The sequence below is a fragment of the Dromaius novaehollandiae genome, chromosome 1 (genome assembly GCF_036370855.1).
Source record: "Dromaius novaehollandiae isolate bDroNov1 chromosome 1, bDroNov1.hap1, whole genome shotgun sequence".
Classification (NCBI taxonomy): domain Eukaryota; kingdom Metazoa; phylum Chordata; class Aves; order Casuariiformes; family Dromaiidae; genus Dromaius; species Dromaius novaehollandiae.
The window spans coordinates 20,266,369-20,410,547 of record NC_088098.1 but is presented as its reverse complement, the minus strand read 5'-3'; the positions used below and the strand labels follow the sequence as shown (position 1 = coordinate 20,410,547).

Here is a 144,179-nt window from a genome sequence, read left to right as displayed (position 1 = left end):
GATATGCAGTTATTTTAAAACACTCACGTCACCTTGCTAAAACTTATGAACTTTGCATGGCAACAGCTACACATGTTCATATAATTCAAGCTTCTGGAGTAGCATTTGAAGTGAACTTGTCTTTTAAGGATGAGAAAGATGGACCACACAAGCTGAGTACATTATTGCTAGCTCCAGCCACATTTTAGTAAGGCAAGTGCAAAATTTCTGATCAGGAAATGCTGGGACTGTATTTTCAGGCTTGCTTAAATCAAAACCCATTCAACTCCTTTTGCTTCAGCTTTCCAGAGTTTCTCACTGAAACGGAGCATACAGAACTGAAACCCCAAGGGAGCTTTCTCTCAAGTTCTGAACAAGGTAGGAGATGAGCGTGAATGAAAGCCACATGTCACAGTTAACAGGAAGAATTGTTACAACATACATAATATGGTGTAATGCAAATGCAGAGTGTAACAGAGGGGCAAACACACCTCTGTTTAATGTCGGTATGTTCAGGAGGGAGGTATGGTGGTGCGATTTGTCACCTTCCGGTCACAAACAGGAAAATCATTAGAAGGTGGCAAAGAAGTGGGGTCAGGACTTTGCTTATCTGTCCCCAACCATACAGTAAAAGGGAGCTGGAACAGCAGATGTAGGGGAGAAGTAAGAAAAGGAGAAAAAATATCAGCAACAATCCTACACGAAGCTTTTATCGAGCTGCAGGAGACAAAGGGGAACCCCTAGGTCTTAACCCATCTTCGTGTGTCTGTGGCGACTCTATATCCTCACTCCCTATGCTGATCTCTGTGAATTGCCCAAGAAAGTCCCATGTATTTATGTTGAAAAAGTTCACAATGAATATGCTCCATTTAGAAATGGTTCTAGCAAAAAATACCAGCTGCAGTCCTCTGCAGATAGAGAGGCATTCGAGAGGTGAATCTCCTCTTGTTTTGATTATTTACTACCAGTGTGGCAGTGGTGAGAGCCTGGTCTAGGCTTCTCTTCTACCGCACAACAGGGAACGAGGGAGCAAGAGGAGTTCCTGCCCCAACAGCTCAGAGACTGTGAATAAGATACTGGCAGGTAGTGAGAGATACTCCAGGAATGGCTGGCAGCTGTCCTAGAGCGCTAGCTAGCCCTGAAGGATCTCAGCAGCTTTGAGGGTCAGTTGTCTTTAGAGCCATTCATACTCTGCAAAGGCAGTCTGAACGCCTTTTTTTTTTTTTTTTTTTTTTTGCTGACATAAGGGCAGGACGTTGAGCCACTGTAGACTCATGGCATGGCTACATTTTGAGTCCTCCCCACGTGCGCGCGTGCACACACACGCACGCACGCGCATGCACACACGCTGTCTTGGGTATCCTGTCCCCTGACATACCCTGTTAGGAAATCTACTCTGTAGGCCTGCTGGTAGCAATAGCAAAAATATCATTCACCAAATATAGGGGAAGAGGCGCAGGCCTCCGGTGAAATCACAAGAGACGGTGCCAGTAAGCACGGCAGCGCTGGTAACACGCGGGCTGTTGTGTGTGCCGTGCCTAAGCTACGAAGGCATGATTAACAGCCTCACTCAAAGGCCTGACAGCTTCTCTAACTCTTAGCATGCACAGTACTGGATTACAAGGAATACGGGCTGAAACGGCTCATGAGCCATGTGAAGTACAGGATCCCACCCCTTATGAGTGAAATGCCCCTCCACCTTGACTGTATATGCTGCTACAGATCTTCTCGTTTCTCTCTGACTGGTATTCGCAGAGCGAACGAGAGGGGAGTGGTGGGGCTGTCAGCAGCAGGACCCGGCAGCAGCGAGAGGTCTTTAGAAATCTGAATGCTGACACCTCCTAAGGCACTTCCCTGGGACAGTACGCTGGATAAAATAAGCTACTAAACCTACTAGTGTTTCATAGGCCACTGCATTAAATGAGTGAAACCACCCTTTCTATCTATTAAGTTATTATGATTAAGTACCACTTTTTGATATATTTTTATCTACATGTTCTAGACTGCCTTTTTATATAAGACTGACATGGACTGATAGCTTGATAGATTATCAGAGCAAGCAGACAACAACTGAGAAAATTAGCTGTGCCTATTAATTAATATTAATATGCTATTACGGTCATTATATATCACAAGAGAAAAAGAGGACAATTATACTGTAGCTTCATTTCACATTCAGTGTCTTAGCTGATGATATTATTGATTAAATTTGAATTCATACTTTTCAAAACATTTGTGCTTTTTAACTTTGTGCTTGATAGCAAATCTCTAAAAATATATTTGGTGATGCATCCTGGTACCAACTGTGCAGGGTCTGCAGTAATTTGTTATCCTAGAGAGCAGCTGTCAAGTTAGACAACCTAGCTCAGCGTGGCAGGACTTTTAGGAATGGTAATGTCATTTCATTAACGTGACCTAGTGCTTTGTTTCTAAAGGGCACTGCTGACCACACACAAATACACACACAGAATTATGGATGCTGCATTATCCCCATAGAAATATGTGTGTCATATTTCTGCTAGCCATGACATTTCATGTCATTCATGGGTGGTGGTACATGGATCTGTGTAACTGGCACACAGAGTTCCTAATTTCTCATGATAGTTTTCCCTGTTGCATATAATCATGGGAATTTTGGGAGCGGCCTTCTTTCTTCCTTTGTCTTTTTTCCTTCTGTAACCAGAATATTGTTATCTCTGATGCCTTAACATTTCTATGTTGTAAGGGAAGACTGGACAAAGCAGGCTTGTCCTAAGTAAGGAGCTTAAGCCTTTACTGGCAAGCACTGGCTATTCTTCCATTATCAGGCAGCGTTTCTAGGAAAATTTAGTACCAGCCCTGCTGTGAAATTTCAGATGATAAAATAGGGTAATCATAAATTCTCTCATTAATGTAATAATAGTAGAGACACTGGAAAAAGGTGATCCAATGGATTCTCCTTAGCACTCATTTCTGTGGCACTAATCTAGTTAGAGAAAATGTCTATCACTTTTCCTTATAGGTTATGCTTACTTGGGAGAAGTGGTGCCACAGGGGAAAAAGCTACCACAGTAGAATACTATTATGGCATCTTCTTTGCTGGAGTTGGGATTGGAGAAAGTGCTGGGCTGGAATGGACCTTCAGAAAACCTCTAATTCATTCTTCAGCAATGCAAAAAGGTAAATAACAACAGTCTCCAGGGGACATTTGTCCAGCTCAGTCCTAAAATCCTCCAGCAAAGATCCCCTAGCGTCTGTGGGGCTAACCTCAAAAACCACAGGGATTTTGCATTACATTGAGATGCCAAGGAAACCCACTGCTGGATGGCTTGAAGATAAAGGCCATGTAAGGAGGGCAGACCTGAGACAACATAATATACTTGTAGAAAACTCTTTCCATCATACATGGATTTTTTTTCCTGAGGCTACGATAAGTTATAAAGAGCTGACCACTCTCTTAACGAGCAATCAAGGATGTTCAAGGCCTACGGTAAGCTGCTCCCACTTGCTGAACATGCTGCTGCATATTTTTACCTGAAATGATTATGCATGATTAAAAAAAGAAGTAAAGAAAGGAAGTCTGACATGACATGACTATTAAAATTGGGAAGAGGGGGCAACGTTCTTCTCCTTGCCTGAGATCACTTCAGTTTGTTCACAGGAGTTTTTAAAATCCCACAGCAGCTCAGTCAGGATAAGAGTGAGATTTTTTTAGCTGTTTCAGCTGAGATGTGCTTTAAAAAGAGAAATGACATTCCATGGGATACTTTGACAGTTCTAAAAAAATTATATTCACCTCATTGCCAGATTGATGAAGTCTGAGTACCATTAGCTATAACCATCTCTGAATATCCTCTAAGGGTGCTACTGTTATTACCACTGTAAACTCAGCAAACCTGCTGTAGCAGCATAAAAATTGAACTGATGAGCTGCAACTTAAGTATTTAACAATAAGATATCAAGCACACTATTTAAATATGCTACAAATTAGGAATTCATAGCTGTAATGAAAGGAGAATGCAACAGCAAGAATTAGTAATACTAGTGACAAGCATGCAGTGTGAGTGTTGGGGGGGGCTTTGAGAATCAATAATAGATGGCAGAAGAACTGAAGCAACAAAGATAATTTACTGAAGGGACAAGAGATTTTAGTAGCTCTGAAGCTGACAGGTAGTAAAGCATTGAATATCTGATCTAAAACCATTGAAGCTGATGATACTGTTATGGGAGCAGCCAGTTTTTGTGTTACAGCCTAATGGTTAAAGTGCTTGCCCAGGGAAGATGACTCTTCTCAGCCCAATGCAGCTTTTTTCTTCCATCTTGTAGTCAGCTACATAAAATTTACAGGGGGAAAAAAAAAAAGAGGAAAAAAGAGAGTCTCCAGGATGTAGAGTTTAGAAACTCACCTTTTGCATAACAGCTTAGTGACTAATGCATCTCACCAGGAGATAACAGCCTGGTTCAGTTCCCTCCTCAGAGCCACTCAAACACCTTGCTCCTGCCCACCTCGTTTCCCAGAGGCTAGAGCTCTCTTTGGGAGTGAGCAGGCCTAATCCTCCATCTCTGCTTCCCAGGGCACCCTTGCACTTTACATTATCTCCTCACTGAGAAATAATTCCGAGCAGCTAGGTGAAAAACCCTGCTGGAGAAGCCTGCTGGAGACCAAGCAGTGGTTGAGCAGTTTGCTGCCTATCCATCCACTAGCAGGAGGAAAGGCCTTTTGGACATTATTTGCAACAGGAATCTTAATGTGGGAGGAAAAGGAGAATGCTTCAGTATAAAAAATAAAAGACGCTTGTAAGATCTCTCCCCAAATGGGGATCTGCAATTCTGAAAGTCCCCAAACCCTAGGAATTACTGAGCTTCACCGAGGTCAATGGCTCTTGATGGCCCCAGGATCCCAAAGGCTCCATTCAAAGATTCAGATTCTGGCTTGAACTCAGTCCAATACCTCCTTTCTAAATGGGCATTTGCCTGAGCCAGAAAAACAAACAGAAACAAGAAAAGTGTCTGCCTGATCAGAAACTTGATCTGACCCTTGTTTGTTGTTGGTGTTATTTTTTATTGCCTTCAGGTAATATTTTCTGTTTTTATCCAGGCAAACCACCATGAGTGAAATCAGAGTCAAGTTGTTCAAGTTTAGCCAACAAGACATTTTTTGCCATGCTATTTAATTATTTGTCTATATCTCCTAACACCCCAAAACTGATATATACATATGTTTATTCTATCATGTTGCTATTATTGCTTTGACTGACAGGCAGGGGATAAATAGAAGTCCTTCATTCTCTCCACACCACAACCAAATAAAAATGGCCCAAGCATACATGTTTGGTGGCACTGAAGCTCCTTTGTCTGTTTCAGTAAAAACTACAATACTAAACTAAAATGCTAAAAAGTTTGTTACCGTACATTTGCAATAAAACTGAGTGAATTACTGCAATACTTGCAGAAAAATACCGTGCCAAGAGTGGATCATAAATATCACTTTTAAAATGCAAAATATTGATCATGAATCTGTCCTATAAGAATCTAACACTTTTTTTTTTTAACTCAGTAAGGCCTTTAAAATATAAGGCTATATCATGATTATTTATATAAGGATAATAAATAGTGTTAGACTGTGAATAACACTAGGTTCCAAGGCAGGCGCAAGGGACAGCTATTTATCTAGCACAAAAATCCTCTCTGTGTAATGATGAACACAATTCTCATGTTTTTCTTCAACATCAATGTATTCACTATAGAAACAAATTGATCTTTAGAGAGGATTCTACAGGCAGTTTATACTGTTGTTTGTGACTGTTTTTGCAGAATTTGCACAGAAATAAAAAAGCCTATTAACACCTATAAGTACAATTTCCCAAGAGAGAAAAAGGATAGGGAAGAGGAAGACACTATTCAAAATGATGACCATTGCTGTAAAAATCGTTCATTCTCTGTTGTCCATAACAACCATCAGTCAGTATGAAAGTGAATTGTATTCTTTATTACAATATTTTCCCTTCATTTTGTGCCCATGTTGGCTTGTTGTGATAAATTGGTGGACTTCTGGCACTTACCTTTCCCCTCTGGAAACTGAAAAAAAAAAGAGATTAATTTAAAAACAAGATTTTAAAAATTACAGCTATATTACAGAGAATAAAAAGAACAGGAAAAATTACATTTCAGCCTCTACCAGTATAGATAGTGTCTCCCTAATTTGAAATTGCAGATGGGGAGGCTTCATGAACTTGTGTCATGCTTGACTTTTTGCTTGACCTTTTGTACCAAGAGGCAGGTGTGCAGGAATATTCAGATCCCTGTGAACATGTTATACTAATGAATACAATCCTAGGAAGGGAAAGGGGGGTGTTATAAGCCCTAAGAAGTTGTTTTGCATTTCCAAGCCTCCCATCCAGAGGGTGGTCAATGCTTTTCAGAAAGTGGTTAGCCTGATGCAATGTAGCCTATTGTGATTTTCAGTTTATGGTGCAAGTGATTGACTGATGTTGCTAGTTAATGTAGTGGATATGTTTCTATATATGTTTCAACTATGTGGTTTAGGCTGTAATGGAATTTCATCTGCTTACAGTGTTAACTGTTATGCAGAGTATATAGGGCCTGCATGGAAATGTGAATTGAAAACTAAATTGAGAGAGGCAGAGATGATTTCAGCTGTAACTATCAATATTTACAATTTTTAATGCATATTTCTCCTATTTTAAATACTAGTTTGGAGCTACATAGGGATAAAACAGGAGCATATTCTTGACTCAGATTTCAATTCCTCAAATACCACATAGATGGACAAACTGATGGACACACACAGGGTCGAACCGATGTTGCTCACATCCTGATGTGCATAGAAGGCACATGCTGTCTGCTCGGTAAGAAACACCTGTAATTTGCCCAAAGAGATATGTGCTATTGTTAGTAGACAATGTATTACCAATATACAAATGACTTCTCCTTCCCTACTTTGCAACTCTCCAGGTCATGTTTCGAGGGCCCGCATTGCAGCCTCCCTGTGGGACTGACCTGCTGATGGAGCACAAAGCTGAGATGGAAATCTTTTGCCAGATGCCAACAAATAGCCAGAATTTGGACTGATATGTAGCTTGGTAGAAGAATTATATTTGATTTATATTTGCAGAAAAAGATTGTGACATTACCACCATCAAATGTGTGCAGACACATTCACTTGCAAACAGACCCAAAGGCTCAGCTAAATGTTCCTGCCTCTGGAGGTGAGGTGGGGGTGCAGAGGCAGAGCGAGTGGCTGGAACACACTTCCAGGCTGAGGATCTGCAGGAAAGAGCATCTCCTCTGTTCTTATCATCTCTAATTATCTTTTTTAATCTGGGAGACAGAGGAAGAATATATGTGTTTCACAGGCATCCTTAGCCTCTCCTGCATAGCTGCACTTGCTGTGTTTCTTTTCAGCACACTAAATGATTTTACACATCCTAAAATATGTAGAGAATAGCTCCCTCCCCTGCAAAATAGAAGGCATTGCTGAAAACTGTAAAAGACTAATCTGATATCCATTCCTTAAGTGCTAAAGGGAAAATCAGTCTGTTTAACTGGACTGCATTAGTAAATTGCACTTCTGGTTTCCTTTGTACAGTATTTCCTATATTTAGAGCATATAATTTGTGAATTACAGCCAGACATCTAGGTTGTAACTTCATTTACAAATATAACAAGAGCCTTTAAGAAAACACAATAGAAACAGATCATTGAGGAAATTCTTCTCCAAGAATAACTAAATTTTACATCATGTAGACTTCCCTTCTCTGGCTGGAATGCTTATATTTTCTTCCGAAGAAAAGAGGATAAAAGAAGTGACTGTTTCATAATCAGCACGTAAACCGCACGCATATTAGTGTAAGAATACAAATACTACAAGAACTGCAGATCCTGGGTCAATGCATCTGTCACAATAACTTATTTCAAAAAGTATTTCATGACCGATGCTTCAAGAACAGTTTAAGGCTAGCATATACAGGAAGAGGAATCTCACCTCAAAGATCAGGGCTTGATGCTGTAATTTTTGATGAATTCTAACACATAACGTGCTTGCAAGAAACCAATGAAGTAGTTTAACAGATTATACACCCTCTATAAAATGCATGGCCTGTGTTACTTTCTAAGAAGTAAATTAATTAATTAACAGGATTGGCAAAGGCAATAAAAAGTGTTTTACAGAATATTTTCTGATTGCACCTGCTTCTTTGCTGTTTGGAAAAATCCGTGCTAATTGGGACCTTGTACTGCTGACCTTGGTCTGCTGCTGATCTTAATAAACATAGCATTAAGAGCCCATTTGTTTTCCTGCATGCATTGATTACATTTTAAGTAGCTCACAGCTTAGTTCAGGTCCTCAGTATGCAGTCTGGGGTGGCCAAAAAAGAGTTTGTAAGGTACTAGCCCAACTATTTACCTAGAACTATTCTGGTCCAGTTGTAGCTCAGGCCAGGCTTAGTCCCTCATATCAGATACCTTCGCAGAATTAAGAAATTAAATGAGAGGACTACAGTCCTGAGCACACTCCACTGATATCTAGGGAATTTTTGCCATTAACTTCAAATGATACCAGGATTAAGATCCTAAGCACACAGAGCCCTGGTGTTAATGGACAGGTCTGGCCTACCCGCGGCTGTGTGGCCTGGAAGCCTGCTCAGCCCAGGACCAGAGCAGTTCTGGTCTGGAGCCTGGTGGAAGGTGTGAGACATTTGGATTTTGAAACTGAACAAAAAGTTTGTATATTAACTTTGGTTAGAAATTAATATGATACTGTAAATTTGGCTGGTCCTATATGTTTTGCAGATCCACAGCTGTAGAATAGATTATAAACCTCACTGTGTAGCACCTGCTGAAGGATCCATTGTTTTTATTCCACTAATATGTTTCTGTTGATACAGGAAATGTGATTGTAAAGAAGCATCACTTTACCCTTAGAAATCTAAATGCTCGCTCTCAAAACATCCTCCTCAGAGCCACCTAAATGGAAATTGAATGTGCTTTATGGAAAACAGTTAACAAATGCCAATTTCAGATCCTTGTGGTTAATTTCCAAAGAGAAACTTCACAGTGTTTACACATATCATTCTCGACATATGCTTAATGCAAATAATGAGCAATTCACTGCTACTAAAGAAGTGGATCCAGACATATGCTGTTTTATTAAGCAGCTATTAGATCTGTCTGTCGAATGTGAATGTCAGTCATTTTCCAGCATCTGATCTGCAAAATACCAAGGAATACCTATGTCAAAAGCATACTGGTAAGCTTCCTGTTCTTGACCATGACATATGGCACACGAAAGCAGTAAATAGAAAATCTTCACTCTCATAATTGGTAAAACATTTGCAAATATGAGGAAGTTAGCAGAAGGAGACTCTTTTTTTGGGGGGGGAAACAATAACAGGATGATGACGAACTAACACATTTTGTCTCTGATGCCATTTCCTTGAGAACTGGGCAGTAGACAGGGCTTGAGATGTAAAGCTCTTTAGGTGTCCATCTCTCTCCACCAACACATAACATTTTCTCACCTTTCCTTGCTTTCTGAAGAATCCTCCCAGATGACAAAGATGTAGTAGGAATTAAGACCTGAACATGGTCCTCACCAAGCTACTATTTCAAGAAGAGAAATAAACATGGCAGAATCGGTAACATGCAACTGTTGATGCAGTTTTCTCTCGTTCCTTTTCTGTTTTCTTCTAGCAAATATTTTAAAACACACAATTACTTTTCAACATTTCGACACTGTGTGTTACTCATCATATTTTTGGCATCTGAAATGTAAGTCACAATAAGGGCATAGTCCTAGTGAGACTGATTATGCTGACTCCGTTTCTTTCAGATGACAGACTGGCCCATAGCTGAGGATACTATGTAAATACACAGCTTTCTGTGCTGTGTGATAGCTGATCTTTCAAAGACACCACTTTAGCAAAGACAAAATAATGAGAATAGTCATTGATATAAACCCAGTCTATGCTACAAAGACAAGCTTTGCTGAGAAGATTGAAGAGAGGAATGGCCATTTGGTTTATTAACTGATGAATAAATACACTATCAGCTTGCAAAAAATAAGACAGTGGCATCTCATTAGGAACATTAATATCTTTTTTTGCATTATAAGACCTAATGGTAAACTATAATGGAATCTGCTGGAGATATTGTAAGCAATGTGGGCTAAAGAAATGGTTTGTACAGTCACCATGGCTTTACAAGGAGAATTGTAAACACACAAACTTTTTTCCAGTTTTACTCCATGTATAATTACAAGAGAATTTCAAGTTAATTAGCTGTAAAAATCTGCCAAGATACAGTTCTGTCTCTTTTGTCTGACAAAAGCTGAGGAAAAGTGTAAGAAACAGCACTGATGAACACTCTCCTCTGATGTGCCTTGTGCTGATAGAGTTAGTGGTTTAGGGACTTCCTGTGCTAGAGATTTCATACTTTTAACCAGTCAAGAATAGCTTTTTTCATCCATAATGTGTCCACTGTGTAATTCCCCTCCCATTTCCAGCTAGAAAGGATGTATGACTAGAGGCTCTTTCAATTCCAAAGAACAAAATATTAAGGGTTTCAACTGATGACCTAAAACCATAGTGAGATACATTTGGTGTCTCCTGCAGTGAGGTGGCATGGTTGCAGTGGAATAACACTTCCCAGCCTTGGCTAGGGAGCCGTCTTCATGGCTTGCGGCCATCAGAAATGAAAAAGTTAAAACTGAAAGGAACAGGGCAAACATAAGAATGAGGTCACCTCTGGTGCATTACCTGAAAAATCATTCCCTGAGACACCACAAAGAATGAGGACTCCATGCTGGGAATAAAAGCACTGGTGGGTTTGTATTATTACAGCATTCAGCCAACAGGTCTTCATCTTCTATTTATTTGTTTTGTGCATGGCAACATCCAGAAAGTCTCTAAATGTTTAAAGGAAAAGTGAAATGTCTTATAGATCTACAGTCTTTACACTAGAAAAAGTTATGTGCAACATTAAGCTTAAATTGATTTTCAGTGTTTTAGCACTAGCCTGGACAGTGGGCAGATTAGTATCTGTAATTACTCAAATAAAAGTATTGAATACCAGGGTTTTAAAAGTTCCCACCTTGGTTTAGAATTACACTTTATTATGGAAAATCTTCTTCACTTTGAAGAGGTGAACTTATTGGAGAACTTAAACATCCAACAAAACTTACTTTTGTTATTTCAACAGTAATGGTTTTATCTGAGTACTCAGCTCAGAAACAAATGATCAAAGCAGAAGCTGAACCAACAGAGAAACCTGGCTGCTGATAAACACATCTAATGGGAATCGCAAATATTTATTTATAAAGGGCTTAAATGTGTCAAAGTCCTTTGTTAAAAAACCTAGATTTCTTTTTCACCACCTTTGCACAAAGCAGGCAGAAAACTGGTACCTGTGGATCATCAGAAAATGCAAATCTGTTATAGCCTAAATCACACCATCTTTCTCCATCCATTGTAAGGAAGCTATTTTGGGAAAGGGAGACTGCTAAAATGGGGCTTTTTGAGGGCTGTGCATGTCCACTTTCTGTTCACTCAGGAAAACATTCTCACAGTAGCTGTCATCTATTAAATGAACATGAGGTCATTTTAGCCCTCAACCAGCCAAATCAAAGAAGTCATCTGTCTCACCATTTCTGGGACTCTTTATCTGTGCTGAGTGTTATTTGGCCACTACTTAATGCTTAGAAAAAAATGTGCGTGGCCATTAAACGTTCATTTCCTTTCAGAGTGAGGAAACAAAATAGTTTTATAACTAAATACATATGGTAGACTTCTCACAAGATCCTTCAGCCTCTGAGCACCTTCAGCTCCCATTGAGAGCATGTGAAGCACATGAGTGAAAGCACCTGGCAAATGCATGTAAGGAAGGGTATTCAGGGGCTGTGTTTTCAAAATAAGCAATTGCAGAGCTTGGCTAAGGTGGTAAAAACAGGTATGTTGCACAATTTCCTTATGTTATTGTGGTTGCACTTACTTTGTGAATGTGAGTCATTCTTTTTTTTTTCCCCCCCTCTCTCCACAAAGCATTCTGGAATTATAATGGTAGAACAGCGTGTAATTTCAGCCTCTATGCTTTAAGTGATATTCCTATAATTTGGAATCACTTAATTAAGGCCTGACATCGCTCAGCTATTCTTTTCACTTATAGTGGTTAGCCATCTGGACTTCACTAATAAATAAGCACTTTAATGGCTAAGCCACTTAATAAACTTTCCGTGAGAGAAGAGGGAAATTAAGTCAATTCCTTCATTATGAAAATATGCTGTGCCATCTAATTGTTCAAAAGCAGATGTCACTCAAACTCAATTAAACTGTTTAATGACCTGCATGCTTATTACTAACTTGACTAAAAGTCTGACACGATTAAAACAAATACAAATGGTTGGTAAGATTTTCACTGTTCACATATCTACATTTTGCTTTTTCTCCAAAATATCCACTTTAATCTGTGTTTTTTTACGATACATCAAAGTTATGCGCTTTCTGGCCTGAAATGAGTGTTTAAGCAAAATTTTAACAAAGATATTTTTCTTGTCTTCACTTTGTAATGAGTACTGCCTTTCTGCATAACTTATCTCACAGTATTCACTTTCCAAGTCCTTTTCTTGACCTTGCCATAGGCAGTAAGGTCAGTTACAGCTGGTCAAAGCAAACATCTGTAGAAATGGTCTAGGCATAGCTGGTCCTGCCAGGGGGTAGGAGAAGGACTAGATGGCCTTTTAAAATCTGATTTTCTGCTGGATCCTAAGCAAATATCTCTTCATTATATGCAAATGAAATATTTTAAATTTGCTGAAAATTCCCAAATGGTGATTTAAAAGCAAAAAAAAACACTGAAATAACCCCTAAAGCAGATGCCATGGACAGAGGGCTCCCTGCTAAGGAGTGGGAAGCTAGTCCTTGAGACATGCATCTCAGGTCAAAGCTCTCTTGATTTCCAGAATCCATGATGGGAAGCAGATAACCTAGGAGCCCTGACATCCCAAAGCTGTCCACATGGTGATGCAGCCCTAGAGCAATAGACCCTGAAAGTCATGGCTCTTCAGCATCTGGTCCTGCCAGCTAGCTGGCAAGCCTCCAGTTGCACATTGTCTGCATTCCAGCAGAAGGGTTTGAACATGATGTGGTTCTGCAAAATATTTATGTTTAGACTAAATCAGCATTTTCCATTTTACTAAGTAATTCTTAGCCTGCTCTTGTCATATCACAGCCCACATTTGTGCTGGGTCAACCCATAGCAACACTTTACTCTGGAGGGAAATATAGATATTTTAATTCAGAAACATGTGAAACAGCATAGCCAAACCTGAGTCACTGGACAACCAAGTATCAGAGATTTACTAAAAACCTTCCTGAACAACTAGAAAATGGAATAAAATCAGGGACCACAATTGCGGGACTCCATCACTGCATATAACATTTTCCTTCACCTTCTCACCTCCGTGGCTACCACCAGTGGTTGGAATTCAAAGGCTTTATCAGAAAGTGAAGTATAAGGACATGTTTTTAATCCGCTTCAAATACTGTTCTCTTTTCTTCCATCTCCTCTGTTTTCACTATTTTGTACAATTCATACTTCAGTAAACTTCTCTGAGGTTTAGCTAATACAGTCCTACTAGATTATTCTGATATACAGATGCTTTTTAAAAAAACTCACTTTTCATTCCTCCCTCCTTGTTATTTTCTCCTTATATGGAGTCAAATGCTAACACCTTGGTGAAATCTTCACATCTTAAAGAAGATGATGTCTCTGTCCTGAGTACTGTACCTCTACGTAGAAGAGGAATCAGTCTTTCACTTAAGGTGTTTCATAGGAAGAGGTAAACTTCTGCCAATGCTCAGAGCTGACTTGAAAACCAGGTGAGGTTAGTGTAACTCTGAACTTTGTCCAGTAAGGGTAGATGATTTCACTGTACCAACACATTTATGTACCTTTTGACCAGCTCTGATTATAGGCTGTGAAGTAATGTAGAACACAGTGTTATTTTCAGTCTCAAGGGAAGGTGTGATATTATCTGAGAATATTCTTTTTGAAAACCACATTGAAATTAACAGATACAATTCTGTACCACAGCTGGGTACAAATAGAAAGCTGGAAATGGATTTGTTGCAAATGAAATAGCAGCTTGTGCAGAGAGAGGGCTGCTTTCCCTTGATAATTAATTTAGTGTCATTTAGTGTGAGCTGAAAATTCACAGCTAAACTCTCTTTTTATCAGGTTTCAATGGGGAAATTCTCAAAATTCAGAAAAAAGCTAACAAACAGGACATTAAGTAAGAGCTGCCAGGTTCTTGCAGCCTCTGGAAGCAAGAAGTAATCCTGTAGGTTTCGCTGATGAATTAATCCAAAACATATTAAAGATTAAACTTCTTTCTCTGCTTATTTTTAGGACAAACCTACATAAATAAATCAAAGTGCCTAAGAAAAAAAAAGTCACATTTTCTATTCAGCACTGAAGGAAAGTGCATAGATCTTCTAGGTACTATTTTGCCCTTCACTGTGCAGCAAATGAGAAAAAAGGAAAAGGCAGGAAGAAAGGGAATTTAATTTGGAAAACCTGGAAATCAGAGGATAAGGGTTCAAAAGAATTTCAGCAATCTCAGCATTTTGGGGTGGAGGGAACACCTGCAGCTAGCCAGTGAGAACTAGGATTATATGTGACCTCCTGCACCTTTAGTGGTTAAGAAATTACCCAAGAATTGGGAAACCGAGTTTCAATTCTCTTCTCAGTGAAAGGCATATCAAAGCCACATATTCCACCTGACTACAGGACGGATTTAGTTTCAGAGACAGTCTCCATCATTTTCATCAAAGCTAGATCGTGGAGATGATGGGAGGAAAAAGGCAAGAAAGAGCCTGACATTTTAGCTTGGTTGATAATACACTCACTTCAAGGAGACCACGAGGGTCCTAATCTCTGCTCTCAGGACTGTTTCTGTTTTTTATGTAGTGGTCATTCAACATACATGCATGTATAGTACTAAACTCTTTACTGAACTTAGCTGTAAAATATTTGTGTACCTGTTCGCAGGTCAACATCTGAATACAAGTATTTTCTCTCAGATTCAGCATCTAGATATTTAGAGTCTCTAGTACAGCTTTGCTTTTGGCCTGTAAGAGGACTCTCTTTTTGTACTGAATGAATCTCCTCTGTTCATCGGTAATGATTTTCAGAAGTCTGGTCTTAAGGTATGTTGAATATACCTTAAGGTGCTGCATATCTTAATTCAGTAATTTCAGCATAATTGCTTGTGGACATCTGTCAACACCAGCAGAAACATGTCAGCTGGTTATGATGCCACCAAAGGGCAGTCCAGGATTGAGGTAAAAGGCTTGCTGTAGGTTAAAACACTCTTCGATTTTGAAAAGCTGCTCTGTAAAAATTGTAATCTTGAAGCTGGGTATGTATTGGGAGAGGAACCTAAGAGCACAGATTGCTTTGTGTATTGGGAGAGGAACCTAATAGCACAGACCACTTTGTAAGTAGCTTCCAAGGCCCTTCCAGGGCATGGAGTTGCTGTGCAATAGCAAAGATAATGCAAGTAGAATATCTTCCTGCCTGTTATCCTCCAAAATTTGCATTCTTCTTTCCAAAAAAAAAAAAAAAAAAAAAAAAAAAAAAAAGAAAAGAAAAGAAAGTAGAAGAAGAAGTAAATAAGGAAAAAAACCCTCTAAACTCTGTGGCTAGGAAATAAAAGAAAAGCAAACTGAATATAAACCAGAACAGGAATGACTCCTTCAGCCTGCAGGGAGATAACCTGAAGCAACAGTCCTGTGACATGCAAGCTACTCCCATTCATCTTGGCAATGATAAGGTAATGAAGACAATTGATGGTCATAATCTTTATGACTTTACTGTTGATCAAATCACACTAAGAGGAGAAATCATGTTGAAAAGATCTGCATAATCAACTGTGAATGCCAAACCTTTCTGGCAGTAAGAGGAGGCAAATTTAGGCTTCTTCAAGGACCTGTGGAGAGCCAACCATTACAATTTTTTTTCCCTATGATTGGCCTGGCTGGGAACAGTTTCAGAGTTGTCTTAATGACTTCAGACTTAAGATAGTGCTGTTGCCAAAATGGATGGTTGCTCTCTGCCACTACATGGTTTCTATACCTTTTCCCTCCTTTCTACTCCCCCCCCAGAGGCTAGTTTTCAGCAACATCAGTGAGCTGATCAGGCAGATTATATGGCCCTAAGGACACTACTGCTCCTAGAACAAAGAAGGGATTAGGAACTCATGACCAGGGACGAGTGCAGAACTGATCTTCTGGGTGGCAGCATTGACTTAGTTGGGCTTAAGCAATTTATGAATTTGCATGTTCAGAAAGAATTGTACCTATCTATGCAAAGCCTGCTAATGCACAAGAGCTTCATGTTACAGATGTATGTGTCAATCATCTTCAGGATCCTCTAATACAAGTGGTGATGTCTGAGAGCAAAGAAGCAAGCTGGATTCACAGAAACCAGAGGAGGTTTGGAGGACCAGCCACTAGAAACTAAGTATCAGCTAAGCACTATCAGCGTGGAATCCTTGAAACCCAGACAGGAAAGCTGCTGTTGCACTTTCACAGAATCGGTTCTCAGGGTAGAGCAGTACTTGCAAATACAGTTGGATAAACTGGACTCAGAGACTGCTCCACAGAGCTTGGCATCAAGCCAAATTCCTTTTGCATTCAGGTGCATCAATTCAATCAATTTTCATTGTTACAGATGAAGCAATTTTGAATGATTTTTCTGCAGCAACACTAGACCTATTAAATATATACATACAAACTCCTTTTTCTCAAAAAGGTAAAATGCAATGGATGGCTTATCTGTTAAAGGGACAGATCTATTAAAAGGAATCCTTTTCCATGTACCAAACCAATGCATAATAAATCAGAGGATTTGAGATATAATCATTACTTTTCTATACTGAGAAGAACTGAGATATAGCCTTTTGCCAATTTAGTAAGTTTAGAAATTCTTTTGTCTGTATTGGTGTAATAACCACACTTTCTTTCCCATGGTGGTTTTGGTAACTGTGCCACTCTAAGAAGTTTAACATCATGATCATTAAAGCTTTTCTCTGTGTTCATAGGAATATTTGTTATTAAGGCCAAATGTCCAATTAGCAGTCAGCTGGAACACTCTAACACTAACTCTCTAACGCTCTAACGCTCTAACACACTAACAAAGTAAATCTTTGTTATCAAGTGCAATACCAAGTTTAAAGCTTCCATTTATTATCTAGAGGGAGCCCATATCTGGTGAATCTAACTCACATGAGTTGTGCAACCTCTCTATAGTATAACTCCTTTGAAATCATCATAATTACACAAGCGGTTAATATGGCCCATTGAGTTTAAGGAAGGAACACGAGGATTCACCTCTGTATTTCCAAAGATAAAATGCTAAAGATAAGTGATAAAGATGTGATCACTCATCAGCATTCGAAAATGGGTAAGTTAGTATGACTAAACCCATCTCAAATTCTAGGTCTTTTACTTGCTTGAAAGTTCACTCCAGCACTGGATACACTGGACAAACTTTCAGAACTTGATTCCTGTCTGACTTGCATATACACTAAACATGATCAGGAAGTTAAAAGATTCGGTTCTCAGCTACTTTTCATACCCACACAGCATTATGCACAATACCAAGACCAGTAAATAATCCCAGAGCTCGAGGGCTCAAGGATCAGCCTTAACTTTTAAGGGAGCCAGAAGACTTTGCAGATAGTGAGGTTATGCCATGTCTCTAGTTAGAGAATAGGCTTAGATAAATGTATCCATATTATCATGTGGATGTAAAAGGTATTTACAAATACCACTTACTACTACTTCACTATTCATGACGATCTAAAAAAGTGTGTTAAAGTTCTTGAAAACAGTAATCTTTTGCCTCAGCTGGCACCAATGCTGACAGTGGCTTGAGTGCTTGCAGAAAGTATTCTTCCAGCAATCTGGATACTGTTTTTTTCTTATAGATAAGTAAAAATGTACAGTTAATTGAATCCATGTATTGCATTAACATTGAAGACTCTCAAGCATATGTACATACCTATGTTTTTTAAAAAGACTATCAATCAGACTTGTCAGCAATTTATTTTCAGAAGTTGAAAAGCTGAGGGTAAACAGATTATTAACTCTAGCATATTATCCATCATCTGAACAGACTTAACCCACAATAAGACATGACTTGGTACAAATTGCTGCAGTACCTGCTCATGTACATGATCACGTACATGTGGCATTTGGACATAATAAGAGTTTGATTCTTCAAGACAGGCACACTAACTCTGACTCGGTAAAGCCAGAATATACTTAACAGTTCTCTTGAACTGGGACCAAAAACTTTCTTTGTTAAATCTGAAGAAAGTTACATTTTGATATACTTATACATGGAGTTATAAATCAACACCTGTTTTTTACTATGTACTTTTTACAGAAACTATAGGATAATTCTCATACAGGGAACTGTCTACCACAATCTTAAAACAATCTTTACTGATCTACTGCAATTTAGAAATGCTTTGAAATTAACAGGAATGCAGATATAGTGTATTTTTTAAATATTTATCATATTTCATAGGTACAACTTTCTTCCACTTATTTCTTTTAAATATATTAAGTAGTGCACATTAATCAAATTTGTTTTTCTCCACATACATCAGTTCTCATGACAATATTTTTTGACAAAGAAGACCTATTTCATGCTTTGTGCATGATGTCCTCTTGCTTTGAGTCTGTTTCTTCAGAAAAAGGAATAATCCACTGGTGTTTTGGAGCTCTGAATGAAAGCTTCTTGCAAAGTCACGGGGCGAGGCCCTTGCCAGCTTCTCAGAAGGCAAGCTGAACAGCTCTCTTAAAGGTGCTTTTGAGAACCTACATACTTTCTTAAGTGGGAAATGAACAATATTTGAAATCTTGACAACAAACCTGTAGCAAAGCTAAGAAAGGAAACTAAATCTCTTGTGCTCAGTGGAAATTAAATGGAATGAAGCCCTATCAGGAAAACAGGTCCTGGTGAGCAAGCCCTTAGCTGCTATGCAAGTTTGTTAATTAGATTGTTATCTTGACATCTTTTCTTTCACATCCCCACCATTCATGTGTTTCATTTATGTGTTGCATCGGATCATAAACTTGCACAAGGTACGACAAGGGCAGTCTCCGTATCAGTGTGTGTGAGGGGCACAACACAACGGATTCCCAGCTCTGGCTGTGGGCCCTGCCTCAGCTGCTTTATGATGTGCGTTAGTCAGATGTTTTCTGTCCATGTGAATACTTCAAATGCACTTCTAATATGACAACATGATTGTTCAGGCTGAGGTCTTACTCTTCTAAGTAAATTACAATGAGATATGCTTGTTGCTGTGTTTGTCTAAAGGCAATTTTTCTGAGTAATAAGTTCTCTTTCAACTTATGTCATAATTTATTTTTCCATTCTTCTTCAGAGTGTGTTTGAATCTCGCTTGATCGTCTCATCTAAGTTTGAAATACAAACACTGTGAATTATAATGCTCCTCTATCATTATGTTGACACTGGCAAAAAACCTAAATAAAAATCTTACATTCCAAATAGGGTTATAGCTAACATACTTTTCATTCAGAGCTGCTATTGTTTATTTCAGATATTAATAATATCTTCAGATATTGAGGTTATAGTCATAACCTCAATAAGTCAGATAGAGTTTAACCTGACCACTTGTTTCATTATTCTGGCCTGAATGAGTATCTGAATTTACTGGTTCCCCTTGAAGCTTCTTGCTCACTGGTTCACAAATGCTTTGTGAAAGTACAAAGTGGACACATGGCTAGCCAAATGAATGAGCCTCCAACACGACTTAAAATAAATGTCATAGTCTTGTTGGTCAATACAGTGGAAAAGGTCACAGTAAAATTACTGGAATTGTACTTATAGTTGTCTCTAGCCATAGAGCCACCTTACAGTCTTCATCCTCAATTTGTTTATCGTTGAAGTGGGTTTCCTTTGAAAGCATCTTGATACAACCAGGACAACAGGAATAAGCAAGAAAAGCTTAAACATCCTCCAGATATACACCAAAGAGATTTCCATTACATAAAAAAGAGACAGTCAAGGACACACACTGACATGAAAAGCAGTTATTACACAATATCTACAAATTAGAATAGAATACATGATAAAACAGCAATGCAGATTAAGAGAAAGCTGTGGAGAATTTTCTAACTTCTTCTTTTACACATTTGTAAATGAAACATTTTCTACCGCTGAGTACACACCCCTTTAGTGCTGCTGTAAGTTTTCAGTAGCATTAAAAGAAGAAATGTGATAATCATTTGCTCAATTATTTGAAGCCCTTTTCTTCCACTTGCATGTTGCTTAGTATTAGGTGAGTTAATGGATAATAGTGCCAACGCATAAAGTACATCTAGTTAGGAGTGGCAACAGATTGCCTAATTTCTAAGGGGTTGATTTAGCTTTAAAACATCACTTTGGTTCTGCACTGTACAATTAGGCCTTAAGTGTTAAGTTCTTCTCTTGATTAGAATGTCCAAGGCCTTTATTGACAGCTACCGTTTGAGTCGTGCACATCTATCACAGGGGAAAATGTAGCCTTATGTTCTTAATAATGTGTTTTCCAGGTACCTGGAAACAGAAGGATACTGCACATTTTGGCCCCACATTACTTCTGCTCCACATTAATTCTGCTCTTAATTTGGGAAATCGAGCCATTTATGGATCATAACCAAACATATTTCTCTTTACTAAAACCTCACTCACTTCTCATGAAAAGCCTGGCTCTGCTCCATGAGTGAACAGACTACAATTTTTGAATTAACAACTTTTTACATTATTTATTATACTGACAATTGTTGTGCTGTTCTTTAACTCAGATCAGAACATCTCAGCCACTGATGGCAAGATTTTGGTATCTTATCACCCTGGGAGCCTGAATCCTACTTGTATCGAACCCCTTTTACACTGTCAGAGATACAGGAAAGAACATGGGGCTGAAAAGGAAAATCATGCCCATCAGTCTTTAACATCCTCAGTCAGCTGCTTCCCTACAGGCAAATAAATTAGCTTCACTATGTGTTTACGAGCATGCTCATATGCTTACAGAGTTTTGCCAGGCAAAGGAATAGGCTCTCCCTTCCATTTCCATCGTGGTGGTATCAACGCAGATGTTTGGAGATTTGTGCAGACACAGATTTAAGCACTCTGTAAGCAAAGGTGAATCTTTGTTCCTAGTTTGGTTAAAAAACCCTTGTGTCTTCACAGTAGGGGGACACGACCATCGGGAAATTCACTGTGATAAAATCTTACTGCCTAAAATTAAAAAACTCCATCTCTCATTTTCACCCATCTCTCCAGTCTCCATTGTGCAATAGTACCTGCCAGACTGCTGCACTAAATTTCCAGTTACTGTTAATACCAGTAACATTTCTTATCACCTGATATGTTCAGGATAGCTACCTAGATCCCAAAGCAATGGTAGTCTACAAGCAGTAATGTTTCTTTGTTTAAATTGGTGGTTAGACTTCAGTTCCTATAAAACTAGTTGACAGCCTTGCTGAATAATCTAAGGAAGGAAGGTCCAGTGGTTGTTTGGACTGGACTGGGAACCTAAATAAACTGACTGCTGGAAGGAATGCCTAAAGAATGAAACACTTAGAAACACAAGTCAATCTTCAAGAAGCAAAACAGCATTTAGAGTTTTTAACATGACACCTTTTGTGGGCTTTCTGCTCTACTTGAGCAAGTAGTTTCATTACACTTTTTGCCAAAACAACCTTTCATTTGTTGGCTGGTTTGTTTTAAGTTTCAGGCCAGATTGTCTACCAAAGCTGAGTTACCAAATTACCAAAAGCAGAATATATTGCTTGCATATTTACCTGTGCTTTAGCTTTCCTTCTATCAGTTTCAACTGGAATCAGCTTCCAATTCTGATTTGGTTTGCTGCATGTGCTTTGCTGCATGTGCTTTTGACATGTGTATTCAGTACAGTTTTATGCTCTCCTGACACATATTAGCCAATGACCTCAATATTTAAAATGAGGCAATGAGTACCTTTGCCATCGCCACTAAGAAATGAGTTTACACCGTAAGAACTCACTGCCCCATCACCTCAGATCAGCCACTTTTTTACCCAGATTGAAAAGTAGGCCAAAGACATTCACAATTTTCCAGGCCCTATAGAGGAGCTAAAAGAGCTTTGAAAACTATTGCTATTTTTACAGGCTTGCTGTGAAAAGGTACACTTATAAGGCATCACTGTGCAATATAGTTCTTGCCAGAAAAAATGACGTACTGTGAACAGGCCTTGGTACTTGAAGTGCAAGAATATATCTAATTAATGAAAGATATTTTAATTTTGCCCAGATTTTTTCTCACATTCAGTATTTAAAGGAAAAACAAACTGACCTCTCTCAGGTCAGATAAAAAGAAATAAATACCAGGAACTGGGCCCAGAGGAATTGTACTAGTTAGCAAACGTAACTGTGAACTAGTATTCTAGCAAATCCCTTATGTTCAAACTGGAATAATATTCAAAAAGTTATTAAGCATCTAATCATTATATAGATCATGGCAAGCAACAGTTGCACCAAGATTTCCACGTTATAATAGCCAATTTTGGCAAGTGCACTGTTGGATATTTAAGTGGCCTTTCTCCTCCCTAACTTTTCCCTTGGCAGTTTTGTGTGCAACATTTCCTATCCCTTCCAACAAAGCTTTTCAAGCACTTTTGCTCCTTTTTCTTGCAAGAAGGACCTAAGCAGCAGAACACCTCTAATAAATGCATTAACTGGCTTGTAGGGGGAAAGCATTCTTTCCCTTTCTTGATGCTTCTAAAGCTCATTGATTTACCCTTTGCTGCCCACCTCAACGAAAAAAAGCAAATAGTGGAACAGTAATTTAAAGTTACCATCTCCCCATAAGATGCAGCTTTTCGGGCAGTATGACCTTATGCACACCCCCATATGCACTAAGGTACTGAGGCACAATGAGAAACTGAAAGGCAGCGTATCAGCGCTCTCTTTGAGGTCTCTCTATTTTGAGGGTTTATGTCAAACTCAGTCACTGAAACTACTCCATTTTTAATGAGATTTTCCATCTTTAGCATAGCAAATGGTGACAGTATCCTTCAAGACAGAGTAACAGATAAATGTACAGTTATGCAGGAATAGCATTAAATACTGCTGTCTGGTGCAAGCCCCTTATCCCTCCCCCAATTAAAAACAGTAAAATCCCTCTAGTAATACACATCCTGCTTGCGACTGATCACATTTGTCATTTGAAACATTGCTTCAGGGGGCTTTGAGTCACTTAAGGGGTCATTTGTAGACAGAAAAAGAGATTAAAAACTGTAGTTACCTGTTCTATCAGCAGATTTCATTGTTCAGTTTTGTTGCTCTTCTAGTCACAAAACTCAAGCAGCATTTCTCAATTGCCAGCGTTCAGAGAATTCCTTTCAGTGAAGTAACACCTCCGTAATTCAGCTACCTGTTAGTCAGTCTTGAGAAATTAGTTAAATGTGGACTGAATTGTGAAGATGTAGCTTGTACTTCACAAAACTGTACTGTAATCAGCAGCAGTCCACACACTGTACACACTCAGGAGGAGGTACGGAACAAATTTATGCTCAGAACTTTGAATAAAACAGAACAACTTTGAGACCAAAAATTCATTTTTTCCCCCCACAGAGAGTACATATTTCCACTTTAAGCATATTTCCCCCTAGTTAACTTGCAAATATTCAAATTAAAAAAAAAAAGTATCTAAATGGAGATGTATTCCTCAAAATTCAATTTACTGAGTTTATGCAGATAAATGATGAATATCTGAAAAGCATTAACTAGAGCTGTTTCGGAAAGCAAGAAGGAACAATACACTATAGCACCCTCTGAAACTCTGTTCTTTCCTTCCCTTAGCCATCTTTTGCTGAGTTTCCTTGTTTACAATTCTTTATATTCATTGTTCATTACACTTCAAATAATGCTTATTTGAAATTTCTTCCTTCCTCCCCTAAAGGAAATATTCTGCAGTGCCTCTATTCCATTCTGACCATCTGAGGAACTTACATATATGCATATGTTTAAATCTTTTATTACTCTGTTTCAGTGTTTGGCCTTACTCCTTGTTGCACTCTCTCACTTTACGCCATTTTCCCCTCCTAATGCAGTGACTCTGGCCAAAAAGTGACCTGCACGAATAAATTCATCATGACCTGCTGTTCTGAAGAGCTGAACATTCACCTCTGCTAACACAAGAAACTCTCCTTCTTCTGTTGCAAACGTCAGCTTGTTAGCCTGGGCTCTACTGTCTTTTCTTCAATCCCACTTCCTGCTGCTCCATAGCCGAAGCAGCAGTATTAAGCAGAGCATTTCAGAGTCTTCCCTGTAAGTCTCTGGTTCCTACAATAGCAAAAGCTGATGAAAAAGAGCAATCATCCACTGAACAGCAAACCACCTACAAGGAGTGCCTCTGATTCTGCAATATAGGTTATTTATGTATCTTCTCTCTTTTCACCTGGAATTCAAGAGTGTTAGGCATCCAAAAGCTTAAGTTCAAGTGACTTCTAAAAGACTTGCAATCTTAGGGGTTTAAACCACTTTAAAACAAGGACTTCAGGAGAAAAATCATATGGACATTTCTGAAAATATGACTCTACATTTGTTTTGTTTTCTTGTCTGTTTCTGAAGACACTCAAAAAAAAAAAAAAGTGTGTTACAATATCTATGCACTCTCCCTGTGTAACTGGCTGTCTTTTTTCTGCAATAGTTTCATGTTTCCTTGTTGTTCATTTATATTTTTATTATTTTCCCAAATAACTCCTCTTTACAATGAGGCATTCTTTGCCCTTGCCTATGGTGATGCTGCTGTATGCTTCTCATTTCATGTGTATTTGCCAATTACTCCACACATCTAGTAAGAAAAGGATTTTTGATGCAGTTGCCCTGCATGCTGCGATATGTGAGGACAGAGGAAGAAGATGAGGCAAAAGAAAGACATGCCTGGACTTTTTCACAATTCTGACTGCACAGAACTCCTTGGAGCTCCATGTATTAAAATCTTATGCCCTGCATTTAAATCCATGTGAATGAATTGTTAATATCTCAAAATTTGGAAGACAGAGGATCTTTAATATTGTTAAATACATCATTTTTCCTTATGAATTAAAACCATTTCTATGAATTATATTTGAAAAGAGTTAAGCATGTATGTTTCAATACAACAAACTATTTAAATATCCATTTGAAGTATTTTGTTGGATTAAAACGATTTGTGAAAAAGTTTTCACAGTCTTATGAACTGAGAACTAAAAGTCAAATACAAGAAAACATTATTTGGAAAAATTTTAAAAATTTTTATTAAACATTTACAATATTCAACAGCAGAAAACTCAAATGATGTATATGCAATATTAAAATGTTTTCAGAGTGTTATGGCAGGAATCTCAGACATGAGACATGGTGAAACCAATTATTTACATTGAAGTTCAAAATATACACTTTTATCCATTATTTCTCAAAATTTAGAAAAAGGTACACTATAAATGTCTCCTATTGCAGTTAAAAAAAAATTCTCTCCAATGATTCAATATATACTATACAAGAAAAGCAAAAAAAAAAAAAAAATTGCCTTCAGTGTGAACCCCAAGTTCTGAAATCATTTGGATACTTCCAGTATCTAAAGATTTAGAATAATCCATCAGTAAGTTATTGTCATTATTCACTGTTTTTCACTCAAGCAGTTACTCAGATTCAGGCAAGCTTTCATAAGCCAATACTGCTCTTTCATAAACTGCTTGTTCCATTCTGAAGTTGAGTTTTTCCCTGCTTTGGAAAGCTAATATCCACTAACCACATTTAATATTGGTTCTCCCTATACACTGATCAATAAAGAACATGATCTCCAGGTTTATGGCATTTACAGCCAGTGCAAATTTTTAGATATTCAAAAAATTATCTGCAGATATTTAAATGATTTTTTAAACAAGAAATTGTATAATCTACTGTACAACCCTGAAAAATTAAAAATGTCACCCACTATCAAAATAATAATCTACTTACAAGTATTTACATCTTGCTTCTGAATTCCCTTAAAAAACAGCTGTTGTAAATATTAAGTGTTTTTGCTCTGAAAGGAAGTATTTGACTTGACAGGAATTTCTACATTAATTATCATTAGAGAAACATGTCTCAAATTTGTGTAAAATACTTCTGAATGCAAAGTGAAACCACAGAGTAATATTTTTTACTCTGATAGTATTTTCAAGCCATGGTATCACTAGATTAGTTTGCTATCTCCAAAATTAGTAATGTAATCTGATCATGCAAGACATAAAACAGATCTGGGCAGTATAATCTTGACAGTAAATTTAGACAAGTATATGAAGTCTTTGAAAACACAGACCCAGTTAATAAGCATGCTAACAGTCTTCGATCCCTTTTAGAGACATTGTAACATTTCTAAAAAAGGACAACTGGCTGAGAACAGCAACATATATTTACACCAACTACTGTGAGAGCATAGAAGTTTACTGAAGAGCTCCTTTTCCCCATCTCTGCTGAAATAATTTAATACAGAAATGAACAAAGCAAAAACATTCTGACTATAGAGTCAGTGCAGAGTAACCTCATCACACCAGTTCACAGTAACCTGGATAACAGCTAGATATTAAAATACTTCCATCAGCCTCAGCGAAGCAACTTCCAATGAAAAGCTTACCACCTCCCTTGCAATCAGCTCACAAGCCTGCATGCCAGGCAAGTAGTAACCACATTGAAGCGTAATTTCTATTCATTTTAGCATACAAACAAAAACTTGAATTCTGAAGAACAGAACACTTTTTTTTTTTTTTTTCATGCTGTCTCTATGATTCAACTGAAATTGGACCATTACTGTTTGGCTTATTAGCAAAACATCACTATACAACATCTTCAGCAACTGTAGTGTCAAAAATTTGGTAATAAACTTGATGTTTCATTCCATCTGTGATGTTATAGGACTTGATGAAACATTCCAGCCATGGCAAGTCACCTATAAACCAAAACCAAGTTACTTTTTAATACTCATTTCTAACTTTTAGAGGAGAAAAGTAGAACATGAGCAGGATCTTAGCTAGGTAATCTAAACATACACAACAGTTAACTGGAAGAAAAATTAATTAGTCATTTTGAAGTTAAAATTCAGAAGTAGTATTCCAATTTGCACTTTAAAAGTTCCTGTACCATTTGAAATTGTGTTCAGCGACAATTAACTTTCCAAACAACCCTAAAACTTGGTAGCAGTAGTCATTTCACAATATAGCATATATAAAGACTTTCTAATAAAACTGGTCTTAATGACATGCTTAGGTATTATATGTATATTGTGTAAATCCCACTAACCTACTTGTTCAGGTAAATTCTGTATTAACTTAATCCTGAGTGTGTTCCCCTAATACTATCTTCAAAAAGATATAGAGAATATCCACCTCAAGAAGTAAAGCTTTTCAATGGCTTTTTCTGTTTCTAAAAGTGTGCCCAACATTGAGCTATGAATGGCTAAAATCATTAAAAGGGTTACAGTGGATCTCAAAATATCCTGTCATTTATCAAATGGACAAAATTTTCTCTAATTATTAAACAAAACAAAACAAAAAGCTCTCAGATATTTCCCCCAGAATGCTGTATTGTACAGCTTGGAACCAAAAGTGAAGAAGTATTCTTTGCAGACATACAAGTATCAATATTAAAATAAAGTGATCCTGCATACTCATGGAACTGAGCTGACTATGGGAAACCCCACAACCACTCTGTTATGGTAGCTGTTGGGCTTTTGATCTTCAGAGGTGTTTGTGATTTCAGAGCATCAAAAACTTCTTTTTAAGAATCTCCTGACTGATTGTCAAATGTACTCTCCATATAACTTTATCTTATCCACACATTCTTCTTTCTCTGCTTCATCCCATAATGGAACTATTATGCTATACTTGTGACAGCACATTTATTTCCAATGTAGTAAAATGTCACAAACAGGGAGACAGAAGTTCAGTGCAAGAACATGGATTCCTCTCACGTATTTCCTTATAAGAAATCCTCTCTGAACACTTTGAACAGAGAGTATGGATGGACAGGTAAGACCGTCCAACCTGTTGTGTTCTTTATTCTGTATAACTAATTCTTTCAAGGCTACACAAGTGACACTGACCTTTCTCAAGGAAGTCCTTTGATTTAAGTTTTCTTCACTATTGTTCACTCACTGCAATATCGATGAGTCCTACTGTAGCTCATAGCTGCCCATTGATGGATTTGTTTATTCATTTATTTTGCCATGAAGCACAGCAGAGGTAAACAATAGAGCCAAAAAGGTATTTCTGACCACTATATATGAGAGAACTCACACTACAGAACTACTAATGATGAACTACTGGTAGTTTTATGACGACAGACTAAGTAAAATGTTGATGCTGGTGTCCCCTTATTGGAGATTTCCAGACATTTCCAATGAAAAAAAACTCAGATTTTAAATGCTGCTATTCTATCTGTGCTCACTTTTGTCATAAGGATTAACAACATTGTCTTGGAAGTATGGGCTGACAACTGTGTATTTATTATGTGAAAATTTTATATTAGCAACACTTGCACTACCCCAGGTTCAGTTGCAGTGCTTCTGGGAAAGTGCACTCTGATAAACCTCAGAGCACTTAGACATAGATTAAAATAAAAGTGCTTGGAGGCAAAACAAAAGGTAACAATGAAAGAATGGGCCTGTTGGCTTTTCCAGGCTCATACCTCTCAGAATCACACCCACCAAAAAAAAGAAAAAGGAAACAATTTAGATGACTTCTGCTTTCTAACTCTAAAGAAGTGCAAGATCCTGATTAAGCCAATTCCATCTAGAATCAACTGTAAACAAGCAAGGCAGAAAATGAGCTACAATGAAGCATGTGGCATAAGCTGAATTCCCTTTCTGTTTTCACTAATGTGCTGTGACATTCGGTACAGAGGTGTTCTGGTTAACTTCCATATGAATACAAATGACACGTTCATACCTGCCTAGACATGAATGTATTCACACATCACTTCATGTTACGTGAGAACTTACTGAACCATTACTTTTCTTTCTCAAAAGGGACTTTTACTATTACAGAAATGTGCGAAAACTAATTAATCAGAACTCCTCTTACAGACTGATGCATTTCTTAGTTTTAAGTTTTACCCATGCATAAGTTGAATTCTAAGACTTTGCATATATAATAGCAGATTGAAGGACCCATCCTTTCCCATCCCTCTTTAAAATAATGATAAGCCAACCTAGTTTTCTTCCTGGAGGGCAGAGTGTATTCATGGTCATCTGCATCTTTTGCTGAAGAAAATCATTAGTTAAGATTTCAGAGGCAGGAATTTGGAAAAACTTTTCCTGAAAGAGACCAGAAAAATCTGAGGTGCTGGAGGAACGATAAGAAATCATGAGCCAGAACCTTGAATGAATATGCTCTTATCATTTAAGCAACCTAAAATTATCAAGATATTTAACACAACAGAATAAATATAAGATTTTTACATCTATTCAGATACAGAAATAAAACCTATCTGAATAAATTAATAGTCTGTATTTCAGTATCCCTGAGTATTCAGGGACTATAGCTAACCAGAAAGCACTGTATACTACTAAAACACCTACACACATAGGTCTGTATACATAACTGGCAGATATGCCTCATAAACCTCCATAATCGGACAGTGCTATGGTGGAAGAGAATTGGTCAGTCCTCCTCAGCAGTTCCTTACTGGAGTGAGCAGAACACTTGAGGAACAAAGTCATTCAATAACAAGGGGGCATTGGAACCTGGCTTCATAAAAGCACACTCTCTTAGTTTTTCTTTTTTTTTATAGTTTTAGAAACTACAGAGAAAGGTTCATACTGTGAGATACATTTCTGAATAGAAGAGTAAAAGGATAGAATAAGGAAATGTTATATACACATTTCTGTGTATTTTAAACCTATATATAGTAACATGACTGACAAAACTCCCATTTTATTTTCTCCAAGTTGGTTAGCTAATTTTGAGTCTTTCGAGTTCAATTGTCTTATTTCCCAAACTGAGCTCAGTCTCTCAGTATTACTACATTAAACAGCTAAATTATAGTTTTTGATGGCATTTTCTCCTTTTTGCTAAAAGATACAAATGCAGAATAATCTGCCTTTTATATAATTTTTGAATGAGACGTTTAATGGAAGTGATCAGAAGTTGACGGATAATCCAGCAGCAAAACAGACACACAACTAATTTTCCTTCTTACTTCTCAAATTCTTCTTCACCCATTTCTAACTATATAACTTTTCAATTTTTCCCTTCAATGACTACATAAAGAAATGAAAGAAAAGAACTGAGAGTTTTCTTATAAAAGTGTGACTGGAAGCTAGAGTAAAGTTATACTTCAAAGCACCCCAGTTCCTTATCAAGTGGTGCTAAAGGACCTGAGCTTAGTCTTGGAAAGTATTGGCTTGTCTTTGAAGTACCACCAGCAGGAATGCTGGCAACTGGCACTTCAAAAGGAATTGTTTTTTCCTTTTCCTGCAGCTCAGCTGTAGCACTGAGTAGTACCTGATAAGAATCTGGGCTACCAGAAGTATAGATTTCTGGAATTCTGAATCAAGAGATGGTTTAACATCTTTTCCCCCACCTCCCTTTTGCGGTTTAGTTTCTCTAAATAAAAGGAAAAGGTACAGCAGAAAAACAAGATGAGTAGCTGAAGTAGGTATCACAGTCTTGGACTTCCTTTGCTGCTTATACTCTGTGGTATTTTGAGAAAAAAACACTTCTATGTTTTCCATTATTATTGTTACTTAAAGTGTTAAAACTAAAACCAGGAAAAACAGTGCCTTGTTTTCCAACGTCATTTAGTACAATGGTGAATATATGCAGATATATACACATTAAACAGTGTTGGTGCAGGGGAAAAAATTCTACAAAATTGTTATTCTGTCCCATTTTGGAGAAAGTTTTAACTCTGCAGTGTCACTACACTGATTCATTTTCCCTCGGGTAGATGTATTACTCGAAATATACGTGGGAATATCAGAATCTCAGAACCTGTAAATTGCTGGAACAAGAAAACACAACAAATGCACTTATAACACAACAAAGTTGCAACATAATACTAATTTATTTTAGATTATAATTTTCTTTATCATTCTTTTCACCTTGATTGTTTTTTCTTTTCAAGATGGTCAATGTACCAGCTCAAAAGTTAGGCTAATAACTGAAATGTGTGTGCGTATGAGTATGTGCAAATAACTCAGCAAAGGACATACTATATTTTTCATACAATAATATGTTTGAAGGTGCAAAAGAATGAAGCAAAGGAGCAAAGGATAAAGGAGCAAAGTTATCTTTCTCACTGACATGTGGAAGATCTTAATCCATATGAAGTTATAAAAACATTTGATGTTATGTATATCTGAAGATACACACACACATACATAAAAATAACAGTACTTAACATTAACATTAGACTTTATAATCATTTAATCATCCTCAGCTTCCTATGAGATATGACATTATTCATCTTTGTAGTCAGGAAAATAAGAAATTGAGCCACAGATAAACCTACACATATAAGGTCAGAAAGAGTAAATCTGTAACCACACACTAAACTCTGTAATGGAATTAGGAAAGAGAACAAACTTTTTAAGGCTGATGCTAGATGAATATAACTCTTTTGCCCTAGACTGGATATGTAGGAAGCAATGATCACCTTCTGTCCAGAAATCCTCCACCCTCAGCATTACAAAATATCTTACAGAAACCATCTTTGTGCATAGATTGCTAATCTAATAAGAAAGGTTTTAAATTAGGGTAAAAGGAAAGAAATAACAAAAAATTATGAAGTAGAAACAAACAGCAGTTTTCAGCAGTTTACTGATAAACTGGGAGAATGTCCGAAGGGGATTATGCAGGGGATTGCAGACTGTCCTAGGTCTGGTGCTTTTCAGGAACCTCATTAGTGACATGTCTGACGGAATAGTGAATAGGCCCACTATGTTTACAGACAAAACAAAGCTTGGGGAACTTCAAGTATACTGGAGAAAAGAATTAAAACAAATGATTTTGACAAATTGGAGAGGTGTTACGACAAAAAAAGAATGTTTTCCACTGGACACATGTATAAGATGCTGCATTTAAGCAAGCCTAATCAACTGCTCAAATAAAGAATAAGGAAGAATTTCTTAAAGCCAAGATTCTGAGAGATGAAGGGGTTATAACAAGTACGCAACAGTAAGCAAAAAATTAAATCAGCACCATACTGACTTATAGACACAGAAGCATTATGTGACAATGCCTCAAGCAAGGGTACTGGTTTAGCCCTTCAAGGAAGATGACGACCATCTCGGGAGAACCCAGAACAACAGTGAGGATGATCAGAGTTTACAAAACATTGCTCATGAAAGAAGATGGGAAGAATGGTGGGTTGTTTAGTCTTAAGCAGAGAAGATTACTATATAATGTGCAGTGACAGGCAAATCATCTGTTCTTCAGTGTCTCAGATAGTAGGAATGGTCTTAAGTTGTTTCAGGGAAGACTGAGGATAGGTTAATTATAAGGGTTGCAAAGTAATGCAATAAACTACCTTTCAAATCACAGACAAATATCTGTGTAATTATATTTCCTGCTTAGGACCAGCGGAAGGCAGGCCTCTTCTACCCCAAAAGATCGTATGAAACAAAAAGCAGGAATTACTGAATGGATACCTAAAACTAGAACCTATGAGTTAAGAGAGAAGTCACTAGATTTTGAACTATTCCAGAAGTTACCCTCAAATTCTGAAACACTATACACATTCTGAAACCATTCACACAGCATTTAGGCTGCATAAAATTAACACAACTAATAAAAGAGAAATTCAGCCATGGAAAAGTATAAAAGCCTACAGAAACATGGAATGATCTACAAGCTTCAGTTTTGTCTTTGTATTTTGATATGTTATACTCTTGTATTTTATTGAAAAAATCATAAAAAATGACATTCTTTACATCTTCACTAACAGATAGTACTAATAACATTATAACCGTTATATCTGCCCCTATAATAACACTGCAAGTAACACAGAATGAATACTTCTGTAGATACGATTCTGATAGATATCTGTAGATTGCTCTTTTAAAATCAAATAAAACCTCAAATCCATATAACCCATATAGTCTCTCTTTATCTAGTTTACTTACGTAATCAAAAAGGTATGCATTTAGTGCTCCTGTTCCATCAACTAGTGTAAACTTCATAATAAAAACATACTGGAGTGGCACAATACCTAAAACTGAAGAAAAAAAGATGATCTACTTCATATAGCGAATATGCACAACAAACCATAACCATAACTGACAATATCCCTCCCGTAATGATAATTTACTTTAAACCTTGTAATTAAAAGTATAAATTAATAGCCCAAAACTAGAGGTTATAAATATCAAAATATGGTTCATATTTTGAGTGCACATTGCAATTTGCCTACCAACACTTTTTTTTAAACAGATGAGACTATGGAAACACAGAAAGATTTTTTGAAGTGCCTATTATCATCCTTGTAAAAGAAATGCTAATGTTTGTTTAAATCCTACCCTTTTGATAGGAATCTTCTATTCCTGGTATCTTACCCATGGAAGCTTAAAGGAGACTTGCCCTTAACACAGTGATAACAACACAGTTTTCCATCTGAAATGTATATTCTGAAGAAAACAGTTTGTTTCATATGATGTAGTAAAATCTACCAGGCAAAGCCTTATCCAGAAAGGGAAGATTTTTGCTGGCTCTGAAAATAATCCAACATAAATACCGTACTATATTCATTCTGTCACAGGTAGCAGTAACTGTCATTCAGCAAACAAAAGTTCTTAAAGATAGAAAGTTACTGCAACTCCACATCAATCTTTTCTAGGCACGTTTATTTGAATTTGCTTGTCATTTTACTCAACTATTCTGACATACTTGCAGACTATCTTTTAGTCTGAAAATACCAAGCATAAAAGAATAAAATAAAATACATAAACTAATTTTAAAGTCAGAAAGCATTGATTAATTTTGTTTTGAGCATTAAATGCCAACTGTAGGTACTGCAACACTGTCAGTTATATATTCTGCTACATTTATTAACATAATTATGGCAGTTTAAGAGAACCATTGGATTGCTTGAATAGTTTTTTTTTTTCTTTTATAAAGTCACTACCAAGCTTAGATACTGCTAGATATTCCAACAAGTTATATTAGAACATGAATGGATAAACATGATGACATTCAGTAATTTTTTTCCTTAATACGTAAACTAGTACCAAAGTTCTGAGCTCCATTTTCCCTCCATCAATTGAACATGTTCACTAAATAAAGCAACACAAGGAATGCGCAAAGCAAAACCTTGGTATAATCCCTTTTATTTGAATATTACTTCTTTCAGATTCTTTACAATGTGCTTTGTATTGATAAGGCTTACTGAAGATAAAAGCCTAACTAGTACTCATGGTTAAATAAGATTCTCTTTACTTCAAGTTTTAAAAACTGCATCTTTGAAAAGAAAGGCATAGCTCTTACTTCTGGTGCGGCATCCATGTACACAGTTTAGAAATGATATCTGCACTGATGCAACAAAAGATTCATTACATCTGTGCTATGGTAGGTGTTACTAGTGATACCTACTGAAAAAGAAACTTTTCTACACATAAAATACTTTAAATCATACTATAATGATTTCAAAAGTAATTATGTAATTTCAGCCTGCAAAGGCAAATATATTTTACAGCTTCATACTCTATTATAACTGCAACTTTTATGCAATCAGTACCAAACTGCAGCCCAGAAATGAAACTATTTTGTATACACACTTAAGAATCAAGGCACAAAAACATTTTGCGACATAATCCTGTCAGCTAACCTTGTGCTATTTCAGTCAGTTCCCATGATGGTCGTTGCTCTGCTGCAAGGGAACTTAGGCTCTTGATAGTCTTTGGAGTTGAGCACTGCTTGCACCTAACATTTAAAACAAGATACTGAGACAACCCAAACACGTAAGTGCTTATACTAGTAGCATTCTGAATAGAAAAAATTCATTCAGATTTCCTTACTCAGAGTAAAAAAAGTATTGCTGTTTAAAAGAACTATTTTTAGGCACACAGAAGCTTTAGACCACAAAACTCCTAATGCTGCTTATGAATCATCACTAAGAAGAAATAAATCATTCTGGTCTGGAAAGACTACTACTCACTGAATAGAAAGGAAGACAACTGTATATCAGTACCTAGCTAAACACATGTATGTCAACACTTTATTTAACAATACACAGAACGTATCCCTTTGTAACAGTGGCAATACATGAAGTTGTAGTATGTGCTAAAACACAGCAGGGTTAATAGAGAAATTTGGCTTTATCTACATCCAAACATATTTTAAGTACTAGTTATTAAAACTACCTTTTCTTTTTATCGCTGGAGTATTTATGTATGATTATAAACTTTATACAATGTGAGATAGTAAGTAAATACTGCAAGCAGATGAAAATATCAGAAGAGCTGTTTTCAAAGTTGCTTTCATTTGCCTCAGGAAACAAAATTACAACACCACTACTTTTTCCAAAATAAGCTTCTGTGGCAGTATATCACAGTTAGAATTTAAAACAGACATTTATTGTCGTTTAGAATTACAAGCGAAGCATGTCATATAAAAATCAGTAGCCCTAATTCTACTCTCAAGTGATATAAAGCCAAAAACAAACAAACAAACAAAGCTTGGCTTTGGATTCTGGGGTTTTTTTAATAGATAGATAGATAGATAGATAATAAAATTTCAAGGCAAATCATCATGTCATTTAAGTACCTATTTAGACTATATGATAGAAGACACCAAAGTAATAATACCAAATTTTAGATAGAAGATCACTAACAATTCCACATTACAGATTCAAGCTCATTCTTAGAGCAAAAATAACTTTGATTTTAGTTCTACTACATAGAATCTTCTTTTTAAACTTTGCTACATATATGCAACTGGTAAAAAATTATGCACAACAAGGTTCTGAAGTCCCAATATCATTTTCAGGTTCTTTCCTAAATTTCCTTTCCTATAAAGAGCTATTCTATTCATGGAATATCATGTGGAGCACTGGCTTTTACAGTTTAGCCATTTAAACAGGGAACCATCTCTGAAGATGAATTGTGAGTATTTGGGGAAATACACACGTTATGAAAGCGCAAGGGGAAACACATTGTCCTGGTGAAGATCTGCTCCCAGTAGGAATCCCCATATATTGCCTTTATTTCAAAAAGCTGTAGGCAGCCATATCTGGAAAGGTCAAGACAATATATGACAAACAGAAATACTTATCAGTAATTCATTTTCTCAGGACCTTATGGGAGGCTTTAGGGTTCAAGTAAAATATGCAATATAGTGCTGCACAGAAAAAATTTTACGGCCTACAGGACTGGAAGCAGTGCAATAAACTGCTGTGCTGGAACTAATTAGAACTGTGAAAAGGGAGGAATCCATAGCTTGCCTGAAGTAGACTAATATTTCTGAGTTTGGTAATTACATGCTGCTGTGCTGTACTGGGAAAACATACTGCTGCTAGTTCTGCATGAGCAGGAACTTCTAATATGGTATTGCATGGCACAGCACAGCTGCCAGACCTACCTGTGCATATCATATTCCACAGTTCTGGAAATCCAGAGCTCAGAACATGCCCCCCCCCCCCCCCCTTTTTTTTTAAACAGTGACTGGCATCCACATTTGTCAGTACTGTGGATATCAATAAATGGCAAATAATAAAGAAAGATGGCCTTTCTTTCAAAATCTCATCTCCCTTTTAAAACCCAAGTTTTTCTCACCACTAGGAATCAGGGAGAGAATGACATTTGGACTGATACCCTGAAATCATTTTGTGGGCCTCTATTTAAACATTAACCTGTGTACAAAAACACTGGTTTGCACTTTTAAAAGAAGAAATGTTTCAATTTTAATCTAAGGAATAAGACCATCCATACAGAAAATGGAAGATCTGGACTAAAAGCAAGAGGTTTAAGCTTTTTGTAACCTAAAAAATGTCATAATCACACTTCTATCTTTATACTGTAATGCCCTAACCACAGACCATAGGCAAGGCTGAAACTGGTATGCTGCATAATTAAGGCTGTAAGATGCTACTTGTAAGAAAGCAAGTGAACAAGATAAAGCCTAACTGCAGTCCAGCCACAAGGATCCTTTGATATGAGGTAGTAGTCTGACATTTCATCCCTGCTCTTACTACTGCTAATCATTGTATGTATTTTGCATCAAAGAATCTTTGGATTCGTTATCCCTTGAGTACTGTCATTTGAATTATTGAAGCAAATGATTTCTATTTAGTATTGAAACTCCTACAATATAAACAAATACTTTTAACCTACCCATAATATTTCACACTCCCCTGTAAAAGAAAAGGAGCTGAAAGATCTAATAATTCAAGATCATCTTCAGTGGATCTGACAGGAATAACACATTTAAATCTTCTTGAAAGCTTCGAGACTTCTTTTAGTGTTCCACCTATTAAAAACAGAAAAATATTTTTTTAAGTTGTATACAAGAGTAAATTGAATGCATTACGTTTCTTGGCTACCTGAATGGCAATTTCAGGGCCTCTGATAATGAAAATTATGAAACCCATTATGGAAAACTGAAAAAACAATCCTTCACTTTCTGACTCCAACTCAACAACGGAATCAATATAGAATCAGACAGTCATTTACCATAGCAGATATTTTAATATCTTACGGATAGTTATCATAATTACCAGTATATTTAATTAGCATCACTTTAATATCATATTTAATATGATATTAGTAGTTCTTTCTTTCTTGGAAAAGAAAAATCCTAAATCAAGAAAGAATATGGTGATTTTGTGCAGTTGCTCCTAAGGAACTGTTTTTCCAACCTTTAGGAGGCAAAAAACAATTTTTAACAGTTAAGAAAAAGTGGCATTATAATTAACATTAAATGAAGAAGTATAAACTTGATCTGAATTTGAGTGCTACTAATTTGGAGCCATGTTAGGAACATGGTAGAAATATTAAGACTGGAACCATGAGATTTTCCAATTCTAATGACAGGAAAAAGCTCTTTAAAATTTATTATAGATCATGGATCTATAGTAAATATAAGTTACCATGTCTTCAACCTCTGTTGTATGGACTACAGAACTGATTATAGAATCTTTTTGACATTTGACCAGTTCAGTGGAAATGTAGTAAATTTATTAACATACAGAGAACAGGTTTTGGCTGGAAATAACAACTTCAGATAAACAGATAACAGATAAAAGAAAAAAAAAGCGAGGAAACTGTTTTAAAATAAATATTTTCTGTGATGACTGCACTGCTTACCACTAACTATAATTAAGATCTTTCAAAGACTTTATGACAGTATGGCACTGGGCTGTAATATATGTATTATAGTTATTCATTACTTGTATTGCAGAAATAGCCAGAGAAGAAAAAGAAATCAATAAAGCTGCATTATCACTGGTGATGTAAAAACACATTATTGTGAAACCTTCTCAATAAACTTGCCTTCCAATGATTAAAAAGAAAAAAAAGAAAGAAAGAAAAACGAAATAAGAGGAACAGAGGTGTGAAATGCCTTCTCAAAAGGTCAGACAACAAAGGTCCTCCAAGTCTAGTGATGCTGTTAAAGCCTCTCAAATACATCTGAAATCTCATTTAAGGGATTTAAAAACAAAATTCAGGGTAGCCTTAACTATAGCATTTCTAAAAGACCTCCGGAATTCCAGTGTATTCACAATACAAAGTCACACCTAGACAACATATTCTGGCTCCCAAGAGATCAGCATAAAACATACAGAATTATCAGTGGTTAACAATGATATGAATCATAAGGATTTCATGTATAAAAAAATGAAGATATGCAATGAGCATTACTTAACTGTGACATTTCCTTACTCTTCAGTACAAGTCATCTGCAGCAATAGCTATGGATTCCCCTCATCCGCTCATGTAGGGTCACCTAAAAACTCTGTCCTTTATTCAACACTTTCCTCAATTTCATCCCTACAGATGCCAAACATTCCAAAAGAACTTCTCTCTTCAGCATAATGACTACAGGGAAGAATACAGTCTTGGGTTGCACAAGAGCAATTTGCTTGTATTTAACAAACAAGAATAGAATCTAGATCACGTCCATCTAATAACTGCCATAATGCATTATCCTTTGAGGGTTGTCTATATCTGGAAAAATGCTGGGAAGATTTCTAGGGAGGCTTCAAAATCTCCACTTTCAAGAACTTAACGAAGATAAAATGAAAACAGTATATGGCTTGGATCAGGTTCATGATCATGATGGAAGGTTCACGATCATTGTTCTGCGAAAAAAGAAGAGCCAAAACACTGGTCTACTAAAGCCTTTTTCAGTATATGGAAGAATTGCAACTATTCCTTTTCCTTGTGCTTCAACATGGAGCACACACATCCACATATACATATACTTAGTTTCTGGAAGTTAAAATCTGAAAAAGATTTACTAAGTTATGTTGTTTAATTATTTTAGGAGAAAAGAGTAGACATAGCAGTTCTTTTTCTTTTGTTTTCATAAAGTTAAGGTTAGATTGCAATCTAATTTGGAATATGTCTGAAATAAGGCAGCTAACAGAACCAGTCAAATAAAAAACAAAGCAGAAAACAGAAGGGGTTTTGTCACTGACCCTCACACAAAGGACCAACTGACTTGCTTTTCCTTATTTACACTAATGCTTGAGCACCATTGAGGACCTTGTTTTAAACCCAGAATGGTATTATTTGCAAATATTCATTAATCTCATTCTATTCAAAACATTCCTTATTTGCATTCTTGCTTAAATTGTTTTGTTTAAAGTTCAGTTCTCTTGCCTGAGGCAAATCTGACAACCAAAAGAAAATAAACGCTGTAAGAAGCTTTATTTATCTGAAACAACACTGACATCCAGAGGCTGACAAAGTTAATTGTAGCCTTGCATTACCAAAGGCCTTCCAAAACTTTTCTGTGTCAATACTAAAAATATTTTTTAGAAGATTCCAACCAGATTCCAAATGAGAACTGAAAATCAATAAGCACAGCTGGAAAACAACATATTCAGATTTCAATTTTAACAGAACCAACAATAATCTTAATGTTTTAGACCATTGTAGATGACTTTCCTCTGTTTATATAACAAAGTTCCAGCTGAGTTTTTCTTTTCTTTGAATTTTTCTTTGAAAATCCTTTATGATCATCACTATTTGCACTGAATATAAATCAGAATGGACTCTGTACCATAGAAAGTGGTATATTTGTAGTTATTTATCTTACCTTCTGTATTCTATTTATCTTACCTTCTATCATAAGCAAAGTATCTTCAGGCTCTTGAAGCATTTCATCATGCTTTACAAAATGAATAGCTATTTTCCTTTGTTTCTGATGTTGTGTAGTCCACATAACAGAATCATACCAGGATGTATTGTGTAATTCTGGGTTTGGGGCAGTAGGTGCAGAATCTTGTAAAATTAAGTCAAAGTCACTTCCATCTGGAACTTCTTTCCTAAAACCATTTCCAAAATGAATAAGTAAATAATAACAGGTTCTCCTTAGGCAATCTAGCAATAAAGAAGGCAGAATTCTGGATAAATACAAAAATAAAGTCATGAGAATTAAAGCATATACAGGAAAAATAACTTTTCTTTGCTCATCTTTGTTGTATATGTATTTAGGGCTGTATACCTCATATGTAGAAGCACTGTGCAAATTAAATCAAGACAATTCACCTCCATGTTAGTAGACATGCTAAGTAAACTAATCTTACTTGAGGGCAGAGACAGCCTAATAGCTTCATCCACACATATGTAAATCAATGAAAAACAAACACATCAGTTTCATGGGATTTCAAATGGGTCTGGAAAAGGCCACACAACCTCACACCACTATTAGAGTGAAAAGGCTATATAAGCTCATACAGTTTCAAGTTTTATGTTCTAGACTATTTTATTTTTGTATATTATGAAAAAAAAGAGCAGGAGCAGAATAGCTTCACACTTGGACTGTAAAGGGAAAACCTGCAACCCTACATCACACAGACTCTTTCCTGTCCTGGTAGAGTATGACAACAATACATTTCCAATGTGTCCTCTACAGAGGAGCAATGAAGGCCATCCAAATTTTATGAGTATTATCAACAGCAGGCAAAGAGCCAGTGGCAGGCACACCAAATTTTAATACCAAAGTGCTTTAGAATATTTTCTCCTATGCAAGACAGCTCTGGAGGATTCAGGTGGGATACGGACTGTGACAAAAAGTAGGTCAATGGAAAAAAAAAAGCCGAAGCTTGGGCTACTTCATAAAACACCGAAAGCAAGTAGGTGGCAAGTTTTGGAGTGGACTCAAAGAGGAAATAATAACAATTCCTGTAGCTTATTTTGAAGATGTCTCTTTCAACCCTCAAAACAGCTACTTTTACCAGTGAATAGGATAATTCCTACCTATGAAACCAAACTCTGATATTCTTCTGCTAGAACTGAAAAATTAGCATACAAGAAGTCCTGCTGAGATTGCATTTTCATTTCATGAATGCAATACTGTTCACATGACCTCTTTCCATCTGTGTTCCTGGATTACTACTATACATGCAAAAGCAATGGAGCTAACATAATAGGTCATCTTCCCATTAAACTCTTCCGTCTAAAGTCTGCTTGTAGATTTCCCACACAGCAAGTAGCAGAGGCAAGAATGGAATTAATTTATTTTGAATCAAACTAAGCACCATGGTTGTAACCTGGTAAGTGTGGGTATATGAATAAAATTAGTTCCATCTGTACCAATATTTTGCTACTTGCAGAGAAGCTTTCACTCAAAGTCTAGAAAACAAAAATACAGGTATCTCTCTCATGAGGATACATGCATCTTACTGCACAGGCTGTCAAAGGACCAAATTGCATTAAACTTTGCTCAGCCAAGCTCTTCAGCATATGCTAAAATAGAAAATAACTTCTTTTTCTGCCATGACAGAATACGTAGTAGGAAAGGATGCCCCCAAATCATGTTTCCCTCTCTGTTCCCTTAATTCACCCAACCAGGCTGTGGTACAGCTCCCACTATATTTCACCGATTCCCTCCACCTGATGAATGAAGTTGAGAAAAAGAGAAGCTGAATTTCCAGAAAAGTGCTGCAAACAGTCCCATCATTGCAGCAGGACAGTACAAGGTGGAGGAAATATGCTAATTGAAGCCTTCCAAATCTTAAAATCTGCTCTAGTTCTGTAGCAAAGACAAAGCAGCAAAAACGTGAAATAGGAGGAGACTGAAATTAATAGAATGAAAAATCTGACAAGGGAAGAATATATAAAAAGGCTACAAAAGTCGAGGAAAATGGTGGAGCAGGGATAAAGTGCATAAGGAATATGCAAACTTCTATCAATAGACTCTTTTCACTACATAGAGTTGACAAATATATTGAAAAAGAAACAAAAATTGGCAGAGAAAGTTCATCGTTATTTCCTTTTTGTATGTGCTAGTAAAGACCATGTACTTGTACTTTGTGAAGATGATGAAGCAGTTTCTCATGCATTAGCATCTGAGAGAACATTATAACCACATCCGTTACAGAAAAATATTTTTAAAGCAGCAAGCATGATAGTTTTCACCCAAGAGCCTTAAGAGAAAGCTAGCAGGGGCATTTTCTTACCTCAGTGATATTCATAGCTAGGAAAACTTGATTATGCAAGAAATTCCCAAAGATTAGGAGAATGCTAACTTGCCATCATGTAAAAAAGGCAGGTTTACACCAGTAACTGTAAAACTGTTAGACTGACAACAGTCCTAAGCAAAGTCAGGCAAAAAAAAAAAAGTGATATAGGATTTTGATAGTCATGAATAGCAGTATAATTCATGTCACTCAATATTTTCATTGAAAATAGGCCATGTCAAACAAACGTACTTTCATTTTCAGATGAGATTACAAAGTTAATATTTATAAGCTAAAGTCACTGCAGGTTTTTTTTTCGGTAAGATTATTTGCCTGAGCATTATATGATACAATGGCAGTACAGAATTACAGCAGAAATAACAAGGATAGAACAGTCAGATGAGTAGGTCAGAAAAAAGACAAAACTATCAAGGTGAACACTGTTTCCCTAATATTTTGGATCCAGATGAGATGCCTTCTCTGGAAGACACACTTTACTCAAAGATATTTTATTCTTTAATGAAGACCATAACTTGGGAGACCATGACACCTCTTTGCATATTTACAAAAGCATGACAGAAACATGTACTTAAATATAGCTTCAGCATGGGATAAAGCTCATCACCAAAATTGGAAACATAAAAAACCTAGAGTTTTGAAAGCACTGAAAAAGATCCTGAAAGTATAACTCATTTGATGATCTCAAATTTTACTACCTACTATCAGTGAGCTTCAAACCTTTACTTGAAATGAAAGAGATAAAAATTCAGCTCATTTTACATGAAAAGGATGAAAATACACTGAAAATCTAGACATCTTAAAACATATAGAACACTTTCTAAGTTACTTACAAAGAGTTGCATCTGGAACAAAAAAGTTTAATACACTGATGGAGCTTCTGAGGTTTAAAAGTTCTCAGCTTTGCTCTAATGCGGTACTGTTGAGGAGCAGTGCTGTTCAGAATAGTTTTCAGTTCAGTGTTATTCAAATCCTGATGATCTGTTAATACTGCAGAACAAAAAGACCCCACATACTCCTATTAAAATACATAATATTTGGAATATCAGGAACAGACATCACAGGTACACAATTAAAACATTTGCCCTAATCCCCTGCTTCCCCTCACCCCTGCAACAACTAGATCTTAAACCCTACGATTATGGTACCACAATACCAATACAATCTTGTTCTTTAGTAAAAATAAAATTCATCTTGAGATCAACGTTTCCTACCTGTTACAGATAATTGCTGACATCTCTGTAAGTGTGATTGAAGATCTAAAAATCAAGAAGAATTTTCTAATTATTTTCTTTCCTTCTTTATCACGTGGACACACAAAAATGCATAACATATACAGCAAGAAGTTAAGCAAAAGACAGTGGAAATCATAATAATGTACGAAAACAATATAACAAAAGAAAGGAAAGCAAGCAGAAAACTTAAATATGTGATACTAGTAGCTTACATATCTGAGGAAAAATTACTGCATGTATTAAGTAGCATTGCTATTCAAACCGAACACTTTTTGAAGGTATACTGTGGTTGCTGCTTATCTAAACTTTATTCATTCTCAGTAAGCAACCTTTCTGGTCAAGAAGGTAATACATTACTCTAAAAACATACAGACTGCTTGGTCCCTCCTCTAAGCAACTGGATCTACTGCACATACACAGTGCAGTAAATCTGTGCAAAATTATTTCTAAATTTGGAATGAGTTTTGCTCTAGAAATGTTTACTTATGCTTGACTTTTGCAGCATTTTAAAATATTCTCTCACACTTTCTTACTAATGGCTAAGTATCTTAATTCAATCCAATGCATGCATAAATATAGCAAAAAATTACTTTTTTCAAATACTAAGGCTCTATTGTGCCAAAGGAATCTAATGCTGAAGAACTATTACAAGATTCAGTGTCCAGTTCCTTCTGTGTTTAGGGAAGACCTTTCTTCTTCTCATGGTCATCTTCAATGCTGCTCTAAGTTATCTGCTGAGTCTTTTGGTATAACAGTTATCAGTTGCAAGTACCTTCAATTACATGAAATAATATGTATCATAGGTTTTAAGTCTGCTTTTGCAGACTTGCACCCAGCATACGCTATTACAACTATCCACTCATCAAAAATAAGTCCGGTGAATTTTTCAGAACCTAATCAATTTTTTTATCGCTAAAAATTTTTTGTTGTATCTCATAGACCAGAATATCAGTAAACATGCATCTCAGAAATAAAATGTCATATATCCCAGTATATATGATTTCTCCAAAGGAAAAGCTTTCTGTTAATTACCAGGACACTCGTTCTTTTCATTAGCAGAAGCTGTGGACATTAACTCTAGGAATAATTAATGCATTATTGATGTAGTTTTTGCTCTCATTGAGTTCACAAATTATACCAATTTGTTAAAAGTTGAAAGTTCACAAATTATACCAATTTCTTAAATGAAGTAAGTACTACATGAGAATTTAATTTAAAAGAAAGTTTGGATCCCTTCTCTTGGTCTTGTATTAATTCTAATATTTTGTCATTGCAGTACAAACTGTGAGCTGTCAGAATCTCCTACATATTTTTCTCTGGCATTCTACTTACTACAAAAAGAATTTGATGTGCGAGATAGTAATTTAAAATGTACTGTGTGTGAATCCAAGATTTACTGTAAATATCTTCCTTCATAAAACTTTTTTTTGTTGTTGTTTTTAAATCAAGAAGTGCTATGGTTTTGAAAATCATGTTATCTCAAAAACTTAAATTCTATAAAAAGGTAGGGTTTTGACTGATGGGAAATTTATGCAATTAGTTTCCAAAATCTAAAGCAAATAACACTTATGATATGAGCAGGAAGCAGAACTGGTACTAGAACTACAGTTCTTCAAAGCAGAGGAACCGATCATTTTGTTACTATTCCCATCAGTTACCATAGAAAATTGGTAGTTTTTACTTGAATAGGCTTTCGTAAGCCACAATTCTGATTTTATCAATAGTCTTTTTACTGAAGCCTTCTTCATCAGCAATACAAAACAATAAAAAGAAAGCAGCCATTTGAGGACTATTTATGACTGCTATTCCAGTGCCTAAAAGTTTACATTTAATACTCCCATAAGTTTTATGCAGACATAACAGAAAACACATGCCAAAAAGTTTATCACCTAGAAGACACTAATACCTTTAAAGATTCTGCACTGAGCTTCTTAAATATCACCGTAGGACAGTTCTTTCAGGCAGAAGAAGGGACTAAGCTTTTATCTGGTAAACTGTCTGTGAGATACCAATTTTCTGTTGTACTGCACCTTGCAACTCTGCCAGTGACACATCTTTCCATCTCATAGCTTCAGAAGGGTTCCTCAGCAAGCAGCTGTATGGTGTTTTCAGTGGCTGTGTCTGAGGAAGCCTTGTTTAGACAGAGGGAGTTTCATCGCTCTGCCCTGTGATCTAATACAGTATGATTAAGAACACTGTGTTTAAAAATTTATTCACTATGTTTTATGAAAATATGTTTCCATCTGTACGAAAAGATTCCACGGTGAAGCAAAAGGATAGGATAACGTCAGTTTTCAGTCTAATAATCCAAAAGAATTATCAAATGCTTTATATGGGAAAATGACGTTACACATCACCTTTAGAGAAGCAATAAACATAACCTTATCTTGACTATATTTAAATATATGTTAGAAGAAAGAACAAATCAGTTTTCAATTGCTCTTACCTGTAACATTGCTAAAAATGCCATCTAATTCCACTGAAGACATGCTTTCCACATTCTGACTGTCTGCCAGATCCACAGATTCCAAGAATCTAAAAGTAAATGGATGAATATTTTTATAAACCCTGTGAAATCTCCTCCTCCCCCCCGTCCCCAACATCTTGTTTACTAATACACAGGTATAATGCTCAGACATAACAGAATCTCCAGCAGAGACAGAAAACTCAATTAAGTCAAAAGTTGCAGGAGTCTGTATTAATGATGTAAGTGAGACACTCCTTTCCAAATCACTTCTGGAACTTTAAACCCAATATAGTGCCAAAAGTACTGCTGGAAACTAAGAATTTCTGATAAAAGAAAAGAGATTTTGGTCACTAAGCCATTCCTTACACATTTAACTCAGTTCAATAAAGCATTTAAATTTTATGCTTCATTTCAAACAAGTTTGAAGTCTCACTAATTCCAAATAAAACATATCCCCATACTTAAAACATGCTCAATTCTTTGCTTAACTGTAGCTTTTATCTTTAAAAGATTGTATGTCACTATAAAACAGAATATTTATGTTAATGCAGCCAGGCCTTGTTATTAGAGAATTCTAAACCAGAAATCTTAATCCCTGCTGTATTTTTCATTTGAAAAATTACCTGTGACTTACCTACCCTCCCAAACACCTATTCTTCACCTTAGTAGTGCTAAACACACATCCTATTCCAGAGTTTCTGGTTCTTATGTACCTTTACAACTCTAAACTGTACAGTTGTAACATTAGCCTTAAGTTTTCTGGGATCATCTAGAAAATATATTTAGAACTTACGCTTTTAGTTCCTTAACATCTGGGTTACTTTCTGGCAAGACTCCTATTCCTCGACCATAACAGGTGCCACCATGAAGATGGAACTCTACATGCGATACATCTTGGTTGTCAGTACTTGCTTGCTTTGCATGAATACTGTAAATTCTGAGAAAACTCCCAATCTTAAGCGTGGGGGGGGGGGGGGGAGGGAGGGAGAAAAGAGAGAGAAAAAAAAAAGACAGTGACTTGATAATACAGTGTTAGCTATTTCCTTGGAAAATCCTAAGCATCCTAAATCTCTCTCCCAGTTTTCACACAATGCCAGAATCACTGACGTTGAAAGAGATCTCTGGAAGTAGCCTAGGCCAACCTCTCTACTCAAAGTAGGGACAACTAGGAGAGGTTGCCTAGGTCCCTGTCCAGTCGGGTTTTGCATATCTCAAGGATGGAGACTTCACAGCCTCTCTGGGCAACACATCTGCTTTGCTTTATCCAACATCATTACTGGTGGCAATGGCTGCAGTCAGAACCAGCATAAGTATTCTTACAAAATCTCAAGCAGACTTAAGAAGACAGACATGACAGCCAAAAAAATTCTTTCCTTGAGGGCACAGTTTGTCTTCTGTATTCACAATACAACTCTCTAGAGACTGCCATGCTGTGATTTTTCCATGCATGATGGCACTAAGCAGTTGATCTCATGTTCATTATCACATACGTCATATCTGTATTTAAGTATACACACAAACACATCTGCTTACACACGTTTTTTCTCTGCCATATCTTACACTCACATAACAGATAAACTATTTTTGCAGCACCAGAACAAAAAGCCAGTACTTTTTAGAGCTTCAACGATAGAGTTAGGAATAGTGTCAAAACCCGATTTTCTCCTCAGATTTTCTTCCTGTTTTGCTTAGAATTAACTTCTGCTCTCTGAAACAGTTTTGTCAAGTTACACCAATAAACTTAAGTTAACTTACACAGGCATCGACTAAAAAAGATGTTATGGAGTGGTGGCCTTTGAACACATTTTTACAACTTTGCTTTTATTCCAAAATACAGCTGCACCTACTTCCCGTCCCCTCCCCCCAAAAAACCCTTCATTCTAAAAGTAGATAATCTGGAGATTTAATTATGTTGTTGATTTTCTTTTGCTGTGTTCTAAAGGCCTTTGAATCCAACTTGCTAGTATCCAAATAATTTTTATAAAGTATAACCTCAGATCCAGCTGATAGCTGGTGAGCTACACACATTAAATAACCTGGATTAATATTTGCTCCAAGTATCTTTTAAATAGCACCATATAAATAATAAATTATTTTAAGTTGACTTCAATTAACATTAATATAACAGCAGCCAGGCTGTTCTGCCTTATTTCAGCTTCAGCTCCCACTTTAGGTACAAAACTTAAGAGCCAGTGACTTTAACCAGCAGAGACCTAAAAAGTGTGCTCATTAGGCTGGCCTGGCCATGTCTTAAAAGATGACACATACACATATGCATATATGCATAAAAGCAGATCGAGCAGCAGATAAAGAGGATCATTTCACCAGCAACTTGGAAAGTGTGAGTACAGTGTGAAGGCTATGGGCAAACTTTTTTTTTTTTTTAATTTCACATTTCTTATAAAGCACCAATTCCTGTCTTACTGATAACAAAATCAGATGGTTTAATTTTAGTAAAAGTCATACCTTAAAGCCAGATAAAACATATAAAGCTCACTTTCATTTCATTATTTTGATTAGGACAGTTTCAATGAGAGTTAACTGTCATTAAATTAATGAAAATGTCTTTCAATAATGACAGATTGGTAAATTGTCCAACATCTTGATTCTGGAATCCTCCTCTGTCTCAAGGAATAGACTCTTGACTATATGGCGCTGCCATAAAATTGCTCTTTTAAACAATGATGAAAGATGAAAAGGCAGCATATTTTCAAATTCAGGCACCAGGGACATAGAACAGTCTGCACACACTTTTCCTTCTGGCATGGAGCTCTTACCATAGTTTGAATTGATCAACTCAACTGGGGGGGCTGCTCATTTTGTTTGTACAAGGTCTCTCTCTCATTTTACAGAACTTACCACACATTGTTATTGGCAATAACTAACTAGTATTCTTGTTCTTTACAGCTTCACAACCACTAAGTAAATTACTGGTGATTGACGGGTGATTCAGTAATAGGCTGGAAACAAAGTGCATCTAAAGGTCTTATGTTATCTCCCACTCAACAGACATAAAAGCTTGCAGTCAGATTATAAAGCATGCAGCACAGTATCAGTTTACTGCTCTTCTAACAAATCTTTGCTATAAGTAAGTGCTTGAAAAACACTGCATCTAGGTTATCTCATTTTTTCCATCTTCCCTGCCTATATGAAGTAATTCACTTTTCAACTATGAAAGTAGATTTCTTTTCTTTGAAGGGAATCTGTTCATCTTTTCTAAATCCAGTCAAGAATCTTAAGTTCATACAGTTTTCTGTGGAAAAGAAAGTATATGAACATAACATATATGTGAAACTAAAGAATATACCATAGTATCACTGCTTGCATTAATTGAACCTATACCCATTAATAAGCTCATAATAACAATAAGCTTTTATAGCTAAGACTCAATTATGGTAATAAACACCCTTTGTAGTGCTTTTTTCCTCCACCCCTGAATCAGGCACATTCCGTACAGGTATATATAAATAAGGTAATGCATCTCCAGTGATATTTAAGGATCAGGACAACTCAAAACTTCTTGGGTCCTCCTTTCCCTTCTATTGCTAAGCTCCAACAGAACCACACAAGCACGCAAAGAGGCCCACTGGTATCAAAAGGATAGCTTGCATGTTAAGATCACAGTTAATATGCTTATCTAGAAGCCTTTTTCCTTTCCAGGTGCTAAATTTCATTTGAATATGTTCTTAATAACGCTCTTCCCTCCCTTCTATCCTATTTGGCATAATTGAGATCGTGTTACCAACACTGGGGAAAAGCTGCTCTGTATAACTGAGAACAGGAAAGAAGTGGAAATGGAGGTAACTACAAAAGTAAAATACAGTCTCTATCGTGAAACAGTTAATAAGACTCTAAATATAAAATTATGACACCACCTCTTAGCTCAGAAACTAAAAGTAAGATAAAACAGCTAGACAACATTTTGCAGCAAGAGCACAAGAAACCTGAAAGATGCCAATTAAAAACAGTTAAAAGGCTGTAAGGTCAGGAAAGGTCAATTAAAAAAATCCTCAAAATCTTAAGTGAGAGTAAGTGCAGACCACTCATTTGCAGACTATCACTTACCTATGTACCATTTATTTATGGTCAGTTTAAGTGTAGACCATTCAGTTAAATGGAGCTTTATTGGAAGAACCGTGAAAAGCTTCAAGAAGTTAGTACCTGTTCAAGATAAGATGGAACTGCATGGTATCACAGCATTACATAGATACTATCTACCACTATCTATTATCTACTTCGTAACAGAGAATAAATTTCAGGAAAATTTTAAAAGTAATCATGCTATTTTTAAGATGCTTGAAACAACTAAAATAGTAACAAAAATATTCTTAAAGGAAGAAGTTTTCTGAATATCCAAAAAGTGAATGAAGTCACTGTAAATGCTAAAGTGGAATGCAATCTACAGAACCAATAACATAGCAACTGCTTATATGCTGCCATCCTCTGTTATGTATGTTTAAAGAATGTTCCCACCACAAAGAAGAAAGAAGATTAAAGATTTGACTTAGACTTAAATTTGGGTGATAAATTCAGAGCTGATATGAGTGTCTTGCAGGTGACATATTTTATGGGAGCCAACAAAGGTAACAGATGCATAAATTTGGCTTACTAGACTTTCAGTTTCATCTGTGCATAAAAATTTCTAGGTACACTTTTTTTATGTATTTAGATTTTTGATGTTTCTGATCCAGTATAAAATTGCAAAGAACAGTCATATTACAAAAATAATCTAAAAACTGTGACAAATGCTTTTGGATAAACACTTTTTGCTAAGTTCTTAGCTTAGTTCTGCTTATCAAATCACCTTATGACAATATATTAGTGTTGAACTACTTTTTTTTTTGACAATTTGCATATGAACAGAAAAGAACCTGAGGAATTTTTGTTTTGCTTTCAAAACAATGTATCACAAAACTAGATATTACTTATTATTTGTACAAACATAAAATGTTAGAAGTGGTATAGGAGAGCTAAGGGCCCAAGATAAAGTATTGTTCTTGCCTTCTAAAACTGTGTGCTGAAATCAAGCAAAATTCAACTGAATTACATGTTTTACTGAAACACTCCAAGACAGACTCTACTGAAGCTTTCTGATTTTTATAAAAATATTGCTTACTCCATATGTATTTGATCAGATTGCTCTGCATTTTTTGCAAATGCTAATTTAGATATTTTAATATTGCTCATAACTATACTTAAAAAGTTGTAATTAAAATCAGCATTGCAAAATATTGAAAAAGTAAGGCAGATTATGTATGTCAACAGAGTAACAAATCTGACTATGCAAGACAGACTGCAACTTCCATAAATTCCGTTGGGAGGCAGCATTGCTTACGGTTAACAGCAGTGAGCAAAAGTTATGGGTGTTACAGCTAAAAATGTTATGGTACTTTTGACCAATTTATAGAATGCCTGCAGAGAGTATACATTATACACTTGTCCGACACAAAATTATGATCTATGATAAAACAATGATTTTCAGAATCGTCACTGAAGTTTAGGATAAAAGGCAACTCTTTAGAGTAATTCTATTTATGAACTATCCATCTACCTCATTTAGGACAAGTTCATTTAAAATGAAATTAAAATACTATAAACACATTTCTGGCAATGCTATAAGTATATTAGTATCCTATTTTCAGTCAAATTCAAGTATGGCTATTTTAAAAATAAATATTAAGGCTAAAAATAAAATTAAAGAAATCACATCTACAGCTCCCAGGAACCAGCCAGAGGTAAAACAAACAGTTTTCAGAATAGCAAATTCTCATAATTGCTTCAAAACAAACAAGGCTATGTCCAAATTTAAGACATTGATAAAGTCTTAAAGGTCATTTGTCATGGCAGTCAAACTTTCAGGACTGGCCAGAAAGACACTCATGAAAACAGCTTATCTCTATCTATAGAAATCACTTAACCAAATCGACCTATACTAATGTTTCTCACTTTATAACAGGTGATATTCAAAGGACTCTTTGTATTATTTTATCATACCAACAGTCTAATTTGACTGAGTAAATTGTGCACAACTTGATATGCGCAGCATTTGGGCACACTCCCTTGTATGCAAGGAATAAAAAAATAGCAACTTAAATCCATTAAAAGGTTAGGGGGATTTTGTGTGTGTGTGTGGGGGGGGGGGCGGTCTTTTCAATGATTTTAAAGACAGAAGTGGGAAAAATACAATAGACAGGTGTTAATAACACTACCAATGCCTGAAAAATATGAAGTTAGGATATTGTAGTCATGCAACTCATGTAACAAACAGGTTGGAAATGTGGCTCAAACAGACATTAATAAAGCAAGCAAGACTTGGTCCAAAGCACTATCAAAAAGCATAGAAAAGACATTGAATAGCACAGGAAAAACACAGTGGAAAACATTCAAATTCTGCATCTAAAGACATGTAACATGAGGTAAACACTCTGAAACTAGTGACTTGAACTTGTATGAGTGCTTAAGGTTAATTACTTTCATTGTACTAACTAGAAAACAGACTGTAACACAAAATAGCCAACGATAATCATAAGGGGAATTCGCAGTGCCACATATTCAACATATGACTGTCCATGAAGGAAATCTCTAACTTGAGTACAAACTGTGGATATCTAGACTCCCACTGTTGATCACTGATACTCATCATGACACTTACTATCCACCAAAATTCTCTGAGGCAGAGAAACCCATGTCACAAACCTATTCTCGAGTTATAAGGTAAGGTCTGAGTGAATCCTGAGAACCTCTGAAGAAGTTGGGTTAAGAAAGAGACTTAGGAATCAGGAGCAGGTTGCAGGTTCAGGTTCCTGGAATAATGGGAAAGCCTCATGCACAAAAGGTAGCCAGAAGAGGAGGGATATTTTGGAAAAAGCAGTGAACACCATTGTCCTTCCTTCTTTGTAGCTCCATTTATATCTTTATGTCCCAGGAAATGATCCATTTCCTGTGGATTTAAGATTTCCGAAAATTCTGTGTGTATTCTGCCAAAGCAACAAATGCTGAAAAGCCACAATCTTACCACTGGGAAGTGGAGGATAGTAAATATAGTTGACAGAAAGTCTACTTAACAATATCAACTGTAATAGATCTTTAATATTGCTGAAGTTCTCTCTATAGAACACTGTAAATATTAATTGACTGGGGAAATCAGATAAAATGCTTTTATCTTCAGTGCTTTTTGGATAGATGACCCAGACAAGTTTTTAAACTAAATCTTGCAGGAATATTCCTGACACTGTGCTCTAGGATTTGATATAAATCGACTGTAATGCATTACCCATTATCTCTAGACTGTGTAATGCTTACTCAGAGCTTCCTTGGCTGAGCATGGTCATACAGACACAATTTTAAAATAAAAGCAAATATTTTGCTTTTCTCAGTCTGCACTTCTTGATACCAAGGCTGTGTAAAGCAGATTGTTCCTACACTAAAACATCATTTCAGAGCTGCAACTGTTATTGCAAATGGTACACAACAACATTGGAGAGTGTAACCTAACATTTTATCAGCAATTTACACAGAAATGCAGTTCTAAGGTACTTTCAAATGCAGAAAAGATGTCTCAAAGAATAATGCACTTTATTGTTTCTGAAACCATAAACTGGCAAAAAACACCTAGTACAGTTTCTGTTCTTACACTGTTCCTATGCCTGCGCGCAGGAAAGTACGCTGTGCATATGCTAAACTCCCTCCAGTTTTATGCTTATGCATAAATGATCCTATAATCTTTGTATAACAAGACCCTGAACTAAATAAGATATTATATGGACTAATATACCCACAGAGTTTTTCAATTACACTTTCTTACAATAAGACATAATTTCTACAAGTACTTAAAAATAAACCTTTTATTAAACCTTTCATTTTATGAACAGTCCTCAAAGTTTATTTAAGTTATCTTTAGGTTATTCTGTGAAGCAAAAAATAAAACTAACTGCATAAATTACAGCCTGCACTTCATAAATCTTTCTGGAGGTTAGTTGCTAGGGTATCAAAACTTTTTATTCTGTAACTCCACTAAAATACAATCCATCTGTTATAGCAAAAACTGAAAAGTGGTGGTCAGAAACATTCTAATTTAAACTTTCCGTTTCGAACGACCAAAACCGCTGCAACTTTGCACATAGTAGAAGGGGAAAAGCAGAGCTTGTGTTGCTCAGCAGGTCAAAACAGATTTCTTAGCTGTTCCCTTTGGCATTAGAGCTTATGCTATGCAATACAGTATCTAGCAAAGGCACATGTGTATAAAAGAAAGGATAAATAGGAAGGAAAAAAAAGGAGAGAACTGATGAATACACTCCATGTACCACATATTCAATATTAAATTCTGAGTATATATGGGAGAGAGTCATAAATGGACTACCATCAGCTGCTCAAGAAAATACATTTTATTAATATTCATTAAACAATTTTCCCCTCATTTTCAAAATATATTCCTTCACTGAAACATCATCATTTATGTACATCAACAGATGAAACCAGTTAGTAAGATAATAATTCTGTGAGAGAAGCTGTAAGTAATGAATCACTTTATGAGTACATTTTGTGAATTCTTACACAAATGCCAGCTATTTTATTATATGGTATTTACTTATGAACATATATTAATCTAGCAAATTGATTTTGTGTCTGCTGATAGCCCCAGACTAACAACTACAAATAAAGTATCACTTACCTTTATAATCTGGTAAAGACAAGATCTTAAAAACCATACTTGCATATAGAAGGCAAGCCATAAAATGAAAGATACATTTTTTGCTAATTTGCTGTATTCAGAAGCAAGATGGCAGTATTGCTGAAGATCAAATGTTTAATTATGTTGTTCTTTTATCTATGTAAGCATAATCAACATTACTGACCCACTAAATGAAGATATGCATTGTAAAAATGCAGAAGTTTGTAGAACAGATCTTTCACTGACTCCAGACTTGCAGGCATTTAATAGGACTGTAAGTTTAACACCACTTGATATCACTTAAATAATTTTAAAGAATAGCATACATTTTCTGAGAACATTATGTTCACAGGATTATGTATGATGTTGCAAAGTCCAGAAAGAGCTGCTTAATAGGATTTTTTTTCATGGTGATTTTAGGGTAATGAGGCTGTTTCACACGTGTTGAGGGAGTTTTATTTTCAAATAAAAGGTAGCGCAAAGACATCAAAAAGATAAAAGTAACAGTTGAAACTATTTAATAGTAGAACTTCTCTGAAGTTCTCACTTTCTCTGAATTGAGTTCTAGATAGAAAATAGGTCACAGAATGAGAACTAGAATACTAAACTCTGCATTACCTTAAGTGATTTTGCCAGTTGTACATGGTTATCATAGACTAGAATGTCCACTGTTAGATGTCGCAGCTGATGAAGGAGACCTTTTTCTCCTTCCAGGTCTCTTGCTTCCACAGGTACCTTCCACGTCGGGTAGGGGCATTTTGTTCCATCCCATACCTGCAATGAAAATAAACCACCCTAATATGCTTAAGAGGCTCTAGGTTGAGCAATTGAAATATCAATTTTTAATCAAGCAACAGATCTGTAAAAAAAGTTAACGACAAGAAATCTTATTTGGGGTCTCAGTTCTAAGCTCCTTAAACTACTCATATAGATTTCAAGAGATTTTTTTTATTCTTTACAGAGTATAAAATAACCTCCCTATAGAATTTTATCAAGTGTCAAAAATTAGAATTTGCCAGTATTTAAAAAAATTTAGCCCTAGCAAAACCTTAACTGTTCTCCAATGAAGTAGACTTCATTGCATGCAAAACTTCATATATTTAATATCTGAATCCCTGCTAAAGTTTTTAAACACTCTAGCTGTGGTATGTGGAGACTGTGTACACAGCACACACTCCATTAACTACTGATGATTTCCTACTTCAGTCTACATTGCTGGTTAAGTGGACCATAGTACAAAAGCATCAGTATTTCACATATACTTAATAATTAGAATTCTACAAAGTGGATGCCTAAAGCTAAGTTCCTGATAGATACTTAAGTACTGAATATCAACAGAATTATTTTTGAGCTACTAAAGTTTTGTGGAAAAGTAAGATTGCAGTACTTCACAGCCAAAAATCTTTTTATGCACATCAAACTCCAAACTTTCAGTGATAACTGTTCTGCAATATATTCTGTAAACCATAATTTCATCAGTTGACAATTCCTGAAGATGTGCTTTTCTCAAAAAGAACAACAGAAATAATGGTCTCCAGAACTGGCATTGAAAAAGAAAAAATTTAGAGGCATTTGAGACTACGACTGCAATGCATTTCTTAGGAATTCATGTGTATTGGTCCAACAGAAGCTAATTTTTAGACAGTTCATGCTACCAAAGCATTTTATCCCATGAGCTGGGCACTGCAGAGCAAAAATAGTTACCAAAGGTTAATTTTTAAAGGGTTTCTACCTCTTCCTGTCATCAGGAAAAGCTGAACTGCTGTGGATCAAAGGGTCCACAGAAAAAGATGTAAGAAGCCATGAAGCCATGCGTAAATACACTGAGAATAAATCACGGTTGAAATACTCAACCCAAATCAGAGATAAAAGGGAAAACTGTTCACAGTGAAAATGGCCTGTAACATCAAATTAATGTTCCCAAATAAAACTGAATTCTGAAGGATGTAGATAATGAGGTGGTACATGCTACCACAGATTTAAAAAAGCCTATTATCTTCTGATCCTGTACCATGAAATACTTAAAAAAAACACCTTTGAATGAGATGCTGCTCATTATCTGAATTATCCAGGCCTTTCCCAAACTAAGATAGAGAAACAGAGATTTATTCCACTGGCTATATGTTATGAAATTAGTTTATTTGACAGAAAGAAGAACTGTAACCTTCTCAAGTCCTCATTATTTTCCAACTAGCTTTATTTGGGACATTTTGGTAATTCTATATTTAAGAGATAGATCTGACAAACTGATTGAAATAACCTGAATGTACCTTCAGCTCTAAGGATGACTGTTTAGTTTTAAAATGTCGTTTTTTGGAGGAACTAATGGGGTTGGAGCCAGGGCATCTTTTGAAGAAATTTTTAATCCAGTAAGCTCTCCTCTCAAGAGAAAAATTCTTTAGAAAAGTAGTTGGTTTTCTTTTTCACTTGCAAAAACATGAGCACAAATCAAGTTCACTACCTCCAGAGCTTACTAGCTTCACTTTACTCAAACTACAGAATAGATGAAAAAACAGGAACTAACGAGCAATTTACTTACAGCCCACAAAGTTCTGAGGTTTTATGGGGTCTCATTGGACATCCCTTTCACAAGAGATAGTTTAAACTGAAATATTTGTAACAACTGCAGAGCATATTATAGGATGATGCTTAAGGTTTCTTTTTGTGTAGTGCAAACGTTCTGTGTGGAAAAAAAAGTCTAAAAAAGGCTACTCTAATGAAGGAATATTGCAATGTATTGCTTCCAACATGCTATAACAGCATGGCTTAATATAGTAGTACCAATGAATAATTATATAAAGTCATAAAATAGAAAATAGCAGGCTGTTCATCACTCAGGTTTTAACATCAACTTATAGTACTTGAAAGCAAAAACAGACATTTCAGAATAACAGACTGATATAGCTGGAGCTAAATCCCGGAAAGTTATATAGATCCCTTTTTATTTAGCTGATGTTAAGGATCAATCCTGGAAAGTACTTTTCTATTGTGTGACATTTTGCATTTTGTTCTTTTGTTAAGCACAGATCCCCAAAGCACTTATGTTTAACTAACTGAGGCTACCTAAAATTCATCATAAAGATAACATAATCAATCCATTCATTCATTCATTTTCTAGAGAGTGCTAGCTGCATTAAGCGATATCTTACAGGCATAGCTAAAAAGAACACAATAATTCTTGCTGACTAGAAAACAAGGCTAAAATTAAAATTAACAGTATTTTTCAGTTTTAAGAAGCCCTGCAATATTTATCTACAAACATTTGTGAAACTATATTCCATACCAATGCCATCTTATAAAACCTCTCTAAACAAGTAAGTTAGATGAACAACTTTAAAGAGAACAGGGATTTCTATTTCGTTTCCATAAAAGTAATATGGTCATAGATCATAAATTCACTTAACCTCTGAATATTTATCTACATAAAATAATTAATATTATAAATTAAATTATAATTTAATCAAATAATATGCTGGTTTTATCAAAACTCTGAATCATGATGTCTTAATATATAGGTCTTAACATTATTAAAAAAAAGTCTACCTTTAGAAGAAAAGAAGATCCATCCACTCTTGCTTTCCCTACCAGCTGGCAAGTGAGGTCAAAGAACAGCATTGGCTGAACACCAGATAATTTTGCTGCAGGTCCAGAGATGGAAAGATTACTAGCTGCCCAAGCACGTAGTTCTTCTATTGTTTTATGCTCTTCATCCAAGAAAGTGTACAATTTACTAGAGGTTCGAGGAACTACAGGTGCGCCTACAGTGCCATCAAATGTCAAGGATGCAAATCCCCCACTGGTAATTCCCTGCATTTGTCCATTGTATTCCCTGATCTGTAATAAAATACAAAGAAAAAAAATGAATGGCTGCACTGCATCAAAATACATGTATGTTTCAATTTTATCACATCCATAAAGGATGGCCCATTGATCATTTTTGTTCCTGGTACCATGAGGAGAAAAGAGCCAAAACAAAACAGAACAAAAACCAAAAAAGCAAATTAACATAACCTAGACAAAGTGGATAAGCAGAAAATATAACATAGTACCAATAATTTCTAAAGAGGCAGACTAATATGTACCTGCAAATATACAGCATCAGTGCACAGCATCTTATTCACCATTCTCAAAGTATATAAGCAGAGAATGCACCACTGTTTTTATAGATGGAGAAACTGAGGCATCAGCAAAATTAATTTTTAAGGTCACACAGCAGAGCATTGGCAGAAAAGAGGAATTATAGATTCTTGTTTCTGCATCTCAGGATAGACCATGCTTCCTGATATTATGGAACTGAGAAATAAAATATCAACTATAGGAGATAACTTCTTCTATAAAGCAAACAGGGACCGGTTTTCTTCCCCTGAACTATGAATTTAGCTTTCAGTATTACTTTTATATCTACCGCCTTGCACATGGCGGGTCCCTGGTACCCTGCTGATTTAGCAGTATATCTGCTAGCATACAAAACAGAGTTTAGGCTCTGAGGCATTCCTTCAAGGATCAGGTAGTATCTTACCGTTCCCTACGACACCCACATGATTCGTGATCCAGAAATCTCAGACCTTGATTTAACCAGCTATTTATATGCAACCCTTTTTAATTAAAATTTGCTAACCAAGACGAAATAAGACTTCTGAATACGCCATTTATGAGAAAATCTAGTTTAAGATTCCCAGGGCTCAGTTTTCAAATGGTTAAAAATCCTACTGATTTAAAAGTGCAGAACCCAAAAGATGTAACAAAGAAGTTCTAAATAGCAGCATTTGACCAAGACAGAGCCAACAGTTCAGCCCTAAAGTTTATATCACAGATTTAAAAAAAAAACAGGTATTCTTCTTAGTGAATTTATAAGCAAAGCAGTTCAAGCTTGGTAATAGGAAGTCCTTTAACCCCTGTGACTTTGGCATAGGTCTTGCCTAGAAACATAAATGTTTTAAGGATCATCTCTAGGATAAAGTTCCACATACTTAAGCATTCTCCAGACCTGACTAACAGTTCACATCAGTTCACAATGCAGTTTTTCCTCAACTGTAACACTGTAAAACTTTAGTCTTTTGACCTTTAGATTTAAATTTTGAAAGTACAAAAAAGCCAGGGGAAAAATCAGGAAAGTACACAGTTTTTCATAACCAATTATTTTGAAGTAAGAACTCCTCACAATCTGGAACAGAATGTTGCCGTGTAAGAGCAAGACATTATCTGAGATAAATGCATAGCTTTACCTTAGTTGCTGTCACTGGCAATATATTCCATGGCTTCTCAAAATAAGTAACATCCAGAGGAGAGGAAAGCCCTCTTTCATCAATCTTATTTATTCATCCGCTATCAAAAGATACTTCAAGCATATTTTAAAGTAACTTGTCTCACATGTCAAAGTGTTTAATTCCAATTTACCTATTTATTCATTAATTTAATTTCTTCTCTAATTTATTTAATCATCAAAATACCTTGACTTCTTACTAAAAACACTATTACTTAACCACAGACTATTTTCCCAACTTTCCAAAGCCTTGATGTCATGTTTTCAGTATTCTTAATGCTGTGTTTGAACATACAGTACTTATGACATCTCCTACTACCTTCATTTAATGGATTTGGTATCAACCTGAATGTTGGAAAAGGCAGTTATAAAATAACAAAGGAAATAAAATATGTAAGAAGGTAAACCATAAGTGTCATGATGAGGGGGCAAATGTTGTTTCAGTACAGCACTCTAAGTAGATCTGAAGTTAAGCTGTGATATTATAAACTAGTTATATTTTCACACTTAAATGATTTTCAAATTGAATTAAACCTAGGGAAAAGGGCTAACTTGAGACTTTTGCGTAAGATGAAAATTTCCTCCAGTGGTTTTTGTACAACTGCCAGAGGGCTTTAGTTTATTATTATTATTATTATGGAGGAAGGGAAGATGCCACTGGAGAAAAATTCTTTGATATGAGTGGAGACAATAAATAATGTTTGCTAAACACAAATATCTTTCAGGACAAAAAGAGCAGATAGCATGTGTTTTGCTTGCAGTAAGTGGGCAAGTAAGTTCCAACACAGACTGTCTGTGGGAGCCTTTGGCTAAGCTTCCTTAAACTAAAGAACTGAAGGTGGAATGTCACCCCAAACTCAATGGAAAAAATCCTCTACTGCTTTCAGTTGGATAGAACTCTATCCTGAATATACTCATTTAAAAGACACTAATCTTGAAATGCTTTATAAATAGATTTGCAGTAACTTAATACACTTGAACTCCATTTTAGCAAAGCTAATGTTATCCAGCTCATTCAATGGAAGAGGGAAGCGTGATAGTGAGTAAAGTATAAAGCTGGAATAACAGCATCTCCAAGGTACCTTTCAATCAAAACTGATTGTTAAATTGTAAAGGCAAGTGCAATACAAAGGACTATTACAAAACCACTGGAGTCACAGATCATCTTAGAATATCAGAAATGTTTTGCAAAGACAACATATAACAGATACAGATTTCTCTGATAAAAGGCTTTTCGGATTGGATCCATTTAACAAATATAGTGCACATAGTTAGAAGGCACTGATTAAATTTGTTGTTTGAAATACATTGTCCAAACTTATATTCCAGTTTGGATATACATTCAGCCCTCACTGCAAGATATCTTTTACCTTACCAATGGTTAAAACACACACATGATCCCCATGATTCACAGTCAGCAATAAAATAATAGATGATCAGTGTTCATATTTTGCCAGCCATTTTCCTCTCAACTGCAGAATCCTAGTACACATGAGATACCAGTGAAGAGGAAAGAAAGGGTGCATGACTGCCTGTGGGCAACACATCTTAAGAATTACAGTTACTGCAGTGAACAACTTATTCCACTCAGTTAAACACTTGTATACAAACATATGCCACTCTGTGTGACCCAAATAGGGCTCAGTTGACAGAGAAACAAGATCTCATGATCTTAAACAATTAAACAGTGACAGAACAGGCATGGAAACTCCACAACCTCTCTAAGTAACCTGTTTCAGTAATGCACTACTCTCTGATCTTACAATCGTTTAGTAAATAATTTCACTTGCTTCCACTTTCAGAGCAAGAATTTGAAAACAGGCTCCCACTGTTGCTGTAGGCAACATGTTCTTTAATATCTTTTTCAGCGAAGTCTCACACATAACTTTGGCCAAGTTTCTAAATTTTGACAACATTTACTCAGAAGACACCAAGTCTGGCAGCTCTCTCAAGATTTAATGGAAAGATTTAATGGAAAGCTCAAGATTTAATGGAAAGATTTACTCTTTCCTGAGATCCACCTTCTCCCAAGATTTTATATTCACTCAGTATGCTCTGTACCTAAGCTCCTCTCTTGTTATCCTTATAAGTGAGATAGCTATGGCCAGAGCTGACCAGGAGCAAGAACTGAGCAAACAGATATTTCTTCTCCTGTGTTTCTCAGTAGTTTCCATTTTGCAGCAAGTAGCAAGGAAGAGCAAGCAAGCAACTTTAATGGGACAAAACTGGACTAGGCTAATGGTGGAAATACACTGATAAAAGAAACCCTATAGCTGAACACAGAATTGTTTGTTCCTGGAAATAATGTCAAGACTGGCCTAAAGACTGGGGCTAAAAACCTAGTGGACAAATGCTGTTAAGTATTAGTGGGTTGATGCTAAAGGAGAGAGACAGGATAGGACTAGTAGGGATAGCAAAAAGGAGGATGTGATTGATCCTTCCATGTTTTCATGAAGCAAAGCCTCATATGCTTAATATTCAGATTTCCAAGTATCAATCCTCTGTGAAAAGGCAAACAGTTTTGAAACTCACTAAAAAAGCCATATCTTATTTTTGTCAACTGACTTTGGCTTTAGAGAGAACCACCACTTATATCATGGATATAAGACATTTTTGCTCAAAGAAGAAATGTGTCTATACAGTGAATCTAAAGATTCTGAACCACCTGAATATCAATATGACAGCATGCAAGCAATTTGTTTTTTTCTTGCTGTTTATCTCCTGTTTGTTATTCCAAAGATCCATAACGTTGTATCCAAACTACAAAGTTAGAACATTAAAATTACAACAAGTAAGCATTCCAAAGTTAGTAGGTGCCATAGTTACATACATGCTTGCACATGTCACCTGTGCAAATAGATTTCAGCTCATGGTGCATTTATGTTATGATACCCTGTTTCATTACCCTATTTCTCCACAGGGCATTATCCTACTCAGTGCATCACTCAATATGTGCAATGCTGATGAATCAGAGCTATGTAATGAAGAAGCTGTCATTGGTAAGAGTCCTGTCTCCTTCATTCCAGCAACTGGAGCCTACATACTAAAGAAATCAAGTCACAAAAGTAAGAGGACAATAGTATCAAGATTACTATGATAGAAAGCCAGAGAATTAAGATTTTGATCTTTGTAACTGCTATGGAAATTGCATTATACTGAAGAAGTCACATAAGCAAAATTTATGATGAGAGGTCACTCCTTTGCTCTTCATCCTCCAAGAATTCAACTTGAATCACATAGAGTTGTAGAAATGCTGAGCACTCGCAGCTACATCTGATATTAATGAATACTACGCTTTGAAAATGTGAAGTGCTCTATCAGGCTGTGTATTCTGGACACAAACAACAATAAAACACATCCTAGATAGTGACTGCCTAGGCAGTGGGCACAAACTGAAATACTGGAAATTCCACTTGAACACAAGAAAACACTTCTTATTGTGAGGGTAGTTGGAACATCGGAGGTTGCCGAGAGAGGCTGTGGAGTCTCCATGCTGGAGATATTCAAAACCTGACTGGACATGGTCCTGGGCAATCTGTTCTAGCTAACCCTGCTTGATCAGGGGTGTTGGACAAGATGATCTCCAGAGGTCCCTTCCAACCCCAGCTATTCTGCGATTGTATTGGACAATGTAGAGTAGAGAATTCTGAACGAGGTGAACACCTGAATGAGAATACGCTTTATTTCAATTTCACTTATCTCCAATTCCTCAACAGTAGAAAATGGAAATCAAATATCAATTCACTACAAAGTGAGGATATTAATTCTTGTTTATGAATCACGTAGAGGTAATAACAAATACTAGGGAAAAATCAATGAAATAATTAATAATTCTATCATCATGGCAGGGTTTGAATAATACAAGGGAGGTAGAACAAAAGCCAACACAACAATAAAGACAAAATAATGCAGATTTAGTCAATACCAGCGGGATTCCTCTTCCTGCTCTTTAATAGCTTAAGTATAATGCATTAAGTCTAAGGTATTAACAGCTTCCACAGTGAACCAGAAAAGAGAAGCTCCAAGAAAACTCCACTTGAGAAACTTCTTTGCTTTAAAGGTAAGATAAAGCCTAGACAATCAGATTACAGGCCTAGCTTTTATATGGTTAAACATAGGCATCCTAAATGAATAATCCCATGCATTGGAACGGGGCATGGCTCTTATACCAAAATAAACAAACAAACAAATAAATAAAAAGCATGGCACCTTGCTGTTAGAAGACCAGCTAAACACACATGCGCAAAGAAATTCAGTTTTTGCACACAAAATTCGAATTCCCAGCATTTCCTAAATCTCTGAAAATATGGCTTGCAGTATCTTTTGTGTGTAATACAGAAGATAAAAGGATATAGTTGCTTGATAAAAGGACTGATAACACACTTTTACTACTAAGGGAAAAAAAATTTCCCCCCACACTGTCATCTCTGCAGAACACTGACTGGTTGAAGGCCCAAATACAGCACCGTAATTCACTAAGTATTATGATTCATTAGGCATCTTCATACGAAATCATAAAAATGTATTTCAAGAAATACTAACAGAAATGTAATTAAAGCTGGATAATCTTTCAATCCTGTTATCAAGACACTCAAAATTTTCATTTCCTGAAACAAATACTGAACAAATAACACGATTCTCTACCCCGAGTAGTCCCGACAGAATCCATTATATTATCTCTGAACCATAGGACCTTGCCAAAACCTGTTTTGCTATGAAGAAAATTTATTCATTTGCAGCTGAGAGCGTAGTAAGAAATAGTTGTTCTTAGAATGTGTTTGCAATCACTGCCAACTCCTTGGAAGTCTCTAGAAAGCATTTTTGTCACACAGGATTATGAATATACACTGTGAGGACTACATATACCTGCCCTCACTGGTAAACATAGTTCTCACAGACTATGGCATTTGCAACTCTCTATTCCTTTCCATTCAGCAAGGGAGGATGATGAGGTCTGAAGAAAACAGGAGATTAAATGATGAATTGTAAATAGTGTACTTAAATCCTAACTAAAGCTTTTATTTTTGAATTCAGAGAAAGCGCGTGTGAGAAAGGAAACAGTAACAGACCCTGTCTATTGAGAAATTAGACACAGTAACATGATCTTGAAGATTAAGAACTAATTGATAAGGATTTTACAATGATTTCCTCGAAAAACATGCTTTGTTCCCAAAATGAGGAAAACTGTGAGGTTCTTACACATGGTAGATCAACAGGCATTGTTAATAAGTTTACATGAAAGATAAATAGTGGAGCTGAGACACTATTAGATTTGTCTAACACAGGATACATACATGATTTCCCTGAGAGCTGTCCTTTTGTTTTTAACCTGTTGTTCTCACTTCTCAAAAAGTCCACTATTAACCTACCACAGATGTGCAACTTTTCAATTCTTCTGTTTTGATCACTCTCCTTTCTACAATTCATGGGCTTTTTGCAAGAACTGCTGTAAAATACATATATTGTAAAATAGATATTTTGATTTCAGAAGAAACAAACATATTTCTGCCTCCACTGAATTTCAGAAGCCAGGATATCCGTGCCACACTTATCCTAGTGGATTTAGAGAGAATCTGAAATGTAGCATAAGACTTTCCCATTCAAAGTCAAATCAATGAACTTCCAAGACTGCCAACAACTGGGTCGGGTTAGCAACATAGGTTTCAGAGTCTAAATCTAGTCTAATTTTCCTGTAATTATATAATAAGATTCCTGTAAGGAAGCTTTATATTAACCCTGAATAGCTTAGCTAGTTTCTCCTTTCAACTGTAAATATCTATAAATAGCTATAATATACATAAGTAACTGATTCTCAAAACCAAAGACTATTTCTGAATCTTAAGTTCTTTTCTAATAATTTCAGTGACACCAATCTCCATTACCGGATAAATCTTACCATTCACTTAGGGCCACATTTTTTCCTTTTCTCTTCTATTACAGGTTATCAAAAGTGACATGCTCTGTACTATTGATCTTTACCCCTTTCATTAACATATACAGTCCTAAATTTCCCAGAACTCTCAAGAGTGTTTACTTATGCATCAAGTTGTTTTTTAAATGGCCTCTTTCAGGATATATTTTCATTTCTGCTATATTTATTTTAAGTAAATTAAAAAGATAATTATGTATAGTTAACTTGCACATTAATATGTAATATGGTAAAATCATTTTTTTGATACTGTTTTGTACCTCCTTTGAATATGGTGCAGCATTCCAAGACTCCCCTTCAGTGTCTCCATACTGTACATGGCTGCAAACTAGCAGATGCAGTACCAGAGATATAAACACTATTTCCTTTGCAGCCTTTGATACAGGTAAATATTGGGTAAGGCAGGAAGACATCCAAGAAGCAGCTAAGAGCATATTGCACTAATAATCCCAATTAGGCCACATTTACTCGAGTAACTCTCTGGCTATTCTAAACTGCTCCATAAAAGAAGTTCAAGATCAATTGTTCATTTAATTCTAACAGTTTGAAGAGGAATAAATTATGCATATTTATGTCAGTTAAATTCTATGCATCTATAAGTGTTACCAAGTCATTTTGTCAACTAGTTTAACAAACATTCAAACAAAGTGAATGATGTTCTGGAGCTGTCGTAACCATGTCTAACACTTTTTTAAAGAGTGATAACAGATTAGTGGGGTCTTTTCTTAGTTCTAAATATTTGATAGCTAATTTCCAATTTTGGTCCAAAGCATAGACATAGCTCAGTGTTATCAATCAATTGCCTTATCCAATGTCTGAATACTTGAATTCCAGTTTATGAAGAATTACATCATCCCTAGAGTGCTATCTCTCATTGCAAAAAAGCAAGCGCATTAAAAAACTAGTACTTACCTTTATTCTATGAAATCGAACAATATCTCCAATTTTGTAAATTTTTGGAAGGGAATCTAGATTTCCACTAAAAAGAGTGCATGTTAACTTTGCATTTGATGGGTCCACAAGTGTTACAACTGAGCAGTAATCTGGAAAATATAAAAGTGTTTGAATGAGTAAAAGGCATGATGGAGTGATTAATACCCAAATATTAAAGTTGGGATAAATGGCCATACAGCCACACTTCTCTGCTATGATCAGCATAACCCTTCCAAAATCAGTTTAGTTACAACAGCCTAACAACAGAAGCGTGGCCCTTTGTACAACTCATTATCACAAGTAGCTGAAAATGAAATGGGTGATTAAGCACAAGCCTGTGGGCAAAGAACACACAAACTTTATTCTTCTGTCTGCTATTGGCATACTATTTTCTCAAGTGTCTATAAAATAGGAAGGACAGGTATATGTCCATTTGTACAATCCTTCAAGATTTTTTTCTGCCGTCTTCCGAATAGGCAATGAGCTCTGCAAGTTCTAAAAGCAAACGAAAGCGTAAATTACTTATCTCTCACTTCAAAAAAATATACAAGCAAGATACATGCTGCAAGGATGCAGACACAAAGCAGTACTCTTCAGGTATCGCAAGATTCTAGAATGTGCCCTTTTAAACTTAAACTTTGGTAACAGATTTTCAGTTTCATCAGTAACCTACAAGAGCAAACTCAAAACAAGCACACAGTTATGACAAAGCAAAATGGCCCAGAATACAGTAGTATCTGCAGGTAACAACAACAACAAAGCTGTATTTTACAATTGAAGTTATAGAAGCATGTGTGTTCATATATCTTACAAACATAAAATGGAGTGACAGTGCAAACCGTGACAGTGTTTCATAGCACGGGTAGACTGGTTAACCTGCCTAAAAACTTTTCAAATAACCAGTATCAACTTGACTATATATTTAAAAACTGTAACATTTGCAAATCTGGTCCTAGTTACTTTTAATCAAGAAGACAGAGTGCTTTTCAGTTGGATATTTATTATGCTGAAATTTATTAAAACTTGCAGTTCAGGGCTGAACCACAATTTTTCAAATAGAGAAGCAGAGCGATGACATCACAACATAATATTTCTACCTTGATGTCGACCTTCAACTCTACATTTATTTTGGATTGTGAATGAAATGGTGCTGCTAACTGTTGTTCATTCTTACTAAAAAAGTACAAACCACAAGATCTGAATTACCCCAAATGCCTGGGCAACTCTCCAATTTCTTAATCTACTTTAACTCACATTTTTACTTTCACAGACCTCATTTAGGAGTATAAATTAGCATTGTAATTATTAGTTTATTCATACTGCTATCCTGCGTACAAAATGCAGATGTATGGCCTAGAAGCAGGAACTCTTCCTCTACGTAAAGCATCCATTCACTCCTTTTACTATAATAATCTTACTGCTGCATGCCCCCGTTAAAATGAAATGCTCTTTGCTAATTTTTATGTTGCACTTTGGCAGTGGCCAACAGTAGAACCCCAACACCCTAGAACAAGAGTAGTTATAACTCTTAGAAACAGGAAGACTAGCATCCATTCTCTTGAGGTACCAAAAATAGGAAAGCTGTTCAAGACATCAAACTTTCTAGACAAAGCAACAAAGACATGAACATAATGCAGCAGGCATTATCAAGTCAATATTAAAGAAAGAAAACCTCCAAAACAATATTACCAAAGAAGAAGAATTACGAATTCTATGCTAACTGGTTTTCGAACAAACTACAGGAACTGATTATATAAAACTGAAACATGAAACCCCTGTAAGAAGTTTGTTTGCTAGTGTGACCTTTCTTAACTTCTATAATGGTGAAGTTAAACACCAGAAGACTTCATTTATAAAGTTCAAGGATTTAACCAATCATTGCCACTTGACTTAAGAAGATCTGCATAAACAATGTTTAGATGTCCATGTTGAAAATAAGACTGACATTCACCTTATAGAAATGTTAATATCAAATATTTCCTACTGGAACAAGGAAGCTACACAATTTTATTTAAACTGACACAGACCGTGACAGCATCATCAACCTATCATCTTTCAAAAAGCAAATATAGTTCGACTAAATTTTGTATGGTAGTACGAAAATAGCCTGTATTAAGTCCCATACTTTGTAAACATATAAGCAACCGTGCAAACAATCAGAAAAACATTTCCTAATAAACTTTAAGTATGGAACATCTTTTCAATTCACAAAAAAAACCCAGACAAACAAAAAACCCAACAACCACAAACTTCCCTTAGCTGTAACTCTGCCAGCCCTTTAGTGATAATGACACTAAGCCAGAGTTTGCATATCTGGGAACTGAACAAAGGTGTTGCACTAAACACTAAAACAGAGTTGATAGCATTTCCAACACACATTTTACAAAGAGACAGAAACAAATGATTTGTTGCTAAACAACTTTGAAAAAGGGAATATCAATCTACTAAAACTGACAGATATGCATTATACAAAAAGCTACTGGAAGGCAGTCAAAAGGAGACAAGTGTCATGCATAAACTCATGTTGAACAGATCCCCCAGACATGAGGAAGATAGATCTGTTAGACTGGATTAAGATATATGCTTGTCTGTCCACTGACTTCAAAAGAAATACTCTGCTGCATCTGGCAAATATGCCCTTTAATACTCAAAGTAGATGTTAAACTTAAAAGTTCAAACTCTATTAACAATTTGAGTAAAAAATTGTTAAAAGACATCTGAAGGTTTATTAACACAAATAAATCTTATTTCTTACAAATGTATGAACTGCAGCATTTCCATAAAGAGGGTATTTTTTTTCCTCCCAGTTACTTTTACATAACCTCAATGATGATATATTCTAAACTATTGCACTTAGACATGACTAAACATCATTCTTTTGCATGCTACTAAAAAGACTCCAGAAAGGTGTCAGATGATGATCCAGTCTGATGTTCTATGCTAAGATAAGCAGACATGAAGCCAGCGGCTGACCTGAAACTGCAAGTATCTACTATTGTAATACAAAGAGAGGTTTTTGGTTTTTTTTTTAAATCTTGTTGGTTATGGATTCTAACTTAAAAAACAGCAGCACAATGATATTGCATTCAAAATGAGCCATAAAGAGAAAGAAAAACTCATACAGTTCATAGATTTATGTTCCTGTGAAGATATGGAATAATGCATTACGATGCATGGACATTACCCAACATAGAAACCTAAAGGGAAATAACAAAAAACCCTTCGCATTAAAATTGTGATTACTGTTTGATGCTGCGATTATATAACCTGGTCAGCTCCATGCATGCAGCTGCCTATCAAAAGGGGGAAAAAGTCAACACTCCCTCTCCATTTTCTGTGCAATTAGCATAGTCAAAAGACCAATATTCACTCTACTCAAGGTAGTATAAAATATTATGTTTGCCATATAATCAGGGAGCACCTCCTACACAATACGGGCTCTCCGTTTCACTGATTATAGACTTCCCTTCTTAACTATGACCTCAAAACATCACTTTGACAATAAACCTAATTAAAATAAAGCTCTTCAAGACGAAAGCATAAAGCTTGATTTTCTATTAAAGAAATTCTCATCCAGCAAGTCCTTTTTGAAGGTTAAAAACGAAAAGTCACCAAGACTTCCTTTTTCAGCTGCAATATGAAAATTGCTTTCTGTTCTCCAAAGCAGCAGTACAGTTCAGTGATTGAATTCACTTTTCTGCACAGATGAAAAGCATCCAACTCTAAACAGTACTGCTGAATTGAAATAATGCCCCAGTGTTACAGGAAACTATAATAAATGTTATTGCTCAAACATTTCTTCTTTTTACAGTACACTTTTCCTTGAAGAAAAATCCCTCAGTTTTTTAGTTTACTAACATAAAATTAAAAAAAAGTTAATGAAAATTTAAATATTAGGGATAATTTTCCATTACTAGATAAATCTGCTCCAGTGATAACTTCCTTAATGAAGGGAAATATTACAGTTGGTAATTTTTACTTGTAAAAATTTAGCTAAAAAATATGACAACAACTGTACAGTTGAACAAATTTACATACTATAAAAGAAAGTTTTTACATTTTTAGCAATATTTTATCTTGTTTGATATAAACCTTGAAGATTAATAACTCCACATTAAAGGTAATCTTAAACAATCCATCTAATTTCTTCAGCATGATTCAGTGCAAATTGCAATGTAGTTTTACTACAGAGACAAAAACTGCTGGTACTTCCAAGTTAAGTGCTTAATGAAAGAAACCAAGGTGCATAAAACAAACTGCAAAAAAAAATATAGAAGCCTTTCTTTTACTTGCATATTGTGCTATATTCAGATCAAGAATGTTTAAAGTAATGAAGGTAGTACTCTTTTAAAAGCAGTAAAACAAAAATATCATCTGTTTTGTCTATTATCATCTATCATCTATTACTAGTAGAATTTTCCTAACCAAACTATTGTTACAGTCGTTCTTAAACAATACCAGTGAATGAAGATTCCCATAGTTTAGGACCTGCCTGCTAAATACATACTCACACACATATATATATATTTCATGAACACAACAGTTTTAGAACAGTTCTCTTACAAGTACAAGTATACTTGTATTTTTTCACAGTCTAAAATTGAATTCAGTAACTTCAACATCACAGAATTACCTTTTCAGTAACTGAAATTATCTTAAGGTATAATAAGCACAGAAAAAGTATAATGTGAGGGGCTAGCTCATCACTTCTATAGACCACAAGCAAAAAAAATAGTACACTAAGAACACCACAGAAGAAGTAAAACGAGAAGAAAAAGAGCAAAAAAATCATGTCAGCAGCATGAAAGCCTCAGTTGTTGCTTTCAGTCATAAGTACGACATTCTACGAAGAGCAAAACCTGCTTTCAGTGATAGACAAGAAGAATTTCAGAGCTGCACTGAGCATTTTGTCTATGAAAGACCACAGCGAAATTAATTTCTCTGTTTTCAAATAAGTAAGTTCTATATACCTGCTTCAGAGAAGTGATCAGCTGAAGCAATACCTCAGCACAAAGTGAAAAGGCACATACTACATAGAACTCCAAACTACGTCTATGGCTTTTTGCACGTACTTGATCATTATGAAGGAGGACTCACAGTAAGGCTTGACATAAGAGACCACCAGCAATGCACAGTTATTTCCTTAAAGACTGTAAAGATGCGTGTAACACCTCAGAACTGGTGTTTATGAAAATAACAAGGAGAGAGAAGCCATGTGTGCTTTAAATGGGAAGCATGTATATAGTAATGCAGCTGTCTTATATGCTTCTTATACTCTTTCAAACTAGTCCTTACTGTTCTTTAAAAATACAGCTACTCTAACTCTCACTACTTAGTTTTTTTTATTTCATCTAGTCAAGAACAACAAAAAAACCCCACTTTCTAGTGAAACAGCTTTTTATAAAATAAATTTAGGAGACAAAAAGAATTTACTATTACCTCAAGGACTACTTTAATATCAATAAAATTCCAAATCAAGATCAGTAGAAAATTACATTAACTACATTGACAATGTTGATCTCCAACTTCTAGGTCCTGATTTCAAATAAGTGAAATATGAATGCTTTGTAGTTCTGTTAATGGTCATAGCCACTGAAATGTTAAAGTCTCCTGAGCTGTGATGACAACTCAAGTTCACTCTTCAGATTTCAGCCTTCTTTTTATAAATGCCTGAACATTTCCGCTTTTTTATGAAGCATTATGTAAGTCACTAGCATACTTAAGAAGTCAGCAGCTCTGTACAGACTACAGATATCAGAAAAAAGATACACCTTCACATACAAATTTATTTTGCAGTCCTCACGCAAAAACCAAAAGTGCTGTAAAAAGTGCTGCAGGTGAACAGTTACTTATTTTGTAGGAAGGCATTCAGTATTCATCCATTTAAGTATGAGTATTTTGGTTTTGCTGAGGACTTCAGCAATTCATAACAAATCAAAATACTCTGTACATCTCTTTTCCACTTGATATAGTGTTCTTGTATAAAAAAAATTTAAGGTAGAAACAATTGATCAAATAAAGATTAAATGCCAAGCCCCATTTTGGGCATTTGCATATGACTAGCATTCAAGCGAAGAAAACACTATCCTGGATCAAAAACTTCCTCCTGCAAAGAAATAAAAAGGTTGCGGGTAATGAAGGACTCATTATAGATTATCTTCTGTTCCTTATATTACAATAGTTAAGAAAAGAAAAGAGAGAGAGATTATTGTAGTGAACTATTCTCTTAAAACTACACCAACCATTAATATTGCTTTAGTAGTGAGGCTACTCAATACACAAATGTCTTTGTACTAAAACTAAGCAGCTGAACCAACTGACTTACCAAGTCATACATGTGTATGTGTGCATATATATTCACACAGAAATACATGTATATACATACATACACAGTGCAGAAGTCCAAACAAAAACTCCAAAGATTCAAACTGAAGATGCTTAATATAGCTTGTTATTTCCAACATGGCAATCCACTTAAGAGACACTCACACTCAATAACTACCAGAAGTACGAACAGATGCTTTAATGACAATGTTTGTAAATTGTAGATTGGAGTAACAGTCTTGAGATTTCTTTCCATTAACTATTTATTCATCTGTTTAATTCTCATTTTTCTTTTTAACATTTTTTGAACTTTATCTTCAATATTAAAAGTAAGAAACACTGACTATTAAAAAAACAACCAAACGCATACAAAACCCACTGTGAGCAGCAGGGAAAATAATATTACTTAACACTAGGCTCTAGAAATTAAATTACTATCATTACCTTTGCAACAGTTTTCTTTCTCTGATGCAAAAATTAAATACATCCTCAATAATTTGACTTGGAAAAAAACCAATATTTTAAAAAACAGAACTATTGCAGATTTAACTCTGTTTCCTCACAGACAGACAGAATATCAGATACCACAACAGTATGTGATTGGTTTATTTTGCATTCTAAATTTAATGGGCTATTACTTATCAAAGATTGACTATTTTAATAGAAGTTACCCACAGGTTACAGATTAAAATAATGTGGGTTTTTTTTCAGCTTTTAAACAAATTCTGGGCTTAGAAGGTTGATGAACTGAGCTCAAGATCAAAAAAAAAAAAAAAAAAAAAGAAAAAGAAATTCAGCCCTTCAAAATACCTTTGAGAATCTGACTTATGGTTCTTAAAACCTATTTTGGACATAAAGTGATCCAGTTACAGATGGTTATGTTAACTTTTAATGATTTTGATTCTGAAAAATATTTTGCAAAAATAAAATAGTTACCGTCCACATGCATGTGTGGGTAGGCTAAAATGGGATCTTAATTCAACATGTGACCCATGAATATACTGCATACATCTGAGAGAACAAACTAGATGGAGGTTTCCCCAGGAAAACTGGACATTACTTTTATGACTTACTATTTACCAGCAGCAAGGACTCTTCCCTGCATTATGGAAAACATGGATTAATTTCTGCAAGCAGTAACAGCAGGGGTAGGGGAGGCAGCTGTCACATCGCCATCTCCCAAAAGTTTCACAGTCAATTCACAGAATCTCTGTAATTGGACACTATAAAGATGGAGGCAGGAAGAATTCTCTTTTTTTTAATATATTTCCTATTTCTATTCCAGCTAAATGTTTCAGATGTCCTTGGTGTTAAGGGAGGGGAGAGAGGTGAGAATCACCTTTGTTAAAAAAAAAAAAAAACAAAAAAACACTTAAAATTATTGGGTGAGAAAATCTAGAACACAGTTCTGAACACTTCCAACAGACCTTCCAGCAGAAAGTCAAGAGGAAATTAATCTTCTTACAGAAACTCATCTGCCTGTTGTGCCAAAAAGAACCCAGAGTATTTCTTAGAACAGTCCAAAACAGATTAAGTTCTCATGTACATACATTCCAAACTACACGCCATGAGCTGAAGCATCCTCAGTTAAAACAACTTCCTGTGGCATAAGTTGATGATCATAATAAAAACTCTTTTTATTCATCGTTTTATCCTCAGACTCATGGCAACCAAGATGAAGAGCATTTAATTCTAGATTATAAACATATAACCTGGCAAGACTAAATTAGGTGCCCAGTTCTCACTTGCTTTCAGTGGGAACAGAGTGCAAAGCTTCAACATCTGTAAGACTGACTAATATCTCATATCTAGGGGCATATCTACATAGTGAATAAATACCTATATGGATGAAACACTGTGGCTCCACTGTCCATGCTTCCAGCAGGGACCAGCTTAAAGACAAACACTATGAGAGAGAAAATGTATTAGTGAAGGCTTGTGCCAGATTTAATGCGACTGGAGCACTTCCTGACTAGAGCCATTTCATGCCCAAGCAATTCAGAACAATTCAGAGTGAGCACTGAGCATTTTGCATCCTTTCAAGTAGATGTAACCTCAGACTGTGTGAAAAATATTGAGATATTTAACTGGAATAGTAAGTATTTTTACACCAAAACCCAAATCAATTAAAACTGTTTCAAAGTAAGAGAGTTTGATGATAAAGTAGCAAGTGAATCACAATTGCAACAAGAAATGATAGTAAGAAATTAAGTTTACAAAACACTAGAGCAGAACCTTAAAAAAAAAAAGTTCACTAAAAGCTTGGTGTTGATGAATAAAAGAAAATCCACCAGCACTGCAAACTACTTGGCCATGTGTGTTAAATATCAGCTACTACAATTCACTATTTGAAAACTGAAGTGAAAAACTGAGCAGAAGCCCTGACCTGTTCCTCCCATTCGAACAATGCTGCTAGCTGCTGCTCTCAGAACTATTGCATTCGTTGGTAGTTCCTACCATTGCAATGAGATTGTGGGCAGTCTCACTCCTCTCTCCTCCCGTGCTTTTCTGCCCAGTAGCAGCCACTCCTTGAAGATATACAAAGTGATGTTCCTAGGGTCTTAGCAGAATGTGAAAGTATTCCAGAAAAGATATGATTATGATTAAACACATATGCACATACTGTCCTGGAGATGTGATTCCCAGACACATCAGCCATTGTTTCTCACTGTGGTTAACTGCCAGTGTTTTGGAAGCTTTTTCTCTTGAAAACATGTTATTCCTTGCCTCTAACTTACTGTTAAATAATACGAAAAAAAAAACCTGTATGTAAGCCAGTACATATCCCAACAAATGTTAAGATTAGAATTAAACTGTGCTCTATAAACTCTTGTATTGTATTTCATTGAAGGAAATGAGAAAAAGAAACAACAGGGCATTATATATAGTGTGTTTCTGATTTTTGAGGGAAGGGAAAGAACACAGAAACTTGTTTGTTTTAACATATATATTATGCCATGAGATGTATCTACAAAAAGTGCTCATACATAGTGATTTCAATGTAACCAGATTTGTTCTATATGTACTATACTTCATTCATCTACTGGAGCTGCGTAACACACTTTTTTTTTTTTTTTTTTAAACACAGCATTGAAAAGTTCAAATTATTTCTGCCCTTCAACTCTCTCCGTAAATAAACAAAATTGTTACTTCATGGTTACTTGGTTATGACACAAAGCAACATTACATTTAATTATGTCGAAAGTTGTCCTGATATCATAACAAAGAATTACACTGCATTTTAGGTACTGGGAAACTGTCCTTAAGGTATTTCTTTTTATCTTCAATCTCTCTCTGATGCATTAGTGTAGCTAGCTTAGCAATAAGCCTTTGCTCAGGAAGATCTACTGCAGCATTTAATGCTACATTAAGGAACCATCACTGACAAAGGCTTAATCTCAGTAATAAGTTAGGGTACAAGTAATAATAAGAGGCTGTCTTAGGTCTGCACTAGGATTTTTCTATCCTCACCTACCTATTATTTACCAGTGAAAAAATTCAAGTGTATTAGACTGTTGGAAATTTTTCTGTACAGCTCCTTCCCCACTCCTCTCTTTCTTCTTTAAACTATAAAGTTAGGGGAAAACAAAGCATGAACTTTTAAAAAAAGCACAATAATTGTCAAGAATTAGTTAACACTTACTTTTTAAATGGGCTGGAATACTGCACATACCATACTAACACTTCCAAAACACCCATGCTTTCCAAACGTTCTGGTGGAAGATACAGTTCCACAGAAGAATTTGTGCACTATTGTATAAATCACTATACATGAGTAAAGCTTCACTGGAGAAGGCTGGCACATACTTTGCATTGATAACTGAACTAAGCTTTGGTCCTGTCAGAATAGATAACGTAACTGCTCTGTTCCATAAAGGCAGAATGATGGTCTTGAATTCTTTCAACTACTATGACAGCATAGCAGAACAGCTATGTAAAGCTCTAAGAGCTTTACACAGGCTCCACAAACCCAGCTGATAGGGAGACTACTTGTGGACTACCACAGGAACCAGCATCTCATGGGAAGCTGGAACATACAGCATCTGGAAAAATGACTTCCTGAACCACACACAAACTTTCCCTATTGGCTCACATGCACTTGAAAGTTCAATTTAGGTTTTATTTCCACAATCTTTTTTCACAGTAGTCTTTCTCTAACTGATGCCATATATACATATAACTTAAATTCTGCAACAAGTGATCATTTATATGGGAAAATATTAGCTTCAAGTTATTATTTATTTAGTCTGCCTTAAAGAGTGAAGCCAGCAAACAATAGTGTCAGGTAAGGCCTTACAAGACCTTAAAACAATATTTCAGCCCTGTGCTTTTAACCCCATCTGACATGATCAGTTTACAGATCGTTGCTTTATAATAATTCTGACAACTACTAAAAGATATTATAAACAAGTTAAACTTTCTGTTGATTTGCCTGGGTTTGAACAATAATTTCAGTGCAGAAAGGAAAGAAAAATTAGAAGTTTTAACAGAAGAGGAAAGGGAACCTGCCATATATGGTACTGTAAACAAAATATGAATTACAAAAAATTCCAAGAAGTACATAACATTGTTTCTCGAACACTGAAAAGACATAACTCACAGCTCAAATAGCTGAACTTTATCTGAGAAAAACAAATGGCAGTCTATTTTGTAACATCAGACTGCACATTTACAGCTTAGCAAGTAAGAACTGCCTACAGATGAATAGATCTGTAGCCACTGAATTAAAATGAAATTAAGGTGTCTGAACTGTGGTTAGGATGAAATGGAGACTTATGGCTGGTTTCCAAATACATAATATTACAAAATTACATAGACCAGCATTATTAACCCATAACACTGATCCTACTAACAATTGAGAAATTACTCTCAAAAATGTTCTCCCTCTTTGCTACTATTTGCCCATACAGTGGGTTGAAAAAGAAAGGAGAAAGAATAACTGAAAGAGGTAATTTTTTTTTTCCTCCACAGGCAGTACAAGGGAAGCTTTTAGAAATGATAAAACGGAAGAATGTGAAATATGTGACTGTACTATAACCAGCAGAGTCAGTTATAGCTGTATTGCAAGACTCATGAAAGCATATTTTTTCTTCAGCAATCCAACTCTGAGTAAAGTAAATAAATAAATACAGGAGAATAAAAACTTGTGTGTGCACGCATACACACATACACACCCCCACGCACAGAGGTTTCCAAAGATGTAGTCATTGACAACATCCTAGGAATAACCTTTTATTTTTTAATAATACTATGATTGTTAAGACAAGTCCATTTATTTCTTTAGTGTTTGTCTCCTAATATTGTGCACCAGTGGTTAACAAGCAAGTCAGACAGCTGGGTTCTGCTTAAAGTTATTTCTCCTCCACATGAGCTAGCCATGCAGCAGGCAGCAGGCCACTCTTCCCTTCACTAGCATTCTGACTCCCCCAGTTCTTCAGTAAATTGACTTAGCTTGCCCATAAGAAGGAAAATTCAGGTTTAGTCAAACTGAGGAATGAAACGTGTGATGTGTGATACCAAAGTATCACAAAAAGGAGCTGTACTGTGCCAGCTATAGTTTATCGTAATGCTGTATGTATGGCTCGGAGCACCAGGAGAGCTTTAAGATGTTTCCTTCCAGCAACAAACTTCTGCTTTTAATAGACCTTCTCTTATGGTCAGCTTCTCCCAACATATAATGCCAGCAAATGTTTAGACACCTTGCTCTTAAAGTTACCCAGACTGGCTTTTTTGAGTACTACATTTTTAGGCTTTTATGATCTGTTCACTACCAGGAGAGCTTAAAACTATGAACATTTTTGCTTTTTATATAAAATTCTCTGACTCCTTCCCCTATATGGCTTTATTTATTAAAAGATAATTGAAGTCAAATAAAGAATTAGGCATTCTTTTCCAAACCAGACAGACTTTCCTTCAAGTCTTTCTTAGAAGTATACTACCAGCTGACAAAAAAGCTTTACCTCCTTGAAAGCCTAGGACATGCATGGGGCAGTTGCACTTGTTGCAGATTAGGAGGTAGCAGATTCAGGTACGCAGATTTGAATACTCTTGCTCACAACGAACCTAATTTTGTTTAAGTAGTTCTACTGACCCTGACAGATATCCGTCATTGAGAAAGAATTATTCTAAGAACAAAAGGTGAGTTACCTGAAAGATAGAGGACAACTGTTCCACTAACTTACTTGGTATATTTTTAAGACATTAAATGACATCAGTTTTTATATTTAACAACTTTGAAATTTTCACCAAAAACCAGTTATTCATATAAAAGTTTTCCAACATACTTATTTCAGATTCTCTGGTTTTAGAGAATGAATATCTAGCCAAACTCATGGCTATTGAGATTATTCAAGAAACTGGTACACACCCCAGTAAGACTATAAAAATGAACAGTAATTATAATAGCAATTTTTTTGTTATTCAATTAGAAATACCATCAGGAAAAAAATCTTTAAAAAATCACACTAAATTTATAATAAGCAGAAAAATACTTGAATTAACCCTAAATCAAACAACAAATACTGCATAATCTAATGATTCAGCAGGGACTGCATCTGCCTTTGTGTTTACCAAGCACTTAGCAAAATGGTGCAGTCTTCTAGCAAAACTAGCACAATCAGTTAAGTGTTTACATCACAGGCAAAATTAATGATTCAGTTGCTGAATAGCTGCTCTAAGCAACAAACACGCTCGCATCACATTTATAGCATACCATAACAAGATTCATTGTTAAAGTCTCAAAGTAGAATTACACAGCTACAGAACAATCCCTTGCCACAAGGGAAGGTGCAGGACTTCTGTACTTTCAAGTCCTTTTCCCTGTTTTACACTGATGGGATTAGCTTGATAAATACTTTCTCCTTCATCTGCTGTCTCCCCTAGTGTGTTTAAACTGAATCAAATGCCCCTTACCTGTCTGTTATTCTGTTCTCTGGATGTTAGCTGAGAATGTGGTCAAAGGATCACCACAATTTTTGTAATTCTTGTTTTAAACAAAAAATAACAATAGCAGCTTTGTTCAGCAGAAAGAGGTTTTAAATCTTCTTCTGGATAAAATACATACCAGTTCCTTTGCTTACATATGGAGGCTTGAAGAATTTCACAATTCCATACAAATTCACTACAGTTCCATCTTTAAGATGATTCAGAGGTGTATACACATATTTTGGTGCAACAGACTAGAAAGACATGATAAAATTTGTGGACAGAAAGAAAATTATTCAAACAAACTTTCACCTAGAATTCTGTCCACCCATCAACACCCACTCTCAGATATGTTTTACCTTGTCTTAAAAAAAAAAAAAAAAAAAAATAATAATAATAATAAAGGTTATCTAACCTTTTCTCTCCCAGGTGTCCTGAGTAAGATTCTATCTTACCCATTTTAGACTCTCTAAAGATAGATAGATGGATAGATGGATATATTCCCACACCCCCTCTCCCAGGCTATGAAGCATCTAAGACCTATTTGATTTTCATTTCTTTCTCTGATTACTTCCTTGCTATAAACTAACCAGTCAATTCAACTAAGGTTGAACATGCCTGTCTAGGTGAATAAAAGTCATGATAATAAAGAATGTATTTTTTACTGATTGATTTTAACATCTCCATCCAATGGGCTTTTAAAAGCTGTAGCAGCACATACATCAATGATTTCTCAGCAGGGTCACTGCACAGAATCTCACAGCCATTGTACAAGTCTTCCTATTAAAATAGCACATTTGGAGCACTAAGGAAACTAAGGACTACTTTCTACTATCTAAGGACTATTCTCCCCTCAGCATAAGGTTACACAATATGCTGATGAGCTTCTTTAAAAGAACACCAGTTTTCCCAAACTAACTGAAAACTCTGGTTTTCAACTACTGTAACAGGAAAAAAAATAAAAAACTTCCATAAAACTGACACAAAGCCAAGTTTTATCATCTCCTGTATTGAATCTTTAAACTTATGTTAAGGAATAATAAACTCTCATATGCCACTGTCTATGCCTTCGATATGCTGTTTCCCCTAGATACTTAAATTAGGCAAGTAAAGTGGTATTCCAAATAGTAAATGTGAAGACCAGTACAGGAAGTCTGATTTTAAATCAAAGGAAGATACATACATTTCCATTTTTAAAGCATGAGCATATATTTTTCGTAAGAATTGAAGTTACCTTTCTAGTTTATTTCCTAAATAAAATAAATATTTCCTCAAATAAAATGCAGCCTATCTTTAGATCTAGATGGAAACTATACAACACGAGTAGTACTTTATCATATTTTACTCTATTTTTTAAGAGCTATTATAAGTGGCTGTTGGGATGAGAGCAGGAAAGGAAAATAAACAAGAAAGAAAAAGAATTCCACATTCCTATTTACAAGCAATTAAAGTCTGATGTGGTTTAAAGATATCTAGAAGATAAACTTACCACAGATGCAGTTTCTGAAGCAGCACTTGTGCTCCGTTTAGTATAAATCTGAGGAGGAAAAAAAAATGTCAAACTCACTGATTATAAAATTGAAGGCAATACAAATATAACAAAATCTGATGACGCCAAAGCAAATATTACAGAGACTCTTTACTTAATTGTCCTACCTGAAATAGCAAAAAATAAACCAAGTACTTCTGCTATTTGAATCAACTTTGACACTACAAAGAGTAAAATTTTTATCCTACAGAAAAAAAAGAATATCTCTTCCCATTCTATTCGGGTAACAGCTGCCTTAAATAACATACACATTTTATAAAACAGAAATGTACTTGGTTGAATATAAGTCAGTATTCAGAAGACTGAGGCCAAAAATTCAAAATGATACTAGTGACTTGCTTAAGAGAGAACATAAACAGTTTTGTTTTGTCCACTTCAATGCTCAGAACAGGCCTATTCTCAATGACTTCTGTTTAAAAGGTCAACGTAAATTCACAACAGAATGGCATAAATTCTCTTCCAAGAGAGTTCCTCGGTCTGGCTACAATGTGGCTGGCTCCAAGAGCTTATCTTCAGGGCAAGGTCTTTTTCAGAACCCGCAGTGGTGACTAGATCAATGCCCTACCCCAACACGGACCCACCGTGAAAGGAGAAACGCAGGGCTCAGCTGCCCTCCAGATGCTAGAGCAGATCTCTGCAGCAGCCAGCCTGCCTGCCTGCCAGACACGGGGGCCCACGGCACAGTCACGCGCAGGCACAGCAGCGCAGAATCCCATTAGGGATCTGGTATTGCTCTCCACCCTCAACTTCATTCCTGAAGCTAGATTTCCTTCCACTTATTTGTTTTAAACAGGCTTATAAATAGTTATAATTGAGAAAGTGAAGTACACAAAAGCTTAGAACATTTGTATTAATTCTAAGCGGTCAATGTCTGTGTCAGTAATTGAAATGCTACAAATACCATTTACAGTCAATGGAGAAAAACATCTCCCCGAGACAACCAACGTGTTCAGAGGACTGCATCTCTTCACTGGCTTTAGACTGTATGTCATGAAGTCCTGCCAATACTCAACTTGGGAAAGTGCCTAAAGTTTAGATAAAATGACTTTCGGCCACATTTGCTCAGACTCAGGGTATAGTTTTGCTGTATTTGCTTATGAATGCCCCAAACAATTTGCACTATAACCTATTTTAATTGTCCTTAAAATGCATTCCAGCCTTTAATTATCCACACAAATTAATTCTGGAAAAAAAAAAATCTTTCTGAAATAAAAAAAATATTTTTTCTTTTACTTAAAATTGTCAGACAGCAATTATACAGACAAAAGTTTGAACCTCGACTTCTGCACACAATTTATTTTAGCAAGACTCTTATATGTGATTTTGTGTTTAAGCTTTTATACTTATTTCTAAGTTGATTTCAAAATTCAGATGGTTAGGCTCAAAGCATTCACCATAGTATATTCCACCCATCATCCCCATAGCTAACTACAGGTTTCCAAATGAAGGAGACAATCTTAAATCCTTCAATACTCGAACCACTATAATGGCACTGTAAAAGGCAAAGCATAATGATACGAATTACAAACTCACAGCCCAGAGAAAATTAAAAATGGTAAGACTTCAGGCCACTCTTGCACCCTCGGCTTTGTCTGCATTACTGTTGTGTTATGCACAAAATGACTTAAACAACTCTAAGGGCTGTTTATCTACAGCTATCTAAGGGCAAATCTCTGCACTCAACATGCAGAAATTTACCTAGGAGGCCAGGGAGATAATCCAGGTCTGGCACCACCTTGCATCACCTCATCATTATATGCTTTGACACAATGCACTTCTCCTTAGATATAACCAGTCCTCTCTCTCAGTTTGTCATCTACTGAAAAATATTATTTTTCAGTGTGGTCTACTCTCCACAGAGTACTATCAGGAAGGATTTTCTCCTTCCTCATCCAGGCCTCTCAGAGTCTCAGGACAACACTCATGCCTACAACAACCACAGCATAGAGATAATATAGATGTTACTTCTAGCTGCACCTCATGACAAAATGGATGGAGATAGGTATTACAAGGTAGTACACACAGACACACACACACACCAGGTAGGTTCCTTACGAATACGCTACAGTAACCTGCAATACTTCAAATTCTACTAGATTTTGTTTCTCTTTGTAAAGCAAAAGATTAATGATGGTATTCAGAAAAAAATGATAAATAGAAAGCTGGACACTCACGTACATAAATGCCTGATCCAGCTTCTTCAGACACCTCCAGGTGGCAACCATGTCTGCCATCTTCTCTTGCTGTAGGCGATTTTGACAACTTAAAGCCAGCAACTACGAAGGTGTCCTATGGAGATGAGGTGATAAATAGATGACAAACACCATACAATAGATGATAAACACTGTACACAGTATCATGTACTCTATTTTAAAAGAGGATGTGATGTTAAATTTCACTCTAAAGGCTCAAAACATTCAAGAAGCAAAAAAAAGATATTCTAAACACAGACACAGAGTTTCCCTAGGTAGTTCCCCTACCCATGAAATTCATATTCCCAAACTGTGTTGCTGCCCAGCATTTTTTTTTCAGATTCTGCTAAAGTTTACAGACTCTTGATGCTACTGTGACTGAGTGCCTATTTTGACAAGGGTTGGAGAAGAAGAGTCGCACTGAAGAAAGAAAGAGAGGAATTACTTTTTAGACATACCAAAGACCAACTCTTTCCTAGGAAACTTAACTAATCTAGAAAAAACATCGCACATCTAACTAGTACTAAGAAAATTTTCCTTTCTCAGTGCTTATTTGTTGCATCATAGCTGCACTTAAAAATACTCTCCTTGCAGCAGCAGCAAGGGACATAACACACTTCTGTTCTGTCAATCTTGAGATTCTGGCACAGAAATGCAAAAATTGCATTTGTCACTGTATTTTTTGCTTGGTATAAAGTTCTTCAGACACCACAGAATGAACAAGAGAAAGGATGATTTAAGGAGTAAAAGACTGAAGTCCTTGAAGTAGCTCACCCTTTCAGTAGCAACCTTACCAAAAAAAAAAAAAAAAAAAAAGGGGGGGGGGAGGGGGACAACAGGGGTAGAAAATTGAAAACAAATTTAGGAGGTAGAGATGATAAACAAGGTATATGACCAAGTAGAAACATAACTCTGGGAACTCTGATACAATGTAAAGCTCCTTTCTAGTTAGCTGCTTTGGTACCAGAATGGTTCACCAGAGTTGTTCCGTGCAATCTAATTTTGAAAAAAACTTCCACACTCATGCAAACTGCCTGAGAACAAACACTTTAGATACAGAGCCTTCCTTCTGCTTGACCTTGTACCAAAAGCCCTTCCATAAGCTTTTACTGCATGACTTTTGTTCATGTCTTTATTTGATTACAACAAATAAAAGAGTTTTCTGATTAAAGTTGACAGTTTTAGCCAAATATTGCACTATGGTGGCTCTTTTTGTTATTTCAGCAATCTGACAATGCTACTCTAAATGATTTAAGATCCAAAACCTTAATGTTTTGTGCAAGAAAGACTGCTAGCTTAAGTGATGGGGATATATTTACTTATTAAAGGATTTGCCAAAAAATTGCTGTGAAAAACTTAAGTTTGAACAGACAGCTTAATACATGATAAAACTACTTAGGGCATGCTGATTTTCATGTAGTGTCATAAATGGAAATATCATGTACATTTCAGCTGTCTAAAAGATAATACACAAATCATCTTAAGTGTAAGACATACTCAGAGCTACACAATTAAGTTAAATTGGGTCAAAACAATTAGACAATTCCTTGCACGTGGAACACTCTACGAACATACATTAAAGTTGTTTCATTCTTTTCAGATACAGATAGAAACACACGCAAAAACACAAGCTGCAGGAAACTCAGCTGTTTTGCAGAAATCAGGTGCAGTACAGGTATTTGCTCTCACTGCTGCTGATGCTGTTCATAGTGTTCTTCCAATAGTGGAATCAACCTTAAGCTAAAAAGCCATGCCCTGCTACGCGTTGCTCCTGTTTCAGCACTTTATTAGATTACTAGCCACACAAGAGATTCTGGAACTTGGCTGCTGAGTCAGGATTAGAGCTCTGTATAGCTGACTTAACTTGTTCTCATTTGTCAGAAGAAACTTTAGAATTGCACACACTCAAGTGCTTACACAGGCTGATAATCAATGGATTTTTGGGGGGTAGGGGGTTGCGAGTAACATTAGATCATTGCTGGCTACTCTCATGTAATATGAAATGTGTAATATGACATTTAGAAGATGTGTAAATAGACTGTGCAATTTAAATGAGGGGAATAGCACTAACTTCAAAATCAAGATAGTTTTGTACACAAAAAGAATAGGCCTTTTTTCAGATTTTACATTAATTCTCTCTCAACTTGGACAGGCTGTGACTTGCAGTTCCTAAACCTGCTAAAAATTTACACAGGGTTTGTACAGTGTTTCGAAATTTAGTGCTATACTAGTTTCAAAAATATAACTTTTCCATTTCACCATGCTCATCCTGTAGCTAAGAGTAGTTATTAGAAGATCTCTTATTATAATTGGCTTGGAATCAAATTCATTTACATAAATAAGTGGATTTTCATGTCAACAGAACAGTATTACATTGCATGTGTATACAAACTATAAGATTCAAACTTTTTTAATATCTAAAAGAAATTCAATTTCTCTTATTCAAAAGAAAAGAACAATAAAGAAAAGGGAAACTTTATATTTTATGGAAGACTATTCTGTTAGAAAACCAAAAGACCCTTACAGGGAGAACAGGGAAAACATGGTCATTCAACATGGTCATTCAAGTGTTTGAGCATGAAATAACTTTTTTTTTTTTTTTCTTCTTCCTCCTCCTTTAGGCTAACTAGATAAAGCCCTTAAAGTACAGTACAGAAAACTACAAAACTGAAGTCTGAAAATGTAGGTAGCAAACAGTACTGAAGCATTGGACCTTGCTGGAGTTATTCTTCTTTAGTGGCTAATACTTTCTGCTTCTAATAATGAATTCCATGTCACATCTGCTAAATTGCAACTCTGCTAGTTTCAGAACTCATTCCATTCCCTCAGACTCACATTTTTCCAAAATTAAAATCTCATTTTACAAATGTGGAAAGTACTGTGAAGATTCAGATCACAGGGTAAAACTGAACACTAATCCCAGTGCACTCTGGCTGTTTGAAGCTTACTGTTTGCATGTTGTGGCTTCCTATGCAGGTCTCTGGTACTGATTCTTCTGATCATCTAACTGCTGCTCAGGGATTTATTCAAGATGTGTATTTTTATCAGAACATTACAAAACTATGAGTTCTTTAATTTTAAAGTGATTCTGGGTCTTGCATTTCTAGGAATATATTTGTTTGAGAACTTTTCCTTGACTCATTGCCAAAATTATGTGAAAATCTGTATAAGGACCATCATATAGTTTCACAAATCTGTTTTATATAATATCTGAGGGTTGGAAAAGAAAAAAAAAAATCTGACCCAAATGCACCCTACTCAATTTGCTGATCTTCAAGGCATATTTCTTTCTTTAGCATGGCGCATGACAAACATTTAAATACAGCTTTGACTTACAGCAGAATCCACTGAACAATGTCAAATTGAATACACTCTGATCTCCAGATGTTACCACCCAGCACAAAGCCCTTCCACATTGTTTTTTCAGGCTCACACATAAAGGGCTGAAAAGACCCATGCATCGATTTCAAGGTCAAATTGATACCACAAATTCTGAACAGGTTCTTTTAAAATGATTTAAGTAGTTTTTATTTCTTATGGCTGAATTCTTCTGAAAGAATTCTATCTGTGAAATCCCTTATTCAGGAATGCTTTTCCCCCCCCCCTTCACATAACCTGTGCTGGCTGAATGAGATACTATATGCAAATGGTGGAAAATGTCCTACAGATTATTTTTTGTTGTTGTCATGCAAACTTTCAACTTTTGTTAGAAAATGCTTTAGATTCGATGCTTTTGTTTTAGAAACAATGCTTTCTTTAGAAACAAAATTGTATCTCATTCAGTTGGGGACACAAGATCAGTTATCTCCTGATGGAAACCACATGGTAAATGATACCAGAAGAATTCCTGGAGGTACAATGAATTGCATGATTAAACAAGACTTCTGAAGGATTTTATAGATTTGTTAAAAATACAAAAAACATTTTTGAATATTTTAGTTCACAAATTATGCAAGTCAAAATAAGGCAAGATAAGAATGAGAAAGAGAAAAAAAAGATATGTACATAGGGTGCTGCTTCTGTTTCCCTGTGAAGATTTTGCCTGTACACATGATCCTGCATTTTTTTTTGAACTCAGTCACAACTGAGTCAAATAAATTTCTTCAACTATTTGCTAAACATTTATAACACTAATACTTCTTTTTTAGCCTTGCTTTTTATGGAGACAAATTTCACAATCATGTTGCCAGTCTGTCATACTCATTCTGTAATTTCCAAATCTCTTTACGGACTTCAGTCAAATCTGAAAAGTAATAAAAATCTTAAGAACAGTTACATCTCTGTTGAAGAAAGGGCCACATTAATATTCTTCCTGGATAAGATATGTTTTCTACTTATCTGAAGATGCAGTTAGTGTATAACGTCACCTGCTATTTGAGGCTACATGGCAAAAATAACTAAATTTTCAGTTCCTTCTCTCAAATCTATACACACAGACAAACAACTGAAAAACCCAAACCTATACTAATTAGACAGATTAACAACGTTTAAGACACAGGGGATTCAAAACTTTTCAGTGTCTAAAAGAACATAATTATATAGTAATTATAATATAGGTCACTCTATCTTCTTTAAGTGCCTCAGCTCTGATTGTAGGTGTATTTCTTGAAATTGTAGGTGTATTTCTTGAAATTGTAGGTGTATTTCTTGAAATAAGCCGCTTCAGTCCCATTTGCCTCATGAACTGATGTGTGCACCTTTGAAACTGATACCATTCAGAGTGTAAGCTGCTGTCCAGAAACAGCAAAAATCACTCTCGGGGAATAAAATTGGAAAGAGGGAGAGGGAAAGGGAAGAAAAAAAGAGAGAACAATGCAAAAGTCATGATTTATCCTTAAGATGATATCCTTAGGGGTATCCTCAGTGTTAATTTATATCATAGATAATAAAGTACTACATAAGATCATAACGTATTGTATACTTTCTCAGGTATACAATTCTCAACTTTAAGTTGGTATGTGGCTAACACTGGAATGTCAACAAACTTATTGGCAATCTACACAAAAATATTGAGGTAGTTGTTTCAGCGTTTTCCCCTCTCTTGCAACACTCAGTCTCACTGAAACTGTTAGGTTGACTTGCCAATGTGCTTTACCCTGAAACTATCAAACCAACCTCACATCTCTGATGAATCAAGATGACAGCACAGCCAAAAGAGAGAAAAGTGTATGCTGTTTTGAACTTTTTTTAAGACTACAAAAGCAGAAAAATGGGAAGTAAATGTGCAAATCCCTTATCTTGTATGTACAGTCTCTTATGCACACAGGTACATGTCTAAACTGCCAGCATAGACAATAGAGATCTCACTGATATCAGAGTCTAGAGAAGAACTCAGCTGACCAGTTCTCTAATCCTTAGAAACTAGACTTCCATTTACTACGGACAGCTTAAACATTAAGTGCAACACAATCATTCATGAGCATAAGTATTACATACAGTGTTGTATAAATGCTAAATGTAGGCATCAATCTCAAAGTGGATCCTCTCCTAAATTTTTTGTAAATGCACTAGTCCACCACTTTTGCATTAAAAAGTCTTAATTAAAAAAAAAAAAAAAACTTAGTGTAACTGTCACTTAAATCAATTCAACTACAACAATCTATCTTCTCAAATGGCAATAGACATTTAACTTAAAAACATAAATGGATAGCCTCTCAGTCATTCATATCATCACCTTTTACTTACTATGTAAACAAAACAGCACTGACAAACCAAAAGACTCGCTTTGTTTCAATATTGTTTTCAGAAAAATTTGTGTAAGCAAACATTTTTTTCTAGTTCATATTTATAGATTTAAACTGATTGAACAGATTTTCTAAGTTAGGCAATGGTCATACAAAGACAAGCTAGTAAGTCAAAACAGATCTGCAGAAACAATTACGAAAGTCAGAAAAAAGTGTTTTACCCCATGACGTATAACTTTTGCACAATCTTCTGCCATTTTTCCATATATTAAAACATTGATGCTGTTGATCCTTGAACATGAGTTATTCAAATCTGGAAAAAGCAGCAGAAATTACTCCAATTACTATAATTTCTTCAAAACAAAACAGCAGTGGTAAGGAGTTTCCAAAACAAAAAAAGGTTTTCTCTATAGAGTCCAACATTTCTTATTTGAATAAAACAAACAAAGAAAACTGCAAACAGAAAATCCTTTAAAATAGTTATGCAACTGTTCTGGTGTGCTTACTTTAGGTATATCAAGCAGAATATTCTCCATAAAATAAGCATTTAAAATGCGAACACATACTGCATCACTGTACATTAAATAAAAATGACAAAAATTCCTACTTGAACAATTCAATGTACAGTGTTAGCAAGGAAATATTATCCAGTCACATCCGATGTTTTTTATTAGCACAGAACATACTATTGTACTATAAAATTTGGAGATAATCCAGGACTTAGATGTGTCAGGTAAAATGTTTCCCTGCGGGTGGGCGTGGGGGGAGGACCGAAGTAGAAACTAAATGATTTTAAAACAGTTTTCTAGCCGTTATCGTATCAGAAACTGATTTAGCGTGTATTTTTCTTAGTCCTTCATGGTAAGAGGCTGAGAAACATACTATTAAAGCTGTACACATAGATAATGCATTTCCAGGACAATATTTTAAAAGGTTCTGCAACAGGAAGCCTAATGAAATACAAAGACCTTGCTTCCAGTAACTTACCTGGTATAAATTTAAAATAATACATTTTTCTAGGGGATTGACAGAATATTTACAAAATAACACAGAATATGCTACAGAATATTTAAAACACGTACATTTTACTGAACACTAAAAAAGCAGTTACTAGTGATCTAATACCATGGTGTTTAAAAAGTGCCAAGAAGTTCAACAAAAATAATTTTTAATGTAAGTGCAATACCTTGAAGAACAACCTTGAAAAAATCTGACCCATCTCTAAGTTTCGTTAATGGGTAAGAAAGAATGACTGCTCCCTAAAAGGAAAAAAAAACAAAAAACAATTATGTAACTAAGTCTATACACGTAGGTAAGTTACTGAAACACTGACTACAGCTGAAATTTTCATAAGATAAAAAAAGAAAAGGCTGACAAAGTGATTAGCATAAAATATCATCTGGATTCTAAAATAATAATAACAAATAATAACCTGTTCAAGACAGAGGTGAAGAGCAAAATCTCTGCATGAAATATTACCAGCAGATACTATTTTGATGCTACTGACTAGCTGAGAAGCTTAGATCACACAATTAAATAGTAGTTACCAAACTAAGCTTTCCTAGGTACACTAACATACAAAGGTTAAAAGGTGGCTAAAAAAGGTGGGATAGTCAAAATCTTAAAAGATATTGCAGATTTTCCAGAAATACTGGCAAAGGATTACAATGTACATATTAAAACAAAATCATAAACAAGAGGTAAAAGATGCATATGGAGATAAATAATTATTTGTGAAAAAAAAATAAAAATCTGTATAGCTGAGAGAATAAGCCAGTATTACACAGGCTGGAAACTGCAGTTTGTCTGTGAATTCGTTCATAATGCACAGGCTGGAAAAGATACAAATGTTCCATTAGCTATGTTAAAGAATTCTCTTAATAGTGAAATTCAATTTTTAGTAAGGCAAAATCACTGGCTTGCAATTCCAGTTATGTTAACATCCCTTTGGAACAAATGTGTTTGTTAGAAATATGGCATCTCCTCAGAAAGAGTTTGTTGTTAACAGTGACAAAAATGTCAAAACATAACACTAGAGTTACGTTTTGCCGTACTCGTAGAGTACGGCAGCTAAAGTACTATTATCCTTCCCGAGGGCGGGGGGGAGAAGTTGGTTCAAAAGAGAAAAATAAACACAAACATTTGAAAACTGAATCTATAAAACTGTTTAAGAGAATTATATAAGCAGTATAGCAAATAAAAGCGTTCTGGTACAAATACGGGAGTGGCAATGTGTCTATAAACACACAAAACTAACATTAAGAGAACAGGCAGATAAATCATAAATATACATAGTATGCATATTCCACAGAAAGCTTGACTTAAATGTCAGTAAATAGAATTAATAAATGGAAACAGCTATCAAGTCAATCTGTAGGATTACCACCTCTTAAACCAAGTCAGGATAAACTACATAGCAGTGAACTGTTATCATAGACACTTTTAAGAGCAAAATCAGGACAACAACATGTTGACTGTAAAAGAACTCAAATAAAATTCAGTATCTATTTTACGATGAATTATTAAAATCCCACAAATCCTCCTTCTCCAATCCCCAACATATTTTAATTTTATTACACTAACAAAAAAAGGCCATGCTGAATGGTATTTAAGGTGTACCACACTGCTTTATTGTTTCTGAGACATTAGTAATGCTTCATTTAGACCAAAATGAAGGTCAAAATCTATGACCATATGTTTTTATCAGCTGAAGGACTACTTCTCATGGGGAAGATTGATGAGTTTTGTGGAGAGACTTAAGTATCAAATATTTATTTTAACAATCAGCATCCACAGAATAAAGCTTCAGAAACGTTCTGAAATCTGCCTATAGATACTTAAACAAAGATTTTCCATGCATTTTCTAAATTACAACTTTGTTTAAAATTTCAAGTATTAGTACATAATTGTTCTTGCTGAGATTGTTTCTCTTGAACTGTAGTCCTGAGTAAACCAAATATTACACAGTTTTTCTTGTACAAAAGTCTGTAACAAAACAAAGTCAGCTCAGCAACAGTTAACTTTTTTTTTTCTCCTTACTAATGAAATTTCAGTCTGCGCAAGCATGCTATTTGAAAACAGAATACACCGATGATCTAGGGACTCTGCTTTCTAACCATCTGTAGTTGTTTATTTTCCCTTCTACATCCCACTGTTTTCCAACTTTGGGATCATGTTCTTCTCTATAATAGTCTGGCTCACCCTGCTTTCCTCTGTATCCCAAACATCTGCTCTCTAGATCTCTTCCTCATCAGAAAAAAGGCCACATTGTCTAATCCCTTCTCAATACACCTAAAATACTTGGGCTTCAGCCTTCAGCAAAACCTGCCTTAGCCCTATTCAAACTCACTCTTTCCCCACAAATCCTGTACTGCTCATTTTAACCATAGAGAAACTTCTTTCAAAATCTTCCTCCTTCCTTATGCCATCAGACTCACTCCCAGACTGCCTATGTACAATTCCTCTAGTGAATGTATCCCTCCTTGCCACAGCCTAGTTTCTCTGTCTGGTCCAGCAGCCAAGCAGGCAGCTGCTCTGGGACATCACAGCACATTTTCAGGTTTGGTTCAGCTGCCAAAGCAAAGTCTGGAGGACAACGAATTAAAGGCAGGAGGCATCAGCTTCAGCTAGAGCACAATCTAACTGAAGACCCATGCACTTCGCTTATGCCACATTCCCACAGATTTAATTTAAAATGTTGTAATGTTCAAAAGGATGCCAGAAAGCAAAGAACTTTCAGAAAAGGGGAGGCTGGAGAAACACAAGCCAAACGGAAGTTTCTTGGATGCTTTTTGTTGCTTTTCCCCCAGAACATGCTTTACAAAATTCTCCCCTCCCTTCTTTCTGCCTCTAAGTAGGACCCAATTCCTATTTTGGGAGCTCTCAAGTGACAGTGTGCTGTGCTAACACTAAAATAACCTAATATCAGTGCATTTTAAGGTCTGCTTCAAGCTCAGCATGCAGAACTAGGGTCTCCAAAGTACTTAATGGTGCATTAGCAGTGATCAGCTCTCCAGCTGCCCTGTTTTTATGCCAGGCCATTTTAGAGTCACCTGTTCATCCACGTTTGCACCAGCATGAAGTTCTCTTCATATGAGAGAAAAGTCTGAGAAAGAAATTCTATATGCCTATAACAGTGCATGAATGCTTTAAATCATATTCAGACACTAGATGTTCTGCTTTCCTACTAGAGACACTGATTTTGGCATAAACATTTTCTAATTTAGTATCTGTTTTTGTGTGCTTCAACATTTTCTCTGTGAACAGGAATTCCTGTATATCACCATCAGCAGTGCTGCAGAATTAGCTCTTAAAAGCAAGAAAGCCTATAGGCCCTGCAGGGGAAGGGGGGTTGAAAACTGAACCCAAAAGAATAAAAACATTGTTTATTAGTTGTACTGGTTATTGATGTTTCCATTTGTCACTTTACAAGACCTAAGGGAGACTGGGTCATTCTCTTTCATTTATGTCATCAAACCACCATCTATCATACTCTATTGCTGTTTGCTTCCAAAAAGGGCAGTTCTGCTCCTTTCTGCTTTACACAGTTGCACTGTTCCTGGCATTTCTCTGACACCACAATGAACCAGTCCAGAGTGCCAGGGCAGCAAAAAGCTATCCTCTCCCCATTACCATGAACAGCTTTCTGCCAAGTTATTTCTCTGACTGGACTCATCACAGAGTCAGATAAGCACTACCACTGGAACTGGGAATACACAGCTGGGGAAACAGAACTGTTCTTTTTGGCCGCAGCAAGTCATTAGATTTTAAAAAGCTCACATTTTTAAAATGTCTTTCCCATTTTTAAGGACTCAAGCTACCCTAAAGTTTCCTACAGAATTTGATTTTTTTTTGTAATAGATAGAAGGTGAGTTGGGATGATGCTGATCTCCTGCCTTGTAAGTGCCAGAGATGATAAACAGAACTTTCAGCAACATTCACCAAAAAGTTTAACAGATGTAAAAAACAAACAAACAAAAAACACTTCAAGAATTGACTCTGTATTTTACAGAGTGTACTTGCTTTCAGGATGAAAACAATATTTCTGTACTCCACTAGTACACTATGACTGTGCTTGAAAACATATACCTAAGTATCTACTTCTCATTCCAATCTGAAATACCTTCACGACCACTGAAAAATACTGCTATGAATGCACACTTAGTGATGATAAAAAGAAAAACTAAGTGCATGTTGGTGCATTTAGCTGCTATGGAATCCTCTCTTCATAAAACTGGATATTGTATTGCTTCATACAAGAAATGAAAACACCTTTAAAAGTCATCCACCCAGAAATCTGACTTTTTTTTTTTTTTAAATCAGGATGGTGTTTTTTGTTTTTTTAAACAAAATATCACTCAACCTCTCCCCAGTTTCCTCAATTTTCAGCACAGTCTTCTGCATATTAATGTGTTTTAATATGGGTCTGTAGTTTAGAAAGTAAAACAAAGACAACCTCTTATAAAATTTACGTCTCTAGCAATGTAAAAGTAGGGGGCAAAATTACAGACCAATGATGTCAAAAGCAGAAATCCAGTGAGATTCCATAGGGTCATCATTTTGCATTGCTTAAATAAATGGAACAGATGCATGTACATACATATGCACACACGAACACACACAGAGAAAATAAGTTTCCAACTGAACTGGAATACTGAGATGCCTTATAAATAAAGCAGGAGAAACTTTAAGGTAAACCAAAATTCTCTTGTTAGTAAGTTACCTGAAAGTATTTGTTCGTGTAATCAAATCCTTCTTGCAAGCATTTTAAATCCTCTTTCTGCAAGTGGCTTGGTAGTGGAGTCTCAGATTCTCCTTTAATGATCTTGAGCAACTGAACAGGCATTGCTGCTTTCTCTAAACAAAAATTAAAAAGAAAGTCCTGAAATTACTCAACTTGTTCAAATTAAGAATTACTAGAAGTTGCAAGTTTACTCAGAGGGGAATGTCTATTTTGACACAAGACGGTTTAACTACTCAGGACTAAAAACTTTCATAGGCTTTGGCCTCATGTCTTAGTACCATGAGCAGAAACAAGAGAGAAAGCAACATTTACTTGGAGACAGACCTCCACCCAAACTACTTTATTTTGCAAACATTCCAAGACATTTCAAAAGGCAACAAAATACTATGTTATACTTCATTAAAAGCAAATGATGAAACAAAGAGTAATGGAAGTAGTGTGAATATTATGTACAGAACTGCCCTTTAAAAACTGATCAGATACCTTGAATAACAAAGCCAAAGCAGAATTTTATATATGCTTCCCAGAAATTTCTTGCCAAGTGAAATCCTAAAGTACAACTAGAGCTGAATCACAGTGCAGCATATGAACAACATGGAGAAAAGGAAGCAGAGATGACACATTATGCAAGTCTCTGACTTCTGAACTGGTCTGTGCACTAATCAAAGTTTCCTCATCCTTCCTCCACTCCCCACAAAAAAAAGGAAAAAGATTTAAGAACTGAAAATACCTAAGATACTGCACGTTAACTAACTAAACTCACCACTCGTTTCCAACGAGGCAAGGAAGACTATGAAAACACTAACCAGAAGGCTCTAAAAGAGCCTTAAGATAATGAAAGTTGTTAACAAAGCTAGTGACCCAGCAGATCCTGGAGCTGAGGACTCCTATCCATACTGCTGCACATACGGGCTGCCTTGACAGATGTTACTTGCACTGGGCCCAATGTCTGAAGCAGTGGTATGTGGCATTAGTTGTACCAGCCTCTGCAGATCTCCCAAAACACACCCTGGGGCTTCGAGGGCACCTACTACATTTGGAATAACAGTTCCTATAGGAGGAATACAGTCAACGTGGACCTGTATGCCAACTCCCACTTCGCATAAAGTAAGACTCATCTTACATTCGAGGCTAGTTTGCATCTAGCTTGTCATATCAACCAGTATATATTTTTACCTCATAATAAAGAGCCTACCCTCTAACCATATGATGAGATAAACAGCATTAACATTAAGCTGCTCCCTATAAGACAATCTGGCTGCATCAAAGAAAAATATCTCCCATATTAATTTAAGATGAACACATACTGCTTATACAGGGAGTACTTCATATGCTGATCAATATTTTAAAAGAAAAAAGTAATAAAAAAGATAGGCACATACAAATGCTAAACACTGAATGATCTGGTAAAAAAAAAAAAAAAAAAAAGACGACTGTGCTGTCCACTGTTTTAACAGTACTAACAGTCAGTGAAATAAGTTCTTGCTGACAACGCTGTTCTTATCACAAAAAGGGGGGAGAGGAATAGGAGTCTGTTATAGTGAAGTTACATATATGAGAAATGCAAGAAAATGATCTAGATATAAGCAGCTATTGCTATATTTTCTCATTACACGGTGATCTAATTTCTAACTCTTTTGGGGCTTTTTTTTCTCTTTTTGCTTTTTGTTTAAGTTTTTTTTATTTTAATCTACAGAAAAGTAACAGTATTAAAAATTGCTAAAAATAGAAGATTGTTAATAAACTAAACAAAAAAATGCTTTCTAGCTTCTAAAATCCCATCTGACAGAGTTATAGCCATAGTTCTGATTTCAGAAAGAGTTTTAGAAATCTGTATATAACAGTGAAGAAAAACACCAAAATTTGTTTCCTGTACTTTGGGAAGAAACAAAAAATTCATATTTTACTAAGTGCAAACTTAAACTATGTTTTTATTTCAGTTCAGAAGAAGTGCTTTTTCAGTGCTAGGCAGACTGAATCCTTACAAAGTATTCATTTACAATTAAAGCAGGAATGGAAAGCCATGCTAAATGAAAAGATCATTGGATCAAAAGTTGTAAACATAAGTCAGTGCATGGAGTTTCAGACACTTAGAAATACTTCAACAAACAGCAAATTTACCTACAAAATTCTACCTTATTGTCACTCCACGTACTCAAATAGAGCTGATTCCACTCATTACATGACTATTTCTCTTATTACAAGTAACTCTTCTTTTTCTCCTTCCCCAGTTTCCAAGAAACTGTCTAGCTCTTTTATTCTTGTCCGACGGATATTATCAAGAATTCCTTTTCAATAATGAGAAATTTATAAAATAAAATACTTTCATTCAAGGATCTCTCAGCCAAAGGATTTGCTTTTCTTTTATCTTCCAGTTTACATAACTCCCTTTTGTGCTTGACTCAGTTCAACAAAGATTCATCAACGAGAAAGGATTTGCTACACGTTGCTTGTCCAGCTTTCAGTTTGTAATGAACAGGAGCAAATAAAAACTTAGCCATAATCTACATTATTTTTATACCTTTAATCCTTAAAGGACTAAATAACCTTTCGCCAGCAATATCAACTCATTTGTTAACATTTAAGAGTAAAAAAGTAGTAACAGCAAAACAACCTCTGGTTTCTCAAGCTATTGTATCTAAGCAACAAAGTATGCATGAAAAAACAAAATACATTCTAGCATATCTGATAAATATGTTTTCTCACTTGGGAATAACATTATTGCCTGACTTGAGGATCTTTTTTCTAATTGCAACTTAGACTTTGAAAACTTGCCTTCAACTATTCCAAAATAGCAAGAAGCAGCAAGAACTCAGAAGACCCAGTAACAGGATAATACCAAGGCCACACACAGTGCCATGCATCTTACCTGCTTACCTTATATACTCCCCTACTACAGAATATAAGCCAGAGAGCAACTAGTTTCTCTGCAACTTCCTCCTCAGTGTCAATAAGGAGGTCTTACAACACATAGAAGATATCTACTACTCAAAATACTTTACATTTTGAACAACAGGCATACTTTACCAAAAAATGATAAATAAATTTAAGCAGCTGACTACTAAGAAAACAGATGGCTCAAAAAGTTTATTACCTGAGATACATGCAGAAAGAATTTATACAGTGACACATAACTGAACAAGAATTAGTTACATAGCTACAAATTACCAACCTTCAGCTCAGTAATTACCTATGTACAATGTTAACTTGTCCCAATCGCAAAGTAGAGCATATTAGCTTACACCTTAAAAACAAAACAAAAAAGCCCTTCAAGTCTAACCACATAAGCTTTTGAGAATCTTTTACCTCACAAAGAATTTTACTCTCCTAAAAGCAATATAATAAACACAAACAATGAAAATAAACAACTATCTGGAATAGATAGCAAAGCAGGGAGCTTTAACACATCATAAAAAGGAAATTGTTAAAATCTCTCTTTTTTTTTTTTTTTAAACAGGGGTGCAAATCCAGTATTATCAGATACCAGTTACCCAATACGAAGCAGCAGAATACTACATTCCTATTAGGGTCTACAAATCTCTAACTGAAACCTCAATAGCCTCCTTCACCACTTCCAATGACCAAGGACTTAGAAAGACATAGTAATATCCACAAAAACTCACCAGTAAAGGCCTTTGACAAAATTTAGTTTTGGGTTTCAAGGCTGGCTTTTGGGGGGGATGTGAGGGTGGGGAGGACAATTAAGGCTGAAGTGTCAACTTCATATCTGACATATTTTTCAGTCCTACCACAACTTTCCCATATACCTTCACCACAATGAGCTGAATGAAGTTGCAAGGTATTGATTGTCTATAACCTCTAAAACGTATCCTATACGATACACAATAGCACACAGATAAGTGGTAGGAGCATGAACTATTTAGTAACAAGCACACACTTGACTGGGGAATAAAACCCAACATCTTGAGGGTTTGAAAGAGTTTTAACATATAGCACTGAAGCCCCATGACAACCGGGCACATCAAACCTCTCAAGTTGCCAATGTTAACAGACCGACCACTGTCTGAGCTATTGCAGCTATTCCAATAGCTCAATTAATGGATATCTGCGTTAAAACAGATTTTTTTTTTTTACTACAGATTGAAATCTTGATGAGAACCACATTGATTTTCCTGTTATTCTCCTACACAACTTAATTTCTATTACTTATTTCTCATCTCAATTTACTAAGCTAAAATAGGACTAAGACTGTAAAGTCAAGCATAACATTCAGAGATGTTAAAAGCAAAATGCTGTCAAAGCTTGACTTCTCATTTGTACACTTACTTGGATGACAGAGTTTCCACAGCATTTCTCGTTATGCAGTGCACTGGAGCGATGGTAATCTGGGAATAAATTCTCATTAAATCAGGTAACTCAATTTTAATTGGACTACCTAGCTTTTGTTTTCTGAGTGCAATATTTGCAGAAGAGCTCAGTGCTTATGCATGCTAATGTCAATGAAAACCAAATCCTGCATAAACCACTATAAAAAAATAAACACAAAATGAAAATGAACGCCATATTAATGTCATAGTAGTGGTTTAGATTAAACATGCACTTTTTTCATTGATGTCTTTGGAACAGGACCTCATCTCTCAGACTGGTAGGAAAGAATTAGGATTTATTATACACTGCAATATTAAAGTTGAAGAAAAAAAGAAAAAACACTCAAGAGAAAACTGCTAACTGCATATCTGGACCAGGATTTTGATGACCTACATTAAATGAGGCTGAAGTCTACACAGTCTAAGTAAAGAAAATAAGAATGTGTAATTTCTACTCATGCCAGTATATGCCTGCTGAATTATCTTCTGTTTGTTCTATTATTTCTTTATTATTATATTGACATTATTCATTATCTGCCATAAGAATTAATAAAACATCGTTTCTGAAGTTACAAGAAGATACTTAGGCATAGGTAAGTCTGACTAATGCTGTCAGCTAAGTACAATTGAAAACATCTACATTTCACAAAATAAAAGGTTTTCTTCATTTTTTGTTTTTTTTATTTTAGAAGAGACACATGCAAACCAATTAAAAGAAAACAAAGACTAATAAAAAAGAATCAAGCTGCTAGATCTATGGCAATATCTTGGAACAGAATGAATACACCAATATCTTGGAACAACCAAGCAGTTAAAAAACTGACAACTGGAAATGCATGCTTGTTTTTACATTAGATCAAAACTGACCTACCATTTTGAAAAGATGCAAGTATTCTATCAGCTCCAGTATTTTATTTTTATTCTTAACCTTACTTGAAGGTAAGCAAACCAAGTTTGCACAGAAAATAACCACAATGTGCCATCATACTAAAATGAGGTAACTGACTGGGTGAGCCTTCAACACTGTCTTTTCATTGTATTAACAGAAATTGCACATGCCATTGTGCTCCACAGTAACACATGCCATGAAATTTAAAAACTGATCTAATGTTTTCTCCTTCAAAGACAACCTTAGGAAAGCAAGAAGGGAATCTAGGATGAAGAACTCTAAAATGTATCTGAAGTTGCATTTCTGTGCAAGCATTTTTCAGGAACACCTCTTTAGAGATACCACATGGCAACCGAGATAGAGTTGCGGTTTAAATTTATCAAAGGCCACTCAGAAAGGAGTAAGCATAAGTGCATGACTGTTAAGTTATGCATGCAATTAAGAGGTAGGACACCAGATTTAGGTTTCAATTTCTACTTTAGCTGAAGGAACAGCAAATGTCACAAATGCCACATGCAAAGTCCCCTACATCTCTGTTTACTACTCTAAATAGTGAGCTATTAGGCAGTAGTTATATAGAATTCCTTACATTATAAAACACCATTTAACAAAGCTTAAGGGTAAATGCCAAAACGATGCATGCGTCTGAATGTTTTCAAACATGAACCAAGAGAGCATTGTCATTGGCTTATTAGGATTTTAAGCCTCTAATGAAAAAGCAACTAAAAGTCTTCTCAGTTGAAAATACCTACTTCACACTACATTCTAGGGAAGTGGAGAAGCTGATCTATTTCAGTCAGAAACAACTGAGTAACACCTTCAAAATTAATCAGCAACACTGCTTCAGCCAGCAACATCATAGTGAGCTATGGATATTTCCAACATAATCAACTTTTGCATCTGTACCTCAAGATAACTGAGCAACTAAATACACTTCTGTTTTTTTTTCTCCACAACGATATTGAACAGCAAGATGCATTTTGATATGATTTGAAGATCACTGCTAAATCAAAAGAAAGAGAGGAACTTAGGCTTAAAAACCTATCTCTTTGAGATGACTATCCTCGAAGTAGAATGATTACCCTTAAGTAAAGCCACTGTCGATTATTTCAGTGGGACAAATGTTCTACATATGCCTTTTGAGATTACAAAGGAAGGAGCTCTACATAAGCTGACGCAGTAAGTCCTGCCTGTGCCTGCAGTCAGGCAGCTCTCAGGGGACCATAACTATGGGCTTTGCACAAAATCAAAATTCCAGAGTGCAAAGCATTTCCAGATTGCTATTAAGCCACACATAAAACAAAAACAAAAACACAGATTTCAAATCCCCTACATAGAAAACTCAAAAGATACGTTCTGAATTGTTCACAATGCTTTAGCATGGAAAAGTAGGAATACTATCCTTTTATAATCCCACGTTAAAAAAATAACCTATGCACAAAAAAGAGTGAAAAAATCACTCCAAATAAAAAAAAAACAAACTATTCTGTTTGCATTTGTCATCACTATTTTGATTTTCAAGTAAGTTTTGGTGGAAATAACATGATTTCATTAAGTTTTACTTTGTTGTTATTTTTTAAAGAACAGCATTCCCCCATGGAAAATGCCTCTGGCGGGTATTAACAGAAGTTCTGTACTCTAAACTAAACCACCACTAGGTCATTACAGTGCATCTTATATACAAAGACAAAACAAGATGCTTTCCCTCCCCATACATGAATTATCATGTAAACATAGCTACCTTTGTAAAACTTCAGTCTACACAAACTATGAATTACATTCAGACTTCTAAGTTTGAGTGTAGCACAGCTTACAGTAACTTTTAAAAATGTAAATGAAAAAAAAAATCACATCATCAAGAAATATTTGGTCAGAAACCATTATAAAATGTACCTATAAGGAAATGCACCTGACGAATGAGTGGGCATAGCGATTGTATGCTGGATATTATCTGTAATTTTGGTAAATGGCTTTCATGTTACATTATTTGCCTACTGTGTATTTCCACAATTTAGGAAATCTATATAAATAACATAGAAATAAGATTTTTGTCAGATCTTAAATTTATGTAGATATGAAAAATCAGGTCACGTACCTTTAACTGATAATCACCAAAGCTCCCAGATTTTGGTTCTCAGCAATTAAAAACCAAAGATATGGGTATCCAGCTCTGAGAGCTGCAAGACCAGATTTTCCGAAAAAGATACAACACTGGCTTCCCAGGCAGACATCTTTAGTGGTGTCCCTGGTGCTCACAGCTTTCCTGAATAGCAGCTAAGTGAAAATAACAAGTCTGTCAAGTATCTCTTGTTCTCAAAAGGGTGACCACATAAAACTGACAAGAATCATTCCAATTTCAGTCTGCTGCTCAAGAAGTCTGTAAGTGGCACAAATGGAGCTATTCACAGGGGATGCTGGCATAAAAACAAGGAGCCTGCAAGAAAGGTAGACAGCATCATGGAACACTGCTTGAATAGCAGAAACAGGCTGGGAGCACAACACACACACACAGTGAAAGGAACGGGAGGTCTCTGAAGGCAGGGGGACCCACAACACTTTGGTTTCCAACAGCTGAGAGTGACAAGAACATGGATAGTCTGACCAAAAAGCTTAATAATTTTAATAATGAAAGAATTACATGAAATAATATTCCTTCTGTAAGAACCCAAAAATAGCACCCTGGAAGAAGAGAAAGCAATATATACCACTTGTGTAAGCAAGTGAAATATAAGACTGAGGATGGCTATGGGCCCTGAAATTCTGTCTGCTACTCTGCCTTAAACTTGATTCTCCATCTACTAATTTTCTAGACTTTAAGTTTCTAACAATGGAACAATCTAGTACAGTTCACTAGAGGACTGTAGAAATGTTTGGCAGTGGTGCCGTCCTTACTGTCTGGGGAAAATTAACATGTACTCTAAAACCATAAAAGCCATCTTAAACCACAGTTTGCCAGAAAACAATTTCCCTATATTGGGAACATTTTAGCAGTGCAAAACTTCTTATTAGCCATGACAGAGATTTTAATTCAACTTTCTGGTAGAACTGGGGATCACTCCACAAACACTCTGAACATGCAAGTTGCTGAATTCTTATACTCAGTGCCTAGTTTTAATAGGATTCAAACTAGATCTGCTATACTAGTCGTTTTCTTTTTGAGAAAGGAAAATGTCCGGGATTCAACGAAGAGCAACTGAACTTTCACAGATGATGCCAAATCAGAAAGAAGACTCAGTTCACTGGCAGTGGAATGATGGCCCATAGGCCTCATACATTTAAGGACAAACAAGGGAGGACCAAGTAATTTAAGGAAAACAGGGTATTTAAAGGTAGTCACATTTAAAGTCTTGTGTCTCCTCCCCCCACTCCCCAGCCCCATCAAGAGAAAAAAGCATTTGTTGGAAAAGAGGACAAGGAGATTACAAAACAAGTCTTTTTCCCCTTTGCCTTTTTTCCCTGAATAGTCCATCATATTTGTCTTCCACATCTAGTTCTCTCAAATATTACCATTTTGCCATCCCTTTCAGTGACAATTCATCAAAATATCTATTAAAAAAAATCAAATTGAGCCCCTAATAGAACCATAAATTATAAGATGAAAGGCAAGTTTTATCATTTTCATCCATACTGCAAAAAATTCATAGGATAAATGAAGTACAGTACAGCTACACTGTAGACACTGGAAGCTTGAAGCATTCAACTGCCCTTAATTCTGAAAAGAACAAGGCTGAAAAATAAGCATATTAATAACCTCTATCTTAGCACCAGAATTAACTTCAAGAGGGAAGAAGTTATCAGCAGCTGGATCTGCTCTTCTAGTATGCCTTATCATAATAGCACACCAATCCAGTAAACAGGAAAGCAAACAGTTAACAGCTTTTCATCCACATTACTCGGATCCACTCAATATTCTAGCTTTTCTTGTTCTAACCAAAGATACACGCTATTGCGTTCTAACCTTTGCTATCACAACAACTAATGGACAAGAAAAGGCTTTTGTGGGGGAGTGGGGTATTCTAAATGCATTTTTTCTGACAATTGTCTACTGCAATCTCCATTCTTCTGAAGGGTCCTATAGAATATAATTTTCTTTCAAGCAACTAGAAAGAGATTAGCTATGGAGGACGAAAAACAAAAGAAATCTCAAGAAGTGAAAGATAAGTTGGAAAGATTACGTCTTCCTCGATAACCACAAAATTACTTCAGTGATACATTAATGCCATAAGGTGATTAATGCCATTTTGGTGCAATGAGGCTGTAGCAGTCAGACACAGGAGGACACTCCATATCTACCAAAGCAGGTGCTACTTGCAGAGAGGTACATAAAGTCATTCCACAAACCAGAGAGAATCTCTGGAGGAAACCTCACCAAAACATTACAAAGAATGAAGAAACAGCCATCAGCATATATTGATATGGTCAGTCAATATGATAGATTTCTGAAGCTCCTATAAACAAATATATTAGTCAATGTAATATCTGGGGCTATGAAAAAAATAAAACAATTCTGAACTAGATAATGCTTCACTTTAAAAGCACACACAAATGTAGACACACCCCTGCACTCATAATATATATTCTGTTCAATTTTGTCATTTAAGAAAATGAACATTTATACCATTAAACAAGACAATAAGTACAAAACTGCAATTTAAGCTGATCCCACAAGCAGTGACATGATTAGTCTTCATCTTAATGAAATCAGTAGGACTATTCATGAAGAACAAAGTATGTAGTTCAGAAATTTTAGAATACAAACCAATATTGTAACCTGTGATCTCCCTGAGAATCCTAAGGAGGGGAAACACCACATCTGTTAACTAAGACAGAAAGAGAAACTGAGACAGCAGTGTGACTCGTTTTACTTTCTGACGTACAAGCCTTTGGCTTGCTGCTGATACAGGTCTCCAGGTCCATATCTTCTGACTGCAAACCTAAAAAACCTTGTGCTAATAAGGCTGCTGGTACTTACAGATCCTTTCATAAATATAGATCTAGAAGTCTCAAAAAAAAAAAAAAAAAAAAAAGGGGAGAGAGAGAAACAATATGAAGGACTCCTTTACTTTAGCTTATTAAACTTAGATTAGAATTTACTAATACGAGATTTGGCAGAAGAGGCCGTAACTTCACATAATGTTATCAGATGTGGAAAGCTCTGAATGGAGCCTTATACTGCCACTTATCACCACACAACTTCAGTGTGAGAAAGCAGCCACTCACTGCAAAATGAGGTGTGTACCTCAGGAGGACAGTGATGCAGAGCAGATCCTTTCTGGATGCAAACTGCAGTTACCTCAGACAGTCTATATAGCAATTGCAAGAAGCTGAAATCTTTAAAGGCAAGAGCTTACATGTATTAGCTTAAATGTATTAACAATAATAATAATAAAAAGTCTACTCAGTGCCTGCGCAGAGTTCAAACAGCAGTACTACGAGAGAAAGATACTTTCACCCTCTAAGGCACCGTGTTTGTCCCAGCAGGGGCTCAACTGCCCCCAGCAGACTGTGCGCACAGAGGCGGCAGGGCGGGGAAAGGCGCAGGGTGGCTCCAGGCTGCACACTGGCACGCGAGCCGGGCGGGCGGCCAGCTGGCCGGCGCCGCGCGGCCCGGAGGCTCCGCTCTGTCCCGGCGGCAGCGGCCCAGGGGTCAGGCAGAGGCGACCGGCCGGCCATCTCCGGGCTGCAAAAGCCCCTTCTCCCACGGCGGCGCCGCCCACCCTCCCCTCAGCCCCGCCGCCTCCCGCTCCCGCACAACTCCCTCCCCGCTGCGCCGGGGCCCGGCCCGCCGGTACCTCTCTCCAAGCGCCGACGAGAACAAAACCACCGCGGCGCCGCCACCCCACTTCCGCCCGCACCGCGCGCCCGCGGCTCACGGAGCATGCCCAGAGGGTCTGCGCATGCGCAGAGGCCGCCCCCCTCCGCGCGGCCCTCCGGCGGCGGCCGACGGCCGTGAGGGCGGGTCGGGTATGCGCAGTGCGTGCGCAGGACAGAGCCGGGGGAGAGCGCTGCCGGCTGCTCGGAGGGTTTTGCTGTTTAAATGTCAGGAGGCAGCAGGCCAGGCGCTGGGGATGGCTGTTCGTCATCGCCGGAGGTCTCTCGGGCTTGGTGGTGCTTGGCGGAGTACCCTGGCACGCGCTAAAGTGCCGTGGGCCCTCTGCGCCAAGTGAGAGCCCCGGCACGCGTGGCGCAGCGTCGCGGCAGCGGGGCGTCCTCCTCGCGGATTTCGGCTTCTGGCTCCAGTAGCTCTGACACTCGCCTCCTGCCAGCCTGCCCTGTCTCTCCGCTCTCTCATTTCTGCAGTCCGCGCTATGTGGGACAGCTTCCCTTTTCATGTTTCGCATCACTTAGTGACGTTTAACAAAATGTTCCCATGGGAAATCATTTTCCCCATCCCTAGCTTTGAATCTTCTATTTTCCACCCCCATTTTTGAAACTGTATTATTAGTTAAGTCCCTGAAGTGTTTTAGTTATACTTTGTATGATGATGCAAAAATTGGAACTTAAATCCGTCTGTGTTCAGGAGTCATATGGAGAGGGATTCACTGGCATTTGTGCCAGTGAATTCTCATTGTTGAGAGCCTATTCTGAAACAGGTTTATTTAGATTGTCACTCTTTTCAATGAATTTTAATCACATACCTTCCATTGGGCATTAGTATAGTGTACTTCGTTAGAAGCAAAAATAATAAGATCTTGTTATACGAGCATGCTAAAAATAGACCACCATCTTATTTTGCATTTGCATTGCTTATTTTCACTCTGTGGAAAAGAAAGCCTCTGTGTTTAATGTATGAAGTCTTTCCAGATTGCTTATAGTCTTCTGTTTTTGTCAAGTTACTTTTAAAGTAAAAGCTGTTCCTGTTCTCTATGTATTGCAAATCAGAGTTGACTGGATGCAGAATTTCTATGCAATTTTTTATATCCCAGTTCAGTTATGGAAGGCTACAAATTCCCAATTTTTCAGAAGCATTTTGGTGCATCCCAGACTAAGTAGGTTCTCCATCTGTCTGTCTGTTGAGCTGAAGCTGATATAATCGATCTCTTGCAAATAGTGGGGAGGACAGAGCTAAGATGGATGGGGAGGACAGAGCTAAGATGGAACCGGTAGCATGCCCAGTAGTCTGGAGGACTAATGATCTGGACATCTGGAGAGATCTGTGAAGTAGAAGCCCAACTATCTTATCAGGGTAGGTGACAAGATTGGTGTGACTTACAGTTTTTTATAAAAATTCAAGCCTAGATGAATCTGAGTTTTATATGTGCTGTCCTGTAAATGATCAATAGAGACAAATGAAGGTGAAGCTGTATATAAGTAGAATCTTAATAAAAGAAGATAAATTCTGTCACCTCTGTCAACTGAACAGTTGTTGGATCTGTTGTAAATATAATTTCTAAGTTTTTTTTTTTAATGATAGTCATCTTTCTCTTCCGTTATTCATGTCTTCAAAAATTATGCAGTTTCTGCCAATAGAATGTATGAGAAATCAGACAAACAGTCAATATGAGAACTTAAATGAACAGTATATTAAGTTACATTAAATTAGAAGGTAATTTTTATGTTCTAGTAAGAATGTACAGTATGTTCTTATTTTACTAGCAGTAATCATGAAATGTGCTGCAGTTACCAGTAAAAAATAATACCTCTGCAGAGGGAAAAAGAAAACCAGAGTTCTGTTCTTAACATTGGTTTGCTGTGTGGCTTTCAGTAAGTCATACCAAAGTTTTCACTAGTAAATGAAACTTCATAAATAGTAATATGGCAGCCTTATCATTTCTTGAACTTGTGTATCGAAAGGTGGGGTTGCTAAGAGTCCACAGGTAACTGATGCCTGTGCATCTAACCAGTTAGGAATTCCTGAAAGTCCCCAATGCAATTGAAATGCTGATTCCATTGAAAACAATGAAAAACTTTCCATTCCCTTCCACAAGTCCAGAACTTTGCCCTGCATGTCCAAAATATATGTAACAAAAGACAGAGTCAAGGCTTTCAGAAATAGAAGCCTTATATTCATAGGTAGTCATAGGAGCTCCTGACTATTCTCTTAATGAGACAAGCAACTAAATACTAGTTTAGGAAACTAACTTTGACCTCATTGTTTTTCTAATTTTTGGAGCTAGTTGAAAATATTGGGCAAGATTTTCAAATATGTTTTGAAAAATATATGTTATAGTGACAGTCAAGTCCATAACCAATTTTGAAAATTCTAACCATCCAAACTTACTTTTTTGAAAGCATCTTAGTAAACAATAGCAAGAGAATTGTCCTATAGGAATACAGGCTACTTCCATAATAACCGTGGTCTCTGTATAATGTTTTCAAAGTTAGGCATAAGACATTTCAAAGGCCACTGACACAATATTAAATGTGAAGTATATACTCAGGAGATTATAAATAATGTAGCACTCAGAAAGAACCAGCCATTTTGTATGAGAGCTATTGTAAAAGAGTAAAATAAGTCAAACTATTTCCCAATACCTCCACAAGTAAATGCAACCCATTTTTGCTCATTTAACTCTTCCTCTGCATGAAAGCACTTGATTTTTTAGTAGATTTTTTATGGACGCAAACCAAATTCATTCAGTTATGAGGCAGAGATCTTTTTTTGTTACCTGTTTGACCTGAAAAAATCTAGATTTATAAAAATTACTAAAATGATGACAATGTTTGGTAATTTCTGGATGTTTTCCAAGAATGCATTTTGACTAATTGTATCTTTCTAAACACAGTTCATGTACAGTGAATTGAGGGAATCATATGGCTGTAGTGTGTTTCTCACTACAAAGCACAGTGCCTAAATGATCTTCCTGCTGTAAAAGACAGTCACATTCATGAGCTTTTGTTATCACTGCTTGCAAACCTGAAATACAGAGGTCAGAATGAAAGAGTCTTGTGAAAGAAGTATATAAGAATTACTAAAATTGATAAAATAAGTAATTCTTTATATTACATTAGGGTTCTATACTTGGCTGAAACTCACATAAAGTAGCTTATGTGGATGTAAAAATAAGCAGAACGTACTTTTAAACTGTATTTAATGGTTATGGTAATTTAAGAAGCAAGATTTGTAATGAAGGATAGTATCTTTTATTAGACCAAGTGATACAAGTTATGGATTGTATATGTGATGTGATAGCTATGGAACACTTTCACAGACCATTGCTAGTATTTCAGTAGCTCTCTTACAGAGCAGAATCATGATTTGGCCTGGACCTGGCCAAAAGAAGCCAGGTCCCATACCTTATTAATGAAATAGTGTGTGAAGAAAGACTCATTCTGAGCAGGTGACAATTTTCCCCGTTATCTAGGGGATAAGGAAAAAATGGGAGAAGATCCAGGAAAAAGCAAGAGACTGAACAGGGGTATGAAGAAGGTCTGTGCTATTGTGATATGATTCTGGAGGCACCTCTTCTTGTGGCAAATCCATGTTTTTTTCCCATTATTAAATCTGCTTCCTTGATTGAAATGAGACACTTTTCCTTTCTAAATTTAATGCACTCATTAAGAGTGATTGCTCTGTGGCTGTGTTCCTAACAAATTTGTTTATCAATAGCATTTTATTTTCTAATGGTGTAGCCACCCAAAAGCCTTCTCTAGAAATGAACAATACTAGATCTTTGTTATTATCTCTTTGCATAATAATTGTTCTATATTTCAAGTGAAACGTTCCCTAGCTCTAAGAATGTAGAAATGTTGCTCTTTATCTAAAACCTCATCTGTTTGACTAGCTACAGAATTTTGTGCTTCCTTCATTGATGCTTATAGGCTTATATTGGCTAGGAAAGCTACTGCAGAAATAAATATAATTTATATAATTTCCCACTGAGTTAATGTGTTAGTATGACGCATATCTTTGGAGTAGGATAATGAAAAAAAAAAAAAGAACACTTCAGAGGTAATGGATCTTTACTTTCACTGCAAACACAGGAATAAAAACAGCTTTAAGAAGTTTCTGCAAGAAAAATGCAACATTCATATGTACCAGGTAATTAAAATCAAAATGGCATCACTGCAGCATTTAATCTTTTCAATGCTTGTACTTAATTGTGGAGCATTTTTTTGTATGTCACATATTTATTGTGTGTGAATTTTGGTAAGTGCGCTTCAGTCATACATAACAGCAGACAAGAACCTAAGCAAATATTTTCAAGGAAGTTCCTTGAAAGAGCTTATTAAGAGGTGAAATTGTGTGAGCACAGATAAACGGAATTATTTCTGTAAGAGCTATTTAAGTATTACCAGTAACATAATAAAATGTTTCTTGCTCTATTATTTTCCTTAACTAACCCAGTTGCTTTTCTATGTTATATACTAAAAACAGGGGAAAGTTTCCTCATTTTCAATATAACTGTTTAAAAAACAATTTATTTGGAAAATTCAAGTTCCTCAGGTTCAGGAATGAATGTCTAACTATGGTTATTATCACTAGCATCGTTGTCTTCACTGTGGAATCTGTAGGTAAAATCACACATAGACACAGAATGGTTGAGGTTGGAAGGGACGTCTGGAGATCACCTAGTCCAACCCTCCTGCTCAGGCAGGGTCACGTAGAGCATGTTGCACAGGATTGCGTCCATGCAGGTTTTGAGTATCTCCAAGGAAGAAGACTCCACAGCCTCTCTGGGCAACCTCTTCCTGTGCTCTTGTCACCTTCACAGGAAAGAAGTTTATGCTCAGATGGAACATCCTGTGTTTCAGTTTGTGCCCGTTGCCTCTTTTCCTGTCACTGGGCACTACTGAAAATAGTCTTGCCCCATCCCCTTGACACCCTCCCTTAAGATATTTGTTTACATTGATAAGATCCCCTCTCGTCTTCTCTTCTCCAGGCTGAACAGTCCCAGCTCTCTCAGCCTTCCCTTATGCGAGGGATGCTCTAGTGTGTTTTGGCTTTCAATAAGATAAAAGGAAAATTCAATGAGAACTAAGTAAGCAAAGGAGGGAAAAGAGCTGTAGCTCAGGTAGAATCACATTATCACTAATCACTTTTACCTTCTATGAGGTATCCTAAATGTTTTCTAAGATGCCCTTAATTCAGGTTTTAACTCAAAGGGCCTTAAATAGTTTTGGGTACTCTGAAGCTAAAGCAATTCTTTGAACATCCAGTGTTCTTAACCTTTTTAGTTTCGAGGTTCTGTGAAAAACTGAACAGAAATTGTTTCATCATGAATTATGGACTCTGTTACTTTAAAGCTTTTATAACTTTAAAGATGTTTGTCTTTAATCTTCAAATGTGTTTTGTTTGTTTCACTTCTTAAGCTAGATGATAAATCTTGAGGCTTCTGTATTACTGAAAAACAGAAACTCACAGTATAGTAACATGGTAAACATACTTTTTTTTTTACGTTTGGAAACAACTTGAACATTCAAACAGATGTAAAGTACTCCTTTTGGTCTTTGACCATGATTTCAATGAAAAAGTTTCCCTCAGCAACTGAATAAGGAAGAAGAACAGAAAAGACTTCTGAATTCTGTGATAGCAGTTGATACAACGATTCCGTGATGATTTTACACTCATCTTTACTTCGAGATTTTGTTTAACTCAAGAGCGCTTGTGATTTCATCCATTACTGGCCACATTTTGCTGAGTCTGCCTGTGTGGTACTCAGTGTCTAATATTCTTATGGACTTAAGGGGACTTACAGCCACCTGGAATTTTGCAGAAATAAGGACTCTTCAACTGTGTTAAGACCTTGTTCAACAGACTACTGAGGCCTTTTGAGAGACCCTGCATGAACTCAATTTCCATTACAGTATCAGAACAGATATTCAGGACCTCTCAAATGTGATAAGCATCTTCAGAATTAAGAAAGTTTGCAGGAAAGCTCTTGCAAGCTTGGCAATGGACTTATTGCCTTGGTCTCCAAAATATAGCACTCCTAGGAAGAATGGTAATCTGAAGAAATATTCTTAAATAATATCCTGTACTGAGGAGGTTGATTCCTTGTTGTAGTACAAAAGCATTTCAACAACTAGAGAAATGGTCTGAAAAAATAAGATGCAATCAGCAGGGACAAGTGAAAGATACTGCACTTAGGGAAAAACAGTCAACTGCATAAATATATGTGGGTAAACAAACAGCTAAGTGGCTGTTCTTTGGAGAAAAAAGGAATGAATCATAAGCTGATCATGAGTCAACCATGCCTTTCTGTTCTGATAATGAACAATAACATAAACAACCTGTAAGATATATAAAGTAACCTTTCTGTTCAAGAGTTTTGATAAGCTGGAGTAGTGTGTTCAGTTTTCAAAAAACTTCAAGAAAAATGTAGATTGGAGAGAGTCCAAAAGAAGATCAGCAAGAATGACAAAAGGCTTAGAAAACATGGTTTCCAAAGATGAATGGAAAGGCCTGGGGTTATTTAGCCTAAAGACAAGAAAGAGTGTGTTGTTTTCATGTGATCTCACATCGTAAAGGTAGCTGCAAAGAAGAAATAATAGTTTCTGTGTATCCGTGATAGGCAGTAGTAGAAGTAATAAGCTTAAATTCCAAAATTAATTGTAAGATTAGACAATAGGGAAAACTTCCTGACAATAAGAGTGTTGAGGCATGGAGTAATTTTCCTGAAATCTTCGTTACTGATTTTTTTAGATTACATTAATAAAAGATCTAGTTTACCTGCCTGATCTTGCCTCAGAGTGATGGATGGATAAGATGCCTTCTATTTTTCTATGATTCTATAATATTTTATATAATACTTCTACTTAATTTATTCACTTCTTAAAGCCACTCTTTTTAGTAGACAGCATTATTCTAAGCTGTTACACAAACCCAAAGCAATCACTACTCAAGGACAGAATTCTTTTCATATTTAGACTGTGAATTAAATATTTAGAATTTGTTACTCTTTGTCTGGCTTTGAAGTTCATTACATTTGATTGTATGTGGTTAATACCTGCTTAAAAGCTGTCATTTAGTTTTATTTCACACCATCTTGCATGATCGTTCATTGCCATGCCACATTAGTTCTTCATTTCTTTTTCTATATTGACAGTGCTGGTCAGTTTTGTGGTTTGTGGGTTTTAATGTTAGTGGCTTAATGGTCATCTTTTAGATACTCATAAAAAATCTAAAAAGAAATGCTAAATGATTTCAAAACATATGTCCTTTAATAATTTGATTAGTAGCAAAAAGAAAAAAACCTGCAAGCTGTTTTCTGATATATCATAATTACACACATGTTCAACTAAATTGACTAAAGTTAGGTGCTCAGCTAGACATCTAATTATTTTGAAAAATTGCAATTGGATGCTGCATTTGCACAGACTATGGACAAACGCTCCTGATACTGATTTCTGCATCTTTGTTTTAAGAAAGCAATCAAGCATGAAGAAGCATAATAGCACACCAAATTTTGGTCTTGCAGCCCTTGCTAACACAAATAATCTTTTCTTTTTTCCTCTTTTCTTAGAGGAGGAGATCAATAAATTTGCATGGGATTATTAATGTTAATACAATGTGTAGCTGTAGAGAGAACATCCAAGATGCTCTACATTTTCTAAGAAAATTTCTCCAAGAAGACACATTAGGAAGAGACATGTAGATCACATTTGTCACTACCTCCATGAATACGAGGGTTTCTTTGCTAAACAATATCATATTAATTTTTCGTGTTATTTTATTTGATTCCAGGACCACATATCTGATCAAACACTCTACGTTTGAGTATGTCTTATGTGATGTGGAACTATCTCTGAAGTAACTAAAACAGTGAGGGTTGCAGGAATTATAGCTTCTCTGTGGTTTAGGCAGGTGGATTCTTCAAAACAAGGTTCATTCCTTTTTAAGAGTAGGAACTAAGAGTGGAAACTACTGAGGAGTTCAGCAACATTACCAGAAAGACTTTTATTCACAATGCTTCTTCAGGCAGAAAAAGAAAAATGAGCCATGTCCCAACATCAATCTTTAAAAACTGAATAGAAGCATCAGAAATTTCAAGTACTATATGTTCACATTGGCTTTCATCATTCCTTCCTTTCTTCACAACCTGGCTCAAGTTTTTTAATCTAAATAAATTATATAGCATTTATTTAGTAATGGTATATTAAGGAGTATATAAAAAGTTCATAGTTATTAGTTTGACTTATGAGACACTCATCAGACATTGCTATGCATTTAAAGAGATAATTTATCATTTGTATTGATATCTAGCTCTAGCTCTAAGGCTCTCTCTGGAAAGGCAAATTTTATTATTATTCTTATTTATGTGCATTACTGTAGCAAGTAGGAGCTTTATCAGGAGCTAAAACCACATTGTGCCAAAGAGAACAACAGCTGCTAACAGTAACAGCTTTCAACCAGTGGGAGACAACAGCAGAATACAGGCAGATGAAGAATGACAATGAGGTAATATGGTCAACCTGAGGAGGGGTAGTTTTAACACACCAGCAAATTAAGCATTGCCAGGCTCTGCAGTCCAGTTTCCCAGTGAGTCATCAGTCCATTTTCCTGTTCTTCTGACAAAAGCCAGTCTCCTCATGTAAGAGGAAGTCATGAGGGAAAAAAAGCCGGAAGGAATGAAATGTGGTGAAAAGAAAAAAAATGGATAGGATTAAAAAAAAAAGAAAAACAGGCGCTTAATGGAGAATGTAGGTCATTAACTTCATTGGAGAAATTTCCAATAACCATTCTGGAGGATTCAGATATCCTACAGCTAGTATATTTGGCTAAATGGCATGGGAAATCACAAAATGGGATTGTTTCAAATAAATAAAATGCAATAATCACCTTACAGAATGATTAAAAACAGTTACTTAATAAATGTCTTGAAACTCTGAAAACACTCTCCATGCCTATTCACTCTGCCATTTAACCCACCTACCAATCTTCATTGTATTTTCATGAAACTCTTGAGATAAGAAGAAAACAGAGAGACAGAGATTCTGTATTCTGTGAGTCAGTGCCTCTGGCCTCTATGGAGAGTGTCTTCTACACAGTTGTCATAGGACATTGGTACTGTGATTTGGTACATCTCACAAGTGAGATTAGGCAGAGATGACAATCATGAAGATAGGCAACATAATAGCAAGATATTGATTAACTGGTAATCTGTTTCTTACTCTAAACATAATAATCACTTAAATATAGCGTGACTTCCCACATGATCTTGCAAAACAAAGTATCGCACACTGTCCAAAATACTGAAAGTCTTCTTTTCTCATATAGATGTCAGGAATCAGATTGTTTTGTAAATGTTTATTTTACCAGTACCAACTCAGATGATAACCTGTGGCAGAGCACAGCTTCCATTGATGTCAACGATCTGAGAATTGATTTGGACTCTGTATATAAAGTGGTATTCCAGAAATTAATAGCTATTTATGGAAAGCCATGAGCAGTCCTTTTATGAATTGTCTGTCATAGGCATATCCACATGGAAACCCAGAGAAAGGTGATATGAAGAAATAAAAGGGAAAATAAGATAGGCAATGATCAGAACAAGAAAAGAAGAAGGATATGAAAAATATAGGAAAAGATGTGCTCAACTTTTTTTTCTCTGTCAAGACAACTGAAAATCTTCTTTAGGGCATAAACTAGGATGATTAAAAATTTCAAGAGAGGGGAGACTAACAGTTAAGTCTTAGGTTTATTGATTACTTAAGCAGAAGTATTCCTGCAGTAGACTTTAATATTTTATAAGGCTCACATAAAAGCCAAAAGATGTCAACAACTGGTGGGTCTTGTGGGACATCAGAGCTCATCAGGTAGGCCTATGAGCCTAACTAACATAATGCTTTTCCTTTAAATCAATGTAAATATAATTATACTCTTTTTAAATACCGCTGAAAATTGTTCACAATTTTCCTTCAGGATTTTAAAGCACAGATCTAACATGGGCAATACACCTTGCCAAGTATGAACATACATTCTAACCTCAGTTCTTTCTAAGCAGACCCAGAAAGGATAGGAAGGTGAAATTCATCACCACAATTGTAAACTATTCATTTTCAGGTAGATTTCTAATCATAATGAGCAGTAATTGTCCTCATTCCTTTTCAGAAAGACTAGGAAGCTATAAGCCTTTTTAAGTTTGAATTTGAATTGGACTTGGGCTATAAATGCAAATGTTGACCTCAATTCTGAACTCTGCTATGGCAGAAAGTAGCCTGAAATGTTTCCTGGGAAATTTCCTGGAAAAGGGAAGCTCCGTTAATAGACAGTTTTATTTTTCTCTTTGAGTGATTAATCCCTTTGAATAAAAGTGGCCACTATAAAAGAGGGATCTTTATCTGCTGTAATGATCCTAAAAGGTCTCTCAGATAGTAGTTCTGAGGTGTGTTGTAGTTAAAAGCAGACTAGGTTATGCTTAGATTTGGACATATGAAGCAGGCAGATGCTCCTCGTTTGTTAAAAGAGAAATTATTTGTTGAAAATATGGAGCATGCTTAATCCTTGACATTGACCAACAGGTGGGTGCCACCTAGAATGTGCAGAAGTGGTGATACAAGCAAGGGGTTCAAAGCAGAGATACAGGTATAAGAGATTTTGTGAAAGAAAGGAACATGCTTAGTTGTGGAAAGAAAGGGAAGAGGTAAACTGGAACAGAATCTTTAGAGCACAGGAAATATTACCTGGGTGTATGATGGAAGGTGCTAAGGCAGAAAATGGGCTTTCACATCCAAAGTCCTGGACTGTCAGAGATGTGAAGAGATGTGAAAGAGGTGATTTTATAGCTGGTGCCAAAGAGCTGCCAAAGAGCCTTTGTTTTAAGGTAACAGCATGGCTAGCAAAATATGAGAAAATTCGGGAAGCAGACCATCAAAACTTCAGCAAGAAGAATAGGCTCTTCAATGTCCAATTCCAGCAATTCAAGGACAAAGGAAAAAGCTGATTCTTCTACCTTAAAACACTGTTGCTATTCTTCTTCACTAGTGCTCATTGGATGGGACCTTTGCTCAGGCTTCTGTGGTTGCCTGGCGCAGCTCAGTAGCTGTGTGGCTGCCAACGTTTGCATGGAATGTTACGCAAATTGTTGAAGGACTTATTTATACATAGCAAACAGTGCCTGTATCATCATAAATTTGAGTTTGTGGTTAAAATACCCCATATTCTCAATACAGACCTAAACAAAATTTACTGTATCCTCAGGGTCCTGATGGACAGCAGGTTGAACATGAGCCTGCAATATGCCCTTGCGGCAAAGAAGGCCAAGAGCATCCTGTTCTGCATTAGGAAGAGTGGTGCCAAGAGGTCAAGGGAGCTGATGCTTCCCCTCTGCTCAGTACTGGTGCAATCACATTTGTAGTGCTGTGTCCAGTCCTGGGCTCCCCAGTACAAGAGAGACATGGACAGACTGGAGCAAGCCTAGTGAAGGGTCATGAAGGTGATTAAGGGACTACAGCATCTGTCATACAAGGAGAGACAGAGAGCTGGTACTGTTTAGCCTAGAGAAGAGAAGGCTCGGGGAAGGAGGGGGGAGGTGGATCTTATCAATATGTATACATACCTCATGGGAGAATGTAAAGAAGACAGACTCTTCTCAGTAGTACAGTGAGAGGATGAGAGGCAATGGGCACAAACTGAAATATAAGAAATTCCATTTAAACAAAAGAAGAAACTTCTTTGCTGAAACGGTAGTCAAATACTGGAAGAGTTGCCCAGAGATGCTGTGGAATCTTGTTATGTGATTATGTGATTATGTGACTATGTGAAATCATCCTTGGAGATATTCAAAACCCAACTGGTCCTGGGCAACGTGACCCTGCTTGAGCAGGGGGTTTGGATCACATGGTCTCCAGAGGTCCCTTCCAACCTCAACCATTCTGTGATTCTATAGCTACTCAAATAATATGCCAGAAACTTTGTTTTGTGGCAGCTAATTCCCTTTGGTCAGAGAGACTCTTCAGGAAAAAAAATCTGGGCTTCAGGTCAAGGATATATTGATTTAGATGGGTGGCTTTTAAACAAAAGAGGCAAACTATTTTAGAGGCAAATTCATTACAGAAGCCTAACCTGTCATCTCTAGACTAATCTGTAGAACAGCCTATCTCTTATCATTGGCTGTAATGGGAACCTACAGAGCTCAGGCTCTTGTGCCTGAAGTTATACTTTGTGAATGTGCATCTTTTAAGAGGTCAGCTTGTAGAATCCCAGCACCTAAAGTCAATCTGACAGCAAGGATGTTTTCTATTATATGACAACTGGCTCTCAAGAAGTGGAATAGAGAACTGAAATGACATAAGCTTCCTCACCGTTGTCACTATTTCACTCCTGAGTAGCTCTACCCACTGCTTGTCCAACCAATGTCCTGACAGCTTGTCAGATGTCTCCTTGGAAATAGCTTTCACATGATTTACTTCATCAAACAATCTGTCTTCACTTTCCAGTTCAGGCTTGACAAATTTGTCAGTTTCTCCAATCTTTTCACAGTTCATAAAGTCAACATTTCTGTGCAGCAACCAGTTCTGAGAGACCTGCAAGGAAACCCCTGGTGATTGCTTCAAGTGTGACTAATTTAGAGATAGTGTAAGTTAGTTTTAAATATAAACAAGAGAAAGGAGTTCATCCAACTCTTAATTTTAAGCACACGGACAAGCAGAAAAAACACTTATTTTGATGTCCATGTAAAAAATTTGAATCTTGCATTCTTCAAATATTGTTGCCCTTTTGAAGTTGTGTTTGCAACAGAAATTTTCCAATTTAACAATGGTTTTCATAATTGTATCATTATTTCCCTAATGGAGAGAGGTACAGTGTATTAAACTTTTAGAATACATAGTCTGGTAAAATAAACAAAGGTAGGTTAGATCTTAATAATTATCTTGCTTCCTATTCACACACGTGATTCATATCATTCTAGACAATTGATTTTTGTCATGTAACAGATGACAAATTAAAAGAAGCAAAATTATCTAAATTACTAGGGGAAAAGAGAATGAAGAGGAAGAATAAAAATGCAAACATATAAAAAACTTCTACTATATGGAGTTCTAAGCTAGAATTAAACATCATTCACATTATTTGATTTCATCAAATGACATAGCCTATTTGCAATAGCATTGCATGGTGTAGTGTAGAAAATTTGAGGGATTCCATCTTTTTATCATTTTCCTCATTGATTTAATGTTTTACATGGAATTTGCTGAGATTATTTCTACCTTTTGAAAACTACATTGGCTTTTTTTGAACAATAGCAGGCTCTGAACAAAGACAAAGCACACTCATTGCTTAACAGAGCAACATGTATGGCATTGCTTCAGAGCACAAGAAGTGGTCTTTCAGTGCTGGCCAAAGCAGTAGGACTCTTTCAGTTGTCAGCAGAAGTGTGAGCCACAGAGTACTTGAATGTGTGGGCAGCGAGGTGTAATTGCTATTCACAAAGTCACAAAAGTCCTTGAAGGATTTATGGCACAAACAGGACTAGAAATGTGACTTTCAATGTTGTACACAATTGTTTCTGCCTCACAGCATGCTTGGCTCTATTGTGGCAGTTATGTGTCAGAGAGCCCAGTGTAATAACAAAATCCTTTTGTTCTTGTTACATGCATGCAAACATCACTTGAGCTGGTTCAATTTGTGCTACCACACCTGACATTTTCTCTGTCAGCAGAGAGAACTACCAAATATGACAAATCCAATCCACTCTTGCTAAAAAACAATTCTCTGAAAATCAGTTTGACTGTTTCGTCTGGCAAGTCCTTGAGATAAAATCTGCTGCAAAATATGAGGATGGTTTTTGACTTTCTTCTAGACCAAGGCATTTGTTCCAACCTACAAATTGTGAAGCAGTTTGTTCATATAACCTTCAACAATTTCTTTTGACTTTTGACAGCATTCATTCTGTTAGTCATCCCTAAAACAGCTACAGGGAATCACCATACCCATTTTTGGCCCACAAGGGCTGTAGCATTCTCCTTTCCGTTTTCTGCTACCAGGAAGGAATGTTAAGAGTTCTCCTGCAATATGGTTCTTTAGCTTGAGATCATGATCTGTCCACTCAAAATGCCTTTGAGAAGTTGGCCATAATAGAAGCTGCAAGTAGCTAGTGCAGCTGTGTAACTCAAGGCAGCTTGAATTTGATCACAGCTGCATGGGAGCAGCACCATTTATGTATCTAGTCCAACTCTACTCATTACATACAATGTTTTGTTTGCTTTACACTAACAGAGTTTCTCTAGGTCAGCAGAAATTCCCCATTGCTACATGTTATGGTAGCTTAAGTTATGGTAGCTTAAACTTACTTTGGAGCCTGTTAATAGCTTCTGGTCATCATCTTCATGTAATATTGCAGCCTTGTCCGTGTGTTAGGTGCTGTTTTCTTGAATGGTGAAAGAATCAGTTGAAGCCGCTTGAGAGTGGTATGTGATTATGACACAGTGAGTCAGGGGTTTTCTTGAAGAATGGCCATAAACCATATGAGAAAGTTTGTAACAAAAGGAATAGCGTACTTTAGAGATCTTGTGTCTCACTTCGGTGCTGTGTTCTGTAAGTTGTTTCACTATCACTTTCCCAGAGGACTGTTAGCTGCAAGGTGGGGCAGAAGACCAATGTGTGAGATCAATGGCAAATAAGTAAAAGTAGTATTAGATTAATCCAATGTAAGGACATGATATAAAATTCAGTCAGTGTGAACCTGTCTCTAGAATAGATAGTGTTTGAGACTATAAGGTATGTAGGAAGACACAGGACCTGTTGCTACATTATGCAAGTAGGACAGCATTCATTTTTGTGTGTTTATTTTATGTATATTTTATATATACATATATAAGTAACAGAGATATATTTCATGCAATCCGAACACTGGAGATACACTATGAGCTCTTCATGTGGTATTTAGTACAGTACCTGAGTGCCGGAACACAGCTATCTATGCTAGTAAGCTTTTAGGAAGTATTTGGCATGTTTTCGGCATGTAACTCACCCAAACAATTTTTGGGTATGCTTCAGGAGTTAGAACGTTCCAATGACTGTTGCCAATAGACAGTTTGCATACAGCCACCATATTTTCCAGGATAACAGCAATTACTAGCACAGAAGCAGGCTTTTCTGTGCCGGCTGGTCTCAGGGCCCAGGAATGCTCATAGCATGTTTAATTTATTAGCATAACTTTTAGTATCTCCTTGTTCTTTCTCCTCCTTTTTACTTGATCTTCATTAAACTGCATTTGATCCCTTACAGCCCAGCACTGTGAAGTCTGAGTTCAGAAAAAGAGTTAAGTTAGGTCTTTCATACTTAAGAAACTAGCTGAAGAATAGAGTAAAACATAAGGTTTCTTTTACTGTTTCAAGTTATCATAAGTTATATCTTAGATATGCAAACTTTCCTCTGCAACTGTTTATGTTTAGAAATTTATTTTAATATTTTTGTCCCTCATGAACCAGAGGAATCCATACGCTGAGGTTTTAAAACAAAATTATCACAAGATTTGCTTGTAAATGCAATATACAGCAAAACACTGTGAAATGCAAGAAGCACATAAACTAACTGCAGAGGTGCTTAAATATCTACAGTAATTTTTTTATACCATTATTTGAAATTCTGCAGTCATTGATGCATGCATTTAATTTTACTTGCATAAGTAGTCTTTGTGAAATCAGTAGAAAAACTTGCAATAGCTGCATATCAGCTATTACTGAATATAGCTAAGGAAAAGCATTAATAATTACAACAGCAACACATGTAGGTAAAAGAACTTTGAAAACATAGATTTTTGAAATCTTTCCTTAGTCAGGTGAAACAGACTTAGTAAAAAATGAATTGAGAATTTATCATGACCACAAAATAAAAGGCGAAGGGTCAGCTCTCTTAAAATGAAGTTGCAAGTTTGACCTATCTGTTCCAGTGGGTGTTCATATAAAAAAGAAAAGAACTATCCTCTCAGAAGTTTACTTCAGGTGTAAAAAATTTAATTTACAGATTCTCATGATATAAAATTGTGATTTTCCTTAAGGGAAAATGTCAGGATTTTATTAAAGAGCAGAGGTGAGTTATTACACGCCCTTCCACTGGCCTTAATGTTGTTTTTTCTTTCCTTTTTTTTTTAGTATAGTAGATTTCCTGAAGAAAGAGTAATAGGCAGGTGTTCCAAAAGGTATGGATCCAGCTCACAGCACCCAGAGTGACAACTGACCAATTGAAATAGAACCACCTATCCTTTTTCCTTGGGATGTTTAATCTTTTAGAACTCTTTATAGCTGCATTAAATAATACTCAGACAATAAACTCAGAGCAATGAGTAGCAATATTGGCCGAAACAGCTTCCCTTGGGTTCATGTGAGCCACTTCAAAGCCAAACTTATGTTTCTGTAATACCGGTAAGTCAGGAGCCAATTCAGCTTCTATTATGAATAAGAATAGCTTGAGGTTATCCAAACTTTTTCTGTAATTCCACTCCTCCAACACTTAAACCCTTTTGCCAATACTAAGGCTGCTCTAGTGACCTTCTTTCACCATTGGTGGTACTTGTAGCTATGGCAGTGTAAAGATAAATGAAATACAAGATAAGTAGAGAAGTGGCAATAGTTGTATAGTTGAAATAACTGGCAAAGAGGGTGAAAAGGGCATTATTTTAAACGTATTTTTCCATTATCAGGTAACTATTAGCTTGACTTTACCACAGGCTGGTGAAAAATTGGGAGAGAGGAGAAAAAGAGGCAGAACTGAAACAGAAAAATCTCACTATGTAACTTGAACTATTTTGAGTTTTTGGCAGCTGGAGATTTCCCCTACCACAGTTATTTGCAACATTTTGGTGTTATATGGATATCAAGTGAAGCTGTTAATCCTGATCAGATCATTTATTCAATTTGTTTAGCAGTGGCTCAGTGATATTTCTGAGACCACTGAAATGATCCATCCCTGCCCCAAGGGATGCGATCCTTTTTACTTATTGATTGTGGCACATTCTTTCCTGCTCCATTCACTGATTCAGTAATGAATAAGAGCTGATCAATTTTTATTGCATAATTTATTATTGCCAATCATAAAATTAGCAATTTCTTTTTAAAATCCATCGGGGACATTGGATTCTATGACCCTCTTAGGGTTGACAATTGCACATCCTGACTAAAATTTATGCAAAGAAATAGACTGGAATAGCTTTCCAACAAAAGCAGTTATGGCAAAAACACCAGATACTTCAAATATCAAGCTTAGTCATTTATGAATTGGATTACAGGACAGAGAGCAGGGGACTAGAATCAATGAGGAGGAAGGTCTCTTTCAATCAATACTTCTAGGTTTTTATTCATTCTAAATTTAACTAACTAGTGAGTAAAAGAGGCAGGATGGGTGATGCTGTTCCATCAGGAGGGAAATGTGAAATACATGGTTTGTGTACTTTATACCTTCCCATGAACAAGTTGGCCTCATAATCCAAGCACTATTTTTTATGATACCAGGATCAATACTGAAAATGGGAGAAGTAATAAACAGCTTTAATTCTTCCCATAAAGCCAAAACAGTCTGCCAAATAATAAATAGGCTCAACCATTGCTCTGTTTTCTGGAATACTACTTAACCACAAGGACTTATTTAATTATTTTAGTGGCTTTATGAATCTACATACAGTCATTTACTTTTCCTTCACAGTCAGTTACCCAAAGTAATTCTAACTCTAATGAAACTGGGATGTTTTGCTACAGAAGTAGAATGACAGGTTAGAAGACCAACTGAGATTATTTTCCTCTTCCAAACAGTGAAAACTTGTTCTACTGAGACTCCTCGTTTCCTTTGTGAAATAGCTGTCAGGGTCCTGAGGGCACAAGTAGGCCTTAATGCCCTGATCAGCCTCTCCTGGCACCTCCATGCTGTTCATGGTCCAGGAGCTCACTGGAGCCCTGTTCCAGCTCAGGGCTGGGCCCCCAGTCCTTGCCAGAGCTATGCTGTAGGTGTGCCTGTCTCCAGCCCTGTCCACTGCTTTTCTGAACTGTCAGTCAGATCTCCCAGACTGACATTGGACCTAACTTGTTACCTCACCTTTGATTCACCAGACTGTGGATGGGACCTGTTTCTGTCAGCACCCCTGCTCCGCTCACCCTGCTCAGATACTGTGGGACTGTGCCCTGCTGGTGAGGACACTGTCCTGGTTGTGCTGTGGTTAACTTCAGCTCCTAGCTTGCCTTCCCCTGGGGAGCAGCCTGCCTCTTGCTGCTTCTTGATAACAGTTCTGATGAAGAATGCGGCTTAGTCTTGGGGACCTTCATCAATTCAGTGGCTGTTCCAATCTGTAAAGCCAACTTCAAGAGGGTGCAGGGCCTACAGCATCCTTGAAGATCTTATATCCCCAAAGCACCTGGATTTCCAGTGCAGTTCAGCCATATCATGAGGGCTGAGGGATTTGGGAGGTGCTCCACTTCTGTCATTTCAGTTTAAGATGAAAACCCTGCTGAATGCTGTTTCAATTGCCTATTAGTCCTATAACTTATCATTACAAAATTATTTATCCTAATCATCAAATACATTTAAAAAAGGCATCTACATCAAGTTAGCACCCACTAATATCAGTGATAAGCTCCCCTTGTTTTCAGTGAGAGCATTGGCTGAGGTTTATGTGATTTTGAAAATTTCTTTGTTACTAGCAGTGATGGAATCTGTTACCCCAAATGATCAGCTAGAGGACAATGGTAGCACAGAGGGTGCTGAAGCACAGTCTTCTGAACAATCTGCCCTGGATCTGAAGGAGAAACCAAAGTTGGATGGGATAAAGATGAATGTATATGTGTATCCTTTAGCCATGCTATCTATGTGCAGCAATTTCTATAGCATGAGAAAGCCAAAAAAAAAAAAAAAAAAAAAAGGAATTCAGCATAAAAGCTAAGCATGGAGTCATCCTTCAACAGAGCTAGTTTTAAAAGATAAAAACCAAACAGTGCAAAGCTAATGGAAGGAGCAAACAGACTTTAAGGCAGGTGTTTATTGTATTTCTTTGTTGAAAGGCAAGAGCAATTATGTAAATTTTGCACGTTGTCCTTTTGCTTTAATTCTATTTCTCTTTCTTTCAGGCTTTTCCATTTAAATACTTGGGCATTGCTTCCATCTCAGTGTCATTCCTGTTTGCTATTAGCTTAAATATCCTCCTCTGAGCTCATAAGCTGAAAAGTTCTGAAGAGAATTAGTGATCCTAGTCAGATTGTGTGGGAGAATGATTAATCATAAATAATAATTATATTTTAAGAGAAGTAGCTCTCCTCAGAATAGGGGCTGGAAATGCTGCATGATACTAATATTGTTCTGTTATTGCTTTGTTTCTTAATTACCTCTGAAAAAACAGGCAAATCTTTCATGCTGTCAGGAAACTCTCTTATCATAAGCGTAATATACTTAGGGGCCCATTTCAGACAAAGTGTGAGAATCCAAAATTAGCATTTTAAACTCCATTCTTTAACTATTTTGTTATAGTCCCTGTCTATTACATCTTAAAATATTGCAGCTCCTGTTTGGAAATGTACTAGTAACACCTAGGAAGAAAATATGTAAAAGCTTCCATCCTCTATCTATCTTATGAGGGCTAGCTAAAGCTTTAAATGTTATTTAAACATACATTTTTATTATCTATTAAGATCTTTATTGTTATATTTTAGAACATTACCAACAGCACTGTCAATCATATTTATAAGAGTAGGTGCCACAAGTTTTGGCTTTGTTCCTGATTTTCATCATTACTTCTTTCAGTGAGTTTCAGCCACCAGCCTAAAATTCTCGGTCCACATTTTCACACAGACCATTTTAAAAGAAGTCTGTGTTAGATTACTGTATTATGTTTTTGGGAGGGGGAGAGAAATAGAAACTCTAGCTCTGCACCCAATAGTGTTGACTCAAAACATGTCAGAAAAATCAAATCACTCCAGTCCACTTCTTTCTTCTTTGATTTTTGGGGAGGAAAGAATAAATGAAGCAAATACACAACAGTTTCACAGCCTGCGGAGACAAAAATAATGTTTGAACAAGGAGAATGCCTCAGCATTTCCCTGACACAATTAAAAAATTTCAGTTTCCTTGTTTCAGTTGCTCTTTAAATGTCCTTCTCCTGCTGTCTTATCCCAACCCTATGGGGATGAGGTTAGCTAGAAGGATTAGATTGTCTAAACGTGTAATGTTGTATATGCATAGCTTTTCCTTTAATTATGTCAGAAGTTATTTAATGAAAAGAGTTACTCAGAAAAGGAGAAAATTTTGATGATGTTGTTCATTTTAAATGTTTTGTTATTATCCAGTTAAAATTTCCTGTTTTGGGGTACCTGAGTACAAGAGAAACATCAAGAAACTGCTGAGAGTCCAGTGGAGGCATGCTAAGGTGTTTATAGGCCTGGAACATGTAACGTGGGAGAAACTGCAAAAGTGAGTTTCTTTGGGCTCAGAGGACCTAATTGAAGTCTTCCACTGCTGAAGAAGGGTTAGAGAAGATGGAGCCAGACTGTTCTTGGAGATGCATGATAAGAAAACAAATTGTAAAGGTCACAAATGGACATAAGATATTCTGCTGAACATAAGCAAAAAAGCTGTCACAGCGAGAGTGGTTAACTACTGGAATAGGTTGCCCAGAGAGGCTGCTCAAGGACCTGACACGTCCTTGAGCAACCTACTGCAGCCTTGCTCTGTGTGCACAGCAAGAGTGGACTGCTCCGCAAGGGAAGGCAAGCCAAGGAGGACAAGGGAGGCAGGAGCAATGACCTCGCAGAAAAGGGATGCACTCCCACAGTACTCAAATGAGAAGAGCAGAGCAGATTGGATGAGGGTAATCAGGTTCTGCCAGCAGTCCAGTGATCACCAGAGAAGTCCACAGTGACAAGGTATGTTTGAGGTCAAGCCAGGAAATCAAGTCAGCAAGTCCAGGATCAACAAGGTACAAGGCCAGCCACAACATACCTACAGTGTAGTTCAGGCAAGGACCAAAGGCAATGCAGCTTGTGAGCCAAAGCACATGGGGTGCATGGTTAGGAATACCAGATGAGGCTTCTCAGTGCTCTCACAACTTAGTTGTCTTCACAGAAGCCTGACCCAGGGTTACTCAGCTGTGACTTATCATAGTAGACTTTGACCCAGGCAGCTTATTTCTGGGCAAAGAGGTTGCAGAGAGTGATAGTTACAGGCTGGTCAGGGCACTTAGAGCCTGCTGGTGCACTTAAGTTCCTGCTTTGAGCAGGAGTTTGGACTAGATAGTCCAAAGGTCCCTTCCAACCTGTAGGTTTTATTTTATGGTTCCATGGTTCTGAAGTCAAAACCTGTTCCTTATTCTTCAAATAGATTTTTTTATTTTTGTTAGAGTCAGTTCATTCATGATCTGTCTTTGTTGAAGACAGTTTAATTGCTGGAAAATCAAAAGATGAAAGCAATTAGCCATTTCTGAGTGACAAAATCTCTTGGATTCTGGGAAACAGAATCTAGGGTCTAGCAGATATGCCTATAGACAATAGGCTTGAAAGGACTGAGGCCATCTAATCCATTTGCTACTATCTTTAATGCAAGATCAACCTCAACTAAAGCATTTTTGACAGGGGCTTGCTTAAGCTCTTAAAAACCTCCAGTGATGGAGACTCCCTAGCTTACACTGGCAATCTCTTCCAGTGCTTTGTTATCTATTGTTACGAAGTGTTTCCTTACTCTCTATCCTAAATATGTCTTGCTGCCACTTACGCCCACTATTGCTATCCACTCTAGAAATGGAGAACAAATTTCTCCCTTTCTCTTCTCAACAGCTTTCTATGTATTTAAAGACTGCAAGCATGTCCCTTCCTATTTTGTTTTGTTTTGTTTTTAAGGCTAAGCAACACTAGTCCTTCAGTTCTTTTCTCATGTGGCATGTTTCTAGATAGTATTCTCTTCTCATGCCTCTTCAACTGGTCTGCATCTTTACTGAAGCACAGTGCTCAAACCAGAGCATCATACTACAACTGAATTCTTACCAAGACTGAACAAACTGGAAGGCATATTTTGCAAGCTGTACTTCTATTTACTTGAAAAGAGGTGCTAGAATTTGACAGTGAAATAGCAGAAACCTTTTTAAAAGACATTCATAGTGATATAATTGAAGAAAATCAGTCACTCATCATGAAGTAATGTTCATGTGGTGAAAGTGTGTGCTTCCTAAAATAGGTATGTTTTCTCTTTCTTGCTTTCTCATACACATACATGTGCACATACTACTCAGTTCTGTTTTATCTGGAGCTGGAATTCATCACATTCTCTTCAGACATATCTATAATGTAGACATCCACAGCAGGTATCCCATTGCAGTCAAAGAAGAGAGCAAGCATGATTCGTCTGATTTATTTTAAGATACCTACCTTAACATGAGACATACCACAATCTAGAAATCCCAGTTTTTCTCTGCTGGTTATAAAAGGAGTCTAAATGACCAGCTCACATGTAGATGTTGTAGGAATTTGCACATGATCAGAGGTATTCATCTCATGTGTTTCTGATTATTTCCAGTGCAACAATAGCTAACAGTAATACTGGCTCATAAAGGTCAAGGTAATCAATAGTTTCTTTTCCCTAATGGCAATATTTATTTGACTCACAGACCATTTAGTAGTCATGCTGCACTGCTGTTACTAGATACTGTCTAATAGTTTGAATAGCTCATATACACTAGTATTGTTGCTGCTGTCCCAAGCCTCTTTCTCACATGTACAATTCAAGAGCTTTTTATGAATACTGATTACTAGTTTCCTATTGACACCGAAATATTTTTCATGTATCCAAAAATCCTAGGTCAAATTCTATTTACGTACATACAATGCATAGCACCATTCAGTCCTAAGACTTCTCCATAAAATGCAAATAACCAGTCCTGAGAAGATGAAACAATGCTCTGCTTTAAAATAGGTACCCTCCTACACCATGTTGCAAATGTCTAGATAATTAATGAAACACTACTTTGAACTTAGATCGGTTATTTCATGCTCCTATGTTGGACAGAGAGGTATGTTTTGAAATGATAGACAGCTTATCTTGTTTGCACTTCTATCCCTGTCATTACAATTCCAAAATGAAGAGGTTTTTAATCAATAACTTGCATCGCTTCACCCTAAAAATAGTCGTTGCTGGTTTGCCAACTTGCTGCCCTTCTCTCTAGTTTTGTCAATATCTTTCCTACCAAGTCAGTTAACAACAACTGCCTCTAAACTGTACAGAGTCAGAGGGGTTAATTTTCTCTCTTGTCTTCAGTAACAACATGTACCTTACCATCTAGAACAACTGAAAGGCATATAAACTGAACTATAAGGTATGGGCCGTCAATAAAATGCTGTTGCCTTATACTAGCTACAGTTTGAAAGAGCCTAAGTTTCTGAAAAATCACTCTGCATGAAGATATTTTTTTCAAACATAATATCATTTCTATCTTTTTAATTCAGTCCTCTTCAGTAACTACTGTATCTCATCATTTAATTCAGAAATTGAATGCCTTAGGGCTTGACTTTATCATGTGCTAATAAAATGAAGTGAAACAGACCTTTAAAAATAATTGCCAAAATAAAGTCTGTCAGCAAGCATTAGACTCAGCTGTGGCACTGGCTTGAAAAGGTTATTTTGCTTTAGAATACATTAAACATTTATTAGCTTCACTTCAGGTAAACATGTTGTTGTTTACATATCTGCAAATTTGTATAGACACGCTTCTAAATGGATTTAGAAAATAGCATCACATTCAAAAATGTACACTTTCCTTATCTATGATTTGAAAAATAAATAATCAACGTGTTCCATTAGCAATTGGCCGGGGTAAAACCTAGGGTATTTGGAGAGCAGGGCTCATTTCCTTTATCTATCTTTGACTTTGCTAATAAAATGTGCTACTACTCATTTGATTTGTTTTGTCTTCCTTCTTGCCTCAAACACCCCCCCCCCTCCCACCCAGCAGTGCAGGTTGGCTGAGGGAAAAAGTATATGAAAGTAAAATAAATCCTGTTTCTCTTCAGACTTACCAGTACGAAAAGATGGCCTAAAACCATAAGAAATGTTGGTGCTATGATCAAAATGGACTAGTGAAAATAAAGGTCTCCACAAACTCTCTGTATGTAAACTGCTTCCATTGGCACCTAGAGTAGGTTTTTGGTAGAATATGAGGTTAACTGCAACACAGTTATTAAGAAAGCTTATTCTCCAGGACTATTCACGTAATTTATTGTCAGCATTTTGAACCCCAGAGTTGCTCAGGTTTGTTAATCCAGGCGCCTGTTTTGGCACAGTAGCAGTCTAGTCTGGGGAGTCCAGTGCCTAGCTCAAGCTGGAGTGCCCGGAACAACCAGGGGGTAGACAGGCTCAGAGCATGCCTAATGCACAAAAAAGTGAATGACATAGAAATGAAAACTCAGATGAAATACAGGAAATTGAGGTTCCTGTCTGCGTTCTCAGGATTATTTCTATCTTCTGCATAATGTAATGGAATAGTCATAGGAGGTGAGACACTATCCATATTTAAAGTTCATTCTGGACCTTGAAACATATTCTTAAATACTACTTCTCAGTGCTTGACTGAGATGGTTTTATCTGTACCATTGCTTCTTTCTATAACATTATTAACCTAGTGTTTCCTCAAAGCTTTTATTTCTAGCTATCTTTAATAATGGATATCTTTCAGAAACTATGTTTTATTATGCTTGTCTGTATGTCACTTGTAAAATATACGTTTTTAACTTGTAAAATAAATGTTTTTATGTCCTATGTCAGTAATTCAAATTCTTCTGTTTTGTTCCTTGCAGTAGTGCATCAGCTTTTGAGCTTTTTACTCACCACACCAAATTTTCCAAATGATTAAGTTTAACTCTATCAATTAAATGTTCACAAATGCCATAAGCTTCAAGCTGGAACAAGTCACCAATACAATCTGCTGGAGGGACAACACAGCAAGGCACAAGCAATCCAGGAGGTTCCTGGAAAGCACTGGTGACAACTTCCTGACACAGGTGATCGAGGAGCCAACGAGGAGAGGTGCTCTGCTGGACCTCATACTTACAAACAAGGAAGGGCTGGTTGGAGGTGTGAAGGCTGGGGGCAACCCTGGTTGTGGTGACCACGAGATGGTGGAGTTCAGGATCCTGAGAGGAGAGAGCAGGGCAAAGAACAGAATCACAACCTTGGACTTCAGGAGAGCAGACTTTGGTCCTCTTCAGAGACCTAACTGGACGAATCCCATGGAATAGGGCCCTAGAAGGAAGAGGGGTCCAAGAAATCTGGTTGATATTCAACAGTCACCTCCTCCAAAATCAAAAATAAATTCCCACATTATAAATAAACATAGTCTGATAAAATCAGAAAAACCTCTTCTCTTCAGATGCTCAGGTCTAAAAACTAAAACATTCCAGCACCTGTGCGAGGTGGTTTGCTGGTAAGAGCAGAAATGACAGATTGTCTTAGCTGCGGCATGTAAACACTGCAAAAAAGCAAGCTTCTATCCTTTAAATTGTAGTCTGTATGGTATGAAAATCACTGGCACCTACACCACATTCATACATATAGAGGATGCAACTTTCTAAAAAATATTAATGCCCAAACATTATAATAAATAAGTAGAGCCTTCTTTGCTAAAGCAGGTTAAAATGGGGGCATTGTTCTAATTGCAAGATGATTTAGCCATTAAAAAGAATTACAAACTCTGTTTAGCCTCTAACCACTATAGAGAAGGACTGCCAGTGGGGTGTCTATCTATTTATATTTGTTAATGCATAGGTATGTCATATCAATAGAAACAATGTTAAGACCTCTTGTTCCTCAGCTGGTACAGGCTGGCATCACTTTATTCATGCCAATTGTATCCCTTTTAAAAATCTTGTGAATTTGACCTATGGTAGGATTTTGAGTCAAACTGCAGGATTTGGGCCTGTTAAAATGATTTAACCTTTGCACATATTATTTTTCCAAATTAATGTTTTTGAAAATATGTGTAGAGGAAAACCTATCAATATAAGCATTCACACTGTCCCCGTCGCTGTCGTGTATCTGCTCCTTACACAAGGGGCAGGAAATAAAAAACAATTGTTGATCTTAGAAGTTTCTTTCTACACAGTGTTGTCTCTTTGCTATGTAGTTTGCTCTCTCTGTACTAAGCTGCAAGTCAACAGAAAAATATTTACAGTGTGTGATTTTTCCATGCAAGGGAAGAATATATGAAATGCGATGCATGCCAGTTTTGCACGGTCTAGGATTATAGCGCTTTCACAAGCCTCAGACAAACTAAATGGAAATTGCATTTGTGTAGCCCAGGGCAGATACAATTTCAAAAGATAGGAAGCACCTCTACACAGCACTGGACTTGAAAAATACATGAGCATTCATTTGAAGGCTTCTGGAATGAACATAATAAGTATTTTAGTAGGTACATCAGGTTAAAGGCATAAGAAACGATTTCCCACCCTTTATATATCCTCTTATAGTGTCAGGTCTTATACCTTTTTCCACAGGGATGGTTTACCCTAAACATAATTGTCCTTGGAGAAAAAAATATCTTTTCCCATCTTACACTGTGGAACAACTGCTCCTTAGTTTCTCACCTGTGAGCAGAGTCCAAGAGCTGAATTAACAGGCTCATATAGTCATGCTCATATTCTCTGAATTTGGATAGGTCACATTTTATTTCTAGCTTTCTTTGTACTGGAAAATGACATACAGTAGTGCTTAGTGTCATAAATAAGTTGCAAATTCCCACAGCATATCTTTTCTTGCTCTGTTAATAGAAGTATAATGTGTAAGATGTAGGAGTAATTATTTCATTGTGCTTCTTCAAGATAAGGCTTCATCTGGGTGCCTGCGTCCAATTTTGGTCATACGCTTCAAGGAAGGTATAAACAGAGAGGAGAAAGCCCAGACGAGAGCAGAAGGGATGACAAGGTGACAAAAGGTTGAAGTAAATGCCTCTAGCCCAGAAGTGAAAACCTGAATGGGGACCTGATAACAATTTTCCTCATGTTATAAGGAGGACTGGAATTGTTTGTGAAAATCAAGAAGTACAAGGAAGAGACCAGTATACTCACAACAAATACTTAGGATTGATAATTGGATATTAAAAAAGAGTAATATATTAGAATAGTCTGTTTGTCTTTAGTGATGTATCCAAGACATAATGAATTTGATCCATGTATTTTGGAGCATCAGTTTCCCTAGTAATGACTAGATGCTGAGATGGAACATGATGAGGATGCAGACCTTTGCCAACTAGGGTATTCAAAAAATAACTGGAAGACAATATTACATGTTTCCAAGAGCAGGTCAGACCAATCTTCACCTGTGTTGGTCTAGATTTATTTGATCCTTTATCAGCATAGGATGTTGGATTGGGACTGATCTACTAGAGTTCCTTCCAGTGCAGCTTTTCTATGTTTCTGTGCCTGCCACAGCTCACAAAGGATCTCTAATGACATTCGTGGATATCAGGCAAGATTTTGCTGTCTGTGACAGTGTCAAATCACCATCTTGGCTGGTAACAGGCACTTTCAGAGCCAAAAGCATGAGTCCCAACAACTTCAGCCAGAGCTGGATCTGCAGCTGATGACCATGGCAGACTTGCATACTATGCCAATAGGCATAAAAGGGGCAACATAACACTCTAACCAGTGATTTTTGCAGTTCCAAAACATTTTTAAAAACTCTCTTTCCAAAATCACATCCCAATAATTTCAAATCCTCAATTCTTGATCCTGTCCTTCCTCACATTTATGTCATAGCCGTGACTGAAAACTGAACTGAGGATTTCCAGACTTGTGATCATGACTCACTATAGCTTGATTTTAACTAGCTGCTCAAACAGCTCTAAATACTATGTCGATCGGGCACAGAAAGCAATATGTAACATGCATTGCCTGGTGGCTAACAAGAAAACAGCAGAAAAAGAAATTATTCATAGAATGTGTCATCATTGCAGAATTGTGTTGACTGCTGTATTCATGCCAGTAACATGACAAACATTTCACATTTTATAGCTAAGAAGCAGGTCTGTGACGTGGCTGTCATATACAAGAAAGTACGGGATCCTGCTGCCTTCCTTTTTGCAATTAATCTCATAGTGAGAGCACAAATGATTCGACAGGGCAACTGGCATAAGAATAGCATCATGATCTCTGTGTGATGGTTTTGGAAAACATTGAGATCATTTCCAAAGATCTTTTGGCTTATGATTTGCATCCTTAATCTTCCAGCATAAATGTAAATGTGTCTCAGATAGTGCTAGTCCCATTTAAGAGGATATTCCGTATAAAACCAGGCTAGAGAAAATGCAAGAATCTTGTTCTGTATTTGGCAGTAAGAACAAAGTACCTTGAACTACCACTACACACTGCTTGCATATAGAAATGCACTGACACTTGAAAAAGATGTCTCTAGGTTTTCTTAACAGCTAGAATTTGCTGTATGTTACCATGGAGGATTTAGTGGCAAAATTAATTCGTTTTCTTTAATGGACAGTCGATAGATTTGTATTATACTTTGGACTTGTACAAATGCTAAAGTGATCTAAAAGAGAAATTAGGAGTCTAAATTTGCCTGGGCTTACATTTCTGAAAACAAATATTTTATCCCGTGTCCATAATGCCTGTAGAAAAGGAGGTACGAGAAGGTAATTAAGGTCCGCCTTTAAAAACAAAAAATGTCACCTGTCCTCCTTGCAGGATACAAATGTTATTCAGTAGAATTCTTACTCTATAGGTTACGTTTTAAGAATCGAGAGCTGTAAATGTTCGTAAATTTGCTATAGCCACATAGTGATGGCTATTGTTCGTGAAGGACTACACTGCCAAAATGGATGCTTGCATGAAAGTAGATGGCTTGACATAATAATATATATCCAATAATGGATAACTATTTGCTATTACCCTGGAAAATGGCATGAAAATAACTTCATTGAAAAGTAAAATTATATGACAAGTCAAAAGGTCTTCACTGTTCCTTAGTTCATAGAGGCAATGCTTGTGTTTGATTAAAGCAGCACAGAAAAGTCACAGAATTACAAAATATTATAGGCTATCATATGCTGGTCCAATATAAAATGCATGAGACTGGAACATCATCAACACAAATCATTCCATTGATACACATTATGGAGGAAGGAAATACTGAATGACCATAGAAGAGAATGAGCATGAGTGATCGTAAAGTATTTACTGATTAATGCTAAACTAAAGAAAATGCTATCACTGGGCCAAAGCAGCCTATCTTTAAAGGCAGGTATAAAATATGACCTGTGACACTTTAATAGGATATGTCTCACCTAACTACAGTTATCTGAGAGTTACATTTCTGGCCTAAGGTGGTTGTCTAGACCCCTTTAGTCATTGGAGGTATTTTCAGGGTGTAGGTCATTATAGCTAGAAACAGACTTCTAATACAGAATGGGATTAACTTCTCTCTGGGAGTGCTCTTCTCTCTCAGGTTAGAGAAGGATAACAATCCCAAACTAATCACATAATTAAGTGAAATAAATCCTACCATTAGGTGAATGAAATCCACATGATGATGATATTTTAACATAATTAGCTAATCTTCCAAAATGTTTTTGAATACTTATTGGGCTGAGAGAGTTGTTCACCACAATCTTGTATTTAAATAATTTTATGAATGCACGTGTTATGAGCACTGAAAATTAAATTCTGCTCTTCTCTTAAATAGAAAGTAGAATCCTCAACTGGTGTAAATGGAACTAGCTTAACAATGGAGAAAAGAGAGTGTTTCCGCACCAGCACAACAGTGAGTAACATGTGCTGGCTTTCATCACAGTCATGTGATGGAATCCAGTCCCATTAACTTCAAAGAAGGTAACATTTTAGACATGGAGGCCATTCCATTATCCTCATTTTCCACCACAGAAGAAAAAAAATTCAAAATATACCCTAAATGATATCAGTTTATACTCAGTCTTTCCCCAGTGAGAAGCAGAAGCTAAGGGAGCAGCAAAGCTTTGAAACATATGAGGACTAACAAGAAATTCTGGATAACGACAAATGACTTTGTTTCAGGTCAGTTTTTATCTGCATTGTATCTTGAAAGAGATGGAGAAGGAAGACTGAAGGAACTGATTTTCCCTTCCTGATTCCTGAGCCTGCTCTGTACCAGACTTTGCATAATTTAATTTTGGGTCTGAAATGGCATTACTAGTTCATAATGGACCCTAAAGGATTGTTAGCCTGTAAGAAATTGCATTAACATTGTTGCCTTCCAACATCTTTCCACATAAAGAACTAGATAGCCTGCAGGAGAATTAAGAGATTGCTTTATAGTCATATATGTCTGCCTGATCTGCGAAAAGAGATGGAATATAACAGAGAATATGGCCTTTTATATCCATGTCTGTTAAAATTTATCTTAGACGGAAATACTTCTATCATTTTTACATGCATTTATAAAGCAAACTTGTTCCTCTAAGGGTTCATTTAGTCAAAATAACAACCTGGAGTAGGAGTAGCTTATCACACTTGAGATATACCACAGCACATTATGAGTCGTTACCTCACTCAGAAAATAAATGATATTCTTTTTTATCCTATTGCAAATGCTACATTTAATCATGCAGGTGGCTTTTCCTCTAACTGAAAATAAATTGTCAGGAGGACAAAAGGGATAAAACACAGAGACTACAACAAGATATTTAACTGCTTATTTGTAACTCATATCCAAAGGAAAAGCACTCAATGGCCTTTGGCTGTTTGCTCTAATTCTTGGTTTCCCACAAAGAAGCAAGTATAAGTCATTTTTATGTTGTTCCCCAAATCCATATTTTGATTCCGTGATAAAAATAAAATAACTCAGCATTTAGACAAACTCTTTCTTTCTTTTCAACCTTTAAAAAATGTATTAAACCTAGGATTTAGTACCCAGAGTCAATTCATCACACTATAGGTCATGAAGCTGAGCCACTTGTAGACACTGATCCATCTGCATGTGTAAAATCAGCTCTGCAGGACTGCTTTAATTCTCTTCCTGCTTTTCTTTCTATCACTAGACATATTTTACAGATTCTTCTGCCTCTGCCTGATGTGTCAAAATCCAGACACTGTGCTAATTGCTGCGATTATGACATTAAGAATCAAACTGCTGACAACTCAGTTGCAGTGAGGTCTGCAGGTCAGCTCAGCAATCTCTAGTGGATGAAGGATACATAAAAGGTTTGAATGAAGTGGCATATTTATTCCACAAGTGTTACAATCTTTCTTCATAATTAAACCCATTGGTTATTCGTTTATAAAAATATGTTTTGCTTACAGTTAATTCTTACTATACATTTTGGAACAAAAATAATGTTGGTTGATTTTGCTTGATTGACAGAGGAGGAGCTTTAAATGCAGTGTGTGGTGCTAACACCTCCTCTTTCCTACCTTTCCTGATATGAGTTATTTTAAAAGCAATATCTTGATCCTTGTTACAACACTCTCCCACAGAGACACATTATGTTTGCACATAATAATGAGTTGCAAGCAGTACCATAGATCAACCCCAGAGTGAAGAGAAAAGAGGCTATAAATGAAAAGGGGAAAACTACTAGAAACGTAAGACAACACAGTAGGCTCTTTTTGCTGCAGTTTTAAGCCAATGCAGTTAGAGAGAGAGTCTTAGGCTGAATAAGAAGTAGAATTATAAGAGAAAAAAAATATAAACACAAACATATACATCCATACCCTATAAGCGATATATATGTACCAGAAGAGATGAGTTTCAAATTTATTTCTTTATGTCTGAAATGATATCAAAAATGAATGAACATATGAAAGAACTTGAAGAGAGATCAGCACTAACAGCAATGTTGCTGAAACTGATCTGCATCCTGGCATGTGGCTTTTCCTTCACCCCACATTCTTTTATGCAGCAGCTATACAGTAATTTTGTTCTTGCTTCAGCTTTCATAGTAATACTAGAGCAACTATTTGTATAACCAGACTGGAGTCAGTGAAATAATGAGGGAAACATCTGAAAAGTTTCAGCACAAGAACATGACTGAAGACAGAGCCCAAGCTGCCCTACAGCATGACTGTCGCCACAGACCTAAACAGGCACTGGAGCAGGCCTAGCTTCTCGAAGATGTGAGCTTTTTCATTAAACATTTTCAGCAAAACATAAAGTGTATCTACTGAAGAGGGATACTTTGCTCAGTGATTACATTATGTCTTGCAGTGTGTTGGAGTTCTGTGGCAACATGTTTACTCTCTGATTCCCAAGTCAGTGGAGTTATTTTGAGCGTTCCACTTGTGCAACGGAGCAGCGTTTGACCCCTTATCTTGGTTCTTCTGCTGGCTGTCAGCTTTCCCAGCAGCGTGCCACGCACGTGGCAAACAAAGTCTGTCTAACAGTTCTCCTAGTGAGTTAATTAGTGGATGGCAGTATGGAAATCTGGTTTCCTCTGTCTTGTTTCATATTGTAGTCAAAAAATTTGTCACTGTCTTAAGGCCCAGCAGGTGACTACTTTTGGAAAATGATCTTTGGTAGCTAATATATAGATAAGTTCACTAAAGAGAGATTTTGCTGAACAAAACCAATCCTTTGTCCTCAATATCCTGATTTAGCTGATAAAGTGAGTTCAGTAAATGAATACTATTTATCAATTATTGTATGATGTATACCTTTAATAAATACCAGCTAAACAAAAATACTCTGGCATGGATTAGAGGTTTAACAGATAGAGAATTAGTAAAATGAAGAACCTCTCAGGATTGGAAATGGGAACCAGATTATTTATGGTAAAAGGAATTTCAGTTTTGTAGAATAAAGTGTAACTTAAATCATGATTATGTTAGCAGATTGCATCTATTGTGGCACAAAGATAACACAATACTCAGAAACATTCCCACCTCAGCCCCGCCGGGGCTGTCAGTCGCTGCCCCACTCAGCCCTGCCCGGCCACGGGACCCCCTGGCCCCCGGCCCGGTCCTGGCCCCGCGGTGGTGCCCGATGCCCCCGGGGCTGGGGCTGCCCAGCTGCCCCGGGCCCCTCGGGCAGGGGGACGGGCCCTGGTGGCCAGCCCAGCCCCCGCGGCGCCCTAACACAGCTCATCAGAGCAACAGCGAGTGGGAACAGAACCTGACATTAGTTAATTAAATATGAACTCCAGTAGATGTCTATTTTTTTTTAACAAAATGAAAAGCTGGTGCGTCATTATGACGTCCCAGCGAGCGCATGAGGAGCTGGATTTGCTGCTAGGTGTGCCGTTTAAAAACTGCCGGCAGCTTCCATCCTCGAGCGTGGGAAGGTGCAGGGAGGAAAAAGTCAGAAAATGCAGTGAGATTCAACAGGAATAATCCAGTCCGAGGATAAGCATAGGGGAAATAGCTACATTTTATAGTCTAGGAAAGAGAAGACTCAGGGGGAATATGATCGCAGTCTATAAATGCCATCAAGGTAACAATAAAAATGAATGAAGGGAATTACACTGTCTCAGAAGATGGCCTGACAAGAAGCGATGGCCTGAAGCTAAGCAAGGAAAAGCTTAAGGTAGACATTGAGGAAAAGTCTTTAACAGCTAGAATGATTGGACAGTGTAAGAAATTACCGAGGGTGGCAGTCAAATTACCAACACCGTGGGGTATATGTGAGAAAAAAGATTACTTAATACTTCTGACAAAGGAGAAGTGCAGGAGAAAGCAGGGTGACAGACTGGGGAACTAGTTCACCTCTTTGTTACTCATCTGTGAATTTCTTACTGGAAGAATTACTATGTATATAGTCCTGTATAGTTTACATATAGTCCTGTATAGTTAGAAGAACAAGGTAGGGGAAGTGCTTTTGAAAAAGAAATATCCTGTTTTAAGCTGCTATTGATTTAAGCCAATTTTCTTTGAGAGGAAAGAATCTCAATTATTTTGGAACATTTTTAGGGAAAAAAATCTTTATGTTAAGATTTCTGTCTCTAAATTTTTGGAGATAGGTAACCAGTGTTCTATAACAAGGAAGCAACTGTGCTATTAAATAGGAACGCGTGACATATGAGCTAAGAAATGCCTGCATTCTGTTTCTGCGGATGTGAGACATTAAAAAAAGATCATAATTATCTAGGGTAAACTAGAGTACTGTAACTCATGGGAACAAACTGATTTTTTAATAAAGAGGAGTTGACAACCATTTGTGATTCTGGGGTGACATAAAGCAAATCTGTTGCTGCTGGTGAAGCTGGAAGGGCATAAAGCGAAACTGTGTGCTTTTGAGAAATAGCAGCTGAAGACTAGACAGGCTGAAAAAAAGGGGTGGAAAGCTCCTTTACAGAACAACTCAGGATTCCCACAACGCGGGGACATCTGTAGCTGTTACATTGCCAGTATTGCCAAAATGACACCACAGTGTCTCAGCTTCTTTCCCTGTAGGGAATTGTAGGGACACAGATCATTATTTTCTCCTGATGACCTCATTCTGATAAAACCCAGGAAGCATAATTTTTCTTCAGGGAGTGGAAAGGTAATTTAATTTTGCACTTTCCTTCCACTTTTTCTCCAACAACTTCGTAGAAATCTTGTAAATCATTCATAACCATTTTTGTGGCCTATGAGATCTAGGGTTAGACTAATGGCAAAGTTTTAGAGCCAAAATCTAATCCTGGATTTCTTTGCATTTCACCTGAGGTAATTTAGGATTTTCTCTTTGGAGCTGCACCGAGATGTTTCAGCATGTAAAATGAAAAATAATACAAATTTCTGTATGTTTCTATTATATATGTGTATTATATCTATGTTTCTATTTCCATATTAAGAAGAACTGAAATTGTGCTTTGAGGATGACTGAATGCTATGTGTAGAAGATGATGATTCTGGAGCATTAGTATTTGTTTAGAGTTGATCTAATATACTTTATTATGACAGTTGAATTGGCAGAGGTAGATTTGGATGTAATAAAAACAGAATAAGCATAATGATAACTACTTTCTTTTTCTTTTGCAGCTCCAGTCAGAGGAAATGTAGTAGAGTACTTTTAAATTGCAGATATTGTTAGGAATACTGTGTTATGATTCTTGCAAAGTCTGAAGGGCTTTTTTTTTCAATCAGTGATCTCCGAGAACTTTTCAAATAGTAATTAAGTATTACAAATCCCTGGAGATATAGGTAAATAGGATTTATTCACCCACCACAGGAGTACAGCCATATTCAGACTAGCATACAGCTCCCGTTTTAAGAACAGGCAGAGTGACATGCACTTGTGTTCTAAAGTAATATCAAATAACAGTCACCAGGGGGACTAGACAGTATGAAAACTGCAATTATACAGCTATGAAATGAATAATGACATCTACACTTAAAACATTTAGGTGAAAGACAAGCATCAGTAGATCCCAACTAACTACAAATCACTACGATCTGTTTCTTATTCTAGCTGAAAAACATACATACAACATTACACATATTGAATACAAGCATTATTTTTCCAATAATCAGACTTTCTGGAGTTCCATCATTCAGTGGTGGCCCTGTGTGACTTGTGACATTTTAAAGGATCGTAGTACAACCTGATAAGCATGCAACATCAAATAATAAAATTAGTAGAAGGGCTTAGAGACCCACAAACAAGATTAGTGTCCTACAAATGATTTTTAAATGAATGAAAGAAGATCACTGCAAGACTTGGTGGACCAGTGAATGAAGACTGGAAGAATTTTATATGAAGGGAAGCTTGACAATGACGGGATGAAAATGCTAAACATGAATAGGTTGGAATATTGATGAATCATGTGGGAAGGGCAGGAGACCCCAGAGACACTTGGATGGCAAGGCTATATGCTGTCTGTCAGTGCAACTATGGATGAGAAGATGATCTATAGAATGTACTTTATTGGCAGAACTTAGTCCTTCTACTTTTTCATCAATTATTAGCAGAGAAAATGGTAAGCCAGATATACTCGCTGGCTGGTTGGTGCTAATAAAATCACAGAATCACATAATTGCTGAGTTTGGAAGGGACTTTCAGAGAGCTCCTTGTCCAACCCCTCAGCTGAAAGCAAGGTCAGCCAAAGCAGGTCGCTTATTGTCCCGTCAGGTTTTGAATGTCTCCAAAGATGGAGACTCCACAACCTCTCTGGGCAACTAGCCAGGCTTTGGATACCTGGAAGCACAAAAGGTGCTACAAAGAAGGCCACTATGCATACTGCTGGGAAGCAACTGGTCCAGAGGTCCTGAGGCTCGTTCATAACAGTAAGGACACCAACAGAGGAGCAAAAATGGTGAGGAGATGCCCTTGTTTTAACACAGCTCTCAATCAGCCTCTGATTCTCAGGGCCAGAACTGAAAGATAATATCTGGTGAGAAGAATTACAAGAAGGGCACTGGAACCTGCTTCTCCCGAAGTGTAAATACTGTTTTTATATTTTCTGTGTGGTAAGTTGTTATGCTGTCTTCTAAGGCAAACTGCATGTTGTTTTTATAGATAGTCAAACCATGTTCCAGTCAATAGCTTGATCCCTCTTTTTGACAATGTGTCATGCCTTTCCTGATGTTTGTAGGCTCACGAGAGGAGGGTCTGGGGATACTAGGAGATTCTGCAACATGTATACTAATGCTTCATGCAGAGACTTCTGTGTAAATATATCTTGCATGGTTATTTCCAAAAAATATGATTTTACACAAACTAAAAAACTAAAGCACTGGTACAGATTATAAAGGGAACTTAATTAAGAAAGAGGAGGTCATCACAGTCATTTGCTACTTTCAGCTAAGAAAATGTTTGCAAATACTTTTGCTACATTTACTCCTTTTTCTTTGTCTTCCTTGTACCAAAATGGATTTATCTGGAAAACAGTTGCTTGTCTTTAGTTGATTTATCAGGAGGATAATGGTGCAAAACAGTTTTCTCAACTGTGCAGTGATAATTTAAGGAGGAAAAAATGAAAGAGCTGAGCTAAAGTAACCACTATGAAGTGGGCAGATCAAAGCCCATTCTTAACTCACAAAGCTAATTGGAACTTTTTTTAAAGTTAGTATAGGCTAACACATAAAAGAGAACAGTGGTCCATTCTTTGACTTATAACAACCATGACATATTTTTCTTATCAGGCACTACAGAAGATTGTGTTCCTTTAAATTGATTATTATAGTTGGAAGTTTGATGATGAGGAAAAAATGAAACCTTGCATGATTCTCTAAATTTAGAGTTAGTACAACCTTAACATTTATTAGAACTTTGGCCTCTGTTCTGCAATGGAATATGCAAGCTGCAATAGTTTTTCTGCAGGATTAACAAGTTCAGTTATAGATTTTTTTTTTTTACTTTAATAAAATCTTTTCCCAACAAATTCAACCTGACTCAGCTGGAATATATGCTATGTAGCATGTTATACTTACTGTAAATTTACTTTTGCTGTGTTTGAGGGAGTTGCAAAATGTGTGAAAAATTATATAAGTTGTCCCTTTTTTTTTTAATTTCACCTATAGACAAATCAACTGAAAATTCTCTGCTGCTACAGAATAATGATCACTGGTATCCCAATATCTCCTCATTGTACCTAGAAATGTCCTGTTCAGTAGTGTTCA

At 36.4% G+C, this 144,179-nt stretch overlaps 1 protein-coding gene across 4 annotated transcripts; it reads right to left on the bottom strand.

Moving 5' to 3' along the window:
* Positions 1-25,303: 25,303 nt before the first annotated feature.
* POT1 (protection of telomeres 1) lies at positions 25,304-106,723 on the bottom strand. 4 transcript variants are annotated; one of them, XM_026112999.2, is made up of 20 exons: positions 106,613-106,723; positions 95,583-95,716; positions 91,047-91,119; positions 90,082-90,173; positions 84,163-84,273; positions 81,925-81,972; positions 80,575-80,689; positions 67,167-67,297; positions 58,606-58,896; positions 55,681-55,836; positions 47,185-47,345; positions 46,371-46,459; positions 43,904-43,948; positions 43,523-43,679; positions 40,330-40,535; positions 37,378-37,513; positions 34,875-34,969; positions 33,178-33,269; positions 29,262-29,367; positions 25,304-27,003 (listed from the first exon to the last, which is right to left on the bottom strand). In XM_026112999.2, exons 1-20 carry the CDS (start codon positions 106,698-106,700, stop codon positions 26,891-26,893), a joined length of 2,439 nt encoding a protein of 812 aa, XP_025968784.2. In that variant the 5' UTR covers positions 106,701-106,723; the 3' UTR covers positions 25,304-26,890. The 4 variants fall into 4 exon arrangements, with proteins under 4 accessions (XP_025968784.2, XP_064362755.1, XP_064362763.1 ...); XM_064506685.1 differs by lacking the exons at positions 25,304-27,003; positions 29,262-29,367 and having other exon boundaries at positions 32,528-33,269; XM_064506693.1 differs by lacking the exons at positions 25,304-27,003; positions 29,262-29,367; positions 91,047-91,119; positions 106,613-106,723 and having other exon boundaries at positions 32,528-33,269; positions 95,583-95,718.
* Positions 106,724-144,179: the final 37,456 nt, after the last annotated feature.

Excerpts from the sequence above, each read along its gene's own strand:
- POT1 (XM_064506685.1), bottom strand. The coding sequence starts at position 106,700 with ATGCTCCGTGAGCCGCGGGCGCGCGGTGCGGGCGGAAGTGGGGTGGCG. Across the intron at positions 43,949-46,370 it reads CATTTTTAGCAATGTTACAG|ATCTTCAATCACACTTACAG; the intron begins GTAAGAGCAATT and ends CTTGATTTTTAG. Across the intron at positions 37,514-40,329 it reads TACTTTGCTTATGATAGAAG|GTGGAACACTAAAAGAAGTC; the intron begins GTAAGATAAATA and ends TGTTTTTAATAG.